This window comes from Chanodichthys erythropterus, chromosome 19 (assembly GCF_024489055.1).
Source record: "Chanodichthys erythropterus isolate Z2021 chromosome 19, ASM2448905v1, whole genome shotgun sequence".
NCBI lineage: Eukaryota > Metazoa > Chordata > Actinopteri > Cypriniformes > Xenocyprididae > Chanodichthys > Chanodichthys erythropterus.
In genome coordinates this window covers 20,969,583-21,084,017 of record NC_090239.1, presented here as the reverse complement: position 1 = coordinate 21,084,017, position 114,435 = coordinate 20,969,583, and the positions used below count along the sequence as shown (strand labels likewise).

At 38.9% G+C, this 114,435-nt stretch overlaps 4 protein-coding genes and 3 non-coding genes across 17 annotated transcripts; 5 read left to right on the top strand and 2 right to left on the bottom strand.

The window, feature by feature from the left end:
* The first annotated feature begins 24,841 nt into the window (after positions 1-24,841).
* trnal-aag (transfer RNA leucine (anticodon AAG)) lies at positions 24,842-24,923 on the top strand. The gene has a single exon. It is a non-coding gene; the product is annotated as a tRNA-Leu (tRNA).
* Positions 24,924-25,120: 197 nt separating this feature from the next.
* trnal-uag (transfer RNA leucine (anticodon UAG)) lies at positions 25,121-25,202 on the top strand. The gene has a single exon. It is a non-coding gene; the product is annotated as a tRNA-Leu (tRNA).
* Positions 25,203-25,873: 671 nt separating this feature from the next.
* On the top strand, positions 25,874-25,955 carry trnal-aag (transfer RNA leucine (anticodon AAG)). The gene has a single exon. It is a non-coding gene; the product is annotated as a tRNA-Leu (tRNA).
* Positions 25,956-45,169: 19,214 nt separating this feature from the next.
* Positions 45,170-65,167, bottom strand: pcgf5b (polycomb group ring finger 5b). 8 transcript variants are annotated; one of them, XM_067369124.1, is made up of 10 exons: positions 64,311-65,140; positions 62,366-62,644; positions 61,182-61,278; positions 60,721-60,776; positions 60,554-60,613; positions 57,592-57,737; positions 53,574-53,672; positions 52,038-52,127; positions 47,716-47,805; positions 45,170-46,422 (listed from the first exon to the last, which is right to left on the bottom strand). In XM_067369124.1, exons 2-10 carry the CDS (start codon positions 62,475-62,477, stop codon positions 46,375-46,377), a joined length of 798 nt encoding a protein of 265 aa, XP_067225225.1. In that variant the 5' UTR covers positions 62,478-62,644; positions 64,311-65,140; the 3' UTR covers positions 45,170-46,374. The 8 variants fall into 8 exon arrangements, with proteins under 8 accessions (XP_067225225.1, XP_067225229.1, XP_067225228.1 ...); XM_067369128.1 differs by having other exon boundaries at positions 47,716-47,809; positions 64,311-65,126; XM_067369127.1 differs by having other exon boundaries at positions 45,170-47,809; positions 64,311-65,126.
* Positions 62,525-74,712, top strand: ankrd1b (ankyrin repeat domain 1b (cardiac muscle)). Its single transcript, XM_067369067.1, has 9 exons — positions 62,525-62,617; positions 72,359-72,496; positions 72,589-72,690; positions 72,774-72,881; positions 72,974-73,072; positions 73,461-73,559; positions 73,627-73,725; positions 73,801-73,899; positions 74,182-74,712. Exons 1-9 carry the CDS (start codon positions 62,525-62,527, stop codon positions 74,266-74,268), a joined length of 924 nt encoding a protein of 307 aa, XP_067225168.1. The 3' UTR covers positions 74,269-74,712.
* Positions 74,713-74,721: 9 nt separating this feature from the next.
* rpp30 (ribonuclease P/MRP 30 subunit) lies at positions 74,722-78,889 on the bottom strand. Its single transcript, XM_067369223.1, has 11 exons — positions 78,668-78,889; positions 78,411-78,466; positions 78,277-78,333; positions 78,114-78,179; positions 77,934-78,002; positions 77,713-77,802; positions 75,830-75,946; positions 75,725-75,754; positions 75,593-75,630; positions 75,412-75,491; positions 74,722-74,923 (listed from the first exon to the last, which is right to left on the bottom strand). The coding sequence occupies exons 1-11, from the start codon at positions 78,747-78,749 to the stop codon at positions 74,811-74,813; spliced, it is 798 nt and encodes a 265-aa protein (XP_067225324.1). The 5' UTR covers positions 78,750-78,889; the 3' UTR covers positions 74,722-74,810.
* Positions 78,890-79,056: 167 nt separating this feature from the next.
* Positions 79,057-98,492, top strand: kif20bb (kinesin family member 20Bb). 4 transcript variants are annotated; one of them, XM_067369256.1, is made up of 31 exons: positions 79,057-79,149; positions 79,381-79,494; positions 79,594-79,683; positions 79,950-80,069; positions 80,547-80,685; positions 80,792-80,976; positions 81,097-81,154; positions 81,248-81,445; positions 82,298-82,409; positions 82,510-82,581; positions 82,658-82,807; positions 82,905-83,067; positions 83,192-83,449; positions 83,548-83,684; positions 83,980-84,109; positions 86,274-86,478; positions 86,551-86,612; positions 86,725-86,844; positions 90,204-91,261; positions 91,470-91,608; positions 91,738-91,824; positions 91,914-91,974; positions 92,079-92,201; positions 95,196-95,299; positions 95,377-95,496; positions 96,185-96,358; positions 96,494-96,688; positions 97,123-97,197; positions 97,289-97,427; positions 97,529-97,665; positions 98,198-98,492. In XM_067369256.1, exons 2-31 carry the CDS (start codon positions 79,393-79,395, stop codon positions 98,282-98,284), a joined length of 4,800 nt encoding a protein of 1,599 aa, XP_067225357.1. In that variant the 5' UTR covers positions 79,057-79,149; positions 79,381-79,392; the 3' UTR covers positions 98,285-98,492. The 4 variants fall into 4 exon arrangements, with proteins under 4 accessions (XP_067225357.1, XP_067225355.1, XP_067225356.1 ...); XM_067369254.1 differs by having other exon boundaries at positions 91,702-91,824; positions 95,380-95,496; XM_067369255.1 differs by having other exon boundaries at positions 91,702-91,824; positions 96,497-96,688.
* The last annotated feature ends 15,943 nt before the right edge of the window (positions 98,493-114,435 follow it).

Sequence of the window (114,435 nt, the reverse complement as noted above, 5' to 3'; positions counted from 1 at the left end):
GTCATTACATTGTTTGGTAGCATAAGAAGCAAAAGGGGGAAAAGCATTTTTGAAAAAATATATTTTATTCATATGTTATGCTATGTCCACTGAAGTGGACATCAGGGCTCAGTTATTTAAAAAATAACAAGGCATGAAAATAGGCAAAAACAATGGATTTTTTTTCCCATTCACCAATTAATTTTTAAGTTTCAGGATTTTAACCAGATGTATAAATATGATTATCAACTATGTTATATAATAGAATGATTTGATATACTATTTTACTTTTTGCGAAAATGTGTGTAAAATGGCCATAAATGGGTAGTCCCATTCAATACAATACATCTACATTATATCTAATTTGCATATTAATGTGTTCTTGGGGCAACATGTAATGAAAAAAGAAGCATAACAATGGGTGTAATAATTGGCAACATTTTCATAAGAATATCTAATATATTATAGGAATATTTATATATCATTTCTTTCCCTATTCACTTGTTTCTCCCAAAATGCCTGATTTACATGCTATAAGTCCTGGTGTCCATTACAGTGGATGTATAAAATCGATGTCCTGTTTCGTAACAGAAAGTCATATTCTGATTTGAAACCACATAACAATTTCCTGAGATGTTGATTTATGATAAACATTTAGTCAGATTTAAATGATAATTACAAAATATTTCATAGGGGTACATTTCAATCAATGTCAGTCATTTTTAAAGACCAAGGAGAGGGAATTGTCATGGTGAAACCTCTGAAAGGCCCTGAACCTGCTCTTTACAGGACATCCAGACTTAAATCTGTGACACGTACCATGTCAGAGAAATTTGCTAAAATATAATAAGTCTATAAAAAGTCTATGTTTGGGTCTCAGGAGGATATTACACTGCTGAAACACTCAGCCAGTAGGTGGAGGAAGAGATCTGTCTTTGTAAAACGTGAAAACTCACAATTTGGCTGCAGTGCACAGTCTGTATATACAACCATACTCTTCAAAGAGTATATGTTTTCACCAATTGAAATTATATGGATCTTAGTATAATTCTAACCCAGAATAACATTGATAGGTTAAGGGATTTATTTATTTATTTTATCTCAACATGATATTAAAATAATTCAGTTAAACACACACACACACACACACACAAATCATTGTTGGAGAACCACAGAACAAAAATATACAATAGAACAAAATAGAACTAAAATAAACCTCTCAGAATGGCATGAAAAACCTTCATCTGGCAACATTTATTTTGCTCAATGGAACACAGTTAAAATTATGTATTTTGAAGTGAAAACAAGGTTCTTCTTTTATTACTCAAACCACAGAAGACTATATTAATTTTGAAATAAAAAAATATAATATATAACTAAACAGAACTAAAATAAAACTTCCTTCACCTGGTAACATTTATTTCGTCAATGGAACACAGTTAAAATTATGTATTTTGAAGTGAAAAGGTTCTTTTTTTATTACTCAAACCACACAAGAGCATATTCCTTTTGAAATAAAAAATAAATAAAAATAAAACAGAACTAAAATTAATCCTCTCAGAATGGCATAAAAAACCTTCACCTGGCAACATTTATTTCCTCAATGGAGCACAGTTAAAATTATGTATTTGGAAGTGAACACAGGACTCTTTTTTTATTACTCAAACCACACAAGAGCGTATTCCTTTTGAAATAATCTCCAGTATTCAACTTAGACTAAACCATCGCTAGATTTCTAAATGTGATATATGTCCACCACTTGTTTTGCCCATATCAGGCATCTGCCTTCACTGTCTCCCGCCAGTCAGACGAACATTCCTGTACAGTAACATGAGTATTTGAGTACACGACTTGGATTCTGCCATTGGCATTGACTAATATGGCTCAGCTCTTAGAACTGGATAGACAACCTGTCGTACAACTGATCCTGACAGCATGACATTAAGCCATAGACTAACAGCATGCTTTACTGTTTGATTTGTTTATGTCTTTAGATTACCACGTTTGAAAACGCTCTTCTTCACTGATGGAACAGACATTGAAACCAGATCATAATGTCTTAATTAACAAGACAGTTTGTACAAGCTTTCCATTAATACATTCAGCATATGGCCTGAGGAAATACCTGTTTGGGAGTTTGCTCCTTTCCTTCAGTGTCCTATTTTAATGTGGTTAATCACTTAGGACACAATTGATTTGGATCCCAATAAGCACATCCAGCCCTTTTGTATTCTTTAGAAACTCAAATTTTAACTCTGAAATTCAAAAACATTTGGAAACATGCCTTTGTTGTTGGAAACATGTTTCTGAGAGCCAGGCTGTTTACCATCAGAGATGCACTCACAGACAGACACACACACACACACACACACACACACACACAGAGGTTTGTTTTGCTATCAAAGTGAGGACATTCCATAGGCGTAATGGTTTTTATACTGTAAAAACTGAACAATCTATAACCCCTACACTACCCCACCCCTAAACCTACCCATCACAGAAAACATTCTGCTTTTTTAAATTTTTAATAAAACATTGTTTATTATGTTTTTAAAGCTAATTTAAATATGTTGTTAATATCATGTTTATGTCGTAATACCAGTGTATTACCCATGTCATTATACAAATTTGTGTCCTCATAAATCACAAAAACGCACACACACACACCACATATTGGGTTTCCATGTTTTATTGGGGACTTGCCATAGACATCATTATTTTTATACTGTACAAACTGTATATTAATTCCCTACTCCTAAACACAGCATTCACTGAAATCATTCATTCTGCATTCTGCATCATCTTGTCAGAAACACATTTTATATTTAAAAATAAACCTTTTTTGTTGGCAGCAAGTACCCTTTCTGCACAATGTTCCTATGCAAATAGGTTATCCCTATTTTCTGATTAATATCTCTTAATTACACAACCTCTTGCATGTTATTAGAATTGTACAAAAATCAATACCAAAATACAATAGGACAAAAGTACATTTTGAAATGTTCATTCAGCATCTGAGATTCTTTCAACTGCAGTATGAAACATTAGTTCTCATCTCATCATATTTAATATTTTGTTAATTTCTGATAATTTACCTGAATAATAGTTTGTATGGGAGTATGACTCACTGCTGTGACGTAACATACATTTACATCTGTTTAAAAGGTGATGATTTACTCTTGTATGTCCCAGACAGCATCAGTTTCAAATGCCATTTTCAGAAACATCTTCCATTACACCACCTCCCATATATGTTTCAGTAATCAATGTGACTGTGAGGAAAAGAACATAGAGGTCATCTCAGTTTCATTAACCCCAGAACTTACTGTTCTGAGATACTCATACCATTTCCGATCCATTGTTAAAGTGAAAAAATATGTGGATGGAAACAATAAGAGGACTTCAGCTCTGTGTCCTTCACATTCTGACACTATGCGTGATGCATCACAGCTGTTTTACACGGTCTCTGTGAACACATCATTAATGACACAATGAGTGTGTCACAAGAGTCCTGAGGGTGACCGATGGCCTCGCTCATTGACTGCATCACATGAGGAATCTTGCACCATGGATGAGCACACTGAACTTTCATCTGTATCCTGCTGGCTGGATGCCATTCCAGAGTCATGCTGGACCCTGGCCGAGCAAGCCAAACCCAGCAGGAGGCTTCTGTCAAGGACACATCCTGACAGCTATCAGTTGCCTGAAGATTGTAATGTTATGGCTGAGCTGCTCATGAATTTTTTGAGGGAGAAAAACAAGAAGTCACTCTTTTTGACTCAAATCACAATTGATATCTTGGCTGATTTAGCATGGCAGGATAGTACTGCATTTGATATTTCTCTCATTCAGTCATATAAACTAAGCTATATATCATCTACAGTCATACAATTTTTTTTAATTTGTCTCAGGTTATGACTATAACCCTTGTTCCCTGAGAAGAGACACTGACACTGCGTCAAGGATGCTTTGGAATGCTTCTGTGTGATTGCGTCTGAAGCACTTGTGTAAAATCAGTCCAATGGCAAGACGGTACATCACGGGCGTGTGATGTCATGACCAGGAAAGCATAAAAGCACATCCGACATATTCGCATTAGCTTCAGTTAGCCAAAGCATGTCGATCAGGGATGAAGGAAGTATGGCAGGGTGAAGCAGTGTCTCGTTCTCTTCTCAGGGAACAAGGGTTACAGGCGTAACCTGAGACGTTACCTTTCGAGGGAACTCACGCTGCATCAAGGACATTTGGGAATGACAATACTCAAATGCCATGCTTACAAGTGCCTGTCAGTGTGAATACTGTGAGCTTAGGGGAAGAACCCTGGTCCAGGTTATAGAACCTCATGAATGTGAGCGGAGAGGAGCAGCCCACCACATCACAAACATCTTGAAGGGACACACCCGAAAGTAAGGCCTTAGAGGCTGCCATACTCCTTGTAGAATGAGCTCTGACAGCCAAAGCTGAAGGCTGGCCAGAAACCTCATAAGCCAGAGAAATAGCCTCGACTATCCACTTGTTGACTGTCTGCTTGGACACAGGGAACCCCTTCTTAGGTGACCCTAAGCAGAAAAACAGCTAATCAATTTTCCTCCTCTGTAGTTATAAGCATCCAGCTTTCTCACTGGACACACAAGTTTCAGCTTTTCCTGGTCCTGATCTCTGAAGGGAGATGGGCAGAAAGCTTGGAAGACAATAGGCTGCAGTACATAGGTTGGCACCTTAGTGACATAGGCCGGCTTTGAGTAAACAGAATGGCTTAGCCATCCCCGGTGTAAACTCAAGGCACATAGGGGATACCGACAGGGCCTGGAGGCCTCCAACACTTTCAAGAGATGTTATGGGTAGAAAAAACACTGTCTTTAAAGTCAGAAACAATGGGCTCGAAGGGAGCCACAGATAACCTAGCACAATAGCCAGGTCTGAGGCTGGAACTCTGGTACGACTTGCAGGCCTCAGCCTCAAAGCACCCCTCAGAGGCCAAACCCACAGGTTCCGTAACTCTGGGCGGGGGTGAAGGATTGTGCCTCCTGCCTGAGACACAAGGTCCTTCCTGACCGGAATATCCAAAGGCTCGGCCATGTCTGTACCATGGCATCCAAAAAAGAACCAAAGTGGACAGTGTGTCGTATCCTGAGGCCCAAACAGATCCACTTTTGCTTGGCCATACATTCCCCATATGAGCTCCACCTCCTCGGGGTGAAGTCTCCATTACCTGAACCTCAGCCCCTGTCTCCACAGGATGTCTGCTCCTAAGTTTTGGTAACCCAAGACGTATACTACTCTCAGAGAGAGCAGCTTCCCTTGGGACCACAGGAGGATCTGGTGTGTCAGGTGCATAGTGGACACCGATGTGTTGTCTGTGCGAACAAGCACATGATGGCCTCTCAGGTCTGGGAGGAAGTGCTTAACTGCTAAGAAGACAGCCATAATTTCCAGGCAATCTATGAATAAACATGGTGAATAAAAATGGTGTGCAGACATGCACCAGCCTGACCTGCTGCCATATAAGCTTTACCCAGTAGTGCTGATGATGTCCTTAGAGGCTTAGCTGGCAGTGTCAGGACCTTCAAGGATGATGATGTGCTAGGTGACAGATAGCACCCCATAGCAATACTCTTTCAACCTCCTAATATCGGAATATACATGAACTTTGGGGCTGAAAAGACATGAAAAGTATGGCTTGTTCCACAACCTCGATATTTCTTTGTGGATGTTGGGAAAATTTGGATATCCCCTGCCTCGATGCTCAGAACATCCACCTACCCAGAGCTAGATAGCTGAAGCACCAGGCTCTCTCCCCAAGTGGAAGAAGCTGCATTGCGGCCTCCCCCTCCACGAGATCCATTTGCGAACCCCACAATCTCAGCTTCCATGCTGCCTCAGAAGCAGCAGGGCCGGAAGCGCAGGGAACGAACCTGAACACTCTTCTCAAAGAGTGATAGGTGGGAGCGGAGCGTGTGAAGCGGTAGTCTCTCGCAGTGCTCGCAGTCAGCCCCCTTGAGAGCTGACTGAGTGTGCTCTGCTCCCAAAAACATAACACATAAATTGTGCGTATCCCCACCTGTAATGAAATGAGGGCAGGGAGAAGCAAATGACTTAAATGTTTGTTTGCTTACCATAGTAATTGAGCTGTACTATTTTGGGACAGACAGCAATAAATAGAACAATCAGATCATACACAGAGCACTTGCCAAAACATAGAAGTTAAAGCTGGTCATTCCAGATGTGCTTTTATGCTTTCCTGGCCATGACGTCACCCACACGTGATATACCGTATCACCATTGGACTGATTTTACACACGTGCTTCAGACGAAATCACGCAGAAGCGTTCCCAAAGTTCCTTGACACACTGGGAGTTCACTCGAAAGGGAACTACAAATAACACAATGCTGAGAGAAATCGTTTCCCCGAAGTAGAACCGGATTCACATTTTTAACATATTCTCAGCCGTACGGCATCATTTTTTGACTTGAAGCACAAAGGCACATTTCACACACTTGGCTTTGGGCGTGATTGTGTGTGTGTGTGAAGTGTATGGTGTCTTGGCTCATTCTCAGCCCTCACAGTGCAAGCAGCTGAAAGTGCTGCAGAATGGAGGTCTTTGTCCAAAAACCAGTGCCTTTTTTATATCCTTCTTTTCCTCCCCATCCAACTAAGCTCAAGTGCAAATACAACATATTAAATAATATTAAATTATATTTGATCAAAAGTTAACCTGTTGTACATTTCAAGCCAATTCAAACATCTACACTACTTTTCAAAAGTTTGGGGCCAGTAAGATGTTTTATTGTTTTTGAAAGAAGTGTCTTGTGCTGCATTTGACCACAAATACAGTGAAAACAGTAACATTATGAAATATTATTACAATTAAATAAAAATTCTGTTTAAATATATATTACACAACAAATATATCTATGTATTGGCAAAGCTAAATTTTCAGCAGCAATTACTCACGTTTTCAGTGTCATGTGATCATCCACTAATAATTTTAATATGATGATTTAACTATTCTCATTATTATCAATTATTATCAGCTGTCAATATAATGCGTTAATTTCGATTAATTAATCTGATAAAAAATAACGCGTTAAAAAAAATAACGCAGATGAATCCATTCCGTATTGACCTTTGAACCTGGAGCTGTTCTAGCCACCATTCGACTGTAAAATGAAGGAGGGAGATGACTGCTGCGCTGACGGACATAACGAGCAGAGCTCTTCCCTTGTGCGTGCGAGCTCTCTCTGTCTTTAAAGTAAGCACCGTCTTTGCACTCTCTCTACCTCACACATAATAATCTAAATCAACTGACACAATGCTAAAAGTTCATAAGACCTAATCCATGTTTCACGAGGCGCATTCGGAGAACCGTTGGGTGTGAATAGTGCACGTGCAGCTGACATAAACCACACTTTCAGTAAACAAAAAGAAAATCCTATCCAGTGGTGAAGTGTTTTCTGTGTTGACAAATCTTTCATCTTCGCATCAACGTCCGCTAATGTCCAATTCACGACCTAATGACTCATTTGAACAGATTAATTTTAATGAATCATGACAACAACTGATCTGTCCACACGGTCTATAATGAATCATTTACTCGAACAACTCTGAAATGAGAACATAAGTGTGCTTACCCCATTTAGCAAGAATGGTTAGTAAAATTAGCCTTAATAATCCACAATATTTTCAGGTTATTTAAATGATATTGTGTAGTAAAAAAGGCCTACCTATAAAATCAGTTAGTTTAGACTGGAGTGAGGTGAAACCAGAACAAAGCAAGTTGTTGTTAGCTAGGTGCATTCAATTGTATATGGTAGAAAATTATTATTAGTTAATATAACTTCTAAATGCTACTTTTTAATACTTTTCAGGTTTAGCAAAAAAGCATCTTCTCTTACAAAGCTATAAAATCCCTTTTTTTTGCAAAGAGGGCAAGAAAGAATTACAGTGAGAGTGACGGGTACTTTATTGTCAGTATCGGGCTTGCAGATCATGTGGGTAGGTAATTAGATTAAAAATGTTAATTGATTGACAGCCCTAATATATATATATATATATATATATATATATATATATATATATATATATATATACATAAATAACAATTTAAATGTAACTTGTGTTTAGGATTTCCTGCCTGCATTCCTTATTAGTTTCTATATTTAGACATTAGTTTTTCACCTGTTTCTTGTTCTGTTAATTACCATTGCCTGCATATTTAAACCCTTATGCAGGGTACACACCACAAGTGTCAACTGAGTTGATTTTGGGTTGATTTCTGCTCTTCCGACAATCCTAGGTCATGTCCCGTTTATCTTGATGTTTCTACAGATTATTTTATCAGATTTTCCTGTGGTGTATGATGTGTTTGTCAGGGTTCTGTCACTTCGGTCTAGTTTATTTCTTGGTTTTGTGACAGAGCTCTGACACTCCCGTTCTTGTCGTGTTTTTGTGTGAGCGTACGGTCTCGAGTGTTCTCGGGCTGTGCGCTCTCTTGTCTGCGTGCCTTGTTTCATGTTGGGAGCGTGGCGTTCGGATCCCGGCACTCGTGTCTAGTTTGGTTTCGTTTTCGTCTCGGGATTCGGACACTCTCGCTCCCAGTCCTGTCTTTATTGTGAGCGCACGGTTTGTGTGTACTTTCACTTGCCGTGCGCTCTTGTCTCATGTTTTGTGTAGCACGCGGTTATTTCCACCTGCCGCGTGCTTTCATGTTGTGGTGTTGTCTTGTGTAGCCCGCAGTCTGTGTTTCACGGGCTGCGTGCTCTGTTCTCAGGCTGTGCGCTCTCTTGTCTGCGTGCCTTGTTTCATGTTGGGAGCGTGGCGTTCGGATCCCGGCACTCGTGTCTAGTTTGGTTTCGGTATCATGTTGGGATTCGGACACTCGCGCTCCCAGTCCTGTCTTTATTGTGAGCGCACGGTTTGTGTGTACTTTCACTTGCCATGCGCTCTTGTCTCATGTTTTGTGTAGCACGCGTTATTTCCACCTGCCGCGTGCTCTCATGTTGTCTTGTTTTGTGTGAACACGTGGCTTGTGATTTTGTCTTCATTGGCCATGTGCTTGTGTCTTTGTTTTGTTTGGTGTGAGCACATGGCTTGTCATGTGTTTCTTTGTGCCATGTGCTCTCATGTCTATTGTCTTGACCCCGCCCACCTTGTTATCTCATTATTGGTTGATTTGCCCCACCTGTCCTCCCTCATTTCCTGCCTTGTTTGCTCTCCTTTTTATTCTCCTTGTGTTTGCAGTCCTGTGCTGGTTCGTTGTCATTGAATGTCATAATTTTCCCTGGTGTAGTCAGTCAAGCCAAGCCAAGCCAAGCCAAGCCAAGCCAAGCCAAGCCAAACCAAGTCAAGTCGTGTCGATTTGTGGCAACAGCACAAGTGTTTAGACAACGTGTCCTGTAAAACATACCAAAATCATTCCAAACACTATCATCTCAATTTCTTCCTGCCTATCGTCTGCCATGCTTGTTCTGAAGTCTTGAGAGATTTTACGAGATTTCCCTTGTTCGGGATTCTAGTTGAAAATCTTTGTGTGTGTCTTTGTCAAATCATGGCACACCACACACTATGGAAGCAAAATGGTTAAATGTAGGATTTTTTTTGTCCTCAGTTTTGTGGTCTCTCACATTTTGAAAATCTTATACGATTTTAGTGTGTAAAGTCCCCCATCCTCGTGAAGTAAGTGAGTACGGTCAGGAGCGCTGTCTTCAAAGACAGTTTTTAAGCTCAACTGACTCTAGTGGCTCGAAGGGAGCTCTCTGTAGGTCCGAAAGGATGACAGAGAGGTCCCAGCAGGGGAAGAGGTGTGGCCTGGGAGGATTTAACCTTCTGGCGCCTCTCAGGAACCTGATGATCAGGTCGTGCTTTCCCAGTGACTTGCCATCGACCGCATCATGATGTGTTGCGATAGCGGCCACATAAGTCAGTCAGTCAAGTCACCTTTATTTATATAGCGCTTTTTACAATGCAGATTGTGTCAAAGCAGCTTTACATTGATAACTTGTACATAATTTGGCTGCACAGCAGCTCTTAAATAATAGTGTCAATGCAGGCAGATTAGAAGCACTGTTGAATAAATGTCAATAATACTATTGAATATCAAATGTCAAGTGTCCCCAACTAAGCAAGCCAAAGGCGACAGCGGCAAGGAACCCAAACTCCATCAGGTGACATCAGGTGGCAAACAAGTGGCAAATAGGTGTTAAAATGGAGAAAAAAAAACCATGGGAGAAACCAGGCTTAGTCGGGGGGCCAGTTCTCCTCTGGCGAACAGTGCTTTGTTACGAATCAGGTTGCTATCATAAGTCTGATAGGATCGCAACAATCAAAGTATTTATTTCAGTTCCATCCAGTTGAGGATCGTATTCATCACGCTGGTATGGACGGTCTGTTGAAGAACTGTGCTACTGGCTGTCATGTCGATGAGGCCTTCACAATGGATGATCCAGTTGACTCAATCTATGCTGAGACTTCAGGGCTGCGTTGTGGTCGTGTCCAGTTGAGGATCGTATTCATCACGCCGGTATGGATGGTCTGTTGAGGAACTGTGGCACTGGCTGTCGTGTTGATGATGTCTTCACAATGGATGATCTAGTTGACTCGATCTCTGCTGATACTTCAGGGCTGCGTTGTGGTCGTGTCATGGCACTGGTCCTTGGTCTCCGCTGGATACGGCCCAGATCCGGTTGACTACGGTAAACCTCGGGATTAACAGAAAGACTAATATTAGCGTAGATGCCATTCATTTTCTGATGTAACGAGTACATCTGGTGTTATAGCAAGTGTTCCCGGTTCCGGCTGACCTAATTTATGCAGCCTAATAATCCTTTAACGGATTTGAAAATTTAAATTGATAATGTGTTATGTGTATGCCAGGTTAAAGAGATGCGTTTTTAGTCTAGATTTAAACTGACAGAGTGTGTCTGCTTCCCGAACAATGCTAGGAAGATTGTTCCAGAGTTTAGGTGCCAAATAGGAGAAGGATCTACCGCCTGCAGTTGATTTTGATATTGTAGGTATTATCAGATGGCCTGAATTCTGAGATTGCAATAAACGTGAAGGATTATAATGTATTAAGAGCTCGCTTAGGTACTGGGGAGCTAAACCATTTAGTGCTTTGTAAGTAATAAGCGAGATTTTAAAATCTATACGATGTTTAACAGGAAGCCAATGCAGTGATGACAGAACTGGGCTAATATGGTCATACTTCCTAGTTCTAGTAAGAACTCTAGCTGCTGCATTTTGTACAAGCTGTAGTTTATTTATCAAGTGGGAGGAACAACCACCCAGTAGAGCGTTACAGTAATCTAGCCTTGAGGTCATGAACGCATGAACTAACTGTTCTGCATTCTTCATTGAGAGCATATGTCGTAGTTTAGATATATTTTTAAGATGGAAGAATGCATATTTACAGATGCTAGTAACATGGCCCTCAAATGAAAGAATGGTATCAAAGAGCACACCCAGGTTCCTAACTGATGATGAAGACTTAACAGAGCAGCCATCAAGTGTTAGACAGTATTCTAGATTATTGCGTGAAGAAGTTTTCGGTTAAAAAATTAGAATCTCTGTTTTTCCTGAATTTAGTTTAGGAAATTACTGGTCATCCATTTTTTTATATCAGCTATACATTCTGTTAATTTAGTGAATTGGTGATTTTCGTCAGGGCGCGAAGAAATATAGAGCTGAGTATCATCAGCGTAACAATGAAAACTAACGCCTTGCTTCCTAATGATATCTCCCAACGGTAGCATGTACAGAGTAAAAAGCACTTTCAAGGTGGAGGGGGACAGCCTCTGCTCCAAGCCATCTTGAAGGAAGGAAAGCACAGAGCTGACTAGAGATTTCCGGTGGCCTTCCCTTCAAGAAGAACACCACTCAGCAAACAGACTCCACAGCAAACGGTAGGCCACATAAGTCCTCCTCGTGCCGTATTGTGCCCCATCCCTGAGGGGCTGTTGCTGTTGTCGACCTACTCCTCGACTCCCCTGACCTTGCACAGTGTCTGTGTGAACACATATTTGAGTAGACCCCAGTGCCACCTGTGTGCCAGTGCATCTGTTCTGAGGGTCCCCTTGATCAGGGAAAAGAGGGCAGTGAGTGGACTCCTGGGAGGCAAACAGATCTACCTGTGCATCCCTGAATTGGCTCCAAATCAGCTGAACTGCCTGGGAATGGAGTCTCTATTCTTCTGGGAGTGTGAGTTGTCTTGAGAGCACGTTGGCCGCACGATTGAGCTCGCCCAGGATATACATGGCAAGCAGTGACCTGAACCACCACTGTAGCAGTGGTTGAAACCTGTGCAGGGCAAGGAATGCTGCTAGCAACTCAAAGGCAATGTCCGTCCATGGGCTGTGTGTTCGGTGACAGCACCAGGTCCCTGTGTTTACATAACTTATCTCAGGTCATTGAGATAACTAAGGATGCGAAAACCCGCCTCCCTGAGCGGGGCAAGGGCAGCTTCCTGACTTTGGTAATGACACTGGGAGACAGGAACTGCCTGAATGGGAGGACCTTATACTGGTATGCTTGACCCTCGAACGCAAAGCAAAGAAACTGTCTGTGTCGAGGTAGAATCAAAGCATGAACGTACTCTTTGATACAGCCTCTAAAGCACTGTGGCCCATCTTGGGAAGCACAGTGTCCTGGAGTAGAGACGGTAGAGACTGCCCCGAGGGACGGGGCAGGGAGGCGTGACGAGGCGGTGCATCCCCGAAACGCAAGCTCCCTACCCAAACGTGTAGCTGAAAGTGAGGAAGCAAAGGGTTGCTCATTGTCAGCACAGTCCTAGTATAGCCTAGAGGTATTGGAAACCTAGCCCTCCTCCAGAACAGATCAGTCTCCTGGAACAGAGCAGTCCCCTCCATCTCTGGGCCACCCATCTCATGGCTGCTTAGGTGTTTTCATTAGTATCACGCCGGGGCAAGATGTGTTTTATGGCTTCTGTCTGCTTTTGGACTGTCAAGAACTGCTGGGCAGTACAAGTCCTCAACAGTGTCGCTGAAGAGGCCGGCCTGGGAGATGGGGGCGTTGAGAAAGCTAACTTTGTAGGTGTCCTTCATCTCAGCCAGGTCCCACCAAGAGATGACGTTCCTGGACCACCAGGGTGGACATTGTCTGGCAGAGGTCAGTCGCCATTCACAGCTCCTGCAACATCCCTGGTTCAAAACTACCCTTGTGCATTTCTTTAAGTGCTTTTTTCTGATGGACCTGCAGGATGGCCATGGCATGCAGGGTGGAGGTGGCCTATCCAGTGGCAGAGTAAGCCTTAGCAGCCAGAGTTGCCATCGTCTTAATTACCTTGGACGAGAGGTGCTGACTATTCTGCCAGGTGCACCACAATTGCATGCTCCGCCTGTGGAATATCCACAAAACCCCACCATCAAAGGTAGTGAGATTGGAAGAGGCAGAAGAACGGCTTTGGACAGTAAAATGTCTCTTCCACATTTTCTGAACCTCCTCATGCACCTCCGGGAAGAAAGGCACTGGAGGTATCCAGGAACCAATTGTCCAGCAGTGAGTGCTTGGGACACGGTGGAGGCTTCCACTCTATCCCAATGCCTGGGAAAACAAGGCCGTCAACTCCAAATCCGATTCGGCGTGAGTAACCACCCCGCATGGGGGCAACTTAGCCTCCTCATCCTCTCCAGTAGACAAAAGCCCACTCTCCGATGCAGCGATTGAAATCAGATCCTCATCTTGAGAGCCAAATGCGCTGAACACACAAACAGCTGGAATGCGCCTTCACACCAGCTGAGTAGAACCCATAAGCTGTAAGTAAAAATAGCAATGAAAATCACAGAACAGAGACAAAAATTTCCTGGTGCAACAAACTCCCTGTGCAAATTCAAAAAGGTGCAAGGTGGTCTGTAGCTACAAAAGATGCTTCATGTTGCAAAAGGTAGTTAGCCAGTGTCTCTTCAACAGGGGGCATCTTTACGTATCCTCGCTCACATAAACCCTCCATATTCAAATAAATACAGGCTGAATATGGTTTCTTCCAGGATCTTTCCATCTCAGCGTGCAGATCCGGAAGAAACAGCAGGCTTACGGGGGAGGGCCCACCAGGAATTGCTCATTGAGTCTTCACCGAATCACTTTCTCCTGTTTCTCACATGACTAAGGTAGATTCAACCTGGTTGTGGCACGGGGAATTACATCCAGCAATTCCCTATATGCGGGGCTGATGGAAGGAGAGTGCTTAACAAATTCACTCTCTTTGCACCCTCCAACTACATCCAGCTCCTTAGAGCCAGAATGAGCGCTCCCGACCCATTTCAAGATCTTGTGGATGCACTTTGTCTACGCTCTCCAGCACTCCCACAACAACACCGCCAGCGCACACTTCTGTAAATAATAAATTGAAGAAAGATTTAATGAAGAATTGTTTGCAGTTTCATCAGCAGAAGCCAGCTTCAAGTCTCCCAAGGAGTTCGTAGGCCGCTCTGCGTACAATCACATTTCCACAACAATTATACTCTAACAGAGTCAACTAACTACGTCATTACTTCAGGTTGGATGATTCTGATTGGCTAAGGAAAATAGACAAGATTAGAAATTTTCCACACGTGGACAGATAGTAAGAAGCATATCTCCCTTCGTCGCGGTGATGACGAGGGGGACCCTAGATTTAGGTACCGGATGTCCTTTTGGGGTCATGATGTGGCGTCTGCTGGTCTCAAGCAGAATGCCAGTTGTCCAGTACAAAGGCACCTGCACAAAACACTTAGCGCACATACACAGATACACATGAATCACAGCTTCTTCAAGGCTGAAGTTGATCTGAGCTCTGCTCTGAGCAGGAAACTTTCCCCAAAACATACTGATAACATGTTCTTTTCTCTCAGTGAGAGGTACAGAGGAAAATAGATCCTTTAACATACATTGAAGAAGTTATTCAAATAATTTAACAGACATATAAATGTTGATTTATAACTTAAAAGATATATATTGAAGCGGCAGTGGATTCCAGAATCCACCCCTTCACCTGTATCCCACCGACAGCTCAAAAGTGGCGTTCATAATCTCTCAACTCGACGGAAAGGCTCTCCACTGGGCTGAACCACTCTGGTCACAGAAAAATCCCATTGTTCAGTCATTGTCTAGCTTCACTGCTCATTTCAAGGAAGTCTTTGGAAAACCTGCCTGGGATTCATCGATCGGTGAGAGATTATGCAAACTCAAACAAGGTTCCATGTCTGTGACTGATTATGCTCTCCAGTTCAGAACCCTAGCCGCATCAAGTGGTTGGAACAAACAAGCCCTCATCGCCACCTACCATCAAGGTCTAGACCCCCGTGTGCGGTTGCATCTCGCTGCATATGAGTATTCCATCAGGCTCGAGTGATTCATCCAACTCTCCATCAGGTTCGCCACTCATATGCAGTCGTGTCTTGAAGAGCACCAGGGCCAGTCACTCTTTCCATCCATCCTCCGCCATAGAGAATCCGTCAGCCTCCCAGAACCAGCCAATGAACCCATGCAAACTGAAAATTCTCGTCTCTCTTCTGCTGAGCGGAAGAGAAGGCTGACCCAGAATCTCTGCCTGTACTGTGGTCAAACTGGGCATTACATTGCGGAATGCCCTACTCGCCCCGTGTGACCCATGGTGAGAGAAAGCAAAAAGTTATTTGTTATTAAGTTTTTGTCAAGTGTGTGCGGTTAAGTTAAGCAACGACATAATGCTGAAATTGCTGTGGATTACCCTCGTGATTTTGTGGATTATCAAGAATGGCACAGCTCTCACGCCACTACAGTCAGATGTTACCAGAGGCGCACTACTCACCTACAGCCGGAATGAGATTCTGCGACTCCGGTCATCTATTCTCTGTAACGAAAAACTAGCTAACATCCCTCCAGAGATCCGACCGAGGAAACTCATTCGAGAACTTTTCGACCGTCTGGGCTGATAGGACCCGTCAGTCAGGGAAGGGGAGGGGTGGAGGACTATGTGTCTTTATAAACAAGCACCGGTGCACTAACATAAAAATACACAGCATCATATGCACACCTGACGTAGAGATATTAACACTATCATTACGCCCCTTCTATCTTCCAAGGGAATTCCCCACTGGGTTTTTGGGTGTGTTTACTGTCCACCAGACGCTAATATACGAGCAGCAGCAGAGCTAATAGTGGAGAATGCTAAGTAAATACCCCAGAGCCCCGGTGTTTTGTATGGGCGATTACAACAACTGCAGTCTTGACAGCGTACTGCCTTCGTTCTATCAGTATGTGCATTGTCCCACAAGGAAGGGAAATATCTTGGATCTGTGTTACGGGAATGTTTTGGATGCATTTACTGTTTGGGCTCATCCTCCTCTGGGCACTTTGGACCATAATGTTTTGGTCTTTCTTCCTGGTTACACACAGGAACTGAAGCGCATCAAGCCACAAGTCCACAGCGCTCCTCAGTGGTCGGCGGATGCAATTGCATGTCTGCAAGGTTCTCTTGCATGCACTGACTGGACCGTTTTTAACGGCACTTTGGATAAGAGGCTGTCAGTTATAACGGACTATATAAAGTTTTGTATGAGTAACTGCATACCAACAAAAACCTACAAAACCCTACAAAGCTGTCTGCAATGAGCTACTTAACGCTCTCCCTTTAGATCCACCAACAACTCCTCCCTTCACAGAGGTGGCTGTTCGACAGGAGCTGAGTAGGTGTAAAATTGGCGAGGCCATGGGGCCGGACGGCATCCCTGCCAGGGTGCTCAGGCTTTGTGCAATGGAACTCTCCCCGGTTTTCTATTCCACAATGCATACAGTCATACACTACAGCACGGTGGCCAACCCTATGGAAAAATTCCACCATCATTCCTCTACCAAAGAAACCCCGCCCATTAGAGCTCAACCATTACAGACCTGTTGCTCTCACACCCATAGCAAGCAAATGTTATGAAAAACTGATTCTGCACACCATCCTGTCAACTGTCAGCCCACAGCTGGACAAACATCAGTTTGCCTATAAAGCCAGGCGAGGGACGGAGGATGCTGTTGTATCCTTCATTCCCTCCTTCAACATCTGGAAGTATCTGGTAACTTTGCTGCAGTTCTTTTTGTGGACCTAAGCTCAGCTTTTAATACAATCCAACATCATCAGATGATTAAAACACTACACCAACTCAATGTTGCACCTCAATACATCCATCTGATTCACAGTTTCTTGAGCAACAGGCCACAGGCTGTGAGGATAGGGTCTGTCACATTGGACACCACCATAACTAACACTGGAGCTCCTCAAGGCTGTGTCCTCTCTCCTTTTGTCTACACACTCTACACTAATGACTGTATTAGTCCTTCACCCATTACAACATACTACAAATATTCTGACGATACTGCAATTCTGGCTCTCCTCAAAGATCACCACCATTGCTGCTTACCACAACACAATATCACATTTCACACACTGGTGCACAGACAATTTTCTCCATCTCAATGTTGAGAAAACAAAAGAACTGGTCTTTAATGCACCCAGTCTCAGTCAGATCTCCATTCATGGCAACATGATAGAACAGGTTGAGAAATTCAAATATCTTGGACTGACCCTGGATAACAAGCTCACTTTTGACCATCACATAACAGACATCTATAAACGCTCACAACAACGTCTGCATGTTCTACGAAAACTCAGTTCCCTTTACATTTCCCCTCATCTTCTGTTATTACTGTACACGAGCATTATTCAGCCCATTTTGTTATACTGCTTTACTAGTTTTTACACCATGCTGTCAGTCACCAACAAAAACAAACTGAATAAAATAACATGCATAGCTTCAAAAATAATACACTCCCCTACACCCAACATCTCAGAACTCAATGACAGAGCAATAGTCCGCCTTGCCCAAACCATAATAACAGACCCAGAGCACCCCCTCAACTTCCACTTCACTCTCCTGCCCTCCGGGCGCAGGTACAGGACCCCGACATGGAGAAGGGCTCGCTTCAAAAAGAGCTTTGTACAATTTCAATCCTTAACAGGCTACAAAGCTGAACATTCACTTTTTTGTGTTTTTGTGTTGTTGTTTCTGTGTACATATGTTTTGCCAGTTGTGTGTACTGTAGTTGTGTACCCTGGAGGAGTGGAGGCATTGGCTCGAAGGAGCTCAACACCTGTGGTTCTTACGGACCATAAAAACTTAGAGTATCTATGGGACGCCAAAAGGTTGAATCCACGCCAAGCGAGATGGGCTCTCTTCTTCACCAGGTTTAACTTCACAATCTCCTACCGACCTGGATCTAAGAACATAAAAGCTGATGCTCTTTTTTACTGTATTCATGGACCTGATGAAAGTACAGACAACCCAGAGCCCATACTCCCCGAGAAATTATTTGTTAACCCCATCGCCTGGTCCGAAGAAACACTGCCCGAGTCCAATGCCTCCACCATTAGCCGGCCGGGTTGTCCCCAAGGTTTGCAGTACATCACCCGGACACAGCGCACTTGCCTCATTCATGCATCACACACGTCACTGGGCACTGGCCACCCAGGGGTCAATGAAACCCTCTTGTTGTTAAAACAGCGCTTCTGGTGGCCCAACATGGCAGCTGACATCAGGAGGTGTTTTTTTTAGATACTATGGACTGACTGACCGACAGATTAACCCCATCACCTACCAGCTGCAGCTTCCCCCTGAGTATAAAATTCATCCCACGTTCCATGTCTCCCTGTTAAAACCTCACCATCCCCCGTCATTCTCTCCACAGAGCCTGGCTAAGCCGAGGAACCCCCACTTCCTCTAATCGTGGATGACGTAGCAGCTTATCTGGTATGAGACATCTTGGACTCCCCGCGCCGTGGTGGTCACCTGGAGTACCTGGAGGACTGGGAGGGGTACGGTCCTGAAGAACGGTCATGGGTCCCTAGGAATGATATACTCGATCCAAGTCTACTTGAAGAGTTCCATGCCAGTCATCCCAACAGACCAGCTCCGCGCGTCAGAGGCCGACCACCACGATGTTGGGGTCCTCGGCCCTCAGAAGCGGCCCGTGGAGGGGGGGGGGGTAATGTCACAGTTACGCCAGGCTCCACAGTCACCCAATCATGACGCACTCCGTCACCAGAATACTAACCATCCACACCTGACACTCATCAGCACCATTATCACTGGCACTACTTAAGACACAGCAGCACACTCAGTCACTGTCCGGTCTTGTTAACGCATACCTACCTGTTATGCTTACCTCAAGGACTCCTCTGACGAATAGTTACCTGTCTCCAGCATTCTCCTGGTCTCCTATTGTTCTCCTTGTCTCCCGTGAGTGTCTCTGTTTGCTCTGCTCCTCATCTGCCTGCCATCCACAATCCCTGGGAAAAACAAGACAAGTATCAGTTCTACGATCACTCCTGCCACGAATTATACCTGCCTTCACTCACCTGCACTCTGCCCACTGTTTCTGGTTGTTTTTCATGATCCTTATTTTGTTAAAATTATTAACATTTTTGCAGATTCCGAACTGTAAGTCTCTGCTGTGCCTCAGCAGCAGCAGGACCCTAAACGTGAGGTGCAGACTCTTGTATCTCATTTCTCAAGAAGAAGGCAAAGCATGAGCAGAGCTTCTTCATAGTGAACGCATTCAGCTCCATTCCTAAGCAAACAACGTAAAGTTTGTGGGTATCCTCGGGTGTCATAAAATGTGTACACCAAGGCATGCACTTTCTAAAGCAATTGCTGCTTGATTTATCCATATTTATCCATTTTTTTTTAGATTACACAGACTACAAACAGCTCCTGAAGACAAAAAAGGCACCTTTTTATACTCACGGGTGCTCTGCTTATGACGTAATGGACTATCGTCCACCAGTGAATATTAGCATGAGGTTACACACAGGGTCGGGGAGTATCGAAATACTAACTTAGTTGCGTATTTAAAATATAAAATTTGAATAACTGTATTTCATTACAGTTATATTTTAAATGGGTGGTAATCAAATTACAGTTACATCAAAAAAGTATTTTAGATTACCAAAGTGATTACTTTGAATTTTAATGTAATTTATTTCATCTAAACATTAATGAATGTAAACTGTGACTGGCAATTACTGTAAACAGCAATTGGTAATTCTCCTGACTCTGACATCTGCAAAAGCATCCTAAGCAGTAGCATGTTTACCCACCACGCAAAGCACTAGGGGACCCCCTCCTGGAGATTTGCTTAGGGGCCCCCAATAACGTAAACTGGTCCTAAGCTACATTTCTGCTCATAAGTTTCATACCCCTTGCAGGATATGCAACATTTTAATAATTTTAACAAAATAAGACAGATCATAAAAATTGCATGTTATTTTTATATTGCATGTCTTGAATAAGTTATTTCACATAACAGGTGTTTACATACACTCCACAAGAAAAAATGACTGAATTCATAAAAATCATTCAATAATTGACATATCCTTGAATCTTAACTGTCCTGTCATTACCTGGATGATCCACGGCTGTTTTTATGTTTTGCGATAGTTATTTGGGAGTCCCTTGTAACTGTAAAAAAAAAAAAAAAAGAAAAAAAAAAAAAAAGTGAACTTAAAGGTGCATTATGTAAGAATTTTGTCTGCTAGAGGTCACTAGAGACCTATTCAAAATGAAGGCGGAACTTGATGACGGCAAGTTTGAGCGCAGAATCTTGGGACAAGTGGTCTTTACCTCAGTGGCTGGTGGAAAAGAACTGAGATCAGAAATCATGTTCATGGATGTGATTATTAATGTTACTGTAGTATGAGGAAGAGTAGGACCGAGTATTGTGGCAGCTGAACAAGAACGCTGGAGCGATTGTGCAACATACACCTCACTAGTAGTAGAACTTTTATTATTAATATATTAAAGCGTCTTTGGTGTTTCCATGGTTTCTACAAAACCATGGAAATATAAGCGACGCCTCCTCACATGTCCCGGAGCCTTGGTTTAAATTGCAATTTTCTCACGATTTACAAATAGTTGGAAACATTTGGGATATTGTAAGTACTCAAGTGAACAAAATATATAACACTGGCCTAGTGGTTTTTGGATATTTTACTGCAAAAATATTACATATTGCACCTTTAAAATTACTTTTTATCTCCCAATTCTGATTTTTTTTTCTCAGAATTTGCATATATAAGCTCATAATTGCAAGTTATAAAGTCAGAATTGCAGGATAAAAATGCGCAATTCTGACTTTTTTCTAGCAATTATGAGTTTAAATTTCAGAATTATATTTCTGATTTCTTTTCTTGTATTTCTTGCCTATTCTCAATGTTGCGAGTTTATATCTCACAATTCTGAGAAAAAGTCTGAATTGTGAGATTAAAACTTGCAATTACATTTTGTGTGTGTGTGTGTGTGTGTGTGTGAGTGTTACATACTGTCATGAGCCAGGTTTGATTTTCTCCTTATTTCCACTTTTCCCTCTGTCTTCATTGCCTATTAGACTCAGCTGTTTGTCATTACTATCAGTGCTCATGCTGAGTTGCCTTAACACCTGTTTCACTTCTTCTCTGATTTTCTTTGCTATTTCTCCCTGTTGTTTTGTCATTTCTTTGTCAGATGATTAATTACCATATTGTGCTGTTATCTCTCTGCTTGGATCCAGATATACTTAACGTTTGTTTGTGTGTCCTTCTCAGTCTTAGTCCCATTAGCCGTCTTGAAATCCAACCTTCTGAGCCCTCTGGACTTCAAGCCTGGTTTCTGCCAGCTGCCAGACATTGAGCATTCCCTCTACAACCTGCCGCGCTTCCAGAACTGAGACTGAGCTACTGAGCACTGCGAGCCATTGCCAGATTTGCTTCTTAATTTGTTTTGTCTGTTAACCAGCTGCAAGCATCTAAGAGGATGACGCTTGGCAGTCTGCCTATGTTGAACGTTATCTGAACTGTAAAGAAATTTACAGACACAAGCAAGAGCTCTCCGCGGCTAGGCACGCAGTGGAGAGTCTCACTGCTCAGGTAACGGACTTGAATAGTCGCCTACAGTATCTTCACCGAGATCAGCCTATTCCACTGACTTCCAGCGGAACCTCCAAACTGAGAGTCAACAACCCCCGGCGTTATTCAGGTGACCCCACCGAATGCAGAGTGTTTCTATCCCAGTGTGAGGTTGTCTTTTCCCTGCAGTTTTCAATGTGTGCTGCTGACCGTGCCAGGGTTGCTTTTGCCATATCTCTATTGTCCGGAAGGGCGCGTGACTGGGCTATGGCTGTCTGGGAGGCGGAGGCTGCCTGTTGTCAGAGTTTCATCGCGTTTAAGGAGGAGATGATCAAGGTATTTGATCGATCCATCTTTGGACGCGAGGCTTCTCATCTGCTTGCTGTGCTGCGCCAGGGGAAACGTTCCTTTCCAAACTACGCCATCGAATTCTGCACTCTTTCTGCAACTTGTGAGTGGAATGAACCGGCCCTGACTGCTCGTTTCCTGGAAGGATTGAACCCCGATCTCAAGGATGAGGTCTATGCGCGTGAAGTCCCCGTTGCATTTGATCAGCTGGTGGAATTAGCTATCAGACTGGACAAGCGATCTGACCTACAGCGCCGTGCCCGCGATGTGCCATCTGTACCACCCACTCCTCCTCCTGCTGCTGAGATACCATTCGAAGCTGCACAGTTTCCTGAACCCATGCAAGTGGCAGGGATACAGACTGCTCCCGCCGAACGGCAGCACCGTGTTTTGCATAGGCCATGCATGTACTGTGGCCGTTCAGGCCTGTTAAAAGGAAGCGCTCATCAGTAGATCGGGGAGTACTGTCGAGCGCATCATCGCTGCCCTCACTTCATCTAAGACTTGTTTCGTTTGGACCGAATCTGTGCAACTCACGTTCGATAAACTCAAGGAGCTGTTCAACACAGTTCCCATACTAATAACGCCTGACCCCGAGAGACAATTCATCGTCAAGGTTGATGCCTCCGATGTGGCTGTAGGAGCAGTTTCATCCATGCGCTTATTTTTCCCACCGACTCTCGGCAGCCAAGCACAACTACGATATTGGCAACCGCAAACTCCTTGCCGTTGGGTTGGCCCTAGGTGAATGGCGTCACTGGTTAGCGGGTTCCTCTGTTCTATTCATAGTATGGACGGATCACAGGAACCTTGAATATATCCTTTCAGCAAAGAGACTAAATGCTCGCCAAGCTCGCTGGGTGCTTTTCTTTGGACGTTTTGATTTTACTATTTCTTTTCGGCCTGGCGTTAAGAACAAAAAGGCTGATGCTCTCTCACGCGAGTTCGGTACCTCGGAGAGTGCCTCCACCACTCTCTTACCAGACGGTTGTGTGGTTGGGGGCGTTATCTGGGGAATAGAGAGGCAGGTAAAGGTGGCGCTGTCCAATGTGTCTGTTCCTCGTCAATGTCCCCGGGATCTGTTATTTGTTCCCAAGTCTTTTCGTCCTGCTGTTCTTCGCTGGGGGCATTCTTCCAAATTAGTCGTTCATCCTGGGGTAAGAGGTACTCTCGCGGCCATTAGCCAGCGGTTTTGGTGGCTCATGAAGGCTCGTGATCTGTGCCGGTTCGTTCTCCTCCCGCTGGTCTACTTAGGCCACTTCCGATTCCATCTCGTCCATGGTCCCATATCGCTATGGATTTCGTGACAGGACATCCATCGTCTGCCAATAGTACTGTCATTCTGACTAATGTTGACCATTTTTCAAAGGCCACCCACTTTGTTTCGCTCTGTAAACTTCCCTCCGCTAAGGAGACGGCTCAGATTATTATTGAACACATCTTCCGACTGCATGGCCTCCCTTCTGATATTGTGTCTGGCCCCAATTTGCATCTCAGTTTTGGAGGTAGTTCTGCCAGCAGATTGGCTGTTCTGCCAGCTTGTCGTCAGGGTTCCATCCTCAAACTAATGGTCAAGCCGAACGCACCAATCAGATTCTGGGTCGAATGCTCCTCACTTTGGCCTTTCGCAATCCCTCGTCTTGGAGTGAGCAATTGCCGTGGGTTGAGTACGCCCATAATTCGCTTCCCTTGTCAGCCGCAGGGTTATCACCTTTTCAGTGTTTTCTCGGGTACCCAGGGGCGGATCTACCGGGGTGGCACGGGGTGGCAACTGCCACCCTAAGAAAAAGCTTTGCCACCCCATGTGCCACCCCAAAATTATCAGAGAATAAAATATAAATGTTAGCAGTGTTTCAAGTTCTACTACTACTTTTCAGCAGCAGCGCTTCAATGTGATGACATAAAAAAGACAGCGTATTGTAAAATAATAAGAAAACACGTCTTTCAATAAGCTGCATGACGGTTCATTAACAAATGACTCTTATGAACCTGGTTCTTTGGGAGTCAAAAACACAGTGTAGCCAAGTTCACTCATTAATTGTTTTTCATTTGTTCGTGAATCGGAAAATTACTGATTCTCGGCTAACTCAGAAGTCCTCGAATTTTTGTAATTTTTTGCGAGCTGATTCACCGACCGCCCGGTCCACTTTCATCATGGATAAAGGTCTTTTTGCCATCCGACGAAACGGTAACATGAAATCAATAAGAAGATCCCGATCACAGAAACTAGTTAGGTAAGAATCTAAACGTATTTTAGCTTTTCTCGATTGCTAACGCATTATAAGTGATTTAGTTGGCCCAGTTTCTCAAACCATTCGCTCAGTTCTCAAAACAAAGCCACATTTCTTACAATGACTAAATTAGATAGAAAAACTGATGACACAGCAGTCAAAATCTGAGAGAGCTGAATGAATAATTTACAGGGGTTTTAAACTTACACAGTACTAGTACTTTAGATGAGGGAAATTTCACTATGTACAGTAAAATGTAGCACGCAGTACACCCTCAAAGGCACGTAGGAATTTCAACGGATGTACTTGTGGCGAAGCGAGACATGATAAAAATGAAATCAATAAATGTAGGCGGAAAATGGCCCATGGAAGGCATTCTTACATGGTAGCGTGGCCGAGCGGTCTTAGGCACTGGATTAAGGCTCCAGTCTCTTCGGGGGCGTGGGTTCGAATCCCACCGCTGCCAAGACAGCATTTTAGAAGGCTCTTGTGGCTGCTATGCCTGAGCAAAAAAGACTGGAGAAGTGACACTGCATGCTCCCGGTCTCTTCCTTGGCCGCACTCAACGGGCTTCAGAGCCTCAGTGAAGGTCCACAGCTGACGCTTTCTCTATTGCTGTAAAACAAATGGGCAGAATGGGGCCCACAAAGAGAGCCCTGGCAGGGTAGCGTGGCCGAGGGGTCTAAGGCGCTGGATTTAGGCTCCAGTCTCTTCGGGGGCGTGGGTTCGAATCCCACCACTGCCAGCTGTGCTTTAAGCGTGCTCCGAAAAGGCGCAAAAGTGTTGGGAATGGAATAAAACGCTTTCCTTGGCAACAGTCCGGGCTTTCACGGACACGCAAGTTGGGCAGGATGCGTCAATCTCTCCCATGATGGTTGTCTGATTACTAAGGCGGGGTGACTCGTTCCTATCCCTGGAACCTGCCCTTCGTACGGTGGTTACCAAGTAATCGTGCTTTAATCGTTTACACTTTGAGTCAATGCCCGCATTGTTAGCTTACAATCGTAGTAATAACACTTTAAAAATGAATTTGAATGTAATAATAATGTACAGTCTAAAATAATGGAAGCAGCTTACTTGACTCATTGATAGTTTTTGGTGAAATGACAACTACCTTGTGATTTTGAGTTGAAATGCGACACAGCTGGCTGCCATTTTGGAGTAAGGCCTGAAGGCTTTGCTTAGCTGATTCAGGTGTGTTTGATTAGAGATGGAAACTGCAGCCTGCAGGGAGGGGGTGGGGCCTCCAAGAGTGTAACTGCGCACCCTTGTATTTAGAAGGCCTTTCCACCTGTCGAGGAGCTCCTTAAAGGCACGTATGAATTTCAACGGATGTACTTGTGGCGAAGCGAAACATGATAAAAATGAAATCAATAAATGTAGGCCGAAAATGGCCCATGGAAGGCGTTCTTGCATGGTAGTGTGGCCGAGCGGTCTAAGGCGCTGGATTAAGGCTCCAGTCTCTTAGGGGCCGGGGGTTCGAATCCCACCGCTGCCAAGACAGCCTTTTAGAAGGCTCTTGTGGCTGCTATGCCTGAGCAAAAAAGACTGGAGAAGTGACACTGCATGCTCCCAGTCTCTTCCTTGGCCGCACTCGACAGGCTTCAGAGCCTCAGTGAAGGTCCACAGCTGATGCTTTCTCTATTGCTGTAAAACAAATGGGCAGAACGGGGCCCACGAAGAGAGCCCCGGCAGGGTAGCGTTGTAACGCTAAGCCTTACCGGCAGAGGTAACACAATTAAAAGGAGAACTGTTTAAAATATTTGTACGTTGGGTTTAAAATGAAGACAAGAAAACAGCAGATATAAAAGAAACAGATATGTATTTACACCAATCTAAATGACACTGAACTAAAACAACACAAGATATATAAAGAGTCCTTAGACTGGTAAAAGCATACAGTCCATCAGTTCCATACCCTAAAACAGTCCACAGAAACTCTGTGTGTTGATAGTCCAATGTGTCCACCCGTGTATATACAATCCAATGTGCAATAATCCAAAGTGCAAGTGTAAGAATGAAGTCCTGGAATAGTGAGTGTTCAAACAAAAGTACTCCACAATCCAGGCAGCTTTCGACCTAAGTGTTTTCAGGGTCCCACTTCTGACACCATATTGGTGGCCCGTACGGGGAACGATTATTCTTGAATTGTTTAGTTGGGTGATAAAAGGAGAAAATGGCGTATAAAAAACGTCTCGGTTACAAAGGTAACCCTCGTTCCCTGAAGGAGGGAACGGAGACGTACGTCGGACAGACCGACGAATAGGAATCTCGCTAGAGAGGCCAATCTACTTCGAGTGTAACTAAACGAGCCAATGCACATTGGCATGCAATCATATGCATCAGCTGCTCGCCTCGCAGCGCGGGTATATAATGAGCAGCAGGTGCGTTGCATCTTCAGGTTTTCGCTGAGGAGCCGAACCGGATAGGCGGCAGCATCAGCGGGGTACAGCGACTGTGGCGACGGGACGTACGTCTCCGTTCCCTCCTTCAGGGAACGAGGGTTACCTTTGTAACCGAGACGTTCCCATTCAGTCGGTCACGTGCCCCCTTCCAGCGCTCTGTTGTAAGCCACCTGAACCCCCTTGCCTGAGGATGGTGGGACAGGGCTAACACAGAGAGAGTCGATCACTGCTGTTCCCCAAAACCCATTCAGTGAGACTATTGGATAACGCTGGGAAAGCGTACCCTTCGCTGGGAAAGGAACGCTGCGGAAGCCACATCCTTCCCCGAAGGAGTTATGTGGAGAAGTACATATGGACTAACCCTGTAGGGCTGTGCTACATATGGAAGAGCTGGGGTGACTCCAACCCGATGAAGGGTAGGTTCTCCCAGAGGGAAAGACACGGGCTTCGTTTAGGAGCAACCGTGGAACCAACCATATGGGATCCCCGTAGGGTCACACATGTGGAACCCAGCCTAAACCCGGTTCTCAAGGATACAACGGAGTATAGGCCTGGCGCCAGACGCTCCGCCATGTCGGCTGCCGAAGGGATATCGGAGGACTCGACAGGGTCTGCCTTGTAGGGACTCTCTGGAGAAAAGAAGCGCATGTAGCGCAGCAAGCCGACACTAAGCCGGGGCCTCTCCGTGCCTCTGACCTGTGGCGAGAACATGGGAGGAGACCGGCTCGACACGAAGGCTATAGTATCTAGCGAACGTGTTAGGTGTCGCCCAGCCCGCAGCTCTACAAATGTCTGTCAGCGAGGCGCCACGAGCCAGCGCCCAGGAGGATGCGACACCTCTCGTGGAGTGAGCATGCAACCTGAGCGGGCAGGGCACACCGTGAGCTTGGTAAGCCAGGGCGACGGCATCCACTATCCAGTGGGCCATCCTCTGCTTGGAGACAGCCTTTCCCTTCTGCTGGCCTCCATAACAGACAAGAGCTGGTCTGAGGTCCTGAGGCTTTAGGTTCTGTCTATGTACAGTCGCAAAGCGCGGACTGGACAGAGTAAAGCCAGGGCTGGGTCTGCCTCCTCCGAGGGCAGCGCTTGCAGGCTCACCACCTGGTCCCTGAAGGGAGTGGTAGGAACCTTGGGCACATAGCCAGGCCGGGGTCTTAGTACCACGTGGCTATCACCCGGCCCGAACTCCAGGCACGATTCGTCGACCGAAAATGACTGCAGGTCCCCTACCCTCTTGATGGAGGCCAATGCCACCAGCAGCAAAGTCTTCATAGACAGAATCTTTAAGTCTGCTGACAGCAAAGGCTCAAAGGGAGCAATCTGAAGTGCTCTCAGCACCAGAGTGAGGTCCCAAGAGGGTATGGAGAGGGGACGAGAAGGATTTAACCGTCTCGCCCCCCTAAGGAACCTGATGACCAGGTCGTGCTGACCAACAGATTTGCCATCTAAGCATCTAGCAGCAGTATGGACTTTGAGGGTGGAGGGGGGACAGCCTACACTCCAACCCTACTGCAAGAAGGAAAGCACGACTCTGATCGAGCATCTTCGGGGGTCTTCCCGGCGAGAAGAGCACCACTCGACGAACAGGTTCCACTTTGGAGGCGTAAGCACGTCTCGTAGACAGTGCACGTGCCGAAGTGATGGTGTTAAGTACCTCAGGGGGTAAGTCACCTAGAACCTCCGCATCCCATCCAAGGGACCAGACATGGAGTTTCCAGAGGTCTGGACGCGGGTGCCAAAGAGTGCCCCGTCTCTGAGAAAGAAGGTCTTTCCTCAGAGGGATGGGCCAGGGAGGGGCTGTCGCGAGGAGTGAGAGTTCTGGGAACCAGGTCCGGTTGGGCCAGTAAGGCGCAACTAACAAGACCTGCTCCTCGTCCTCCCTGACTTTGCACAGGGTCTGTGCAAGTAGGCTCACTGGGGGAAACGCATATTTGCGCAGGCCCCGGGGCCAGCTGTGAGCCAGTGCATCTGTCCCGAGTGTCCCCTCGGTCAGAGAGTAAAACAACTGGCAGTGGGAGGTTTCTGGTGAGGCAAACAGGTCTACCTGAGCCTCTCCGAATTCTCTCCAGATCAGCTGAACCACCTGGGGGTGGAGTCGCCACTCTCCTGGCAGCGCAGCTCGTGATAGCTCGTCGGCCACACGGTTGAGCACACCGGAGACATGAATGGCGCGAAGCGACCTCAGATGCTTCCGACTCCACAGGAGGAGATGGCGGGCGAGTTGTGACATGCGACGGGAGCGTAGACCACCTTGACGGTTGATGTACGCAACGGTCGCAGTGTTGTCCATACGGACCAGTACATGCTTGCCCTGAAGCAGGCCTTTGAGGCGGCTCAGAGCAAGGCATACTGCCAGCAACTCGAGGCAATTGATGTGCCAATGCAGACGGGGTCCCGTCCAAACCCCTGAGACTGCATGCCCGGATTACGTGGCACCCCAGCCGGTGGCAGAAGCATCTGTGAACACCACAGCATGCCGGGACACCTGTTCTAGGGGCACTCCTGCCCGAAGAAACAAGGGGTCCGACCACGGACTGAAGGTTCGGCGGCACTCCTGAGTGATTGGCACCCGGAATGTGCCGCGCTGCCACGCCCATCTCGGGACTCGGCCGTGAAGCCAGTGCTGAAGCGGTCTCATATGAAGCAGACCGAGCGGTGTTACAGCCGCAGCAGCCGCCATATGCCCCAGGAGCCTCTGAAAGAACTTCAGTGGGACCGCTGTCCTGCCATTGAATGTATTCAGGCAGTTCAACACTGACCGAGCACGTTCCTCTGTGAGGCGTGTTATCTGCTCGACCGAATCCAACTCCATACCGAGAAAAGAGATCCTCTGCACCGGGGCGAGTTTGCTCTTTTCCCAGTTGACCTGAAGCCCCAACTGGCTGAGGTGTCTGAGCACCAAATCCCTGTGTTTGCACAACTGATCCCGGGACTGTGCTAGAATGAGCCAGTCGTCGAGATAGTTGAGAATGCGAACACCCTGTTCTCTCATGGGAACAAGGGCTCCCTCCACGACTTTCGTGAAGACGCGGGGAGACAGGGCCAGCCCGAAGGGTAGGACTCTGTACTGATATGCTCGACCTTCGAACGCGAATCTCAGGAATGGCCTGTGTCGCGGAAGAATTGAAACATGGAAGTACGCGTCCTTCAGGTCAATCACTGCAAACCTCGGGGACGGATGCACTCGAAAATGCGTTTCTGCGTGAGCATTTTGAATGGTAGCTTGTGGAGGCTCCGATTCAAAACTCGCAGGTCCAAGATCGGTCGTAACCCGCCGCTTTTCTTGGGTACAATGAAGTAGGGGCTGTAGAACCCCGACCTCAAATCGGCTGGAGGGACCGGCTCTATCGCGTCCTTCGCCAGTAGGACTGCGATCTCCGCACGCAGGACAGGGGCATCGGCATCTTTCACTGTAGTGAAGAGGACGTCCCTGAACTTGGGGGGGGGGAGCCGGGCGAACTGAATCGCAAGCCAACCCTGATGGTACGAAGGAGCCAGCGAGACGGACTGGGGAGCGCTAACCCGGCTCGCAGAGACCGTACAAGCAGGACCAAAGGGACCACCGGTGTACCCGCAGCAGGGCAGCGAGGTGGAACACAGGGACGCGGCTCGGGGGGCTCTCTTTGTGAGGCGGCCCGAAGCGGCGTCACAGTGTGCTAGGCAACACTTACCTGGCTCCACGGATGGACAGAGGGAGCAGTCGAGGCTTTGGCTGCCCGCTGCTCGCTGCTGTCCGCTGGCGACAGAAGAGGGGGATGAGAGTGGTGAGGTTTTTCTCCTCCCACTGCTCTCCAAACCCTCTTCAGACCTGGAAATGGAGGAACTGCTCTTTAAAATTTGGGTACCGCTGCCTCTTGGGTCAGTGGCGGAACAGAAACAAACCCAATAAAGGATTTACCACCTGGCCCTCCTCCAGGGGTGGAAGAGCAGCCCCACCCATCTCTGGGTCGCCCGTCTCAGGGGTGATTCTCACCAACCAGTTAAACAGCTGCAGAGACGGGAGGCATCATCTCCCCGCAATGGATACAGCAGAGCCTGCTGGGCCGGAGTTTCTTGCAGGGGACGACACCCTTGGCGACGAGCAGACTGAGGGGCGGCCCAAGAGGAACTCAATGGTTTGTCATGGGAAGCTCCCCTATCCGTTACTAACTGAGGAGAACCGCTGGGCTCAGTCCTCGACAGTGTCACCGAAAGGCCACCTCGTAAGATGGGAGCATTGAGAAAGCATTTAGCTTGACAACCTCTCACACCTCACAAGGTAAGCCAGGGGGCACTTCTGGACCACGGAGGTGGACATCGTCTGGCTGAGGGCCTGCGCCGTGACTTTGATCACGGTTAGTCAACAAGCGCAGCTCAACCCCAGCACAGAACTACCCTCATGCAAAAAGAGTGCCTTGGCCTCACATGCAGGGTGGGTGTGGTCTGTGTACAGCCACCCCATCCAAGAGGGTAGTGAGAGAGGAAAAACTTATGCAGATTGGCACCTTTGGCATTCCATATTTATGGCACCAATATACCCCCATACTGCCAAGTTTTCCATGCACATCTGGAAGACCCAGGAAAGCATGGCTGTAAACTCTGAATCTGAGTCAGCATAAGCACACACCATTACAGTGGGCAGCGTCACCCTCATTTCCAGAGCATAACAGCACTCTCTCCAATGCTGCAATCGATGTCTGTCCCTCAGCTGGAGCTCTGAATGAAATGCTAGGTTCCCCTATGAAAAGGACCAGCAATCCAATCCAGAAACTGCACAGCTTGCAATGCGCTAGAGAGGGAGGGGCCCTAGGGGGTTGGTTCCCCGAAGGAACCCCTCAACCTCATGTCACCCAAGCCATATCAGCAAAGTAGACCTCTTCTGGTGCACCAGAGAGGGCGCTACAATGAGATTACGCAAGGGAACCGCGCATCTAGAGCGCCGAGCGAGCGCTGGGTTGCCGTGACACGCAGAGGAGCGAGAGGTTTGCTCTCGCTGATCTCCGCGGTCTCCCAGAGTGTCGGGCAGAGCCGCGGCTGTGCTTTTACACACAAGCGGCAGCTGGCCAACAACAGAGGGGACTCAAGCTTCCCGGAGAAAGAAGAGTCACGACCGGCGTGTCGACGTGATCATGTTCTCATATGAAAACATGAACACCCACGAACATCATTTCAGCACGCGCCCAGACATGCGAAACGGTGATCGTGGCCGTCAGTGAGGACAGGAACGATCGCATCCAGAAACACAAGTAGGATGTCGTCTTTAAAAAGACGCGAATCTACTTGTGTAAGCTCTTTCAGGGACTTTACTCTTTTAGAAGTGCTGAAGCACGCAGGGGAACGCCACCGCAACACAGACAGGGACTGTGTGCAGCCTGTCATGTGCTTTCTCTCTCTTTGAAGGCGCTCACTCTTACCAGCCGTAAAAATGGCTTTTCAGCGCTCAAAAGCGCACCGTACCGGCCGTGAGAACAGCCTTCTGACGCTGTCAAACAGCTATTTGCTCAAAAACGGCAAACGAAACAGAAAAAGAGAGGACGTCGACCCCGCTGCTGTGCTGTTCGCCCGCACTCGGAAAAAAGAGAAGTTCAACCAAAAAGCTTGACTCGTCTTCTAGCAGACACTCGCTTGCAGAGAACAGGAACAAACACCGTTCGGCTCCGAAGCGAAAAGCTGAAGATGCAACGCACCTGCTGCTCATTATATACCCGCGCTGCGAGGCGAGCAGCTGATGCATATGATTGCATGCCAATGTGCATTGGCTCGTTTAGTTACACTCGAAGTAGATTGGCCTCTCTAGCGAGATTCCTATTCGTCGGTCTGTCCGACGTACGTCGAACGTGACCGACTGAATGGGAACAGAATGTTCTTTCTAACACTGCTCCTTATACTAAATATCTGTATCAAACTTCTGAGAGTTTTAGTGATGGACAGAAATGCTGTTGTGAACAACTAAAAACAGAACTCGTTGCTACTAAGGAAATTGTTTTAAAACTGGAGAAAAATTTTAATGATTCTGTGGAAAGTCATTTCAACCGGGAGATGTATTTTAGAGAGGCTGTCGATGTGAAAATGCTGGAAATGGAGGATTATGTCAGGACTGTGGTGGAGACACTGGAGAAAGAGGTGAAGGATTGTTTGAGGAGAGACAAACAATTGGAGGAAAAACTGGAACAAGGATCTCCCGCTATACTCGGTGTCACTCCTGCACCCATCACCAGCCCAGAGGCCATCCATTGTGCTCCTGCCACTCCTGCAACTCCTGTCTTCAACCTGTCTACAGCAAAACCAAACTCCACTTCATCCGGTAATGACAACGGTAACCCACCTTCTACAGAACCTGACACCAGAACCATCTACTCCAGTTTACCATTTTCCAAAGAGGAACTTCTGGAGGCCCAAGCTAATGACACCGCCATTCTTCAACTAAAGGCTTCCTGCACTTCTCCAACCCCCCAACACCACGGACTGCAATTACACCAGGATATACTGTATCGGCGGGTCCAGAAAGGAAAGAAACGCCTTCAGATGCGACCCGTCATACCTGGAGCATTGGTGCCCCAGCTCTTACAGCGCTTCCATCCTCACACCTCCGGAAAACATCACGGAAGGGTAAAGACTCTCCTGAGGGTTATGGAGGTCGCCTGGTGGCCGTCCATTCGGAGGGACGTCTGGCAGTTCATTGGTGAATGTGATCGCTGCCGGAAGAAGGAAAAGCGCAGGACAGCGAGGGGCCAACAGACATCACAACCGCCATATCATTATCATCACTCTTCAACAACCAACACGCTTCCTACTTTCTCAAAAAAGGCAGGAGCAAGGAGGTGCCAGGAAGGACCACACACCAGGGCAACTGGGTCTAATGTGTACCAGGGAGGATCAGCGCTACCTGTCCTGGGTTACCCAGTCTGGTTTAGAGTCCCTCCTCTCTTCAGTGTCTCCTCTGCCTCCTCCGTTTACCATGTGCCTAGGTGGGAAGGCCTGGTTTTATGTAATTTATTTCAAAGACAATTTTATGCACATGGGGAGGGGTAACCCCACAATATAGAATATAACTGTGGCAAATTCTGAATGGGTATGGACTTCTTTCCCTCAAATGCCATAGGCTGGGGGGAGGGCCTATGTGATACTGCCACATAATGAACATGTTTTAACCGCTCTGTATATAACTGTATGTTTGTGTATCAGAGTTTTAATAGGTTTTACATGTTTCATTGTCCATTTTACTCCTCTTAAAAATGTGTGTGTGTGTCTTTAAGAACTGAGACCTCATCTGTCATGTGACCAATCACCTGACAGGTAGTAGGAAGTAGCCTCTCCCTATAAAAGGAGCAGTATGGCCTAAGATGAGGCTTGAAAACACTTAGGTCGAAAGCTGCCTGGATTGTGGAGTACTTTTGTTTGAACACTCACTATTCCAGGACTTCATTCTTACACTTGCACTTTGGATTATTGCACATTGGATTGTATATACACGGGTGGACACATTGGACTATCAACACACAGAGTTTCTGTGGACTGTTTTAGGGTATGGAACTGATGGACTGTATGCTTTTACCAGTCTAAGGACTCTTTATATATCTTGTGTTGTTTTAGTTCAGTGTCATTTAGATTGGTGTAAATACATATCTGTTTCTTTTATATCTGCTGTTTTCTTGTCTTCATTTTAAACCCAACGTACAAATATTTTAAACAGTTCTCCTTTTAATTGTGTTACCTCTGCCGGTAAGGCTGAGCGTTACAGCGTGGCAGAGGGGTCTAAGGCACTGGATTTAGGCTCCAGTCTCTTCGGGGGCGTGGGTTCGACAGTAGACAGTGAGCTGCAAAATAATTCCTAAATCCCAGTAAGAGGTATTTTTGTTACAGTGTTACATGAATTGATCTCACTAGGGTTCACTGGGCAGTGCAGTAGTCTGTGTATTTGTTAAGTTTTGTGTGTCATCTGAGGCCAAAGTTTGATTTTGTCAGACAAGAATAAGTTTTTGACTAAAACAGTTTATTTTGACCTGGAATTTTCTCTGAGGTTTGTACAAGTTGGTGCATAGTTTTGAGATTGTGTTTATAGTTGTGAGAAAATGTTGAATTGTTTCATTTCAACTAGATTAAAAGTTTGAAAGACAAATTTTTGCTGGCATGTCATAAAGCCAACTTAAAATCTTGTTTAAAAAACATAAATAGTTTGGTCAGTTACGCCAGAATATAGATGTTCTGGGTGAATGCTTAAGTGTTGCTAGGTGGTTGCTGGGAGATTCTGGGTGGTTGCTAGGCTCTTGCTGCAATTGCTGAGGTGTTGCTAGAGTATGTAGTTGATAGGGTGTTTTGGGTGAACACACACAGACATTCCCACCTCTGTTAATAACAGAAAATTTTTATTAAAAGTTTTTATTGTTCTTTAACTTGCACTAAAACATGTGATTTATGCCATCGAAGTAACCTGTGTAATATTAATAAAACTGCTCATCTCCTTTACTGATACAAGGTCAGGCTCATTTTAAATCTGTTGATGTTTTTCATATAGTGCCTTTACTTGGTGCCATGATGGATATTGAAATCTTGTTATTTATTTTGGTAATGCAATGTTTGTGAACACAATTGTGTATGTCAGGCCACAAATCTCCAAAAACTATGCATAGGCGCTTGCTTTGGTGTTGCCACCCCTCATAGACCTCATGCCACCCCTTTGCCACCCTATAAATAATTTTCTAGATTCGCCCCTGCGGGTACCAGCCACCTCTGTTCTCCTCCCAAGAGACAGAGGCATCCGTTCCCTGCATCCTGCAGCCGTCAAACTCAAATTACCTCCCAACTTGTCCACCCTGTTTTCCATGTATCATGCATTAAGCCGGTTATTCGCTCTCCCGCCCGGCCCACCCATTGTCCTGTTATTTGTCAAGGGTTCTCCTGTTTACAGGGTTAGGAGACTGCCGGACGTGCGCCGCCGGGGGCATGGTCATCAGTATTTGGTCGATTGGGAGAGGTTACGGTCCCGAGGAGAGGAACTGGATTCCGACCTTCTGAGCCCTCTGGACTTCAAGCCTGGTTTCTGCCAGCTGTCAGGCATTGTCATTCCCTCTACAACCTGTGGCGCTTCCAGAACCGAGACCGAGCTACTGAACACTGCGAGGCATCATCAGATTTGTTTCTCAATTTGTTTTGTCTGTTAACCAGCTGCAAGTGTCTATGTTAAACATTATCTGAACTGTAAAAAAATGTGCTGCTCTTTCGCTTCGCTTATGACATCACATATTTGTTTATATTAAAACTTTAGTGCAAATGGATGGGACTTGTATATGCAATTCAAAGATATCTATCTTAAATTTAGGCCTAAATATTTTTGATTGCAAAGAGATCTTAATTTGAGGGTCTCAGCTGAAGAAAAACAGGCTGATTTTCTTGAGGCAATGAACAGATGATGTACACTGTTATTTTTAGGCCCTGAAAAAATCTTTAGTTTTTTACTTAATTGGCATTCGCACTCAATTGTATTATGTTAAATGAAATTAAATTTGCAAAATGTTAGGTCAACCTAAACCATTTGTGTTGGGACTACATGAATCATTTATGTTGCATTGATTGAACCTGGGCAGTGGATTTCTAGTTCCCAGCATGCTTTGCGTAGGGAAAGATTGGGACAGTAAATGTTGAACTTAAGTGCTGTTTAATGTGTTTTTTTAGTAAAGGGAAATACCTTTTAAAGTTTGAAGTTCAGTTATATTTGACATTTAAAAGAGTTTATGTTATGTCGATTTTTTTGAGGTTACCATTATGCTGAAGTGTAGACCTTGTGGTTAGGCTCTAGGTGGCTACATAAAACAAATTTATATTGTTCTCAACAAGCATTAACTGTGCTCAAGCCAGTAATGAGAAGTTCTTTATCTGATCATTACTTGCATGCTATAAATGTTACTTACCATATGAATAAGTGTTATTTTAGTTTAGTTTTTATAGAAATATAAATAAATTAGTTTGAGGGCCAGCACAAAATTTACACAGTCTACATATGGTCATCAGCTTTTCCCCTCTCAATGGTCATGAAACATGTATGTCTGTGTACAACAGCTACTCAAAACCTAAGCACAAGCGCACATCTTCACCATGATGGTAACAAAAAAACAAAAAAAAACAAAGCACTGGTTGGATCAACAAGAATGAATTATGTTCAGGAAACATACACAGAATACGTCAAATGAAACTGGTGTGATCTCATTCAATTAGGATGAATTTCACTCATTAGTACAATTAACCTAGCTTAAGTTCAAATAAATCAGTTCAACTGTGTGGAAATAGGTGTCATAATTGAATTAAGTTAGACCAACAAGTTATTTTTTTGAGTGTATATATAAAATCCAGCCACAAGTGGTCAAAAGAGATGCAACTGAGATGCAATAGCAGATGTGATAGCAGATGTAAACAGAAAACAGAGCCTAGTCAAATATTAAGAACAGAAGTTTTGTAAGAAGTTATTGTCCTGCAGGTCCACAAATAAGACTGACCAGAAATCCATGTTGTAAATTTTAGCATGTTGACTTCTGACACAGGCCTTTCTGCTTAATACGAAACATAGTGAAGCAGATTAAGAATCGCTGCTGGAATTCACTTGTGTAGTATTTGCACCTTTGACTATAATATAGGTCAGTACGAAACGTGCCTTCCATCTGATCATCTGCTCTCTGATTTTCTGCTCTCTTCTGTGCCAAAAAAAAAAGATATGAATGCTAAATCCACTGACAAAAGCATTGAAATTTCACTGAGTAACTCTTTGGAGAAAACAGATCACTTTTTATGACAGGATGGAAAGTTCATTAAAGGTGCAATAGGTGATTCGCTAACGAAACATTTTTTTGTTATAGTGGCTGAAAGTCTCCTCATATCCTTATAGCAATCATTATGTTAAATATTCAGTCCGAATGAAATAATACGATGTCCTACCTGCCTGTCAGCGTATGCTTGACAGGCAGGTAGGACGTATGCGTATTGTATGCTAAGTTGTTTATGTTCATTTTTATTGTAATGTTATGTGCTTTGAGACATGAGGTAGCCTAAGTTTAACGTTGTCTCTTGTGACACTTTGCTGAGAGCAGCTGTGTGTGTGTTTTCAATGTTTTGGAGGAGGCATGGCTTTGGAAGGCGATTTGCAGGGAGGGTGGGATATATGAGGGAGGGTGCAGATGAAAGATTGAGCAAACCCTTCCATTGATTTTTGTCACTTTGGTCTGCCACTTGTTTTCTTAATGGATTAAACTGCCGAAGACAGTCTAAATTAACATCTGTCCATCATAATAAAGTTTGGGCATTGAGGGGATGAATAAAGTTTTCTCATCTTTGAAAAAGTCTGAATGTAATTATGCTGTTAGATTTCATTATGGTTTTGACTGGCAAACATCAAGCCACTAGCACAAATATGCTAGGATTTGTTCCTAATGATAACACAATAAGAGACTTAATTCTGAACTCTGATAATTGACTATACTAGTGCTGCGCAATATCTTTGACTCTATATATGGAAATGAATCATTTTCAACCCTGCCTCACCTTGAGAAGTGTTTCCAAATGTTTATTTAATACTGTACAGTCAAAAACTGAAAAGAGCCTCAGTTAAAACTGTGGCCCAAATGTTTGGTCAAACATTAGGGGAGCCAGCACAGACATATAAATGCAGACAGCTGAGCAAATAAAGATACTAATTAGGCCAAACTGAGATGCCAAACTTCTTGCACAAGTGTACAGTACATGGTGCAGAGTTGACCTGCTTGCAGTAAAATTGTAGGGTTAGGTTCTAGGGTTCGGGTAAGTAGAATAATTTGACTGAGCTTGTCAGAGCTTTAACTAAGTTGTTATATAAGGGATTGAATGGGGCTACATGGGTACCTTTTAACAATAGAAAGCATGGGCAGCATTGTTAAATTGCTTTAGCAATAACCTCTGATTATTGATCAGGGGTGCGTTTCCCAAAAGCATCGTTAGCCAAATAACATCGCAAGTTCCGTTGTTACTAACATAGTTCAACGATTTGGTGTTTCTATGACTATAGACAACTATTTGGTGTTTGAACCATAGTTCAAATGAACATTCGCAAATTGCATCGCAAACTTGTGTGGTTGGAATGACAGCTCTCGCGCTGTGGTTAGAAGCATAGTTTATTTTTCTTTTTATGACATGTGGACTTAATAAATCCTTATCTTGAGCAAAATAAGCAAGCTGACATTAAGTATAATTTATATCTTTTATTTCGAATATATACAAATGTCATTTATATATTTTAGTTTGTCAAGAGATTGAAAGCACCGTTTTTGAAGAGTGCGCATGTGCGTACGTGCTCTAGTCTAAGCTTGAAATCTGGAAATAAAGCAAAATAACTGAGGAAAATGAGAATTAGTACATTAGTACATGTCCGTAATTTATAGCAAAACATCTAGCATTACTTTGATCTCAAACAGATTAATTTAAAGAAGTTATTTCTCACCACCTGCGTGACATCATTCACCAATGTGGCTGAATGACAGGTTTGTGACAATAAAGTTTCGGGAGACCATCGTGACTAGTTAGTTGATTTGTTAAACGATGCATCGTACTATCAGAGTTCAGAGTTCAATCATCAGAGTTCAGAAATAAGTCGCTTATTGTGAGTTATCATTAGGAACAAATCGTGTCATCTGGACTAAAGAGGACAAGGACAACCCAAGTTGTTATCAGCGTTCAGTTCAGAAGCCTGCATCTCTGATGGTATGGGATTGCATGAGTGCATGTGGCATGGGCAGCTTACTGGAAAGGCACCATCAATGCTGAAAGGTATATCCAAGTTCTAGAACAACATATGCTCCTATCCAGACGTCGTCTCTTTCAGGGAAGACCTTGCATTTTCCAACATGACAATGCCAGACCACATACTGCATCAATTACAACAGCATGGCTGCGTAGAAGAGGGATCCGGGTACTGAAATGGCCAGCCTGCAGTCCAGATCTTTCACCCACAGAAAAAATTTGGCGCTTCATAAAGAGGAAGATCTGTAGAAGCCTGTATTAGACAAGAATGGGACAACATTCCTATACCTAAACTTGAGCAACTTGTCTCCTCAGTCCCCAGATGTTTTGCAGACTGTTATAAAAAGAAGAGGGGATGCCACACAGTGGTAAACATGGCCTTGTCCCAACTTTTTTGAGATGTGTTGATACCATGAAATTTAAAATCAACTTATTTTTCCCTTAAAATTATACATTTTCGTTTAAACATTTGATATGTCATCTATGTTGTATTGTGAATAAAATATTGTAGTTTGAAACTTCCACATCATTGCAACTTGTTTTTTATTCACAATTTGTACAGTTTCCCAACTTTTTTGGAATTGGGTTTGTACTTTGCCGCAATGAAAAGACCAAACGCGCAAGAAACCTTCCCCATTCTGTGGGAAACCGCTGTTGGGCCGATTGGGCAGGCCTTACAATTGTTTATTAATTCTAAGAAATGTTAATTTCCGGGCTATGGGAAATGTAGTCAAAGCATGTAGCATGTAGTCAAAATCTGAATGATTAGGGACTCCAGGATATGATCATGAAACACAGACAACTTTACGTGTGACATGAACATTTCACCCTGTTCTTCTTCAGAAATCCAACAGTGGCCTTATATTTAGGATCATTGTCATGTTGGAGAAGTGACAACCAAGGGCACGTAGTGATGGTAGCATCTTCTCTTTCAGTATAGAGCCATGGGAATATTGTGTCATGGGAAATAGTCACCCCAGTTTGGCTTTCTACTTCTTTAGATAACTGCAGTGAACTTGCATACCAATTTTCTTCAACCCTTCTCATCAGAAGATGCTCCTGTCAAGGTGTTAACTTCCGTGGATGACCTGGACTTCTCTGTGAGATGGTTGCAGTTCCATCTTTTTTATATTTTTGTACCACTGTCTGCTGGAGACCAGTGTAATGAATAATCAAACTCACTTGTGGTAGAATTCTTGTTAAATTAGACATTTGTAGTCTAAAATTTAGCTTTCAAATGTTACTTTTCAAAGGGGTGTACTTATTTACGCTGAACGCTGTATATAGAATATATAGGGTTAAAAGGGTATATGTCCTTTTCAATGATAATTAACTGAGAGTTAAAACTCTCTGCAAATACCTTCAGGTCATAAACCTGTCTCCAGCCTTCATGGGTGCCTCGCCAGAGTCTTCAGCCATCATGGACAGTATTCCTGGTCATCATAAACGTTGCACATGAAGCCATTAAGGTAGCCCCTAGGCATTTGAGTCTGCATAAACTAATGTTAACAAAGAGGCATTACTGTAAAGTGTTAACAATATATACTATGTATATTAAAAGACAAACCAGGTGTATAAAAAAGAAAAGAAAAACAATATATAGGGCCTAAAATTAACGGCATCGGCAAGTATGGTGTCATTCTCCAGTTGGCCAGTAACATTTTTATGAATCCTAACAAGTTTTGAGAACATGAGCATTAACAAAAGTTAATGACACTTGGGACAGTTGTTTGAGCCTTACCAATTTAAATATTCAAGTGCAAGAAAATGCAAAAGGGAACTCAATTCATTACTTTTGTGTGGTATGGGACATTTCCGGTGCGCAAACATCAGAAGCGCATGCCCAAAAAGCCCAATCTTGCGCGAATACTGAATTAAACTCTATTTCACATGTTCTTGCACTTGAATTCACACAAAACTATATAAAAAAAATGCCTGTCTTAGCAAGTATCCTAGTAAACATGCAGTTATGTCTGAAATATGTAAAAGTTTTGCAGTAAAATATCCAAAAACCACTAGGCCAGTGTTATATATCAGTGTTATATATCTCAAATGTTTCCAACTATTTGTAAATCGTGAGAAAATTGCAATATTAATCAACTCCTCACATGTCCGGGACAGGTGAGGAGTTGCCTGTCAATTGCGTCATCTTTTTTGTAGAAACCATGGAAACAACAAAGATGCTTTAATATATTACATGTTTTAATAGACAAGGGAACAACTGTTTGGTTACATTTACAGACAGAAAACTATTGTTATATAGCTCAACACGTTTAGTCTTATTGTTTAAATCAAATTTTCTTGATTTTTTTGTGAGTACCATGCTTTTTCCATGCCTCAGAGAAAAACACTATTTTGTGAGGTAGCTAACATAGCATAAACAGATGAAGCTTTATTTTTAGCTATAGTAATACAGCATTTTCTTCATCATACAATACGTTTTAAAATTAATTGCATACCATTTATCAATACAAGCCATTTATCAATACAAGCCATATGATATTCTAAAATCAATCTAGCTTACTGCAGTGTATATCAAGTGTCTCACAGCAGCCGCCGAGCGAACGCACAGACTAACATTATAACATCATTTTCAACACTCTCAAATGTATCTAATAATAAACAGAGCTGCGTTAGCTCAAACTCATGACCGGAAAAGCGGAAGCAGCACCGGCGATTGTGGCCTAATAAGAGTTCCGCTGCTCGCAAGGCGCGTGTTGCGCAATCGCTCCAGTGGCCTCGTTCAGCTCCCACAACACTCGGTCCTGCTTTGCTTCATACTACAATGACGTTAAAAATTATTATTTCCACCAGCTGTGAGGTGAAAACCACATGTCCCAAGATTCCGTGCTAAAACATGGCGTCATCAAGCTATGCCTTTGTTTTGAATAGGCGCCCTCTAGTGGATGGAAAAACTACATAGTGCACCTTTAAGTGAACGTAAACAGTTGAGAAAGACAACATGTGTACAGTGTCAAAAACGAGATGACTACTGGTGTGAGTACACTGCGTGATTGGCTGCTGCTTCACACTGAGGTTGTTTGTCTGTTTTGGTCTTGTCTTGTTTCAAATGTATGTTTTATGCACCTAAAAAATGGACTTCAACTGCGATATATAAATTAAACATATTATTATTAGAGTATCAATATATTGGATCTGTGCATTAGGCCTGTCTTAAAGTGACAGCAGCCTAATATTCCTGCTGCTGTCTGTGTTTTTAATTTTAAAGGTGCCCTAGAATTGAAAATTGAATTTCCCTTTGCATAGTTGAATAATAAGAGTTCTGTACATGGAAATGACATACAGTGAGTCTCAAACACCATTGTTTCCTCCTCCCTTCCTCCTTTCTTTATAAATCTCTCCAACAGTGTAGCTTTAGCCATGCAGCATCATCAAACTCATTCAGAATCAAATGTAAACATCCACAATATGCAATACTTACGTGATCTGATGTGCTGCATGACGAACAGTTTGTAAAGATCCATTTTGAGAGTTATATTGTGAACTTCAGTATTGTTTATGCAATGTTTAATGCAGTCGTGAGCTTGGGGGCGGTGAGCACGAGCATTTAAGGGTGTACACACACCATATCAGAGCATTTTTAATCTCATCCCAAAATAGGCATTTAAAACATGGAACAATAAAAAATCGATGGGGTATATTTTGTGCTGAAACTTCACAGACACATTCTGGTGACACCTTAGACTTATATTACATCTTGTAGTGTTCTAGGGCACCTTTAATAAAACAACAAACGATAAAGAAAAAAACTCTCACTGCTCTTGACTGAATAACTTTTGTAACTTTATTCAGGATCTATATTTAATTTATACAGTAAAGCCTATGCAGTTATTTTACATTTGATTATTTATTTTCTATATACCTGAAAATTGTGAATTTGCACTTGCATCTAAAATTTTGTTGTCAACTGCCTGTTTTCAGTAAAACATTTATGGCCAGTAAATACTGGCAGGTGTGGCAAAAAAGTTAGTTTTACACACTGTGTACATAGTATCTAGTAATATACTATTTGTATTTATCCCTAAATACATTTCATATTTTATTTTTTTTTCCCAGCAAATATATGTATATAGTATTATAACAAAATGGTTTTAACAAACTGTAGGTAATTATGTTTTTTTTTTGGGGTGGCTATCTTGTCAAGTTAATATCTTGTCAAGGGCACCAGGCAGTATCATCAACCAAATTTGAGTGTTTTCCCACTTCCAAATTCCTAATTTAAACCCTGTTCACCTTCACAGAAAAAGGCAGTATACAAGGGTTCCAAAAATTCTCTATTGTGCAGATGGAGAATGCATTTGGCACAGGTAGGAGATTCATACACTTTCCTAGACAGAAGAGAGTGCTTTTGGGAAGAAAAAAAAATACTGCCTGGCTATGACAGAGTGGAAAACCAGAAGTGTTGTGACCGACCTGTAGAAAGTGGAGAAATCCACTTTCATGAGCTCAAAGCAGACAGTGTCTCTCTGCAGAGCAGTGCATCTTTCAGAACATCAACTCCCAGAAAGCAAAAAGCCGCAGTCTGGTGGGCCTTTATGAATATTATGCTGTATGACATTACCATTTTAGAGACTGAGGAGTGATGGACACACACACACACACACACACAAACAATTTCGTCAGCCTTTAAAAAAAATAGATAGCTGTCTCTTTTTTTATGATCTTTTGGCAGCATTTTCTCCTCATCAAAAGCAATGAAAGCCAATTCAAAAGTCAAAGGATTTTGGCCGTGGAGAAATTCTATCCTTGGCAGATGAACCTAAGATGAAATCACATAGAAAATATGAGGCAGTGCTGCCGCACCCAGAGCTCCACACACACCGCTGTGCATTGAGACAATTCAGGAGGGAGAGAAAATTGAACCATCTGTAACACATTCAATATAATAATGTAGTGTTTTGTCTCTTTATCAATTTTAATATACCATGACACAAGTATGAAATAAAAAATGGCACATGGAGACCAATATCTTCAACATTCATGAGTGTATTTTTCTTCTCAACAAAGACACACAAATAACTGTCATATGTTATATACATTTCTAATGTCTATAGGAATCACTTCAGGGACTTGACATTGAAAAATAGAATATTCTAAGCAGCATTTCATGTTTGTTAAACATACAACATACAATTCCATTTTATAATTAAATTGAATTGAAATTTCCATTTTTAAAGATAAAATATCTACAAGGGCTTCTTACAAAAATACATGTTCATTGTTGCAGTACAAGGAAATTCAAGGGTCTATTCTAAACAAATATTATTAGTCTTCCACTTAAACACAATATTTTATACCGGCACTTCAAAGTCATTTTTAAATGTGAAAACAAAATAATAATATTTTCTATTTTTGAGGACCTTGATTGTTGCTTAAGATTGTTTACTAGAATTCAATCAAATGTGTGAGATTTTATCAGAAGTAATTATTCAGGGAGATTTGTTAAGACATTAAAAAAATATATATATTTTTTATATATATATATATATATATATATATATATATATATATATATATATATATATATATATATATATATATATATATATATATATTGGGGAAAAAAATATTTTTTAACAAATTAAGTAGTTTTGTTCCTTACTCAGAAATTCAAGCTTTATCTTTGACACGTGGCCTCTGTGAGTATAGTTGTAAGGCAAGGCAAACAGTTTTCAGCCTGTATCCCATGTGGTCAGATGCTGTAGAGTGTCTTTGGTGTAATATAACCAGACTAATACTGTAATGTGGCCCTGCAAATCCCTTAATTCTGTTTTGCAAGAATAAACTATGGGTTCTTCGTTTGCTTTGACATTTCTTTCTTTGGACTACTTGATTCAGGATTTATTCTGACATAAAACAGGCACGCATGACTCAAAAGCTTTGAATTAAGACAGCATTTATGAACATTATACCCATGTTTCTATAAATCCAAAAAACCAAGCCAGAGTATTACAAATTGTGAGGAAGTTTTTAACTCATTGCCTGCCAGCCATTAACCAAAACAGAGACACAATGGTAAACTCAATTTTTTCTCAGTTAGGATGCCAGGGAAGTATGATGATTGTAAAACCTCTATTCGATGTGTTTAGCAAAGTTTACTTCAACTTGATAAAAAAAAAAATAATAATAATAATAATAATAAAAAATAAAAAACGAGGCACATAGGCCACAGAGGTGGCCTATAATAAATAAAACCCCTTAAGTTGACAAAATCAAAAACAGACCAGCTTAAAACCTTTAGAGGATGTTTGAGGTCTGATCAAGCCCAGAAGCTTTAAACATCAGGAGCCTAGTATTAAACCACTTAAAATTACCTAACAATTCACATTCTGTCACTCATTCTCATGTTTTTCAAAACGTGTAGAACTTGTTTTGTCCATGGAACACAAAAGGAAAAAATCCTGTAAAAAACAACTCTTTATAAACTCAACTTCTGTCAAAAGTTCTTCATAACATGATGTAATGGAAAAGGCACTGCCGCATATACTTGAGATTTTTATATTGTGACATTTTCAAAGGGAGCTACCATCATATGCAAACTGCTGAAGACCATAACTTTCTTGTCACTTTGGTAAATAAACCACAACACAGGAAGAGACATAAATCACAATGTTGTAAGTGACAATCTTTTCACAAGAACTAAACTAATGAAACTAAACAAGAAGAGATGGGTAGAACACATCTTCAGAACTGGACATGTCCATTCAATTCGCTGTCTGTTCATAAGCTGAAATTAGTGCAGGGTATTTCAACCTAGCCAAAGTCAATGCGTGGTCGATATTCAAGTACCATTGGGTATACCTGGAGAAAGAGACATGTTGTAGATGAGTGTAAAACTGACATATCCTTTATGACGGTATGCAAGCTTTAAATTCACATGACATGGTTTGTATTTTCAGATTTTACGAGTACGAGACTGTAGCATCTTTTATAAGGAAATGAACATCCTACAAACCACTGCAAGTTATGTAATTGAATCAAAAACTATCATGCAATATAAAACTATTGGTAACTTTTTATTTTAATGTGTCCTTGTTACAAGTTACATGTATTTACTATAGTAATAACTATAAATTAAGCATATTTACATGCAACCCTAAACCAAACCCTAATCCTACCCTTACCCTATAGTAAGTCCATGTAGTTCATTAAAAATAATTAGTACTTAAATGTATAATTACACTGTAACAGGGACACATTAAAATAAAGTGTAACCAAACTATTTTATGATCATTGATTACAAATGCAATATATATATATATTTAAAAGTTAATTTCTGTAAATGATAAGATTTTTACATCCGGTGTTGTTGCACTCTATTCTAATGGTTGTCATCCAATATAATTTTTGAGATATTAAAGGGGTCATGAACATTTTTTTTTTAATGTTCTCTGAGGTCCAATTATAATGTTATCAAGATTTTTACATAAAAACATCCTAATTTAGAAGTAATAAGCTATTTTCTATTCTGTTTTTTACCCTCTCGCTTGAACACTCCGCTTTGATAGGCATGCCATATTCAAGACTTGGAAGTAAATGCTCAGTGCTATGACTGGGTAACAGTTTTGCATATTAAAATAATTTTCAACATCCCCAACATTACACGTGTGAAAATTGTTTTGAAAACTTATGATGTTGAAAAATATCTTGAAACATTTGCCAACAATGTGAAACATTTATCCGTATTGTTTTATAAGTCTCGGTTATGGCAAATAATGTTTAAGTACTTGGAGTTACCAGTTATTGTTGACATGTGATAACGTATGGTGTTTCATGTTAAAGGAATTATGAATTAATCTACTATTTGTCACTGTCATTCTAATAGGCTATTAAATTTCATAATCTTCGATATAGTGAAAAACGTATTGTCATTTGCAGTGTTTTAAATAAAATTACATGTGTTGTAATGTCTTACTGATGACAAAACATCCAATTATCCAATGCATTAACCCCATAAATTCCAAAGCAAATGAAAGAACAAATCACAACTATTCAGTTTGACTGCGGCACAACATTATAAATACTCAGTACATAATCAAACGATCTGTATCAGACAAGGCAATAGCGACATATGGTAGAAATACGGTTACTCACACTTGTGTGTTGCGACATTACTGTCTGATCCAATGTAGTTTCCACTGCATCATCTTTTATTTTCAGTCTCTCTGAAAAGCCTGCCTCGAACTGTCTTGTTTAAAAACGAATCCGCAGTAAAATGAAGCAAACAAATGGGATCACAAGGATGGCAATGCAAAGACTGTGTTTTTCCACAAGTTGCCACTTCAAAACATCTTGTAATCATCAGATGCATCTCTATAGTTCAAGAGTAATCCTGTGTTTGGTCTGTCTGTTATTTACTAATACATGACATGTGTGAATCGGTGGGCGGGGCTAGAAGTAGACGTTGATCTTCTGTAGAGGCGGTCTTTCATCGCACTATGACAATAATTTGGCGAAATCCGAAATTAAACGTTTTCTGAGCTTGGTTTCAATAAAAGCTGTTTTTGGAGTAACTATGAAGATAGAGTTCTGAAATTTACAGGACATTTTTATAGTACAATTACCTATATGTCAAAAGATCAAGGGAAATTTGATTTCTCAATTCATGACTCCTTTAATATTATGGCAGTTCTGGCAGATTACATGAACAAACTCAATTACTAATTACTAGGGGTGTCAACTGATTATTATATTATATTATATTATATTATATTATATTATATTATATTATATTATATTATATTATATTATATTATATTATATTATATTATATTATATTATATACACTTTATTACAAGGGGATGTTGTTGCATGTTACATGTTACAAAACTTGAACTGAGCTGAATGATGACACCAATGTTTTCTGCAGAGCTGCTAGCTGATTTGACATCAACACTGTTATGAAACTGAATTGAATCAACATTGAACTTGACTCAAACTGAATAACGACACTATTGTCTTTTTAGACCAGCTTAACAGCAAAATTTGAATTTTTCACATATTTGATTAAATTTACATCATTGATCGTTATTTTCCTGTTTATCAATGTGAAGCTGCTTTGAAACAATCCATATTATCTAAAGCACTATATAAAAAAGCTGACTTGACTTATATGTATTTACTATAATAAGAGTAATGTATGCATTATTACAGGTAAATAACACTAAACCAAACACTAACCCTATAATAAGTACATGTAGTTAATTAATATATGTAGTTAATTAATATTATTTAGTAATTATTTGTGTAATAACACTATAAGAACATCACATTATATTATATTATATTATATTATATTATTAAAAAAATAGTTTTTAATATACAATTTTAAATTATTATATTTAATCTTAAAGGCAAATGATTTTTTTACAACTTAAGAAAATGTTATGTGCTTTAAAAAACAGTGAAATTTTAATAACTGCATGAGCAGTTCTTTTAACCACTACAGTACAGAAAAACTGATTGAAGTACTTTTACTTAGGCCATGTCCACACTGTAAGGTTTCAGGGGTGATTTAAATACGGGAGTGAATTCCCTAAATCATCGTTCCATGCATTTAGAGAACACGACTCAATCTCGAAATTGCTATGATTGACATGTGCTATTTTTGACCAAAGTAATCCAAAGATTAATCCAAAGACATTTTAACTAAACCACTTTCAACAGAGGCATCATGTTTTGTTTATGCTTGGAAGGCTGCTTTGCATAGTGGCCTTTTCAAGTTGCCATGTCCACTTATAAGTGTTTTGAATCACTGGCTTGCTGTAAGAGCTTTGTTTATAAAGCGAACATGTTTATAGAGCTTTCAAAGTCGTCATGAAATGGATTTTGATTTTGTCTTTTTTTCATTCTCTATTGTGACATATACAAGTCAAACAGCTTTTAAAACAAGAAAAAAAAATGTAGGGCGGGACTTGATTTTGTCCATCGGGAAACTGGATTGGATCATTGTCATTTGCTATTGCTGCAATCTCATGTGAGTGACAGGCTTTCAAAAAAACAAGTTTTTTTTGGACTTGCTGTATGAGCTTTGCTCATAAAGTGAACAAGTTTATAGAGTTATTAAAGTCGGCATGAAACATATGTTGCGATAATTTTTTCTTCCCTATTGTGACGTACTATATATCGAAGTCAAACAGCTTTTTGAACAAGAAAAAAAAATGCAGGACGGGACTTGATGTCCATCGGGAATTGGATTGGATCATTGTCGTTCGCTATTGCGAAACACGTCTAAACACGTCATCAGAGAAGAGATGTTGCTGAAGAAGGGGAAGTTACGTATTTAGATTAAAGGTGCCCTAGAATTAAAAACTGAATTTACCTTGGTATAGTTGAATAACAAGAGTTCAGTACATGGAAGTGAGTCTCAAACACCATTGTTTCCTCCTTCTTATATAAATCTCATTTGTTTAAAAGACCTCAGAAAAACAGGCGAATCTCAACATAACACAGACTGTTACGATCATTAATATGTAAGCCCCCAATATTTGCATATGCCAGCTCATGTTCAAGGCATTACACAAGGGCAGGACATCTGGATGTGCACAGCTGAATCATCAGACTAGGTAAGCAAGCAAGGACAATAGCGAAAAATGGCAGATGGAGCAATAATAACTGACATGATCCATGATGTCATGATATTTTTAGTGATATTTGTAAATTGTCTTTCTAAATGTTTCATTAGCATGTTGCTAATGTACTGTTAAATGTGTTTAAAGTTACCATTGTTTCTTACTGTATTCAGAGAGACAAGACTGTCGTTATTTAAATTTTTTTAACACTTGCAGTCTGTATAATTCATAAACTCAACTTCATTCTTTATAAATCTCTCCAACAGTGTGTAATGTTAGCTTTAGCCACGGAGCATACTACCAAACTCATTCAGAATCAAATGTAAACATTCAAATAAATACTAATGTGATTAGACATGCTGCATGACGACACTTTGTAATGATCCATTTTGAGGGTTATATTAGCTGTGTGAACTTTGTTTATGCTGTTTAAAGCAAGCGCGAGCTCCGGGGATGGGGAGCAAGGGAATTTAAAGGGGCCGCAGCCTGATTCGGCGCATATTTAATGATCCCCCAAAATAGGCAGTTAAAAAAATGAATAAAAAAAAAAATCTATGGGGTATTTTGAGCTGAAACTTCACAGACACATTCAGGGGACACCTTAGACTTATATTAAATCTTTTGAAAACACGTTCTAGTGTTCTCGTCTAGTTGCTCAGTTTGGTTCTGTTTGTTTCAGTTAATTTGGTTGCAGAATGTGGTCATCACTCCTGTAAACTACTGAACTCTGTGTGTACAGAACAGGATTAAGCACTAAAAGATGAACTGACAACCAGATTTAGCTGCAGTGTGTACATGGCCTAAAATAGAGCCTGATGGATGGCTGTACCAAACAGACAGAAAGTCGTACACATATAACAGAGCAAACAGCGACCCTGATTAAGATGTGGCATTACCATAATAGACCCCAGGTAAGCTGCAAGAGGAGAATGAGAACAGAGTGGGGACCCTTCCGGTGGGGCATCTGTAACCCCCTTCACCTCTACAGTGATTCATTACACCCTGAACTTCATACCTCCATACTACATGACAGCCTTGTGTAAAAGTTACAATCATTATGCTAGAATTGATAAAGTGCCTGCTCAGTTGAAGGGGGGATGTGGGATTGAAACAACTTGCTTTGGAATAATGATGCGTTCAAGTCATGTCGGAAAGATCGTATTTACGAGCAGAACTGACATGAATGCCACCACAATGTCGTAAATACCAGTGGGAAGCTCGTAATTTTCTTTAAGCTCCGATCTGTACGAGTTGGGGGCGTGTCAGTCAGAAACATGGCGAAATACCACAATATTACAGGTATTTAGCAGTGAATTGTCAGGCTTTTCTATTTACAACAAAGTAAGCTGATTCCCAGCAAAAAATACAATAGCATCACAGTATAAAAATGTAATATGCAACAATAAAGTTTACAACAGCTTCATAAATTAATTAAAAAACATAAAAAAGCAACATACAACTAATGTACATTATTTGCTCTACATTTTCTAGAAGCAGAAGTGTTGTAATTTTGTGTAATTAATTTAGAGAAGGCACACCGCCATCATACTCCGACGAAAGTGACTTGAACGCACCTACCGTCGTACACACGATTTCCCACCTCGTAAATACGAACTTCCCAGGAAGACTTGAACGCACCATAAATCTTAAAGTTCTATGGCTGTCTTAGTTTCTTTGCATTACATTGTAAATACCATGAAGAGCAAAGCCAAATAACTTGCTATGAAGCTGCATTAAGTAATAGGGTCTTCCACACTGCTCATCCCAGTGGAAAAGATGAGGGGATTTAGATTTCACACATGAGAGGAGAGGAGAGGTGGAGATACTGGTATTTTCATGGCTTACATTTTCTCCCCGAAGCCTCCAGCGGGTCATGTAGATGAATTCCATGGTGTGGTCTTTACCCATGATCTCACCATTGCATAGAACGTCTAGCTGCAGAAACATTTAGTGATTATCAGATCTGTTAAATTGTATGGTAGTACAAAACAGCAAAGCAAGGATCAAACAAAGCAAGCATAAACAGCAGGAATATGGTAAGTGGTTAAACACATGCAATAAAGTAAAAGAAACATACTTGAGTCCTAGACAAGAATATTTCATTTGTTGTGTATATCACTAGCAATGCCAAATTCATCGGTAATGACCATGTACTGCAAAAACTTAAGTTTATCACACTATAAGCACTATAAGCTTTGCATAAACGTGTCTGCAAAATGCATAACAACCAGGGCTTGACATTAACTTTTAGTGGTTAGTGGTTTTCCAAAGTTACTAGCCAATCAGCATTTTCACTGGCCATTTTGACATCGATACCATGGGGAAAAACTCCCATATAGATCATTTTTAATATTATCTCATAATTTGGGTATATTAGGCTGCTATCACTTTAAGACCTTACACACAGATCCATTATACTGTTACACATACATTTTCTTTCTCAACTGTTTACGTTCACTTGACTGACTGTGTTTAAGTGAATACTTGCCAACATGGCATTTTGACATTACTTTGTGTATATTTGACTGTTTAAGCACAATAATCAGTGAAAAAATAACTAAATTTAGTACTCAGAGGCTTTATGTGCACGCACTTTGGACGTGGGACCAAAATCTGCAGGAAGGAGTAAATTTATGCGGAATACGCACAATCCAACACTAAATTCAAACACTGAAACCCCAAAAATATTCATCCAGTGAGAGAGCAAGAAAGCACAGCTGGTATCGTGTATCTGTTCTTCAGAAAATTAGTATTAGAAGCATTTCATATATTTCAGTATCAATATGTATCAAAATATTTTTGACAACACTACATTGCACTTAGTTTATTATTCAGGTGGCTTTTCAAAAGACTACAAATGAAAAATGTATATATAAAATTCAACCCACCAAAGTGGCTTGTAGGAGTGACTGCATTACACGCCAACCTGTCAAATGCAGGTGTTAATGTCAAGCCCTGATAACAACATTGTCAGGGGTTGGTTGTGTGTAAACACAAGCAGACAAAAGGAGCTTCAATATAAAAGGTCTTTAATGACAAAACTCAGGAGAACAAATAAACAATCTAACATAAACGAGAACTGACAAAGACTGAGGGAGAACACAGGGAATATATACAGGGCAAACAAAGGACTAAACAAGACTAACAAGACACAACTGAGACAAATGAGTAACCAAGGATACTAACTAAAGGCGGAAAAACTAAACAAAGGAGGACATGTGACAAACAGAACATAACTCAACACAACCCGTGACATTCATATTCATATACGTGTGAGATTTGAACTAAATGCAAAGGCAATATGTAAATTCAAACAAATCATTACATCTATTTACAGGAAAATGGTCAACAATGTAGACTAAAGATATATATAAGAGTTACCTCATAAGAACTGGGAAGCTTTAACTTCAGACTTAAAAACTTCTTAATTGTTCCAACAGTCACTCTTGTTGAGCAGCGAATAAATTTTTTCATTAAACCCTGGAAAACAAAGCAAAAAAGACAAATTTCCACAATGTGACTCCATCAGAATCAGTGGCGGAGGCAGAAAGTGGATGGTGGGTGGGCCTCTAAAAGTGTGGGTGGGCCAGAATAATTTGCATCATCACATGTTTTTCAACTGGCTTAATTTGGGAGGGGGAAAAAAATGATGGACCATCCCTAAGTGGCATCAATTCACAAAAAGTCAAGGTATGGCAAGTTCAAATTACGTTATTTAATATAATATTACGTGACAATATCAATTCAAGTAAATCTACGAGATAAGAACAAGACAAAACTGCAGTTACAACCTGAACCAACAACACCAACTGATTACAAAAAATAACCTAATAATAATAATAATTACATATTTGGAAATAACCCGGCATGGTAACAGGCAGCTATGGATAAATAAAAATAACAAAAAAGTCAGCTTACGATTAAAAAAAAAGAAAAAACAAATTAATACTGATTTGAAACTTGTGACAAACACTCACACATTAACCCGATCACTTTATTTAGCGTTCATGTAAACATACGTTCAGATTCATCGAATGAATTTATTTATTTAAGAAATTCATTAAAAACAGAATATTGCTTCAGCCTTATTCAAAGGCCACAGAAACATGTTCGTTTGTTACGCACTTCAATACATTCCACCAGACGTTTTTGGTTTTCTTCCTATTTTTTAAGCAATTGGTTGATGAAACAGTGATTGAAATTAAGATACAATTTCTCCAAAACAAAATTCACTTTAAAGAAAGGCTTAAAACAAAACTTAATGAAGTGGTCAAACTCATGTCTGACCCGCTGCATGTCTCCCAACATTGCGCATCCGTCATGCTATTCACTTTTCATAATCAACATAAGTGAAATTTAACAAATAATATAGGCTCTATAGCCTAATATTTAAATATAAATATGAAACTAAATTGGCTATTTTTATCCCTCTGGCCGACGAACGCGTCGGCGTGTTCTGATGGATTTTTTCCTCATGACAGAAACAAGTTTTTCGTCAAGACTACAAATGGTCTACTTTTATTTGTGTAAGCTCACAATAACAACAAAAACCTTGTACTTTTGAAAAATAAAATAAATAAAAACAGGGTGCGCTTTCAGCTGTTTTTCTGCGAGAATCTTTCTGAAACATCTCAAAAATGAACACAGCAAATAATTGTAGGCTACCTAAAAGAAAGAAACATCTCCATTCGATAAGAAATTCAGGTCTGTGTTAAATAAGAGGCGATCCATGGGCGTCGGAAGCAAAAACAATGTGGGTGGGTCCTCCTTCCAAATTTTTTTAATGCAATTTCTAGATAGATAGATAGATAAAATGGCAATCAATCGGTATTGATTTTTTTTTTTTAATAGAACGAGACACAAACTGCGCACAACTGGAGGAATACATGTTTACCTTTGATTTCGTTCGATAGAAAAGAAGCAGGGCCGTATGCAGGGTTTCATAATTACTGAGGTTACAAAATGTATAATGCTAGGGGGGTGCGGGGGCATCCTCCCCCGAGAAAATTTTGATTTCCTTGGTGTACATATATGCATTTTAAGACGTTGTAAGGCCAACAAATTGGATAACAATACGCTCTTAAAAAATGCTGGGTTAAAAACAACCCAAGTTGGGTTGAAAAAGGACAAACCCAGCGATTGGGTTGTTTTAACCCAGCAGTTGGGTTAAATGTTAACTCAACTATTGTTTAAAAATTACAGTATTGCTTACTTAAAATGAACCCAAAATATCTTGAAAATTAACATTAATATGTTTAATAAATGAACATTTTAATTTCATTAATTTCACAATTAAAGAAAGAAAGAAAGAAAGAAAGAAAGAAAGAAAGAAAGAAAGAAAGAAAGAAAGAAAGAAAGAAAGAAAGAAAGAAAGAAAGAAAAAGAAAAAAAGTTATTAGCAAGCAGGAAGATAACAGTAAAGTGGAAGCTGACAGAAAGGATTGAGCCTTGGAGTCATACTGATTGATACCAGTCTTGAAGATCAGCCTCAACTTTAAGATGTCTAACTTTAAAGGTGCAATACGACATTTTCAGTGAAGTTACCAATAGCGAGCTAGCTTTCAAATCATAACATCCCACCCTCCCTTCAGCGCGCTTTTACAAAGCCACACCTCCTGTGGGCAAAGCACCACAAGACACGGCGTCAAACTACCTGTTGTCTCAAAGCACATAACATCACAAAAATAATGAATGTAAACAACTTAGAGAGCTTGTACCCGACTGCTGCAGATTAATTTCGGTGTTGATAATGTTGACATGGAAACATAATTCTGAGTCTGAGGAAGTGAGCAGCTCCGGTTAGAATGTCACGGGTTGCATCTCTTAATTATGGTAGTTATGGTGTGAATGCAGCATAAGCTCATTGTTTTAATTTGGTAGGAATTGTAAAAGCATGCCAAGTCTGACATCTGTCTACATAAACTCTGCATAACATGAAACGCGCTGATAATATATGATGTGTGCGCAATATATATATATATATATATATATATATATATATATATATATATATATATATATACATACACACACACACACACACACAAACCACTGAAAAGTTTGGGATCGGTAAGATTTTTAATGTTTTTAAAAGACGTTTTGTCTGCTCACCAAGGGTGCATTTACTTAATTAAAAATACAGTAAAAACAGTAATATTGTGAAATATTATTACAATTTAAAATGACTGTTTTCTATTTGAAAATATCTTAAAATGTAATTTATTCTTGTGTTGGCAAAGCTGAATTTTCAGCATTGTTAATCCAGTCTTCAGTGTCACATGATCCTTCAGAAATCATTCTAATATTTCAATTTGCTGCTCAAGAAACATTTATTGTTTACAATTGTACAAAATATTTGTGTACAATTTTTTTTTTTTTTCAGGATTATTTGATGAATAGAAAGTTCAAAAGAACAGTGTTTATCTGAAATCTAATCTTTTGTAACATTATAAATGTCTTTACTGCCACTTTTGATTGATTTAATGCATCCTTGCTGAATAAAAGTATTAATTTCTTTAATTTCTTTACAAAAAAATAAAAATAAAAATTCTTACTGACCCCAAACTTTTGAACGGTAGTGTATAATGCTACAGAAGCTTTGTATTTCAGATAAATGCTGTTCTTTTGAACTTTCTATTCATCAAGGAATCCTGAAAAAAAAAAAAATTACAAAAGTAAACTGTTTTCAACACTGATAATAATAACAACAAATATTTCCTGAGGAACTAATCATCATATTAGAATGATTTCTGAAGGATCATGTGACACTGAAGACTGGAGTAATGATGCTGAAAATTCAGCTTTGCCAACACGAGAATAAATTACTTTGTAAAATATATTCAAATAGAAAACAGTTATTTTAAATTGTAATAATTTTTCACAATATTACTGTTTTTACTGTATTTTTAATTAAATAAATTAAGCCTTGGTGAGCAGACAAAACTTCTTTTAAAAACATTAAAAATCTTACAGATACCAAACTTTTGAGCGGTAATGTATATATATATATATATAAATGAGCAATATCACACGAGTAGCCGTGCGATATGGCTGTAGCATGGCTATTAGCCAATCAGATTCGAGAACCAGACAGAACTGATATATATATATATATATATATATATATATATATATGAGGAGACTTTCAACCAGTATGACAAAACAAATTCTGTAGAGACCTATTCTGTATTACCTATTGCACCTTTAAAAATGTTCTCTCCCATTTGCCCATTGTCAAAATCATTGTCAAGGATCTTGTGGGAAAAATCTGATCCCGGATCGAAGGAATGAGGAGGCAAGACCAACGCACAGAAGATAAAAGAAGCATAAGACAAGGAGTGCCACCAAGAAAAGCTGATAGGAGGAGGAGAGATATGCTGCAGAATTCAAGATGGCTAACCTTAACAATGTTCTCTCCCATCTGCCCATTGTTACGCAAGCAGTCTAGACAGATGGCTATCTGAGGATCACTCCTGTGGTAGTCTCCATCACCTTTATCATCATCCTCTTCATCTACTCGGGCTTTCTTACATATAGGGCCATCCTCTGGAAAAAGACAAAACAGTGGTCCTCATGCTAAAGGATTGTCATTTAAATAATTTTATGAAGTTTTATCTAACTTTCACACAGATGTTCTCATAAATAACTGTACTGCTGCTTTTATTTTTTTATTTAATTAAATTGAGCTAATGACACTATTGTATTTTATACAGCTGCTTTACAGCTGAAATTTAATTAGTTTCATGACTGATGAATTTTTAACATTATCATAAATCTATTTTAAATATTTTAAAATATTTAAATCTTTCCTTTTTTTTTCAAAAATATTGTTAAAGCACAAAATTCCTGTATCCACCAATATACAAATCTTATTGAAGATTTCCTTGAGAAAAATCTCAACAGATTTCATATGGATTTCTTGCTAAAATTTAATAATAATAAAAAAAAAAAGATAAAAAAAAATGTGCTGCTCCAACAATGTGGGCAACAAAAGCAAAACATTTCAGACAAAGCTGAATAGATATGCTAATGCAAAACAGCATCTGCATCTTTTCTCAGACTTTCTTTTAAATTAAATAGATAATATTCAAAACGATGCTCTTGGCAAAATTATAAATGTGGTAATTATCTCATCATTAAGACCTGCTTACAGCTGCAAACACTTATAAGTTGCCTTGGAGACTTCAACTATTATGCAAGTCCTTAATTCTGGCTCATATACCGAGCACAAGGACTGTATATTATTACTGATTTTGCAGCAGCCATTACTCCAGTCTAGTTACCAGTCTAGTTGTAATATGCTGATTTGGTGCATGCTGAAAACTGTTTTTGCTGCTTTTTTTTTTTTTTTTTTTTTTTTTTTTTGGAAAGCAAAACTGTTGTCAACATTGCTAACAATAAGAAGCATTGTTAATAATTGGGCACCAATAACACTTGATAATAAATCAGAATATTAGAATAATTTCTGAAATCTCATGTGATACTGAAGACTGCACTGAAGTAATGGCTTCTAAAAATTCATAGGAATAAATTACATTTTGAAATATATATATTAAAAAAAAAAAACCCTGTTATTTAAAATTACAATTTTCTGTGCACATCTTCAAAGTTGTAACTGTATAAAATAGCTGTACAGAGTGATTATGTTGTTCCCTCTGGAGTCAAAGAAGCAGAGAGACATAGATAGAGTACACCTATACTGATGACTCACATTAATCTACCACCTGTGAGTCAAGGTCACAGAAATAGATTGTGATTGTAACTTCAGCTGTGAAGACATTACTTGATAAGGAACAAAAGTTATACCAAAAGTCTGATGAAAGAAGTTTAAATGCTGATACAGCAAAGTAACCTGTACCATGAGGTCACATAGGACTGATTCATTGCCATGAGAGCCTAATGTGTTGGATTAAAGGCATAGTTCAGCCTCAGCAAAAATTAAACTGCAGTTCCAAAGCCATATCACTTTCTTTTCCAAACCACAAAAGGAGATGTTATGCAGACTTTTCATTCTGTTCTTTTCCATACAATGAAAATGAATACTGACCAGGAGCTGTTAAAGAGTTAGGTCACCCAAAAATGAAAATAATGTCATTTATTACTCACCCTCATTTCGTTCCACACTCGTAAGGCGTTCATTCATCTTCGGAACACAATTTAAGATATTTTTGATTAAATCCGATGGCTCAGTGAGGCCTGCATTCACAGCAATTACATTTCCTGTCTCAAGATCCATAAAGGTACTAAAGACATATTTAAAACAGTTCATGCGAGTTCAGTAGTTCTACCTTAATATTATAAAGCGACGAGAATATTTTTGTGCACCGAAAAAACTAAATAATGACTTTTCAACAATATAGTGATGGCCGATTTCAAAACACTGCTTCGGAGCTTTGCGAATCAAATCAGTGACTCGGAGCACCAAAGTCACGTGATTTCAGCAGTTTAGCCGTTTGATAGGAGATCTGAGTCACTGATTCGATTTGTAAAGCTCCGAAGCAGTGTTTTGAAATCGACAATCACTATATTGTTGAAAAGTCGTTATTTTGTTTTTTTTGGTGCAAAAGTGTTCTTGTCGCTTTATAATATTAAGGTAGAACTACTGAACTCACATGAACGGTTTTAAATATGTTTTTAGTACCTTAATGGACCTTGAGAGAGGAAATGTCATTGCTTTGAATGCAGGCTTCACTGAGCCATTGGATTTAATCAAAAATATCTTTGTGTTCTGAAGATGAATGAAGGCCTTACGAGTGTGGAACGACATGAGTGTGAGTAATAAATGACATTTTGGGTGAACTAACCCTTTAAGTTCCAAAAAGGACAACATGTAGCATAAACGTACCATAACACTAGTCCATACAACTTGTGTGCTCTATTCTAAGGCTGCAACTGAAATCGCATATGTCCTTACTGCATAGTAGGCAAAAAATAGTGTGTGAAAAGAGTAGTTTGTTCGAATTCACAGTATTCAAAAATAAGTTCCCGGGTGACCTACTAATTCTAGCAAGATTTTGAAGTTAGGCCATTGGAGAGGATTTGTGATTGATGATTTCTGATGTAGCCTAAGTCTTCTAAAGTCATACAAATCCTATTTTTGGCTATTTTTATAGTGCTGTTTTGTTATTTTCAGAGCTTGACATCTCATTGTCACCATTCTCTTTCATCTGTATGAAAAAGAGCAGCGTCAACATTCTGCTAAAATTCTCTCACATTTCATTCAGGTTTGGAATAACAACAGAGTGAGTATATGAATGGCAAAATTTCCATTGTTAGATGAACTATCCATTTAAAATAGAGACGCTCTTTGGTAACATGGCTATCAGGTAAATGCAGATCATTTCACTGTGTGAGTTATTTACCATCGGGATTTTCTTTCGATTTGTTTCTTCTCCAAAATTCAACTTCTTGCTGCTGTTCCTCTGGAAGGAAAACGAAAGGGACAAAAAAAGTTAATTAAATGACAGTTGATATTTGGTATCTATATATGACACACCAGTTACTTAAAATGGCTCAGTAAAATACATACTTTCTCTAAGACCAGGCACAAGTTTGAATATGACTTCTTCTAGAGTGTTGTCCAGCCTTTGAAGAAAAGAAATGTGAGCTACCAGAACACATGACGAGAGCCTTAATGTCCCTGTCCCATCTGTTAGCAAGTTCAGACTAATGCTGCTCTAGCTCTTGTTATCATGTTATCATTCTGTCTGGTGTTGGGGTGGAGATGCATCACTGGTGTGGAAAGGCAATCCTGCACCGGGTCATTCTCACAGCTGACACTCTGGCTCCAGAAAACAGTACGGCTGTTGCCTGGAATGCCTCCCAACCAGGATCAGAAATCAAGCTGATTAATCTGATTAAACCTTATCATGGTTTGTATTGTGGTGTGCTCGACAATGCTGCACTGAATCTGATCCCAGACCACCTGAAGCACATTTGCTGAAGAGGTTTTGTCTTAGTAGTTGGATAATATGGATCAGTGTGGTTTACCTTAACATCTCCAAGGGATTCGTTTCATGAACCTGGATACCACATTTTGGGCAATCATTGCTGTCCTCAAAATGCTGGACTATACAGCTTTTACAAACTGTTCAAAAGCAAGAAGACAGAAGAAAATATTCTTAAATAACTGAATGCACAAATAACGATTAAAATTATTTAACACAGTTATAACAGCTGTATCTGTGCAGTGAACATGGTGGTATTTGTGGTTTCTACAATTTTGTCTCACAATCTCTCCAATCCTCTTTTACATTTCACAATTGAAATTCCAAACATCTGCATGTTATGCATAAGTACATTGTACCTAACTTTTTTATGCAATTATTAAAGACGCCTAATATAAAGTGTGACAGAAACACCTATCGCATTCCACTAGCAAAACAGCAGCAGTTAATATACCTTATTGCTCTGTGAATACACACACAAAACTGTCAACACATCCAAACTAAATCAAACTGCTCTACCTCATTAGTGGGTGGGAGACAAAAAAGCCACCGCACACTCACATATTACACACTGACAAATCACAAGACACAATCAGGTCATCACTGTGTGGAATAATTGGTTGGGCAGAGGGGTAAAATTTAGTGCATACTCCTCCAACAAATGCATAGTGCATTCAAAATATGGAATTCTTGTTATGCCATTAATGAACATTATATAAAACAAAAAATAAATAAAAATATAAATTCATTTTACTAGCTGTACTAAATTGTACTCAATTAAACTTTCCTATGGTTCACATATGCCACAATCAAGCAATAAAGCACAAATCAGAAACTGACTCAATCAAGAATATTATATAGTGAAAATAGCTTATGCATTGAGGAGAAAATCGGTGGTCATGGTGACTGATCAACAGATGACTGTGAACTGTAACAGTGTGTTGGTCATGTATTTTAAAATAGTATTCACATATATTGTGCTGTATCAATATGATGCAAAAAGGAAAGTAGGGCATTTACACCTGACAATAAAATGACAATTAATTAACACTAAATCCTGATTTTCACATACTCTCTGTGGCAATACATAGGTTTTCATTATTTGCATTTAGCATTGCTTTTATCACCTAGCAATCATAACAGATCATTCTGTGGTGAGGGCCCATTGGTTGAGAAATCATCAATAAAACATTGCACTAAACTTTCACAAAGACTGTAGATACTCACAGGTGTGCAGGCACTCTGTCACGGTGGTGGGCTTGATCAGGTACCCTTTACAGACATAACAGGTGATGAAATGGTTGAAGTCCCTCACCAGGTGTTTCCTATGTGATGTCATTGTCAAGTTACCAAAGTGGGGATGGAGGGAAAACAGATGGCGTAAGGATGAAGGAAGAATGGAGATTCAACCACTCTGTGGCTCAACTGCAGTGTTCTGCTGAAGGGCCCCTGGCCTTCTCATTCTTCATGACATCATTGGTAATTAAACATGCCTTTTAGACAGACCTGTAGATATGGATTCAACTATTACACTTTGAAACAAAAATTTGATATCTTTTTTAAAAGACAATTTATTTTTTACTTAAATGTTTTTTGAACATTAACAAACAATAAAAGTTACACACAAAGATAAAAGGCGCATCCAGTAAGACTGAATCCAAAAATCGCAAAGTCTCTGAGTAGGAACTTCTTTTGAAAAAGTATTTATATTGCAACTGTTAAAAAAGTAACGTATATTGTATGCACAATTCAGAAACTGCCTGGAAGAAGGAAGTCATTCAAGGTACTTTTAAGAATACTGTGAATTCTGAAATACTACTCTTTTCACATACTTTTTACTTTGTCTAGTATGAATGGAAGTATGCACTTTTTTTATTATTATTATTCACTCTAATTTATGCCAAAAGTACCAGTGGTTTTGTATGATGACACCTACTGGCCTACTTAAGTATGTTTACTAACTGCACACAGAAGCTTTCCATCTATTACTACTGCTACTTTAGCACATTCATACAATGGACATTCCTCAATTCACTTCAATATTTTCCTATGGATCATACTTGATCTATGATGTGAGAGCTGCTTGTTTGGACATTTATTTTTCCACACTTTACTCATTTGTTTAGGCCAGTTCATAGCACATACTGATGATCCATACCACCACTCTGGACTATGACTCTGCCTTTAAGCTAAAGGTCTATGTAGGCCTACATTATGTTTGTTGTTATATTGTCTGGTTTGTTTATTCTTATCTTTATGCTTCGTACAGAGCACTAAAACCACAATATAAAGTTAATATACGACTTATTATTATCAATAATTCTGAGTGCACCTTTAATGTTCGAGAAAGTGAATGGCTTACATTTGCCTGAGAGGTCTACAGGTGCATCATGACGCATGAGGATTAAGCCCCGCCTACTGCTTCAAAACGAAACTATTGGGCCACAGTAAGGAGGGGCTTAAAAAATGACATTTCTAACTCATTCAATAAATGTCTAACTACTTATCCTTACAAAAAAGTCTTGTATAAAGTGAGAAACTCGAGTTATTTTGTATGCTATAATAAATAGCCATCAACCGACACAAAATTCGGGCCTGTGAACGTAGTATTTTGTCCTATTTTATATTAGTTTGACGCCCCTTATCTTATGTTGGGATCAGACATGAAATGTGTTGACATACAGTTTCAATGCGGGTTTGTCATAGCCTATAGCCTATCATCTATACTCCAAAGTTAATCCTCATTAGCTACGTCGCTTATCATGACATCTTCACGACAGTAAGTGTCTTTTTCAAGTCTACTGTCAAAACTAGTCGGTTCCTCACTTGGCCATCGTCAGTGTCATTCTCTGCGTCATCTTCCTGTAAAAACCCTGCGCTGCGTTACGTCGATAACGAATAACGTGCGATCACTGCTGCACTCGTTTTAACTTGCTGCCATTTGTACAAGTGTCACTTTCCGTAAACGAGAGACGAGCGTTTTATCGCTCACCAGTGCGCACTAAATAACCAACTCTACCCTGACAACTAGTATCCTGCCGAGACACAGACATGCTGACGAACTTGATATATGACACGAGACCGCATTCCCATCCCACCCGAAACTTTACGATGAAGGGAGAGCGTGAAAACGACACGCAGCTGCAGTCAGACAGTAGCGACCATCTCTTACCTTCTACGCATGATGGGTCCATGTCGATGATGCGCATTGATTTTTACAAACAGGCTTAAACGAATTTGGGCTATTGAAAGTGATGGTTGTAGCAGCGGCACGGAATACGGAACTGCTTTCATTTGAGATGATATGGGGAAGGGGGCGGAGGACTTTCCAGTTCTTGTTTACGCATTGCTGTTTTATTCATTCCATGGCAGATTGTCTCTGATTGGACACAAACTAGGGCGCAGCCTTCAATTACCAGCTAGTCCAGTAACAGTTTAGAACCAGTTTATCAATGAAGACTCAGATATTTGTTAGTCCTGTCTAGCCGGTGGATTCGTTAATATGATTATGACCTGTACAAGGCAGGTAGGCTACCTGCTATTATTATGTGACTTGCCAGTTCAAGTCAGACTGGCTAGCGTTAATAAAGAGAGGCATGAGTAATAATGTTTTGACATTGTTCTCCAAAAAGCCATACATTTATATAAATTGTCATTTATTTATTTTCACAGCATCACAAGAATGCCATATGGTAGCCTATAGATAGGCTATTTCAGGTAAAAATATGGAATAAGTAAAACAAATGTGCACATAACATTTGCACCTATGTAATATAGGCTACTCATATATTACTTTTGTGACAACATGGAACTAAAGACTCACTGAAATTAGAAAATTTCCACAGTTGATGCCAACAGAAAATATAACACATGATCTAGGCAAGAAGCAGTTAACTCCACAAAAGTGCATAAAACAAGCTGCAATGTGAAAATAAGTTTAATTCCTTGATTAACACAATTTGACAACTAGGCCTACATGTAAAATTCACTGAGAATAACTATTTAAAATAAAACTATGACAAGCAGGATTTTCACATGCAGTGTGATCGGTGTGACTGATGTGAGGTGCTGAGTGAGCAGACAGCAGTGGGACTGGAATGTGTGGTATGCCTCCTAATGAGCAGTGCTGCAGAGAGGGATTCAGAACCCAATACATCTGAACTTTCTCTACAACAGTCTGCCAACAAGTAGTTTGGAAAGAACACAGTTATGCTCAGTTTCGTGAAACTAAACTGTTGTCATGTTGTACATGACATAATTTACTTCTCATCATTTTTAACTGTTCAGGTCCATCATTATGATTAGGATTTAAAAAACAAATTTGCATTGTGCATTGTAGGCTATAAATCCTATAACAGATATGTAAATATAGTAAATAGTATTTGTGGTGTTTGATGGTTTAATTGTATTTATCAAAAGTTGGCCTGATAAATCTAAAGCACATTATACAATGCATAAATGATCAGCTTACTGTACATTTTATTGTATTATAGAAGAACACTTTCCATGGTACAAAAGAAGACCTGAAAAAGAATGCTATAACAGGGTTGCATGCAAAAATGTGGGACACAGCTAAATATGAATCTCAAATCAATAGGTTGTTTTTTGACACTGTGGTATGATTTTAATTGCTGAAACTGTGACAGAAAAACAAATACTCAAACTAAATGCATTAAGTTCACTCAGATTTGGTCTTCCTCACTGTTAGGTGTGATGCACACTTTTTCTTTATGGAAACACTAGGATTTCACCATATAATCAAAACATTATTATAAATAAACATAAACAATATAAATGTAAATATGATTACTTTTACACAAATCTGTACATAAATTACAACTGGTGTCATTTCCGCCACAAGCAACAATATTGCTGCTATTAAAGTTTTTTTTTTTTTTTTTAAGGATCATGCTTGTTTACAGTGTCTGTAAAAACAAAGAAAAATATTGAAATGTTTTTATTGTGTCAAGCTGTAATTTTTTTCAAATATGCAAAAAGTGAATATTATGTGTAATGCAAAAAAATATATATGTATATTTAATTGTATTTATTTAGAATACATAAAATGCTAGCTATCAAATTAACCATGCACAGAAATTATTAAACAATACAGATGAGATGTGGTTAAATTGTTTATTACAATGAAAAAATATCAAAATGCTCCTGTTATGTCCACTATATTGGACATTGTTATTAGATAAATTAAATAATTTAGTGAGAGTGTGAAATAGTGTTTTAGTAAAGGAACAACTATCTTCGCAAACTGCAGTCTCTGTGCGGTTCATGCTCTTCAAGGGTCTTGGGTGTTTAATGAAGGAGGCTTGTGACCTGTTGCTCTGCTGCTTATTCAGATGCTCAGCTTGTAATATGACTGCAAAAAATTCATGCGTCAACACTGAGTAATGTTTTTATATGATATTAAGCATCACTTAATGTGATGAAAGGTTTGAAAACCTGCCTTGCATACAGTATCTCTAATATACTATATAAACATGTATCAGCACAAGGTTCATATTTCATATTCTATATTAATATTGCTCAAGTTATGCTGTACCACAGCTGGGTGGTGACAAGTTCAACACACACACATGCCATTTTGTAGATAAATCAGTCAGAGTACCACCTGACTGAAAACTCAAAGCATGAAGTTCATGTGATACATGCCTTCATATTAGAGGAACACTGCACACTGTGAAAAAGTAACCTTTTTTTAAACGTTTATATATTTTTATGGAAATAAAGTCACTGTTTAAAAAAAAAAGAAGAAAAAATAACAAAACAAAAACAAAAAATCACATGGATTAAGAATAAACTAAAATGGTAATGCAAAGCCACAGATCATTTCAAGTGGTCCCTTTACTGAAAAACTGTTTACAGCATTGCGTGTGGCTGTCAGACCTGAGGTCATTAAAGAGCAGGTAGAGGCTGTTACATGGTCCAGAAATTGTTGCTAGGTATTCAGGCAATGTGTTAAGTTACAGATCATCTTTTACAAGCATTTTAATAACACTCTGAGAATGAGGACAGATAAAAACACAAGAGGGAAGCTTCACATCACGTATCAAATATCCTACTGACATATGGCCTAAATACATCAACAAAATATTATATATAACGTAAATGTTGAAGTCTAATTTTTATCCGATTGGATTGATTCCCTTATCAATGAAAACTCAAAAAAAGAAACATCCTCTTATTTCAACTGCTTTTTTTATCTGCAATTATCTTAACATGTAAAAATTTGTTTAAAGATTCATCAACTGAAAAATTAAACAGAGTAACAAACAGACAGACATGGAAGGCACGTCTGCAGTCCTCATGCCTTCATGCAGCAGGACTATGGCATGTTCATGCAGGTGAGCAGGGATCTTGGCCATCTTTCTTCTGGTGTTTTTTCAGAGTCAGTAAAGGGCCGTTTCTCAATATGTGTACTTGTCTGTACTTGTGTTCTTGTGGACTTGTGAAATGTCATCAGTCGCTGTCCAAGTACTGTTCCAATTCAAAGTTCGCATCTAGCCAAGTTCAGTTCAAATCCCCGGATGTGTTCTTGATCCGCCCCTTTTATCGAGGATGCATCGACTTGTGCAGACTTGAGACAGCCTGGTATCCCAGAATGCATCTCGCACTAACCAGCAAGCGTCAATAGTAAAGGAGAAACCCCCCATTATTTAAACATATTACTGTTTTTATGTCTTGATATGTAGTTTTAAGAGTTTTTCAGGTGAGAATGTGCTGGTTTAAAGCTCAAATTTGTGGTTTATCGATAAAGATTGCGCCTTTCTTACAATTTGATCTGACGTTGTCGGAGTTGTGAGATCCAGGCGATCACCGGACGTTTAGCGCTCATGTGCCCAGCCGAGAACAGCCTTACCTCGGCTAGTCCTTCTGACGTTTGCCGCTGGCTCCGTTTTGGCTGAGGGCAACGTGACGTTTCATAACTTTATATATGGCTATTTAACTTTTGTATCATACTAAAGCGCGATTTTGTACGCTTGACTGAATTGTTTGCTTTTCTTATTGTATATTCTTACCTTTTATAGTGGCTATTATTGATCATTAAAACTGACATAAAACAAATAGAGACATGGTTTTGTTTTATGTTATAGCCTATTTCATTTTATTACAGTGAAGTTAATCAAAGTATGCACAAATAGTATTACATTTAATATTTTTGTAATACATATGAAAAGAGGCAGGATTGTTTAATATTTCGTTTTGTTATAAATATATGCACATTGCAGATAATCAATTACTCGTTGCCTGAGACTATTAATATGTTTTTGTTTGTTTTTTAAATAAAACGAAAAGAGGCAGAGTGGTGTTTTACAACAAATTTCGTTTTATTGTTGGCTAAAATATACATAAAGAGATAACCGGAGAAGCCAGAGCGAGCTGAGTGACGTTATCAAGAACGCTGCTGTTCCATTTGCAGAATCACCAGACTTGTGTTCTCCCGTCCACAGGAGTTCGTTCTCCTGAGTCGAACTTGCCAAGTCCTAACTACCAAGGACGTGAGTCCGAAGTTTGCGAACTTGGTTTTGAGAAACGGCCCTGGTCTCTTTAGTGTCCTAAGTTATTATTGTAACCTGTAACCCTCTTTGTCGCCATCTCTGTTTGAAACCTGCAATTGCAGTTATTTGCGGAATTATCATCTTTACCTGGGTTGTGCATCGGCACAGATGAATCTAATGTTTGCTGTCAGTCACCACATAGGTGTGGATACTGTACTCCGGAATCACAGATTCTACGTCTTGGGTGTATGACCAAAATAAGAATTGTCACCAGAAAATAACATCTGAACAAATAACATGTCTAAGAAACTAAGAAAAAAAAAACATTACAATAAATTGCGCTGCCAATGGTGATTAAATCTAATGATTGCCTAGCTCGAATCATGTCAAATTATGCAAATTACTATTACTGGTATACTTTGTTCTTAAATTGTTAATGTTAACAACATCAGACTATGTGTATTTCGTGTGTATTAGTGTTACCTGTAGATTTCAATTTCTGTAGCCACTCCACAGTTTGCTTTTGACTATGGGTGAATATCCAGTTGTCACTGATGATAGTCATTTGGACATTTCTGGATTACAATCCACCATCAAAATTATGTTTAATTATTGCAGCTGTTGTGAGAAAAGGCTATAAATGATCCGCAAACTGCAGTATCCTCACATGCCATATAGCCTACTAGCTGGGACTCCATATTCATGTAAACAGACGTGACGTAATGACGCAGCGACAAACGGCTGCATGCTTGAATTTCCAGCGGAAACCCACAAGTATTGCTTATTAGAAAACGTTATTACAAGCTTACCGTTGTGAATCGGGCTATAAGATAAGGAGATAGTTTTAAAAACAAGCTGGTTATGTACTTGCTCAAAAATAGATTTTGGATCATTTTTAACCAAAAAAAAAAAAAAAAAAAAAGTTACGGACTGCAGCTTTAATTGTCTACTGCCTGTAAACTGTTAGTGTCTGTTCAGCAGAATGTGCAATATTTTTATGGTTTATTGAACAAGCATCAGACACATTTTTAAAACCCTTTCTAATCAAGATCTGTGAAGCTTATTTGGATTTTCACAAAATTATCTTTCAAATACAGTATCCTGAAAAGGGGACTGAATTACAGTAAGCCACATAAAGAGACCAGTATACTCAGTGAAGGTCAGGGTCAAAGTTGAAGTTCAATCATTTGACAGAGAGTTTACTAAAGAAAAAGTTCTCCACAATTCCAAAGGCTGTAGAAAATGAGTAAGAGGATCCAGCCTCAAACTAACTTAGGATACAAAAACACTAGTACTTATATTTATATATGGATAATAAATTGACATATTTTTTTACAGGTTCTGATAACAGTACCGATCATTCTAGCAGCATCCGAACATGGTATTCTGTTCTTTACACAAATGGGACATCATCTTTGACACACTTTGTTCTACATACGTAAGACATTTGGTAAGTCACAGGTGAGTCATAAATTCCCAAAGGGACTCTTCTCATCTGGGGCGCTGTTGAACTCTCCTGGACACTATTCCTTTGGCATGGTCACATGCCTTTAAAAATAATATACAACCACTGCAAGCACAATTAGGTAAAACATATAGGCAATATATTTTCCCTTCAAGGCTTAGTTTTGGAAAAGAACATACAAACTACATCCACATGGGGCATAGAGTACTGATATAAACTTCTACACATATAGTCGTAGTTTAATATATAGTGACCAGTGCTATAAACTCTAAAAGGATTTACACATACTAAGTATGCATATGCACTGGAAACGTTATGGACCTTCCTGACTTTAACATGTCTTATACAGCTATCAAGAGAACAGCAGAATAAAATAAATAAGAAGAAAGTAAACTTACAGTTCTCCTTCTACAAAATATAACTCGTGATTAATGTGGTTGTATGAGAAAATTAATTAATTTCAAAACATGTTATTCTCTGGAAGCTGTGCTAAATGAGTAAACACTGTTACTTCATTCCTGACATGGGTCAGACCCTCAGTCACCTCTCAGATACCAAATACAGACATTGCCTGTAACAGAAATACCACAATAGATACACTGCTTCGAAGAAAACCATGATTTTCAATTAATTAAATATTATAAGAAGAGGGGTTGTAAATCCACACCCTTCAGGACATTTCTTTTTTTATTTGACCTGTTCTGAGAGATGCAATGCACTTATTAAGATTAAACACTACAAAAAGATGCATTTTTAACTAATCCTTGCAATAAAATATAATTGATAAAATACATAAAATACAGTGGAGGCAGATGCTTGGACTCCAGACCCCTTTTAAAGTCAGCATGAAACAAAAGTTGCGATGATGATGTGCACGGATAAATCATTTAGAATTCTGTTCAATTCGATTTAAAATTGATGTGTGCAAATTCAAATAATTCACAATAATGTTTAATGTTTTGATTGTGTATTTAAAAAATATTTAGAGGAGGATTATTTAATTAACAACCATCTAAATACACTGTACACTAAGTTTTGACAGGTTTTGTCAGGCAATATATATATATATATATATATATATATATATATATATATATATACACAGACACACACACACACAAAGTTTAAATGATGAAAAACACCTGTGTCCTTATGTTGCATTTCCATACACAACAATGACAATATTTTGTCTTTTCTTCAGTGCTGATGATACAAACAAATATTGGTATTATGGTGGGATCTCTCTGTCTAACACCAGTAAAATATTCCGCTTGTTAAAAGATGCCATATGTAGTCTCCCACAGTGCTTAAGAAAGCTTTGAAAATGGCACTCAATTAGACATGGTACAATGTCACTAATATTAATTTTAACAGATACATTCTTTACATCCTGACTGCATCATTTCCCAGGTTTATAGACTCTGGACATGTGGAGAACTAGTAAAATCACAGCTGTCATGGAAGTCAACCACACGTGACTCATTACTCTAAGTGATTTATGGGCAGCTCCATTAAAAATAGTCACAGGGTGTGACAATTTTACCTGCTCTTGTAACAGAAGTAATGTAAGTGATGAAACCCAAGAAGAAAATAGCTTCATAAACGAAGACAACTCCTCTAATATATGAGACAGTCAAAGCTGATTAAGATGTTATATGTCTCCATATAACTTCATAAACATTTCCGGTCATCTTTGTGTGTGATGTGGAATAGTGTTCTGTGACTTCGGCTCCGCGGACAGCTGTAAGTCATCTTTGGATAGACAAGGGGCGCTATGGTGGCACCTCAAGTTCCCCTCAGTTTTTATTTCCATTCCGTCCAGTGTCGGCATTTGAGTTCTGAAAATGGTGGTTTTTCAACCTCAGCACCCCCCAAATGTGACATCACAGTGACGTGGGACATCTCAGATGTGGGAGTCACTGAACAGCAGGACCATCACCTCCTCCAACTGTCGCCACATATAAAAGTGATGCTTGACTCAGATGCTTTAGTTTTGACAAGGATTTTTCAATTAAAGTCATGGGAATTCTACAGGTCGATGAGCTGGTAGGCACTTCTAAATGTCTGTTAAAAAAAAAAAAAAAAAAAACATTGTTTTTTGTGTTCTGCAGAAAAAAGAAAGTCATATAGGTTTGGAATAACAGGAGGGTGAATAAATGATGACATCCTTTTCATTTTAGTTCAAGTGCAATTTCATTGGTTATCATATTATAGGTTTTCTGTTTTATGCTATTATTATTTTAGGTTACAGACATCACAAGTGGAAACAAAGACCAGGATGATCCTGTGTCACAGAAATATCCTTCTGAACAATGCAAGACTGTTGACCATCATTTGAAAACCCATAATAATCTTCAGTGTGACAGTGAAGATGGTTTTAATGTAAGATATAGATTTGTGAAGCATGCATTTGCATACTTAGGCATATTTGATTAGAAATGTATTTTCTATGGCATATTGAAATGATTTTGCAGACTGAAAACAGCACAAATGACCTCCAGGAGATTCTAGAAGGAAGTCAGAAGACAAAAAGAAGTACATCAGTCTACACAACAGAGCCTGAACAAGAGATAGTGGTAAACTATGGTCATTGTGCTTCAAAATAATCATTATTAAGAGATTTCACCCCCTGAAGTACTCATATTTCATATTCTCACAGAATGATTTTGTTGATGAGGATGATTTCCTGAAGGCAGCACTGGACAACAAATTGCCAATGATCAAGAGTTACCTCGCCAGAGGTGCGGACCCAGATGCATGTGATAATGTGAGTGTTTACCCAACACACTGAATAAAAGTCAAATGGGAGCACTAAAGGACTAAAACACAAAATACTGTTGTTGTTTTTTCTTTTCCTAGTTCAACCGTACAGCTCTACACAGAGCTTGCTCACAAGGAAACTTGGAGATTGTGAATGCCCTGCTAGAGGCTGGTGCTTCAATTGAAAATAAGGACAAGGTATACTGAAAAATGTTTTTATAATACTGCTTAAAATCCATGCCAAGTTCTTAGAAAAATGTGTATTCATGTCAGTTTCATATGGTTTTGAAAAACTATTTTTATATTTTTTGAGCCTCATTGATCTTTATATCATAGGGGTCAGGGCTGCACCAAATGTATTCAAAATTTTCAAAAATTAAATTTTTAACAAAACTGACACTGCTTATTATATAAATTAGTATATACATTTTACTCATAAATTACCATGCTCATTAGGTATGTTAATAATCACATTATTTTTCTAAATATTTTAAAAATGAGGAGCATGCCATTCCTCCACAGTACTTGATTTAAATTTAGATAATACTATGGAACTTACTGTACTCTCATGGTTGTGTTTAACAAGCTTCAAGCAACTGAAGTTCACTGGGCTTGTCGTGGCGGCAGTTTGCCTGTGCTGGAAGCGCTACTTAATCATGGGGCAAAACTGGATTCCAGAGACAAGGTAGAAGCAGTTATTTGACTGCAAATGTGTGGTTTGAAATGTCTTTTTCAGTCACACTTGTCCTTAGCTTCGCAGCACTCCCCTTCATGTGGCAGTCAGGACAGGACACTATGAATGTGCTGAACATCTCATACACTGTGGCGCAGACGTCAACGCAAAAGACATAGTAAGAAATGTGACTGAGTCAGTAAATAGTTGAATTAACATTTTGATGTTCACTTTAAATGTCATTCTGTAACAGGAGGGTGACACACCAATGCATGATGCTGTCAGACTAAATCGCTTCAAACTTATCCAGCTTCTTCTGATGCACGGAGGAGACTTAAAACTCAAGAATTGTGTAAGAATTCTTAATGTTTAGCCTATATACTATTACCCTGTTGCTGATGTATTAGGATGTTGTTACTGATAAATGCTAATATAAGGTGTAGCCAATCAATTCACAGCTGTCATGCCTAAATGTATTCACTGTGATACTTATTTAAGATGTGTGCAGTGCCATCTTCTGGTAATTATGTAAACTTATTCCTTTTGCTAGTGGGTAAAAGGATTAAAAATTTTTGCACTACATTTTGTTTTCACTATTGTTTGGTCACACTTTCTGTTGCTTTGTCTTCTCTAGGAGGGAAAGTCACCAATGGACAGTGTTTGTGAGTGGCAGAACGGAGCTAAAACCATCTTTGACAACTTTAAGGATGGCAAAAAATAGAAGTACATCTTGACCACAGCTACACTTTGGGCATAATATGCTCAAAACCTGCATTTTTAGAGATTGCCTGCATATTAGAATCTGATCTAAGAAAGGTATATTATTGAGCTCAGCATTACAGCTTTTCAAAAGGAAAGGTTATGTGAAAGCTTTATAAGAATTTTGGAAAATGAAGCACAGCAACTTTTTATTAAAGTATAGATAAGGCAGAAAGGAATGAGAAATTGGAAAATTTAATATAATATAATGCTTCCTTTTTTCACATGGAAATGCATTGCCTGAAATAGCTCTGTAACTAAGATTATATCTGGCTTCATGTAAAGTTTCGATTGATTATTTCTGAATGTACTTTGTAAGACATGAATTTTGTACTTAGCTTTATTTTGTTATTTTGCATGCAATCATTCCAAAGATTGAAGAAATAAATGTCTCCCCCCCCCTCCCCCCCCCCAATTTTTCAATTAAGTGGACTGCAAGACTGGAATGGGAAATACATATATTTAGTTATTATTCATGAATAATTAAACACCAGCTGAGAATAGCTACACTAGTTCCATTTTTGCCTTTTTAGATGCTGGAGTTTCCTCTTCTGGTTTCTCAGAAGTTTGTGGTTTCTTCATGGTGTGAACAACACCAAATGCAGTAGCTCTCGTCTCTGTTATAAAGACACAAGAAAATCACTTATAAACATTCATATAACATTTTAAACAAATGTACTATCAAAAAGACAGACTGAAAGATCTATAAAACTTCTTTCATGCCCACCAGTGTAAATGCATATTCAGCAATTGACAAGCAAACTAAGAGTGTGTTCACACTTGTCATGTTTGGTTAGATTGAAATGAACCCTGGTGCGATTGCTCTGTTAGCGCGGTTCATTTAAACATGCCTGAACGCTGCCATCCGAACCCTGGTGCGCACCAAACAAGTGGTCTGAGACCGCTGAAAAGATGGGATAATGACAGAATCCTCACGCATATCGTTTTTTTGTCATCTAAATGTTTTTTGTTTTTTTTTGGTCCGGACCAAACGAACCAAACTACAAGTGTGAACACACCTTAACTGGAAATAGGACCATGTGGTATAGATTTATGCCAATTCTGGAGAAATGAGAAATAGTGTGGTTCTTTCCGATCAATTTACCTCCATGAAGCAAGACAGATCGACAGTTAGTAGAAACGGCAGCTTTGGCATCTCCCTCAGACAGACTAAACACAAGCCCCCTAAAATCTCAATGAAGGAACATACTAACATGCATAAAGTGCCTTAAAAGTACCATGACATATTCAGACAACTTATTCATATACTAATTTAAAAAGGATACAAATTGGCAATGTCATATGGGCCCCTCAACTCAAGAGGCTAAGGAAAAGAAAAACAACAGATGGCAACGTCACACTAACCATACAATACAGTAGCATAGAAATTTTATAATAATTTGCAAAAGACTTTTTACCCTTTCCGCTCCACTAGACACGATGATATTCTGTAAAGGGAAAATGCAATTTCTGAATCATTGTAATGTTTAATGGGCATTTATGTGTAAAAGGGGACAACATACTTTTCCTTTGCAGACTTCCATGAGGACGAACGCATTTGAAATGGTGTATCTTCTCATAATGAAGTCTCTGATGGCTGCTGCATAACTGATCTCAAAGAAAACCCCCCTGTCAATAGCCTGAAGTGACAAACAATATAAAGATGATAAAAAAAAATTAAAGGGATAGTTCACACAAAAATAACAATTTTCATGTTCTTTCAAGCCCAAATTAAAAGCTAAAAAAAAAAAGCTTACGCAGTATGTTCTACGCCTTCTCTATTCAACTTACGGAACGAATGCGGCGCCAGTTCCGTTTTTTTCCATAAGTAGAATAGGGAAGGCGTAGGACATACAGCATAAGCTTTTTGAAGAATACGGAAGCACTCACAAGGCGATCATTTGTGTTTATAAAGCACATGTATTTGAATTTTTTTAGAAAATGACAGATTGTTTCGCTAGATAAGACCCTTATTCCTCATCTGGTATCGTTTAAAGCTGCACTGAAACTGTATTTTTGACCTTCAACAGTGGAGTCCATTGAAGTCCACTATAAGGAGAATTATCCTGGAATGTTTTCATCAAAAACCTTAATTTTTTTTCGACTGAAGAAAGAAAGACATGAACATCTGGAAGACATCCCTCTTAAACGCTGTAGCTCATTATTGTGGATTACATGTCAACAAGATGCTGTGAAAATTTTGCTGTGAAAGGAAATTCGTTTTTTCACTTCCAAAAGGATGAAGAATCAGTGGTTAAAAATGGGAGAGTACCTGCTCTATCTGGACCAACTTGCTCCTCAGAATAACAACCTGTAAGTGTGATTAATTATTGATGTATTTTATACCGAGTGTTCAAAATACATAGTTTTGTGTTTTGACTATATTGTGTATGTCTCCGGCTTTTTCACATTATCACGGTCTTAATGAAATACTTCTGTTAATCAGCTGTGGGCCCACAATTACCTAAAATTGTGTCCATTAATGTAGACGGTCTATCATTCTTACTACTTTGAGTAGTGATAAAGGGTGGAGCAAGATTTGTTTGACAAACTTTAATGTTACATCAGTCATTCACGTTAGTGCTGTTGGTACTGTTAATACAGTTCTCGCATGTGCACTGCAATAAATTGGAAATATACACATCGGTTTGCTGATAGACATACACTTGTTAATGCTGAGGAATTACAGTACAGGAATTTACAGAGCAACATCTCACGATGAACATCAAACTGAGTAGCGTATCACTGAGAATCGTCCTGCTCAAGTCGTCTTTGTGATGGAGGTTTGGGTTGAATAACTAGTTCTTCCAATATTTCATTAAACTGACTCGCGCTCGGATTAATATGGTGAAATCGTTACTGTCTGTACAATCGCTGAGCTTAAGGAAGCTCCGGAGCTGTAATGGTAGACCAATCACAACAGACTGGGCCATCTGGCCAATCAGAGCAGAGCAGGCTCATGGAAAGGAGAGATTTAGAGAGACTTATTCATCCGACGAGTCGTTTGAGAATCATTGAAACATGTGGTGATGTGCAATGTATATTATGAGAAAATTAAAGTGTTTTTTGACCTTTGATGCATGTGAACACGTTGTAGGAGACCTCCTAAACAGAATTATGAACCTTTCAAATAGCATAATCTGAGCATTTTAAAGATATAATGAAAGTATAAGAAAACTGGGCCGAAAAGTCTCAAAAAGGATGCAAAAATACCATTAAAGTGGTTCATACAACTCGACTTGAGGTGAGTACATTTATTTTAATTTTGGTGTGAATTGAAATATGTCCTCGTATTCACATTGTAGTAATTTTGGCTATTTTATTACCAAAATCTACTTTCAAATAAATGCCTGAGTGCTGCTTGAAATCACATGGCAGGTATGGATAGAACATGCTATACACTCACCCCATTAACTGGAGCCCTTTTAAAATGGAAAGGCTGTTTTTCAGTCATTGCAATGCAGATAATGTCGACATCAAAAGTCATGCAGGCTGCCTGGCTCAGATGAGGGAAAACATATAGACACTTTAATAACACAACTGTTGGTTGTCATCAGAAATGTAAAGAAAATAACGAATACTGATTGGCCTAAACTGAAGTTAATCCAGAATTGCAATTTCACTTACATGAAAGACTTTTTCTGTCTTGGGGTACACCGCCACAAGATCAAAGTTTTTGTATTCATTAGTTGGTCTCTAATGAATACAAAATAACAACAAGAGAATAACAACATGATGATAAAAATGTCACTATAGAAATAAAACTGTAACAAAAATGTTCTTACAGTTACCTCATTGTATACTCACAAAATGAAATGCATCAGAGGCCACGATGGTCAATCGATTCAGTACTCTGATGGGTGAAGATTTTCCCTATGAAAAAAACAACAACAAAAAAAGCAGAGACTATTCATTAAAGAATATTCATCATGGGTAATTATGCTCTGGAAACATGCTATAAGTAATTTACCTGTACTATTGGGAATTTATCAAATATGTCTGATACACTCTGTGGCTTAGGAATTTCCTGTAATACAAGAAAATGTAACATCGTCATTTGAAGTCTATCAAAGTGTATAGATGAGTAACTTCTTTATATCATACCGGTTTCTTCTGTTGTGGTTCAACTACATAGTTTATTGCAACTGTTGAGTAGCCAACTGTAATATAAAGAGTAAAAGTTTATAACAGAATTAAGGATTTCTCTATAAGTACAGCAGATCGTAACATTAGGATAAGATTAAGCCTTCACAATCAAAATTAATTATTATTGAATACCTTATGAATAATTGAACAAATAGATAAACTACTGATGTTAAAAAAACATTGCAGTGAATATAAATACTACTACTGATACTTACGGTGAGCAGCTGTCTCTATGATGCTTTTGAGTCTGTTCTTATCATTACAGCTGATGATGTTTAAATCCATAAACACAGACATCTTTCTTCCACTGACACCGATCCGCAAAGGTTTTACAAGCGCAAATTTATAGAGTTTACCTCTTATCACATAAATCTAAACCAATTCAACTAACGTACTGAGCCACATGCACAAACACACTCGACTACAGTACACGCTGAAGTAGCGTGAACCAGAAGAGTGGACCACGTGAGTCAATGGAGCTTTATGGGCTGTGTAGTTCATATAAGCCATTTCTTTCCTTAGTTTCCTTACTCCTGTCAGTTAACCAGAACTACAAATCATTTAATTTCCTCTTTTGGGGGCGGAGCTACGTCTGTAGCGAGCTCTCCGATTGGTCCGATTTGAACAGAGAACCGCGACGGCAGGAAAGAAGCATGTTAGCAATGTAAACGGGATACACAAAAGAAAATAATAACAAGTAAGTGAAATTAGCGATAATGAAAACACATAGGTAATATTTTAATATTCTTTCATGTAATTCAAAATCGATTCTTAGTTTAATAGGATAACATCTCAATTATGAGCTCGTTGTAACACGTTAAATGGTCGTTGCGTCATTATTGTTTTATTTTTCTTTGCTTGAAGCCACTTAAATATGTATTATCATATAATAACAAGATGTTTAGCTAAACGTCAAACAATCTGATAGGCTTTTTTCAAGATGATGGAATCGTGTTTAAATCACAAGCCTGAGAAAGTTGGATCTATAACGGTTGAAGACCTCAGGAAAGATCTCTTCTCCGAGTTCTCCAAATTATCAAGGGTATTTATTATTACCATACATAACTCATGTTAAAAGCCATTGAATCTGATTTTTAGGCTGTAACTATTCTTTTATTTTGCATATTTCTATTTCCAACAGGACTCCGTATTGCTTGAAAAAGAGCATTTGCAGGTCTATCTCCGTGTACGTCCGTTCACTTCCGCAGAGATAGCAGAAGGACAATCACAGGTGCCTGAACATTTTAAACTGATGTTTCACAATATTTTAATAACATTTTTGAGAAATTCTGTCACCACAAACCACATGTTGTTCCAATACCTGTATAACCATCTTCAAAAAATTGTTAGGTTGAAATACAACCTCAGTAACCATTCAATTTTACTATTTGGAACAACATGAGGATGAGTAAATGATGACAGAATTTTCATTTTTTATTGAACTATCACTTTAGTGTCCCTAATGTTATTTGTTATGATTGAAATCTCTACAAACAGGAGTGCATTTCAGTCGAGCCTCCAGATACTGTGATTCTTAAGGCACCTAGAGCATCTCTGACAGCCAGACACAGTGAGAGATTCGGCCCACAGCTGGCACAACGATTTCAGTTCTCACAGGTATAAGGAGGATGGCCACAGTCACCACAGTCATTATCATTTATTGTGAACAGGCTTTGAAAAATGTTATTAAAGCACTAGTTCACTCAAAAATTCTGTCATTAATTACTTACCTTCATGTTATTCCATCCAAACCCGTAAGACTTTCGTTCATCTTCGGAACACAAATGAAGATCTTTTTAAGCACTGTGTCGCTTCATAAAATTGAGGTTAAACTGGAGTCACATGGATTATTTTAATGATGTCTTTACTACTTTGCTGGGGCTTGAAAGTGGTTGTTGCGTAGACTGTCAATAGAGGCACAGAAACCCCTCAGATTTCATTAAAAATATCTTCATTTGTGTTCTGAAGATGAACGAAAGTCTTACGGGTTTGGAACGACATGAGGATGATTAATTAATGACAGAATTTTCATTTCTGGGTGAACTAACTCTTTAAGTGTTTCTGCTGTAACAATGCTGAATTCATTTTTTTTAGGTGTACGGTCCAAAAACAACTCAAAGACAGATATTTGATGGAACAACTAAAAGCCTTGTGAAAGAAGTCTTGGAGGGAGGGAATTCCTTGATCTTTACATATGGAGTTACCAATGCTGGGAAGACGTTTACTTTTCTTGGTATTGATTTTGAATGAGATGTTTGTAATGTATCTATGTATAAAATGTATGTATAGGTGTATTTTAACTCATTTTTATGTCTATTTATGCTACCTTTATGTTATAGGCCCTGAATCAGATGGTGGAATTCTACCCAGGTCATTGAATGTGATCTTTAACAGCATAGAAGGCAGAATTTATTCTCAAAATAACATCAAACCTCACAGATGTGTCGACTTTATGAGACTGACTAAAGAGCAGCAGGATGAGGAAGCTACAAATAAGAGAAATCTTCTTCGTCGATTTAAAGATGTACATTTTTTTATATACATATATATATAGTTACATTTTTTTTTTATATATATACCATTTTTAGTACAGAGAAGCATGTTACTAATACTCACATAATGGCTGTTTCTTGATGTTTATCAGAATGACTCCCAAAAAACGCTGTCCAGCATGTCCAGCTCTAGTTGTTCATCATTTGAAAGTAAGCATTATCAAATGTTTTGTCTTTCTCTATGCCTTTGAGCATTGTGTCAGTAAATGTGAGCTTACACTTTACATTGATTTCTTGTTCCAGGCTCCACTTCTAGTGACATGAATGGGGACAGTGTCTGTTTGGATGAGACCTCTTATGTTAAATACTCAGTGTGGGTCTCCTTTTGTGAAATCTACAATGAAAGCATCCATGATCTGCTTGATCTTGTTTCAAATGGCTCTCACAGAAGGAGTGTTTTGCGACTAGCCCAAGATATTAAAGGCAATGCTTTTGTCAAAGGTAACCAAATAACTTAGAAGACTAAGGGGGCTTTTACACTGGACTCGTTTGCTGTGGTCCTAGCCCAGGCATTTATTGTTCCCGGTTCCTCCCCGCTGTGTTGGTCTGGTTTCACACTCAACTTGATTCTGTCGAACACTGGTGCGTTTGCATTCATCTTACGTCATCACAAGTGTGCATGGCGCATGATAGAAAACAGAACGCGGATCAGTAAATTGTGTTTTTTTTACTAATTTGTTGCTATTATGGGCAGCAGAGTAAACGACACTTGGGTTTACTGTATGCTTGTTGCACGTAGATGGCTTTCCGCTGTTTGCAAGCAGACTATTTTGAGGAGACAGCTGATTGCCATTCATTTACCGTTCTGACTGCACTCGCAAAGTGCGAATACACTGCAGGCTCACTCCAGGTAAATCATCAATACTATCAACCTACATGCGCAGGTTACTTTACTTCCTGAACAAGTGTGCACCCAAGTCCGTGTTGCTTTCATATTCAAGCGAACCGCGCCACAGTTTGAATGCAACTGAACTCAGAACCACCTCCTTCAGGTAGTCTCAGATTCGGTACCCCGGTGCGCTCCCAGGTTCGCATGACAGCTTTCACATTAGCGATTTTTCTTGCAAACCGTGCCATGTTTCGTAACTAAACTGCCATTGTGAAAGCCCCCTAAAAGTTCACTTGTTTCATTCTGTGTAGAAAATGTAATGGTGAATTGTTAAAATAATGATTAAATATTTACATTTCAATATTTTATTAAATATTGGTTCTTTGTCAGGATATTATCTTTATGGTTGTACACCTATAGTTATTTGGTTATTTATACATTTTGTCTAAATATTTTTTTCCCAGACCTAAAATGGTTTCAGGTTAACAGTGTAGATGAAGCATTAAAAGTTGTGAAAATTGGAAGAAAAAATCAAAGTTTCTCATCCACAAAGCTCAACAACATCTCAAGCAGAAGGTACTTCATTTTAAACCACTTTAGCATTAATATGTAACTCTCATTATTATTTTCTTACTTTTAAAGTGATCTAAAATTAAAATATGCATTTTCTCCGTAGCCACAGTATATTTTCCATTCGAATCTTGCGGATTGAAGATGTGGGTGTTCCTCGAGTTCAGACAATAAGCGAGTAGGTGACCTCAATCACTCCACTGTTACTCCACTGTTCCACTGTAATTTATTCATTAACTGATTCATTTTTAAAGGTTTTCACTATGTGATTTGGCTGGATCTGAGCGATGTGCAAAGACTCAGAACCGAGGAGACCGTTTAAAAGAAGCTGGAAACATCAACACTTCCTTGTTAACTCTGGGAAAATGCATCAATGCTCTGAGGCTCAACCAAACACAATCCAAGTGAGACAGTGTCCCCTTTTAAAACGATTAATTTGTTTAATGGGCTGCATTAGATGCAAATTTCCTTGGAACTAAACTAATATGTCTCTTTGTGCAGGTTTCATCAGCACGTCCCCTTCAGAGAGAGCAAGCTCACACATTATTTGCAGGGTTTTTTCTGTGGTCGTGGAAAAGCCTGCATGATCATCAACATAAACCAGTGTGCCTCAATGTACGATGAAACCCTGAATGTTCTTAAGTTCTCAGCAGTGGCTCAGAAGGTCTGCAAGGACAATTATTCTTTTTTACACTGACAGCTTCATATTAAGAGAAGCACTGAATAAAGAAATTTTTTTGATTCTTTGCTATTTATTTATTTTGTGCTTTGACTTTATTCCCTTTTAGGTAGTGGTCCTCAACCCTAAACCAGCTCCTAGCATTGTGCTCAAGAGATCTGCCAGAGATGTGTCCATGATAATTAATAATGCTGACAAGAAGGATTGGACCAGGAGAAGCTCACTCATGGGCTGGGAGATGAGTCTAGAGGATGTGCAAGAGGATGGAGATGATGAAGAAATTGGTGAGGAAGATGTAGAGAGTGGCGATGAGAGCATGGAGGACAACACTGTGCTAGAGGCTGCGGAAAGTCAAGAGCTGTGTGAGGTATTCAAGGTTTCTTTTAAATTTTCATGAATTCATGTTTATAGTTTTCAGTGTTGTTTTAAACAATATGAAATACTAATATGATATATTTGCCACAGCTTCAGGTGAAAATCGAAGAGCTTAAAGAGAAGCTGTCCAAAGAGGAGTCTGAAAAATTAACTATGGAATCTCGTATTCGTGAAGAAGTCACCACAGAGTTTATGGAGCTGTTTTCTAATATGGAAAAAGACTACAAGTAAGTCAAACACTATTTAACTGATCATAGTGGTGAACTGATGATATATATTATATTTGCCAGTTGGGGAATTTTACAGTGCAAATTGTTTTTAGCAGAGTTGGTTTTTTTTTTTTTTTTTTTTTTGGCCATGTTTATGCCATTCTTTTATTTGCATAATTCTTTTAGTGAATAGGGCACTATGACAATGTAGGCAGCACAACACTGTGAATGGGTGCAATTCATTTTTTTGTGAAATTTTCTTTGATTTTATTGAAAATGAACTAATTTATGTTGCTGCTTTTCAATGTTTCAGTGAACGTCTCCAAAGAGAGAAAGAAATAGTTGAGGAAAGAGCAGAAAGGAGGCTCGAGATACTGAAGAATCTGGTGAACAGAACTATTGGGGAAATGGCCACTGTTAGCACTGACGAGAATGCAGCAAAGGTGAATGCAGATGATTCTAATTATATAAAAGAATAAGGACAAGTGCAGTTTACACCCACTGTTATGATTGTAATAATATAAAAGAATAAGGACAATTGCAGTTTATACCCACTGTTATAAGCCTGTGTGCATTTTCCATAATCTACAAACACTGTCCTGTGTTTATAGCTGCTATAACAGCATTTCTGCTGTTTGCATCAATCATTTTGGTTCAGGGCCTGAACTTTCTTTAGCTTCCTTGTAACCCATAATCTTCAAACCTGATGGATCTAATGGAGTGTGTTTTTAAAGGGATAGTTCACCCAAAAATGAAAATGACCCCATGATTTACTCATCCTCAAGCCATCCTAGGTGTATATGACTATCTTCTTTCAGACGAGCACAAAATTTTTAAAACTTAATAAACTAAAATAACTAGCTGTGGAACTGTATGAAAATTTCAAATCACAATTATAGTGACCAAAATTATCACGATTATCAATATTATTAAGGTTTTGTTAAAATGAGATGAAAATGTTCAAGAAGAACTGATATGCACAATGAAAACATTTTTATGAACACAGTTTTATATTTGAAAATCAACAAACAACAATTTAAATTTAGCAGCTCTATGTATATTTTTTTTAAATGCATAAACATTAAATTATATGACCATCTTTGAAAGACAATGCATTAAAACTCAGCGCACATCCATGTCTCTTGTATCACCTCCAATGCGCTCTCTCATTTCATTCAAATGCAACTTTACATATTACGTCTCAGTTTTTGATTGTATTGAAAATGATATCAGAAGACTTTAGTATTAATACTACTATAATATTCTAGTGATCATCTTGTCTGGACAATTGTTTTGTTCACTGTACAAAATTGATTTATAAATATATAATATATTTTATAAGATTTTTAAAACATCTTGGGCCACTTTCTGAGGAATTGAAAAATGAAAAGAACCAATCATCTCTGTCAAAACAAATTTCAGAAGATATTTATTTGCAAAGATTTAAACTGCCACAGTAAGAGAAGGCTATATTCATAATCCATGGCAAAAATACTATTATAAATTAGGTTATTGGATAATTTAGCAGCAAAAGTTATTCTTATAGTTATTATTATAGTGGGGAGAAAACATGTAGGGCCAGATTTACTAATAGCTTGTGTCAGCACAAACCCTCGTTTGGTGTTAAAATACTACTGTTGGGATTTACTAAAGAAATGCAGTGCAAAATTAGCGCTGAAAAGGCATGGACTGAGTTGTTTTTGCGGCTGACCTTATTGCATATGCATTTGTAGGAGTTTCCCTTTCAGACGCAAAATTTATGGGAGGAGAGTATCTAAATGAATCACGCAATGCTATTTACTAATGTTTGCTTGTCATTTTACTGGTATTTGCACCATTATTTTACGCCCCAAAAAAGCATGTCCATACCCATTTTGCGACATGGCTGCAATGGTTGCTGACAATTGACACTGCAGACAACAGAGAGTGTATGGTAGAAGGGAGAAAATATTTTCCACTTGTATTAATTTCTTTGTAATGCCATAGGAAGACATTATCCATGTAGACATTATCCATTATCCATATATGTGTGTGTGTATGTATGTATAATATATATATGCCCCTGTAACCCACACCCACACCCGATGAGCACCAGCTCTGCTTATATGCGCCATAGCGCTAATTTTCGCTGCTCTTGTTAGATTGCGTTGGTCATTATGTAAATGATTTGACATGCTATACCGATATATCATTACAACCCTAGTCAGGGGTTATTCTTCTGCTGCAAATTGATGAGTACAGCCGTCTGCCTGATATTTTTCTTACAAAAACCCATTGCTTCGCTTCAGAAGGCCTTTATTAACCCCCTGGAGCTGTATGGATTATATTTATGATGGATGGATACATTTTTTAGGCTTCAAAAAAGAAGCCTGTTCATTAACAGTTTTGGTTGAACTATGCCTTTAATGGTAGAATTTTATGACTGTAGATATAACTGAATAGATCTAGACAAATTTTATAGGTTAAAGACAAAGCAAAAGTGGGTAATCTACCATACCTGTATCAAGGCACACATTTGAACATAATGATATCTGTTTATGAAAGAAAAGACTAAAAACAGACAACATGGTATTTGAAAATATAATGTTTTCCTTCTCAACATTCTAGGAGGCTAAGATTGAGCTTTTGGACAGCATGATTGAAGCTATGCGAGATGATCTAGCTAAGATAAAGGGAGATGCAGAGGCAGTAAACATGTGCCTGACGAATGTCCCTGAATCACCTGGAACAGTCAGTCATCTGAGATTACAGCTGGAGGAGATGAAAGAGGAGCTTCTTAAAAGCCAACAACTTCTCAGTCTTAAAACTAAAGGTATATTAATTTGCCTTAAAGGGGAAAACTCAATGTTTTGTGACATAAGTCTAATTATATTTCTCTTTTCAGAGTTTGAAGCAATGTGTGTTCAGGCACAGGAATCAAATGACCAGCTTCTCCAGGCAAATAGGGTAATATGAACTAAAGTTTTATTTTAAATATCAGAGGTTGTTGTAAATTGATTATTTATATGTACTACATGGCTTCTGTTGTGTGTTGATATTTTTGTTTGCCTCTTTTTAGAATTATGAAAACCAGAAAGTGAGATGTCAGGAACTCATGTTAATCTGCCAGGAGAAAGATGACATGGTCTCTACATTACAGACTGCTTTGGATCAAAATGTGGAGGCAACTACTAAAGATGTAAGTTTATTATATACTTTACCAATTCTTAGGGGTGGGAGAAAAAATTGATGCATCACGATTCTCTCTTCAACGATTCTGGATCGATTCTGAGCTTATTTTTATCCGCAGTTGCAAGATGACGCTGTGTGTGCTTACAGTGTGTGTCCACCGGCACAGAGCAGCGCGAGCGTTTTCAATTCATTCATATGGATGTTGAGCTTCACTCTCACGAGCCTGAAGATGCTCAACGTCCATAAGAATGAACTGAATACACTCGCTCCGTGCTAGTGGACATGCATCGTCAGAAACAACCGTATTGTGCTTGTTTCCATTTCCTCTCATACACACACCACTCGAACGTTCTATAAAATAATCTTTCATACAGTTTGGAAAAGTTAGAGAGAATTACATGCGCGCCCATTGCGCGGACACTTGAGTGTTTCATCATTGCACAGGATATGCGCTGTGAGAGAAACGCACTTGTAGCTTGCGTTCTCGCCCGCTGGTAGGCCTATTTTCCTTACAAATGCTCTACGAAGGCATCGTTTATGTTGTTTGTAGTGCTATGGGCTTATATTTTAGAAATTTGAAACTCACTGACAGAAGGCAGCTTTCAATTTCCACGTGCAATTTGTGAAGGGCACTTGCGCAAGTGGCTATGTGCGACTCCGTTTAAGTGTTTAAATGTAGCCTACTTGCATCTCAAAATGCTTTTATGATGCAAAATTAATGTAAACGGAGTCAATTAGATGTCTTAAGGCAGGGCTATTTAACTGGCGGCCCGCGGGCCAAGTCCCGCCCTCCAGTCATCTTCATCCAGCCCGTGGATACCCACACCACTAATCCTACCCAAGACTACCAAGCGTATTATATGCACACCATAAATTGCGTATCATATGCACGCCAAAACTCATTTAGGTGTACATTTTCTACGAGATTACATGTACATACTATTGTTACTCATTCTCGTGATCAGGTTGGGTGGCCGCAGTGGCAGCTGCAGCTGCACTATTCGTACCATGCATGCTCTTCCGATTGACCTGAGAAACATTTTCCATGTGAATATTTCAGCAGGTATTATGTGTGTCCCGTATTTCTGTGAATTGGCCAAACACGCTTGCATAACTATCTGAAATGATTTGGATTCGTTCGGACCGCTCTGTCACTGAATCATCTGTAGTTGTTTCTCGGTCAGTAACAACAAATACAGAACAAATAGCGCTGTTTTCCGTCGTTTCACTAGTTTACTTAGCGCTACGCAGCATGGCCCAGTGGATAACGGAACCAAAGCTTAAAGGAGCAGCGTTTATTCCCAGTCAACATTATAAAACAGTGTTGCAACGTTTCAATTCAACATACACATCTCGGTTACAAACCACAAAACACTCAATGATTAAACTAGTTTTAAATCGGATGAAACAGCCTCAACATTCCCAACAATGAGGAAAACAGGAGAAACGTGCCATGAATGAAGATAGAAGACTTTAAAATCCCCAAATCACCACACTCACAAACATTTACCATGAATTAACTGTAGTAATTTACCATGGATTGTGGAAATATGGAATATTTATATTGAATACCATGTTGTAGCCATTTATATTGCAATATATTTATTAGGTGGGTAGGGGAATATATAATTAATTTCTTTGTGAAGGTGTGTATAGTTTTTACCTGCATTTAGGCGGTTTTTATAGGCCTATATAACATATCATAATATAGTATCATTTGACAGTGATAGTAGTGAGTAGCCATGTATGATTCTACGTGTGGTTACCAAGTCTCACTGTCAGAATATTTTCATTTAAGCCTATATTAATTATAAATAAAATAATTCTTACCAATAAGAAACCTGGATTGTGACTCCCAGAATCGGATTGGATCGTGAGGTGCCTAAAGATTCCCACCCTACCAATTATACACATCCTTTATTTGAAATCATTGCTAAATAAAAATATAAATTTCTTTCATAAGAAAAAAAAAATCTTACTGACCCCAAACTATACATGTTGACCAGTTCAGTCAGGCTTTCTCTTCATGGAATAATCTCTGAGAAATAGTGGTGCCCTACAAATAGGACTGACTGAAAATGAAAATTCTGTCATCATTACTCATTTCATTTCAAACCTGTAGGCTGTGAACCTTTTTCTGTGAACACGAAAGGAGAATTTAAGTAGCTTCTGTTCAACCAACAAGAGTTTATAGTGACCAGGATCTGTCAAAATCCAAAAGGACATAAACTTAGCTCATATTGCTTATTTTTACTATATATATTCAAAATAATTCATTCAATAGCTTTGTGTCTGAAAAAGTAAACTTTGACTGAAAAATAGGGTAGGGGTTTGGGTATCATTTGAATTTTAGCGACAACAATTCCAATTCTGCTTGATTCCTAGTTTCGATTCCAATATGGTAAAAAAGTCAAACATTTAGATATCAAACATATTTATTGTCTTTTTGCAAAACAAACTTGCAGCTAAATGCCATGAACAAAAATCTGCAGCCTAGAGAACAACCAACTAATAAACTAATATAAATTTCAAACATTATTAAAGACAAGTATACAGTCAGTAATACAAATAAGCAAATTAGCAATAGCGCTAATAAATACAACTGAACAAAGTTCAGAAATTAAAATCAAGTGTAAAATAACACTGCATGGTTTTCTTTTTATAAATAAAGTATAGATGAATCCTTAATAAAATTACAAAAGTTATTCAGTCAAATCAGTGAGTGATTTTCTTTTTCTTTTTTTGTTCTTTGATTAACAGTAATGACACAGACAACAGCAGGTTTATTAGGCTGCTGTCACTTCAAGACCAAATGCATGGATCCAATAAACTGTTACACATGCGTTTTGTTTCTCATCTGTTTATGTTCACTTAAGACATAACCAACTGTGTTCATTGGGATATTTTGACAATTTTGTGTATTTGTCCATTCAAGCGCAAGAAGATGCGAAAGAGAACTCAATTCAGTATTTGCATGCCAAATTCAGTTCTGCTCAAATGCTCACAGGAAGTGGATAAGTGGATTCAGAAATTTTATTTTATAACAAGTATCTGTTTCCTGACCTTAAGTATCGGATTCTAAAATTAGAATCGTTTTTCGATTACCAACCCTACTGAAAATCCAGTAGTAGTTGTGTGAACTTTTATGGTGTTTTTGTCTTGTTTTAGAGTTTGACAGACATGGTCACTGTGAACTATCAATGTATTTAAAAGAAAATTTTAACATTCTTAAATTCTCCTGTTGTGTTCAAAGCAAAAGTAATGGCTTTCCTTTAACTTTTATGAGGTCATGCATACAAAATACAGTAAGTTATACATTTTGGACTGTAATGACCCATGATTTTTCTTTTGTTTTCACATGTACAGAGGGACTTAATTAATAATATCAAAGAAGAAATCCTACATTTCAGAAACAACTGCAAGTGTTTGCTGAATGAAGACTCTGAACCTAGAGAGGAGGAAATGACAAGTCAAGAAACTCGACAGCTTCTGCAAGAACTGAAAATGAAAGATGACCGGCTGAATGAACTTAACCTTGAGAACTGTTCACTTGAAAAAAACCTGTGCAGTCTCTCTGATAGACTGGCAGAGCTGACTCGTGCACATGAAGCCACTGTGGCGATGGAGAGAGCAGAGGTCAGCAAAGTCACAAATGAGAATAAGGCTCTTGCCAATGAGTTACATGTTCTTCAGCAGGCAGCCAATGAGATGAGCTCAAAGCTCAAAACTATCCAGATGGAACTGAGCACTCAGACAAAGATGGCCAGTGAGCTTTCAGAAAAACTTGATGCAACCAGAGCTCTGATTAAGCAACATCAAGCAGAGTCTTGCAGTCAGTCCAAAACCATTGAATCCTTAATGACGGAGGCAGATCATTTGCGTCAAGAACTCAGTGCCCGCCAGCTCTCGCATGACAAAAACGAAGCTGAATGTGAGAGGATGGTGGAGTTATCTCAGGAGAAGAGCAGACAGATCAGTGACCTGGAGCAGGAGGTCAGCCAGAGCAGAGCGAACGTGAGCCAGCTGGAAGAGCTCTGCACACAGCTTAAATATGAGCGAGATGCCCAGGCACAGGAATACCAGAACCTACTGAGCCGTTATGAAGCTCAAAAGTTTGTCATGGCCCAAATAAGAAGCAACTCTGAACTCCTGGAAGAGCTGACCGCTCTGAAACATCAGCAGGGGAGGAAGGAAGAACAAGAGCAAGACTCCAGAGATGATTGCTGGAAAACTCTGCAGGAAAAATTAATGCAAACGCTGAGCAAACTGAACCAACATGAGGAGGTTCTGAATGTAGTGAGAGCGATTGTAGAAAATGAGATCTCTAAGGCAAGAGATGAGGCCAAGAGGAAAATAACTGCAATGGAGAATGATCTGGCCCATAAAGATGCAGAACTAGAAATCAAAGCCCAAGAGCTTTTGAAGTAAGTCCTCATTTCTTATCCAAACTTTCTGATTACACTAAAAGTAGGTCCTCAATTCTGTTGAGCGTCTTGTTTAATATGCATTAGATCTTGCATGAATACTCTTTTCTTTTCATTTCTATTTATTTCTAGTTGGTAAAGCATGGAAATTAGAAAAATTGTTTAATAAACAGCTGATCCGAATGACCTTGTTTTGGTCTTGTTACAGGTCAAGAGAACTTGTGACTGATGGACTTGATAAAATCAAGATTATGAGTTGCAAGTTGCAGCAGGTGGAGAGGGAGCGATCTGATGTCAGTGATCAGTTATGTGAGGCTAATTTGCAGAAAGAACAGTTAGAGAAACAGGTTGGTAAAATCACCACTTTTGTCTGTTGTTAGTGTGCCTTATGTGATTTAAACAAGTTTTTTTTTTAAATAGTGCTTTGTTTATTCCCTCAGATTTTGATCTTGAGTGAAAAAAACAAAATGTTTCAGCAGAGACCATGTGAAGCGGAGGAGATGAGGGATCAGGCTGGACACAGATTGAGCAGCACGGAGCAAACTATTGATCCATTGCAGACTGTGAGTGCTGCACTTTCCTTAAGCTTTGTTCAGATTGTGATGTTATCAGGTCTTAGATGCTGGATTATTCCACTTCCTTTCACTCACAGGTGCAGTCAAACCATGTAATAGAAGAAGAAAACATACAGCCTTTCAAAACAACCTGTCAAGGTAACCTATGTGTCTTTTTATTTATACCCTTTTTCCACAATACTGTTTGGTGTTAACAAAATCGGCTTACGTTTTGTCCTTAATAAGATTGATTTTGCTTCTAGATCTTTTGGCTGAGCAGAAGCTGATTGAGGAGACGTGTGTAAACTTAAATAAAGTGTGCACACAGACAGATGAGGAGGAATTGCTGGAGGCCAGACTGAATGAGAATGAATCCATAACCGAAGGTGACTGAGTTTGTTCTAATTGTTATTCCTATAAATCTCTACTAGACAACACACTATAAGAAGTCAGTAAGATTCATTGTATGGATTGCAAAATTACTGTTATTTTATTACTAGGACTGTAACGCATGCAATTAATTATTTCATTTTAACTTGTTAAAAATATTTAACTCAGTTAACACTGCATTTGTTTTTTGTTTTTTTCTATTATAATTTGGGTAGTGTTACATTATATGATTACACTCTTATTCATGCAAATGCTTTTAAACCATTTGTCCCACTTTATATTAGGTAGCCTTAATTACTATGTACTTGCATTAAAAAATAAGTAAAATGTACATATTGTATTGCAAAACACTTTTGCTGCTATTGAGGTAGGATACGGGTAAGGTTAGGTTTGGTGGTATGGGTAGGTTTAAAGGTGGGTAAAAGGATTAGTTCACTTTCAAATGAAAATTAGCCCAAGCTTTACTCACCCTCAAGCAATCCTAGGTGTATATGACTTTCTTCTTTCTGATGTACACAATCTGAGAAATATTAATAAATATCCTGACGCATCCGAGCTTTATAATGGCAGTGAACGGGATCAATGAGTATGAGCTGAAGAAAGTGCTTTCATCCACATCTGTCCATCATAAATGTGTACTCCATACGGCTCTGGGGGGTTAATAAAGGCCTTCTGAAGTGAAGCAAAGCGATGCATTTGTGTAAAAAAAAAAAAAAAAAAAAAATCCTTATTTATTACATGTTATTACTTATTTGTTATGAAGTAAAATATCTAGCTTCCGCCAGACTGCCTTCCTTATTCAAGTTACAAAGAAAGTGTAAACTGGCATCGTGTCAGTTACACTTTTTCCGTAAGTTGAAGAGGGAAGGTGTAGGACGTAGCGTAAGCTTTGTGAACTGCAAGAGTTTTACACTTTCTTCATATGTTGAATACATTTGAAGAAGAAAGTCATAGGATGGCTTGAGGGTGAGTAAAGCTTGGGCTAATTTTCATTTGAAAGTGAACTAATGTAAGGTATGGGTAGACAGTGTAATTATAAATGTAATTAAAGAAATTATTTACAGATGTATTTACATGCAGGTATTTTTAAAAACACAAGTACAATGTAAAACCTTGTATGTACAAAACAAGTGCATTGTATCAAATGATTCATTTAAATGTTAGTACATAGTAGTTAAAGGGTTAGTTCACCCAAAAATGAAAATTCTGTCTTTAATTACTCACCCTCATGTCATCCCACACCCGTAAGACCTTCGTTCATCTTTGGAATTAAGATATTTTTGATAAAATCAGCAGTGAGGCCTCCATTGACAGCAAGATAACTAACACTTTCAGATACCCAGAAAGGTACAAAAGACATATTTAAAACAGTTAATGTGGCTACAGTGGTTCAACCTTAATGTAATGAAGCGACAAGAATACTTTTTGTGTGCCAAAAAACCCTAAAATAACTTTATTCAACAATATCTAGTGATGGGCAATACCTAGTGATTTCGAATCAGAGGTTCGGAGCATGTATCAAATTGCCAAAGTCACGTGATTTCAGTAAATGAGGCTTTGTTACGTCATAAGAGTTTCGAAACATTTCGAAATTTCAGTGGTTCACGTGACTTTTGCAGTTTGATACACACACCAAACCACTGATTCAAAACAAAAGATTTGTAAAGCTTCGAAGCTTCATGAAGCAGTGTTTTGATATCGCCCATCACTATTGAATAAAGTCAGCGTCAGGTCTTAAAGTCACAGCAGCCAAATAAACCAATTGCTGTGATGTCTGTAATTAATGTTAATCAAAGAACAAAGGTAACAGAGACAATTCTAGCTTTAATAAGGATTAATTTATATTTATAATTTATGCAGTGAATACTGTAAAGGTGTTTGATAACTTTATTCAATTTCTTTATTCAATTACTGTTAAACAGGTAGGAAGGCCACAGGTAAATATGACATTTATTATAATGGGTTTATGCGAAAATTGTTTTAAGTTCACTTAAATTAAAAGTTATTTTTTAAAAGTCTAATAAATGATGAAATTGATAGCTTTCAGTTATACTGTAATGTTGAATGTCTATAATTAATGTTTTTAAAAAATCAATTTCATAAAAACATCAGTACCAGTATTAGTATCAGTGATAATTGCCTTCATTCATAAAAAGATGCCATTAAACATATTTAAAATATACTGTCTTTAAGTTGTTTCTACATTAATTTGGAGAGTAATTGTGAAATTATTAGAATAAAAAAATATTAAAACCCCAATGTTTTTAATCATGATTAATTACAGAAAAAATGTGTGATTAATTAGTTAATTTTTTTTAATCGATTGACAGCACTGTTTATTACCAAATCAATCAAAAAAAATGTTTGTCTTTCTTCAGTATTAGCAGTATTCATTTATAGTTGGTGAATACAATGTCCTTCGAAAAGAGTAGGGGTGTAACCCCGGCATCCTGGCCAAATTTGCCCATTGACCTCTGTTCATCAGGGCCTCCTAATCATCCCCATATACTGATTGGCGTCATCACTCTAGTCTCCTCTCCACCAATAAGCCGATGTGTGGTGGGCATTCTGGCACAATATGGCTGCTGTCGCATCGTCCAGGTGGATGCTGCACGTTGGTGGTGGTTGAGAAGATTCCCCCTTCTATATGTAAAGTGCTTTGAGTACCCAGAAAAGCGCTATATAAATGTAATCCTGAAAAAAATGTCAAATAAATCTTAAGCAGTACACCTTGATAATAATAAGAATAATATTAAAAAATAGTAATAAACTTTTCTTGAGCTTCAAATCAGCATATTAGAATGATTTCTGGAGCATAAAATGACATTGAAGAATGGATTGCATTTTGCATTGAGAATTGTGAAAATTCCCTGGTATTGGTATCATCTACTGAATTTCTGGTTTCATGGTAACACTAGTTCAGTTACACTTTAACAACGTCTCACCTCTAACGTAATCTTAACACCACAAACATCTCTTTTTCCTCTCAGATCTTGCAAAACTGCAGGAGATGTATCGGAAACCAAGAGTTGGTTTCTCTGATAAACCCCAGCAAGAGGAACAGAGAGCCTGCAGACCTGCAGAAAGCACAAAGGTAAGAACCTGGAAGTCTTTAATCTCTCCGACTTTTCCTTTTTGGCAGCAGTAGAATAATTTCTTTTGATGTTTCAGCAGCCTAATGAGGAGCAAGGAAAGGGGCTGGATGAGGCAGACATGGGGGAAGAAAAGAGAGCGGCCCAGGCAACAAGGCAACTAGAAGGCAACCAACAGGACAGGCTGCAGCTGGAGCTGGTAATAGGATCAGCATTTCCATCTCTCTCACCCTGCCTTGTTATTTTCTTTTTCACAGGCTTGAGGGCAGGATTTAGCTCAGAATAGTAATTTATTTACACAGCAGGTTTCTGAGTTAATATCACTTCTGTGATTCGAGTGACCTGCCAACAGGAGGAATGATAGGATTCCAGTAGGACAGTAATAGCACAGTAGAAAAATGGAATGCGCAAAATTCTTAATTTTTTCGGTTTCTTAAACGATTAATTCACTAATCAGTCTTACCTAAGCCCTGTATAAATCAACTGGGGACAGGATCATCTGACGAAATTGAGTGTACTTTTGTTCATATAATGTTTTTTAGCAAAGGCATGATGAAGTGAAGCAGAATCCAGAGGTCTTGGGTGCTTTTTTAAAATATGTTAGGCTATTTTTAACTTGAAAAGACGTCTTAAAAACAGCGTAAGATCTGATGCAAGTCCAGTGATGTCCATCTCAATGTGTATTGCTGTAAGGGGCGGTGCTTTAAACAGCATTCATTTTGATGATGCACCTTCTTTAAGAGTATATAACAGGTTACAACTATCAACTAGTTGTTTGTTGGATCACTATAATTTTCTTTTATGGTTGATAACGCTACCTAGAGAGAAGGTTGGCCGGTACAGTAAGAGATCATTTATTTAATTAATTAAATGAACTCTTCTTTCAGAATCCAAATATTTGCTCAAATTCACCAAATAATGAAAAGCAGGATACCATTGTTAAATTACCAAGGGAAAAAGGTAATTTGGCTGCTTCTGCTACCCAGAAAGTTGACAGTCCTAAACAGACTTCAAACATGAAGACAAAGAATGAAGGCGATTCATTTAGTCCAACACAAGAGGTCAGTAAAGTGATATTAATGCAAAATGCATGCAGCTTTTAAGAAGTATTAGCACTTGCAGAGATGGGCATAGTTCTGGTCTGTATGATAATTGGTTACTGTGCATATATAATATGTGTTGGTGATCACTCAAAGCAGGTTGCAGTACTGGACTCCTCTGTCCTTTCCACAAAGAGCCTCAGAGATGAGCGCTTCCCCAAACCTGAGCTAGAAATCAGCTTTACACCACTTAAACCTGACCGAATTAATGTCAGGAAACCGGGAGAAGAAGAGTCTGTCACGATCAAACTCCGACGTACAGCCAGAAAGAGAAAGAGCCCAGAGATGCAGGTATACAGATAACATTTCCTAAACAATCTAGGTTCCCACAATCCTGGAAATAGCAGGGATTTTTAAGTCATTTTCACATCAGGAAAAGTCAAGTAAATTTCTATATATAATATCTATATATACATAGTTGACACATTCAGTAATTTAATGATGATGATAATTATGTTTCACAATAATAAAAAAATGCAAATAAGTTTACTTTTGTTAAAAGGGTGGATTTATAAATAAATTAACTGCGAAGAGAATCTTTGTGTTACAGCTACTGCGATAATCTTCCAGTCTATTTTTAGATATCACATCCTTATCAAATTTAATTACATTAATTAAACAACTTGAATTAATCACATGTGCTAACACATTCATTTTGACATCCTTACATGTAATACAACACAAAATCATATAATTTGTATTGTGTGTTTTTGCTGTTGTTCCAGAACTCAGTGGAGTCAGAAAATCGGAAAAACCGACGGCTGAAGGTGAACAACAGGGAAAACTTGCAGTTTGTTGAGGTGACTTTTTTGTCTATTAATATGGTATACCTGTGATATCTTACTTCTGTCTCTGTAATGTTTATTTGATCATATTTTTGCACCTTACCAGACTCCCGCAGTGCAAGGAAAAAAGGTGAGTCAATTAAAGCAGAAAGACTCTCCTGGCAGCATGAAAGGTAAAAAAGACGGAGCCCTCCAAAAGATTGGTGACTTCATCCAGAGCTCTCCAACCCTCTTTGGGAGCAAAGGTTAGCTCTGGCTCTTAGTTTTACACTCAATGATATCGATTGGAGCTCTCAGTGTTTCATACTGTATCTCAGCATGACCAAACCTTTAACTTCCTCTTCAGCCAAGAAAATCATGAGCATGGTGAATGTGAAATCTCCTGAACTGCCAAATGCTTCTGAAAACAACAAACCAAAGAGATCCAAACGAAAGCTCTTCAAGACTCACGTTTCCTCCCCACTGGACATCCCCTCTCATCCTGTAAGTAGTGTTTCTGCCATTGAGATGAATTGGAAAAAGTGTCCCAATCATCCTAAATTCACCCTACTCTGAACTAATGGGCACTAGATGTATTAAACATTAAAAAGGTATGTAAAAAATACTTGGTTAAAAGTTTCACAGTATATTGAAACACTAACATTACCACGTTAACATTATGCTTTCAAAAAAAAAAAAAAAAAACTCCATTGCGCCACATTCAATTTTTAATATGATTAATATTTATATTTATAATTAAATATTATTCTTCCATATTTGCCATTAAGTTTGATTATTTAAAACTTTTATTATTAAAACGAGTATTTAAAGCTAAGTTCTAAGGCTTTGCTGAATGTTTAAAAGAAAAAGAAAATAAATCTTATACATGATACATATGTTGTTTGAGAAGTTTGCTGTGGTATGGAGGTGCAGTATTCCATTTATTTTTTCAGGTCTTAAAAGGTTTTTAAAGGCATTAAAACTGCAGCAAGGCTGCCAGGTGAATGTGTATTAAATCCACAAAATCATTTTACAGGTCATTGGAAGCAGTGAAGATGATAAAGAGAGCGATCACCTCATAATCAAGAGAAAACTCAGAACAAGAACTGCCAAGAGATGTTAATTTGATGGCCACGTGTAATATAAGTTATTTTGCTTTACTTTTTTTCTAAATTGTCATATTTTACTTGTTTAATACATAAATGTTGTTGAACAATTCATATTTGTTTTATTAACACTGGAAATGTTTGTAAATATTTTATGTATGTAGCTCGCAACATTTTAAAATTTTTCTAAAAACGTTTCCTTTTTAAATTTAGCCTTTTATTTCCTGTGGTTATTAGACAAAATATGACAAACAAAATGCTGTTCATTAAAAAAAATGCCTAAAAGCAGACATCATTTGGGTTGCATTTCTTATGCTTAAGAGAGATATTAGTGCTATATGCTTAAAGCATTATTGTCCCTTCTTGGTACTGATTTCACTTCATGATATCCTTTAAAAAAAAGCTATGAGGAAAACAGTTCCAAACAAGCAAGGTGAATGGGGATGAAGAGAATGTTCCAGATGAATGTTTGGGGTCAACTTGTTGTATGATACTCATTTATTTCCACTGTCAGTAAAGGGAGGGTGGCTGTCATCAGAGAAGAGTAAGTAATACATTTTATCTGCACTTTGTGATCTCTGCACTTTACACTAACACAGGTCACACTTGCACTAATATACTTTTCACTTTCTGAGGTGAAATTAATGTGACCTTGAAAACAAACCTTTTTGTGGATGTGTGCTTGCATGTCATCACTGTGGAAAATTTCAAGTTGCTTCATGGCATTGGGTGCTGTCCTTAATGCACGTGATAACATTTTGTTTAAAGTCAACATGAAACGCAAGTTGCAATAGTCTTCCCTATTGAGTGAAACAGCTTCTCAAGCAAAACAAGAAAAGGACTTGTAGGGCAGGACTTGATTTTGTCCATCAGAAATTGATTGGATCAGTGCATTGGTGTAAAGTATTTGAGTAAATGTAATTAGTTACTGTACTCAAGTATCTTTTTGGCTACTTTGTAGTTCTACTGAGTATCAAAGATATTAGCAACTTTTACTCTCTTGACTACATTTTTGAACAAGTATATGTACTCATTTGTGATGAGTAATGCAATTGCACATGACATTTTGCATGGCACCAAACTTTTTCTGCAGCAGTTTATTTGTGCTATAAAGAAGCGATATTGCCATTTAATGGCATTGACTACTATGTCTTGTGCATTTTGTCTTTACTCACTCAAACTTGTCAACAAAGTTACTTTACGTGAATTGGAGTGCACTAGCAGGTAGTTGCTGAATGTTGTTGAATCGTGTTTGATTTATTAGATGAAGACATGCAGCCGGTGATGAGGCTGAAACCAACACGTACAGTAGCAAGTGCAAGTAGACTTTGACCGGTTAATTTTACGTAACATTTTATTTATCCACTGTATTGAAGAGACCTTTTTGAAGGATATTGGTTTACTTATGGCCTTTTTGTGCACTTGAGCTTAACTGAGACTTTAGAGTTTGTAGATATTTAAGAGGCTGTTGTATTGACCTTGATTTATTGAAATTATGAGGTGTTCAATTTTGACTTAAGAAAATTTGTCATTTCTCATCTTACAAATCAACTGTTTCTTATGTGCACGGGAATGTTTTTATGTATTAAGTAAAATAGTACAAGTAAAATACTTAAGTACTGTTAAAATGGGATACTCTTAAGACTTACTCAAGTCATCTTGGAATTGGTGACTTGTAATGGAGTCATTTTCACTGTAAGTTATCTGTACTTTTACTCAAGAATGGTTTTCAGGTACTCTTTTAACCTCTGGATCGTGGATCATTGTGGTTTACTATTGCTGTGATTTAATGTGAGTGACAGGTTGTCCCGCCCTCATGCCGATAAGCACGGTAAGGGATGTCGCTGCAAGAGGGAGAGGAAGTTATTTTGATTAAAGATTACAAAGTATACAAGTATAAATATAAAGTATACATTTATAATAAATACTGCAATATTCCGTAAAAAAAGAATATTGTCAACAAATAGGGCTGGGCAACAATCTGAAGCTCCTTATATTCTCTTTAAAAATTATCGTTTTAGACTTCTAATTCATGACCTTTGTTTTGTTTTGTTTTGCTCTATCCTCTGCATTTCCGTGTTCATCATCACGTTGTGCATCAGGTCAGAGGATACTCTTCCACCGCAAAACGATGCGTACGGCCGTCTGCCGAAAGCTAGTTATTATAGTTAATAAAGTTTTAAATATTCTTACAAAAACCTATCTCTTCGCTTCAGAAAGCCTTTTTGTAACCCCCCTGAAAGCTGTATGGGTTACATTTATTATGGATGGATGCATTTTTTATTTATTTTTTTGCTTCAAAATGTAGCCCCCCATTCACAACAAGGACTAAGGATATTTTTAAATATATCTCCGATTGTGTTCGTCTGAAAGAAGATAGTCATATACACTTAGGATGCCTCAAAGGGTGAGTATTTTCATCTTTGTGAATTTTCATTTTTGGGTGAACTAACTCTTTAAATGATTGGAGAAGTCCTGCCTGCATCACCAGAGAGAATTTTGTTGTTTTCTTCAGTTATGACATTTTGATTTAATTTAATGAGGTAAGTTGACCAGACGCCCCCATTTTCAGAGGACATTCCTGGGTTTGGGGTGCCCTGTCCCCATAAATGTCTCTGTTTTATATCACGATCACAAATACCTTGCAAAAAACCCAACCAGCAAAGTCTTCTCTTATAAGAGAAATCATGTATTAATTATATTCACCAACAGAGGGGGCAGCAAACTATGCCGATTAGTTTGTAGCATGCTGCTACTTTTTGAAAATCTTAAAGGTGCAGTAGGTGATCTGGGAAATGCTAACGTTAGCCTGCTAGCATTGAAAGCATACAGTCCCACTCTCCTAGCAAAACGCCGTCCAAAGCAATGCCTCCTCCAAAACACTGAACACAGCTGCTTTCTGCAAAGTCACAAGAGACGCTGTTAAACTATCTCATGTCTCAAAGCACATAACATTACAATAATAATGAACGTAAACAACTTAGAGAGCTTGTACCTGACTGCTGCAGATTAATTTCGGTGTTGATACTGTTGACAGGGAAACACATAATTTGGAGTCTGAGGATGGGAACAGCTCTGGTTAGAATGTCACAGGTTGAACGCAGCATAAGCTAGTTGTTTTGATTCAGTAAGAACTGTAAATGTGGCTGCTGTTTGTTTGTGGTGCTTCATGCATGGAACGCGCTGATGACATATGATGTCTGCACGAGCCGCGAATAGGGTGCACGAGGGTATGTAGGACATCGTATTATTTAATATAACAAAAAATGTTCATCGATTGCACCTTTTAACCTGGACGAGAGCAGAGCACTACTACTTATCAAAAGAGACACCGTTATCGGTTTCAAGCAGTCACACACTATTTATGATCAATTAAATCAATACTGTTTGTACGTTTTTACTATAACAGGGCCTGAGCAGGTTGCGAGAGACATTGTTTTGCACACAATTTTAAATGTCCTCATCATCATAATGCAGTAAATCCCACACACACATCTGAACTATACCATATCGGTGAAAGTACACCCTGATAAGAATAATTAAGTAAACAATTACACTTGCAACAATTACATTTGCAGATATCGCATACTTTGTGCTCAAAATGAGCCTGTTTAAGAAATAGTAAAGATTCCAAAAGCACAAACATAAAATAACATTTCAAAAATTAAAAAAAAAAAAATTATTACTGTGTATAGTATACAGTACTCAAAATAAATGCAATCGGAAAAAATTTAAAATATTTGTTCAATTTTATTTATTTATTTATTTTTTCATTTTTAAATTTTTATTTTTTTGTAATGTGTTTTTGAAAAATTATTTGAAATTAAAATTAATTAGGATTAGTTTGACCACTGAACTAGGAAATGTCAATGGTTTCCATTTCATAAATCTAGTCACCTTATTACAAGGTCAAAACATGCACAGATGAATTGTTCACAATAAGATCTATAACACAGAAAATAGTTCATGCCGACTATAGTTAGAGCGCATTGTGAGTTTTAATATGTGTAAATGCAATTGCAATGCTCTATGGTGTAATATTAAATTTAACACCATCAAACATGAGAAGTGGATTATAATTGGCCAGCCTGAAGAGGGATTGGTCCATGCCCCTGCCACAGTGTGATAAATTGATTGACATCTTCACTCTGTCGTGGCAGTTCATCAGCTCCCTCTCTAGGCAGCAAGTGGTCCGTTAATGGAAAGTGCTTATGCTTTTGACCATTTGTTGTCCATACCACTGAACAGAGACGGGACAACGCTGCATGGTGCTGTTTGCTAATATGGTCATTTGAAGGTTGAGGGATAAATTTAGTGGTCGCTGGCTCATTTAAATCTAGTCTAACCTAATTTTATTTAATTTTAATGAAATAAAATCAGTATGAATTTCCTTGTAACTGCTGGGGATTTCTGCCAAAGATGATCATTTCAGTCAACACTGGATATTTTTGTGATGCTTTTGGTTGTCTGAGGGTGATAAATATTAGGGGAAAACATATGTTTATTATTTCAATAAATAAAAGCTCATCTACATCTGTAAGTCTGACAGGAGTTTACGGTATAGTGGTATATTTTTATGTACAAGGCACTTTGGTGCCCTAATGTAAACACTGTCAGGATGACCAATTTTAGAGACAAGCAGCAGGCGAAATGACTTATGAAAAGTGGCATTAAATATTGAAATTTGTGCTAGCATGTCAGCTTTCATTTTCTACTTCATTTGTTTCAGAATGAAAATCCCATTCTACTCCCAGCCTCCTTCTGAATCTTGTCAGGAGTGCCATATTGAGCTTCATTACTCTCTTATCAGATGGGTCACTGCACCAGCTCAACAACTTCACTTATCAGTTACCGCAAGATCCCTCAGAAAAATAAGCAACTAATTTCTGTGGCAGAATATTGGATGTATAATAGTATTTCACAAGCAACAGCAATAGTATACAAGCAAGTGTGTTTAACTGAATATAATTGGAGTGTGTGATATTGCTTTTAAACAGTTATGTAAACAAGCCATTAATATTTTACTTCCTTATGAACTTAATTGATAATTAATCTGTTAACTGTCAACTATTTAAGCATAGATGTGAAAATGCACTATCCAAGCTTAAATGCTTGCTATACATTAATAATTTATGATGATTTCTAAAATATGCGATAGGCAAAAAGGCAATAAAAAGCACACCAAGTTTCCCGATTGCACTACATTTCTGCCCAGCTAGCTTGTATTTTCACTAGAAGCCAAAGCCAGAGCACCAAAAAAATACAGGCTGAAAGTCATTCTAGGATAGCATATATGAGTGGCACTTAGTGAAAGAGATTTAAGGTCACCATAAAATCAAAATTGACAATTCTTATTTTTTTACATAATGTTGAGGTGTTTATTATACATGATTTATCCATGTACATCATTATTTACAAAAACGTTAACCTCTCCTCCCCCTTGAAATGACGTCTGTTATCTTCATGGTATATGCTTGGCGGATGGTGGGGTACAACGGTCTGGAAGTAAAAACACCATTCTCTATAGGGAAATTGATTTTGAAAAATACCTTTTAAACCTTTAAAGACAGGCCTACTGTGAGATATGAGGTTGTTAATCCATGTTATTTGCTTCTGTTGAAGTTGTCAGTCCACATTATTTCAGCTTATTTTTAATATAATCATATTTAACAGCAGAATTCCTAGTGAAAAAAACATCTCTGGTTACAAACCCTTGTAACCCCGTTGTCTGAGAAGGGAACGAGATGCTGCATCATATTATTGACACATTAGGAAATGCCTCTGCGTAATTGCATCTGTTGTACGTGTGAAATCAGTCCAATGGCAAAACCTAATGTCACAGGCGGGTCACCAGGAAAGCATAAAGGCACATCTGGAATGACTGGCATTATCTAGCCAAAGCAAGATGATGCAGGAAGTATGGCAGGGTGATGCAGCGTCTCATTCCCTTCTCACGGAACATGGGTTACAGTCGTAACCCGAGACGTTCCCTTTTGTGGGAACTTGTGTTGCGTCATAGTATTGATGGTTTGGGAACGATAATACTTAAACCACCATGCTTACAAGTGCCTGTCTCTGTGAATACTGTGAGCACAACTAAGACAGGAGTACCTGCGAACCTGGGTCAGAGCCAATAAAACCTCATAAAACTTTACAAATGTGAGTTGACCAGCAGAGGACCAGCATGCTGCATCTCACACATCTTGCAGGGACACCCCCAACAGTAAGGCCTTTGAGGCCGCCATATTCCTGGTTGAGTGAGATCTGACAGCCAAATTTGAAGGCCAACTAGAGACCTTGTAGGCAAAAGAAACAATCCACTCGGCTTTCCATTTGCTTAATGCCCAGCGATCCAAAGCAAACAAACAGCTGATAAGTTTTGCTCCACAGGGCAGCTCTGTAGACATAAGCATCAAGCGCTCTCACTGGACTCACAAAGTTCAGCTTCTCCTGGTGCTAATCTCTGAAAGGAGTAGGGCAAAAGGCTTGCAAAATTATAAGCTATGCCATATAGGTAGGCACCTTAGGGACATAGCATGGTCCAGGGTTTAAGAATGCCTTAACCATCCCGGAGCAAACTCAAGGCATGTAGGGGACATCGACAGGGCCTGGAGGTCTCCCACTCTTTTAAGAGACGTGATTGGCAAAGAACAATGTTTTAAGGGTCAAAAACTTTTCTGTAACAGACTCAATAGGCTCAAAGGGAGCCATAGGTAGACCTCCAATTGGGCTAAGATTGTCTATAATAATTTAACATGCAGACGCCCTGGAGTCACAATGGAGCCAGGGCTGCATCCACACATTTCATGAAAGTGCGAGGTGATAAAGCTAGACTGTTGGGAAGAACCTGATATTGATATGCTTCACCCTGAAAGTGAACCTCAGGAACTGGTTGTGTTCTGGAAGGATGGATACGTGGAAGTAAGCATCATTTAGATCTATTGTGACAAACCAATCCTCGGATCTGATTTGAGTCACGATCTGCCTTAAAGTGAACATTTTGAACTTGAGCTTTTTGACTGAATGATTCAGATGGTGCAGATCTAAAATCGTACGCAACTCCTCATCCTTCTTTAGAACAGTACCGACTGTAGAATCCGGATTCTCTTATGGGTGAAGGAACCCATTCTATGACCTCCTTGCCCAAGAGATTTTTTACTCCCTGCTCCATAACCAGAGCCTGCTCGGGGTCTACCACTGTGAACAGAATCCCGTTGAACCTAGGTGGTCGAGACCCAAACTGGATTCTGTAGCCTATTTCTGCAGTCTGCAGGACCCATTGAGACACATTTGGCAGAAGCTTCTATGCTGCCAGATGGTCTACTAAGGAAACCAGCCTCTCAAGGCTGGCTTCTGGTGTGATTTGGGTAGTCACCTTGATGCCCTGAAGCGAATCGGCAGGTAATGACTGTTTTGGATATTGAGATTGATATTGCTATTTACTTGTTTCAATGTTATGTTATTTGCTTGCTTTTAAGTTAAGGCCATATATTCTTGAATGCTTGAATGATTATGAAAGTAAGTAACTGCAATACTTCCTTTGTTAGAAGATAAAAATGACTAAGTAGCAGTTGTGAAACTTAGGTTTTTGTCTTTGATGTTTGTAACTAACCATAAAGGTTAAGAAGAGGGTACATAAGGGTGAAGGGAGCATGTTGCAACCTCAAGCGGAGGTGAGCCAGAAGAAGATTTCAGTAAAGAAGAGGAAGAATGCTAAAAGAAGGCAACAGCATAAACAACAGAGGTTTCCGGCTTTTTAAAAATGAGTTAAAGAGACTGATACTCCTACAGCAGGAAGATTGGTTGATATGGGGCATCGATTAATTAATTGATGAGTAAAATGAAGTTGGTATTTCCTAAAAAGTTGTATAAAAGTCTGAGGAGTAAAAAGGCTTCCTTCACTAAAGCCGTCTTGTACGTTTGTCATTTTGTCTGATTTTCAAAAAAAGTTTGTAATTTTATGATTCACCGGGTAGCTGATTGGCTTGGTTCATGACTTCATAACTCTTTCTTGACTTTAAAGCACCTATGAGAAAAATTAATGGAAAAAGTATGGAACCAATGCTGCTGAAAAAGAGGATGGGAACTGTTGAACTCTATACAACTGACTGCAGACTGGTATTTAAATCTACCTCCAATTAGCAACGCCCAACTTCCTATGATCCAGTCAATTCCCAAGGACTAAATCAAGTCCTGCCCTACATTTTTTTTCTCATTCCAGAAGCCATTTTACTCAGAAATATGTCACAATATGCAACTTTTTGTTTCACGTTGACTTCACTTCACACCAGCTTAGGATAACTAAGGAGAACTGAAGTTGTAGTAAATTCCAATTCTTTAGAAATAGTGAAGTTTATACCAACTATAACAACGACACAGTAGAACGATGGACGATGCTGGAATAAATTTCAGAACTTTTTTTTTATTTTTTTTTTATCGCTGATAAGCATTCTGCTTTAAAGAGTTAAAAGTTAAGAGCACAACAAAAGGTGACTTACATTTTGTTTTTCTGTTTTTTAAAAATATATATAATATATAATGTATATGTATGTATATACTTATATGTTTGTGTAATATAGCCTACTTTTAATGGAATTTTTGGTAACACTTTGGCAACCTTTATGTATAGTGCATTATAAATTCATATTTAATATTCATATTTAATAAATAATTGCAACCAAAGGTAAAATGTATTATATTATTTGCATAAAGTTTCATCTGAAATTGGTTGTTTATGTGTTTTAATCCATTATTCTTTTCAAAAGTGTACTATTTAATAGATAAGCTGCATTCTGATACCTAATTAATGCATTAAAATACTTTTATGATGCATTATATATAAAGGCTTTAAGTAAATTACCATTTTTTTCCTTTGTACAAAAGTGACCTGTTTTGGTGGCTGCGGAAAGGTATTTAAGACATTATTGTGGTGAAGGTGGCCTTACTGTAATTTGCAAGGGCATGGATGAACATAGTGGTATATGTCTCCAAGGCCTGGTTTCACAGACATCCCTGGGAAACATAATACACTAATTCAGGAGCACTAACTCTGTGATTAATGTGGCAGGAGGGCTTTACCACAGTGCTTGAAAAAATATTGACCCAAGAGGCACAGGAATAAATTTCATCCTTACTTATTATAAACCATCACTGGAATTATCTAATTTTTAAGAAGACTGTTGCCGTATCATAGGCCTGATTCCGTAAGTATTTACCTGTATTTAAAAGTGTTTTTTTTTTTGTTTTGTTTTTTTTTGATGGCCTTAAATTATTACCTAAACAGGACAAATAGGTTTCTTTGGCTGTGTGCTGATAGCACACTCTTCGTTCTTGTTATCTAATGTGCATATGTGCATATTGAACACTTTTTTTGATGGTACAGCACCAAACAGGAACAATTTAATGAAGAGACCATGTTCTAATAGGGAGTTCTGAAATTGAATTAGTCTGGCTGTATGCCACACTGTTGTTGTGCATAAAAGTTATTACATTTCATTATTGAGAATTCGCTTTAGTTTAGCAACCTCAAATGTCAGCACATACTCTCTAAACCAGCCAAGACAGCAGGCACAAGTTTTTTTCTTAATTACTGAAAGAAATACATTTAATCAGTTTCATTATGTTTTGGTTAAACCATTGGCCATTTGAAATGGGGGTCTCAGCACTGCAACGGTTATTGATTTTAATAGAAACAGTTTCACATTAATTTAGCCACTGCACAATCAGTGAACCGCCATTAACTAATTTTTTTCCCCTCATAATTACCCATCCAAATTAATGAATTATCACTCTGCAATAAAACCTCTGAAGAAACAGAGCTTGTTACAAATCACAGCATATAAATGAATAAAGCGATGTTAAAAAATGTATCTCTGGCATTGCCTAATTCATTTCTTAGAGTGCAGCAGTCTTGCATTAACTTGGCGTCTGCCTTTGCTAAAGTTCAGAGATTGACTTACATAAGCATCTATGAATAATTTTCGGGCATCGCAGTACATGACTGTAATTCTTGCCGTGAGGTCCATCCTATTTAGATGTAAAATACAGCGAGAGAGGACTGGATGACCCAAAGCTTCGGTCAGGATACTGGGAGGTTTCAAATGAAAATGAAATCTTGCTTGAAGCAAGAAAAAGAATTTGCATATCGCGACAAGAAGATCCTCTGATTTTGAGTGTGTTTTGTCATCAGGGAGCATAATGTGATGGAATTCACGAATGAAATGTAACCTTGAAAAGACAGAGGCAACGGTGTCATTTGATTGCAATTTGCACCCTGTGTTTCAGGCTGGCACCCCATATGTTCTGATTTCAATCATCCCTCTCCCACATATAAACACAGACAACCTGTGAGGATAAATTATAATGAGTTACAGGGATTCTTATTTGCCAAAAATGCCTCAACAAACAAAGCCAAGTTGAATTTCAATGATAATTATGTAGTCCCCTGTTGATTGATTATAGAGTCTCACTGAAGTTATACATGTTTGAACACAGAAGAAAGTTTGTAAGATGACCTCTTTAGGATTTATGGCACTCTCAGACTTCATTGAAAAACATGATGTGAATAAATCCTCTGAGGATTTCCAATTTAGACAATAAACCTGACACCTGACATTCTTTCCAGAAACCCTTGGCACCTTGCTGCCAGATGAAGGGTCCTTGAAAAGTGTTGCCCTGGTGAATAACAGTATGTCAGCAGAAGGGTACGCTCTGCATGATTATTATTGGCCAAAGTGAAATGCAAGTTCTACAGTTACATGTCAACTAAAACCTGAATTTGTCACCCAGGCCTGAAGTTTGAAGTAAAACTGCAATTATTTGAATTTAGAATCTAAGAATAGCTTGAAGTTGTTTATTTATAAATTTTTTACTTAATACTTATTATAAAGAATTTAGTATGGTGAATTTAATTATTGCAATTGCGTGATCAAAGTACTGTTTCCATGAAAGCACAATGTCTAATTCAAATCAGGATTTTACATGATGAATTTTGAGTATTAAAGCTTTCGAACAATACCTATGATGATTACTATAAAATACAGAAATAAAAAAAAGCATGCCAAGTGTCCCACTACCAGCTAAATTAGTTTTTGTATTCCAGATTTTCATTTAGGACTTTTAGAGCCTCACTGAATCATTTATTAAAGGATTAGTCCACTTTTAAATAATCTTTTCCTGATAATTTACTCACCCCCATGTCATCCAAGATGTTCATGTCTTTCTTTTGTCAGTCGAACAGAAATTAAGGTTTTTGATGAAAAATTCCAGGATTTTTCTCCATATAGTGGACTTCAATGGCCTCCAGACAGTTAAAGGTCAAAATTACAGTTTCAGTGCAGCTTCAAAGGGCTTTAAATGATACCAGACAAGGAATAAGAGTCTTATCTAGCTAAACGATCGGTCATTTTCTGAAAAAATACAACTGTTTATGCTTTATAAACACAAAATATCACCTTGAACGTACTTCCGGTTTCCGCATTCTTCAAAACACTTACGCTGTATGTCCTACTCCTTTCCTATTTTATTTAAAAGAGGACTAATCCTTTAAATATATTAAATGAATTTATGAGCGCAATGTGATTAATGCAGTGCTCATCTATGACATATTTTCATTTATATAAATCAAAATTATGTAGGTTATTTTTATACTATTATTAGCAGAAAGTATGTATATAGTATATTGATAGTCTCCATCTGTTCAAGTAGTATGCACACAACCAAACATCACTTAAGCAGGTTCTCGATCAAAAGAAAACTTAGCTACTATTTCTGCTTCCAAAGATGTTTAATAAATTGCAACGTTTTGACCACAAGTGGCCTTCATTATCACATGCAGTCAAGACCCACTTTTTCTCTTTTTTCCTTTTTTTTCTTATCCAGTTCCTGTGACATTCCTATTGGGAACATTTAAACATTAGTGGATTAACAGCATAAAACAGTTGAACAAATCAATCAGCATCTACAGAGGTTGTTCTGTCTCTCTTTTATACCTGTTCCTAATTGCTGTCATCCATTAATCCCTGACTTCTTGTTAGTAATGGTACCTGCTGTGGAGAAATCTCTGAGGTGTTAATCCTGACCGATTGTGAAGTTCTGTTAATGATGTAGTCTGATTGTATCAAAGGGCAATACTTTAATGGCCAGGACAGCAAGCCAATTGCAGCTCTTAATCAAGGAAGGGCTCCTGGAAATAGATCCTCCATGTCAGGCATTGTAAAACATCCATATTTTTAAAAACGTCCAAACATGCATAGAGTGCTTAATGAGAATTTTGTGTTAGCCTATACTGTACGTCCAGTTTGTGTGCCAGAGCCCTGATGATGTCGGGCTAATAATATCGCCTCCTCTCGCTTTCAGCGCATTTGGGACCGTCCTTCAGGACTGTGTGATTTATTAGTCTTGAGACTTCTTTGTTTCAGAGGTAGCAGCGGAGAGCATGTTCACATGGAGTGGCGTATTGTGTGAAATCTGCTCGGGGCCTGCAGTGTATTGAAGAACAGCCAACGGTAGGTCAGAGAACTGACAGGGCCATTTTTACTTTCCTTTGTAAGTTTAGGCTGCTATTATAGTGATGCCAGGTGGAATTAGTGTCATTAAACTAGTATTCAAAGACATCAGGATGGTGGAGTGTGCTTATGTTTTATACATATGAAAAAACATACGAAAAGAATCAAAGATAGTGTTAACTTCTGTTTGATCAGCAGGATGGGAAGCATAAAGAATGTAGCTTTCCCAGCCTTATAGCCATACAGAAGATCTGTATCTGAAGTGTCTTTTCAGACTGGAAAACATCACCCTTTCCTTCTTTTGTACATGGTGTAGGTTGAAGGATGTGTCTCTCTGATTGAACCGATATGTGTGCCGGTGCTTCTGAAACTGGTAGCTACAGACTCACCTTGAAATCTTCCCTGCACTGGGGTGCTAAAATAAATTCCTGAAATATTTATTTATATATTTGCAGATGGGCTAATTTAAAACAGGGTGCAATAAGTGGTTGAAAACAGTGTTAAAAAAGATAACACTGTTAGCTGTCACATGTCAAAAAAGTACAATATTATAGTTCTGCAATTAATAATACAGACAGTTTCAAAGCAGCTTTACAGTGATGAACAGGAAAATAATGATTCTGTGATTCATACTGAATTAAATCCTGCTCTAAAAAGACAATGGCATTATTCAGCTGAAATCAGTTAAGCATTAATTTGCAGGGTTGATTGCTTACTTAGCCCCATAACAGTATATATCATGAGTAATAATCACACAACAATCATATTTTTTATGAATAAGCATTTATTAATAAAAATATTGGAAAAAATGTATTTATAAAACTTTTTCTTCTATCACTTTCAATGTGGTTTGAATGAAGTCTGTGTTTTGCATTTTTTTAGTCCCTAATACAGTTATTTTCATCTGAGAAGCACATGCAAACATTGCACTTGCTACACAATGTATTTGTGTATCCATTATTGCAGTGTCTGCAGCGTCCTCTCTTTGTCTTTACTGTGAAATGTGCAATCATGTATTTGCATACATCCAGTGGATGGTGGTCCGATGACATCTTGGCATTCTGAAATGGAAAAAGTAAAAAAATAAATGAGTGACTAATACATATGGGTCTTATATTGTAGTAGAAAAACTGAAAGAATAGACAGGGTGGTAGACCATGTGTCGAGGGTAGAGATCTAAGTATTATCCATCAAAGTATTATAATTTCAATGCAAATGCTAATCAAAATTCCACTAATACATTCAAACAATACTGTCTGGCTGGCCTATTATGTTCTCTACTTATCATACTAAAGGAACACATGCATCCCCCCAGAGCACTTACAGATTCAAATTCTAGACCATTTACACCTGTCTGAACAATGCAACAGGTATTCCCCAAAAACATTCAGAGCTCCTAATGCTATAAACTGCTACTAAGGCAACACTCATAAAAAAAATCTCAGGATTATTTAGAAGTTACAAAACAAATAAACTACAAAGCTACAGGGAGTTTCAGATACTGGACTTAACAATCTCTAAATCAAATTTGATTAATGTTTTCCAAAATATCTAAATATATCTGTGTTCTAGACATTGTAATAAACACAAAAAATATATATGTAGTGAATTTTACTTACTTGAATCTTGACAAATCCAGTCATGTAAAAAAAAGGAAATGAGCTTGACGCAAAGTTTGCAGGTAGAGTAACTTCATGGCCAGATGACCGAACCTATAAACACTTCTTATATCCAATAGCATTGCGAGGACAAACAATAGAACCCATTAACTATGTAAATGTGGTCTTGAGAGAAAAAAACATTTGCAAGCCTTTTTTTTTAATTGTTGAAAGTGATGTTGTAATTCTGCAACAGTGGGCTTTACAGGAATAATTGTTGATTCCCTTTACTTCAACAACTGTGTAAAGTTAATCAGTTATGGAATGAGTTCAATTCAGTTATGCAGCTCTACAGAAAACAGTGACCGTGGCAAGGAACCCAAACTCCATAATGAGAAAAAAAAATACCTTGGGAGGAACCAGGCTCAATCAGGGGGCCAGTTCTTATCTGGCCAGACAAACGACCATGATAATGATTCCAGGCTGCATCACAAGTCAGACTGTGGATTGATGTCAAACCAGAATATATCAGAATATTTAATCTAGCTCCTTCTGCTTGAAGATCAAGATACATTACGGCAGCATATGGAGGGGAGGAGTTGAAGTTGGCCATAGGATCTGTGCAGAGGATTTAGTTCTCATGGTCTTTGCTGAGCATCCGTGCCGAGGGCTATCTAGTTGACAAGGTCTTCGCAGGGGATCTGTCTTTAAGGCTTGTCTAGTTGTCATGGTCTTTGCTAACATTCGGGGCTGCATTGTGGTCATCTCAGGTGCAGGTCTATCATCTGGACTGGATTCCGCCTGATCAGGGTGGAAACCTCGATATAAGGATGAGAAGACAGACTAATATTATTAGCCTAGATGCTCTTCCTCTTCCTCTTACGATGTAACAATTACAGGGTGTTGTGGGAAGTTGTGGTTCTGGCTGACCTAATTTATGCAGCCTAACAATCTTTTAAGGGATTTGAATTATAGAAATGTGATAGTGTGCTGTTTGTTCAAGGTTAGATGGGTCTTTAACCTAAATTTAATCCGACAGAGTGTGTCTGCCTCCTGAACAATGCTAGGAAGACATTCTGATGTTTGAGTTCCGGTGCTAAATATGAAAAGGATCTACCGCCTGCAGTCGATTTTGTTATTAGGTATTATGAATGGCCTGATTTTTGAGACAGCAGTAGACATGAAGGACTATATTGCAATAGGAGATTGCTAAAGTAATAAGGAGTTAAACTATTCAGGGTTTTATATGTAAAGAGCAAGATTTAAAAATGTATCCAAATGGGAGTGTGATAGAAATATTTTATGTGAACATGAAATGTACAGAAAATGCAGCCTAAGGATGCTCAGGTCAAAGACCAGTCATATGATTAGCTTAGATCATTACAAACCAATCATCAGAACAAATCACAGTGAAGAAGACATTGATTTTTACTCAACTGTAAAACTTAAATGTGCATGTATCTTTCTATTCATTGAGACTCACTCTGTTGCTGTGACGAGTGACCTCCCGGCCGTAAATAAAACTACAAAAGTGTACTAAAGATTCTATGCTCAAAAGACCACAGCAGAGACAGTGATAGTGTTGGAAGACTATAGAGTCGACCTCGGGGTGAGGCTGTAGTACTCAGAGTTAGTATTAATGATCCTGTGTCAGACTAGCGTACACCTGAGAAGGACGGTGAGAATGTATCGATGCTAAAGACCTGTGTGCTCATGTGTGATTGAGGTAGTGATAGTAGTTTCTTGACGGGCCGCTGTCACCTTACTTCGAGAAGGGAATTACCTCGAGATACTGTAGTATTATATTGTATTATATTATATTCGGGACGGGAATTACCTCGAAGGAACTGTAGTACTATGGTACTGAAATATTGCATTATATTTGGGATGGGAATTACCTTGAAGGTACTGTAGTACTGTATTGGTACTGAGTATTATATATATTATATTGACAACTGGAGATTGTTTGAATTGTCAGTGGTGAAGTCGGATTAGTATTGGGAATTTCCATGACAGGAGCTAATGCAGTAATGACAGAACCAGGCTACCATGGTCATACTTCCT

Coding starts and splice junctions, on each gene's coding strand:
- kif20bb (XM_067369253.1), top strand. CDS start 79,393: ATGATGGAATCGTGTTTAAATCACAAGCCTGAGAAAGTTGGATCTATA. Junction 79,684..79,949: donor TAGCAGAAGGACAATCACAG/GTGCCTGAACAT, acceptor CTCTACAAACAG/GAGTGCATTTCAGTCGAGCC. Junction 97,198..97,288: donor AAAACTTGCAGTTTGTTGAG/GTGACTTTTTTG, acceptor GCACCTTACCAG/ACTCCCGCAGTGCAAGGAAA.
- pcgf5b (XM_067369123.1), bottom strand. CDS start 62,477: ATGACATCACATAGGAAACACCTGGTGAGGGACTTCAACCATTTCATC. Junction 61,279..62,365: donor GACAGAGTGCCTGCACACCT/GTGAGTATCTAC, acceptor GCTTTTGAACAG/TTTGTAAAAGCTGTATAGTC. Junction 60,777..61,181: donor AATCCCTTGGAGATGTTAAG/GTAAACCACACT, acceptor TTTTCTTCAAAG/GCTGGACAACACTCTAGAAG.
- ankrd1b (XM_067369067.1), top strand. CDS start 62,525: ATGAAGGAAGAATGGAGATTCAACCACTCTGTGGCTCAACTGCAGTGT. Junction 72,691..72,773: donor AGCCTGAACAAGAGATAGTG/GTAAACTATGGT, acceptor ATATTCTCACAG/AATGATTTTGTTGATGAGGA. Junction 73,073..73,460: donor CAATTGAAAATAAGGACAAG/GTATACTGAAAA, acceptor GTGTTTAACAAG/CTTCAAGCAACTGAAGTTCA.
- rpp30 (XM_067369223.1), bottom strand. CDS start 78,749: ATGTCTGTGTTTATGGATTTAAACATCATCAGCTGTAATGATAAGAAC. Junction 75,755..75,829: donor TGGAAGTCTGCAAAGGAAAA/GTATGTTGTCCC, acceptor TTCCCTTTACAG/AATATCATCGTGTCTAGTGG. Junction 75,492..75,592: donor CCATATGACATTGCCAATTT/GTATCCTTTTTA, acceptor TTGAGATTTTAG/GGGGCTTGTGTTTAGTCTGT.